This window comes from Anopheles coustani, chromosome 3 (genome assembly GCF_943734705.1).
Source record: "Anopheles coustani chromosome 3, idAnoCousDA_361_x.2, whole genome shotgun sequence".
Lineage (NCBI taxonomy): Eukaryota > Metazoa > Arthropoda > Insecta > Diptera > Culicidae > Anopheles > Anopheles coustani.
The window spans coordinates 89,024,338-89,168,516 of NC_071288.1; the positions used below are offsets into that span (position 1 = coordinate 89,024,338).

Sequence of the window (144,179 nt, forward strand, 5' to 3'; positions counted from 1 at the left end):
GCTTACTTTGACAGTTGACTGCCCATCTGACAGCATTTTACCGCTAACTCACAGCATTTTACCGTTTGCAAAGGTTGCTTTGCGCTTCGTGTAGACCAAGCATGCTGTGATGCATAAACTGAAACTGGGATCGAGAAAAAAACGGGAGTTTTATTTTAACTTTACCCCGAAAGGGTTGAGGTGAATGAGCTGGGGCGATGGGGCTAACAAAAATGTGTCCAACATCGGGAAATCAACATCGCCTGGAATGCTGATGGACATCCCATCCGTTCGCGTGAATCGCTTTCCTGCTTTCAAATCACGTGCAAATAGTCGATCGAAAATTGTCTTCGAAAAAAAGGGCGAAAGCGAAAAGGGTTGCGTTTTCTATTATGATGAGCGGCTTCGCTGCCCGCGCCGACCGGAAGGTCAACAACGTGCGGGAAAAATTCGGGAAATTTAGCCTTTTTGGCTTCTCACGCTCTCTCTGTGTTATTTTCTTTTTCTTTTCCTTCGCTGCGTATTCATTCACCATGCTTCGGTTTCCAGCCCTTTTTGCGAGTGGCGTATTTTCACGTACCGTGCCCTTGACTGCCAGCTGTCAAGAGGCAATCGATGGATTATATCTTTTCCTCTTGCGCTTTATTTCTTATCCCTCCCTGTGTTTGGAAAGCGGCCCGTTATTTTCCCACTTCAAAACGGGCGTGCAGTCCTTTGTCACTTTGAAGGCTTTAAAATTCGATGGTCATGGTCTATTGACGCTGTGTACCGGAAGTCGGTGGCCGTCGGGGATGACGAGCGAAAGACTGAATAGAATGAAAAAGGACGAGCGGTGACATCGGAAACTCGCCTTTGCCGAAGTGCCTTGCGCCGGGGGAACCAAACTTGACACAACACATCCCCGTCGGCCGATGTTGGTCGGCGATGATTCGATTAGTTTTGAATGTTGTACCCGTTTCGCCAAGCAGCTGTGACGGGAAATAAAACGTTTCCCAAACAAGCGCGCCGGTCGTTACTTTTACGGGGTGCCGTTTTTCCAAAATGGATTTTCGATGAGATCGTTTCGGCCGGAAATAGTCAATTCACAAACCGACTTAGGGTCGTTCGGTTTTTTTAATTAGATTTTAAGTGCATTTCCTGGAAGTACCAATTTAGAATTTAGAAAAACCTGATTCAACAATTGTTTCAAATTAGAAAATAAATTCTGGATTTTGTCTAACAAGCTCCATTATTCACTCGAACTGAAAGCCTCCCAAAAGTGATAAGAACAAACGATTATTTTCTGTAATTTTACTTGTAATTAAATCGTGAAATAGTGCTGCCAAACCACCAAACGGACCTTATTGAAATTACCCGGCGTTAATTACTCGCGCGGCTGCAGTCGTTCGCTGCAAATGCAAATGTTATCTGAACCAATTTATTATTTCCGATACCCGGGCCTAGGTTTGCGCGGGACCAGCCCTTCTGGCTTCGATTCGGAAATTTGCCCGAAAATGCACGTCGGTTGGGCGTGTGTGGGTTAGGTGGCTGAGGTGGCTTAATTGGTGCACGGCCATTGAAGGTCCTTCTTCCGACTCCTAGGCACGGGGAGCGGACCCGAGTCGAGCGCATAATTTGAATTAGCGACTTCAATAAGTTGGCGCTTGACATCGCCGGAACGTTGACAGGCGGCCGGTGGGACACGGCGGTGGGCCGGAACGGAGAGGGGATTAGAGGGAACTCTTTGTTGCGATTGGATTCCGGCGAGTGAGCATTCTATTTCCCGCACCAGCGTTCGGTACGCTCGAACACAAAGCAAACAAAAGGGTCCGATTGTTGCGGTGGCATTCGCATCAAATGTACCGTCAAAAAAGGGGGGGGGGGTTAAAATATGGTTGCCTAGCTTTTTGAGTCCCTCATGTGTGTGTGTGTGTGTAACGTGATCTTTCAGCAAGAGGTGTGGCGAGCGGTGAATTCGTGGAAAACTTTATCATTTCGTTTTTAGAAAGGTTGCGTTCGGAAGCCGATTGAACTTGTTTAAACAATTTTACACTGGAGGTGCAGAGAAACACGATCAGCTATATGCAGCAAAACATAAATTAAAAAATATGTATTTCATGTGTTTAGCATCTGCATTATATAGCAACCTGTTAGAATTGTTTCAATTGCCGTGACGTAAGCCATTTTTGAACAAATGTTTGATTATAATTGCACTCTACACGTTACCTTAATTTAAATGCATCATTCACCGCATCATCAATGTTCATTGTATAGATAATTTAAACTTAAAAACATTCGTTGTTTATTTGTTGAAAAATGTAATCGAACGTCAAACAACGCAACAATCCAATGTTGTGTTGAATTGCAAAGAAAAGACGGGCTTTAAAATTAGAGACATTGAAGTAAAGCTGTGAGTTGGAATATTAGAGAAGAATAAAAAAGCCCAGGAGTGGCTTTCACCATTTCATGATTAAATTTGAAAGTCCCTGACTGCTCAATCATAAACTTTAGATAATTTTTCGCGTCAGCATATTTTTTGGGAAGGAAAAAATCGAACAAAAACAAGTAAAACTTCTTGCAATGAACAACAGAACAAACTAAAGTAGGCTATTTAAAATAATTAGTTAAGGCTTTTATTAAAAAAAAAAGTGAAAAAAATAAATTAAAGCTTCTTAATTAGATTGAAATCCCATTAGCTTATGCTCTTCACTCTTGGCACAAGAACAAGAAAAGGTAAGGAGGTAAGGAAAAAAAGTCTAAAAGCAAATAGAACAAAAATGGATTGACGAATATTATCATCAATCAATAAGTTACTTTTTTTGATTTGTAGATATTTTCGGGCAGGCATTAGGCCATCCAGCAGTTTCCGAGGCGGGTCCAGTTTTGTATTAATCATGGCAACAGTCGCGCGAAAAACCAAAAGCTGGCCGGCCCGAAAACATACGCCGCACATATTTTCAATTACTTTTCAGCTAACGCTAGCTGGCCGATGTACGCGCCGAACGGCGTGAACCGTATGCCTTCGCTGGTGCCATATTAATTAAGCTAATTGGCAGGCGAACGGGGTCCCGGGGTTCGCTTTTTAATCGGATGATCATAAATAATGAATCATTTAACGATATTTGACGGCGGCGTTCGATATCCCAAAAACGTGAGAGCACAAGGGAGGAAGGAAGAGGATAGGTTTTCACGCTTTCGGAGACACACAAACTATTTCCCTTCCCAACACATATATCCCCACCCCCGCCCGGGTAAGGGCGCAACATGTTGCGATGGCGATGGGGTGGCTGTTGAAAGAAACTCGCGCCATTTTACGGAAACGACGGTTAAAATTCGAAAGCCAGGAATGGGGAAAAGGTTATTATATTCCCATTTCATCCCATTACGGCAAAGGCAAAAACGCCCGGATTGAGTGTGTTCCCGTGAACGATCGCCCCATGGGTCCTTAGGTGCGTGCGTATGTGTGCACGAAAAAACCTTTCAATCCCAACCACCCAGCCTCCATTCCGTTGCCACTAATGATAATTCGAAATGAATTAGGATGATCCTTAGCTTTATCAACGCGGGTGCGTGTCGGTTTCGACATGGCCTAATCATGCCGCATCATCGCCATGATAATAATAATAATAGTCATCAGCATCTCACACTGCTCCCCCTCCCCCCTCCCCTCCCCGTAATGACACCCTACTCCATCGCTAACGGTTTATCGGCGGTTGATAAATTAACGCAACCGCTGCAGGGCTGCACACAGTTCGTTGCTTATCGGCTCCCGGCGAGTCACGCGTTCAGCTCGGAGGGAAAGGGGGTTGCACGCTACAAAAAAAAAAAAAACTACTCACCCTGTGCTGAGCGTTTGACGGGCATCTTTATCAGTTTATGCAATTTTACTTTCGGGGCGTGATAAAGATTTAGTCATTTACGTCAAACGAACTGCTGTTCTTTCGTAATTCATATTGATTCGATGGGAGAATGAGTTAATTTACTCTGATAATAAACAGCTTTTTAAATAGTTTTTAACTAATTTCATCATAGTTTGAAGTCGAAAAGTATTATATCGGAGAGGAAGGTCAAAAATTGGCCCCATGGTTGAAAATTTAAAACTATCACATGTACCAAAGCCGATTAAGGGAAGCTTGGTACTTCTTCAGCCTTTAACTATTTCAACTCCCAATGTTCCTGGATTATTTTTCAAGCAAGTTCTTCCTAGCTGTAACCGGCTTCTCGGATATCTGTACACTTTTTCCTTCAAAAACCCAAACAATGGACTCAATATCACGCCTCACTGAACTGTCTCCGGGAGTTTCAGTCATTGTTAAATCGTTGCCACCTGATCGGGTTCAAATTTAAATCTTTTCAGTCGAGTTCTTCCACAAGGGGGTCGTTCGTGCAATCTTCCTTCCCAGTGGTGCATGCATGTGTGAGGAATCGAACGAAGAACTGAGAGGAAAATACATTCAAAATTATGAATTGTATCCTGATACACTCAACAATTTCTCACAAATAAGTTTTCCTGCTTTACAAACTCATACTGATATCAAATTCTTTGACTTTTTTTTGAGAAACATTTTTCAAGAAACTGGGAAAATCAGGAAAGGCTTAAGAAACTCATTAAACAAACATTTTTACTTGCATTTGAACCAAATCTTCTATCATCATGACAAATTGATTCAATTAATCCGTACATCGTATGTTGAGATTCATTGATCTTGAATTATAAATGTGTACTCTTAAGAGTCTTAAAAAAATAAAACTGAGCTTCAAATGTATTCTGTTCAGGATTCAGGATTTAATTGAAGGTTCATTAATGTTATCAAAACAAAGCATCGATTTGCAAAAAAATTGAGAATCAACTCTTAATACAAATGAAGAAAAGTTGCAGTCAGTAAATAATAAAGCAAGAAGCTAGTAAAATAAATAATTTTACTGAAGGATGTGTATATAAAATACCTAAAGCTTCAAAGAACAATTATGTAAAGGATGTAGAGCCATTTTTAATTACTTCCAATTGCATTTACAATTAATTAACCTTTGACGGGCGACAAAGGTGTCGTAACCCTGCAACAGATAGTGAAATCACATTTCTACAATCATTTAGTAGCGAAAGAATGCATAAGCCCATCCATCAACAGGGTGTCAGGAAAAACGGGTTTACCTTTCACGTTCCATTCAGTGACATAATAGAGGGATCGTAACGCCCAACGCACAATGGGAAACATAATTAGAATTGTTATGTGAAACGCAAACGAATCCTTTTGCTCTAGGCATTGCAAATGGATGGGAAGCAGAACAAAAAAACAGTGTAACTGTTAACTTATCCTCGGTGTTGGTGCATTTGTTTCGCGTCCAAGTTGGTTGAGTGTTTTATTTCCATTCAATGCCAACCTCTTGTCATGTGCATTGCAACAGAGCTAACAGTCCAAGGGAGTGTGTGTGGCCCGTTCGTTCGTTCGTTCGTGCTATTCCAATCATTTCGCGTCGAGCGTTAAGCTAAATTTAATCGATAGCCCCGGAAAACCCCTGGGCTTACGGCGGAACACGCTGTTTCCCGGCTGTTGCACCGCATCGGGGAAATTACGTACGACAGCCCAACTCTCCCCAGTGGGCCCACCTTCCCCAAAACCCCGGTCCAGGGCCGCCCTCATTAGCCTCCTCCTCCTCCGCCGGGTTTCGGGTTCGGTTTCGTGGTGCAATGTTCAACCAATGCTCCCGGACTTCCTGTTTCGGAACTAAACGGTGAGGGCACTCTGCAGCCCCGGCTTGGCCGCCTCGGAGCGTGACGTGCATCGGCGTGGCGTGAAGTTTAAATCAATTTTCGCACCTTCAGTGGCAGCTTTTGTGGGCCGCGGGGATGCGGAAGTCTAGTGGCGGAAGGATATTTTCATGTTCCCTGGACATTATTATCCCACCCTCCCAGAGGGAGGAAAACTGCACACTGGGGAAACACATTTTCATGTTCCCGCCTGTAACTGATTGAAGGAAAAGTTGGAAACACCCCCCCCCCCCCTCCCCGTCCCCGTCCCCAAAGCAAACGTCAGTTTAAAGGGAGCGAAAACTGTGCATTCAAAAAAGATGGTAAAAACCGACCACAAATACTAATTCACCCACCCACACTTTAACACCTGCACATTAGTTGCACACACACACACACACGCTACCTTGTAGGGATGCCAGCTACCAGAATGGCGTACGAAAGAACGGACGGACGGACGCGAGGGCGCGAACTTTCCTAACATTATCTTCCGGTGTTCCGTCGGCGAAAGGCGGAAGTGGAAACTGCTGCTCCCTTGCTGCCTTCAGCTCTTTGGCTTTCCTTCCCCACCGTTTCTTTCACCGGCTTCTTTTCCCCCCGGTGTACACGCGGTGGGCACACAGGAAATTACCATACTTTAGTAAAGTGTTGCAACTTTCACTTCCGCCTTCCGGTACGTTAATGTTGTAACGTGTGCGACCCCGGTAATAGGATCTTACGGCTCCGGGCACATGAACAACCTATCCCTCCCACCCACCCATCGTCCTTTCCCTCGGTTTCCCCACCCCCTCTACATCGCTGTTAATGTCATCACTCATTACCAGTTTGCTTGGGTGGACGACGACGAGCGGAGGGGTGAGGATGGATGGAGTCTTAATAACAGACCACGAAAGCACGCTTTCGACTCCCGGTGAAGGTTTAGGGTTTTTCCTCCCAGTAATTTCGTTTTATTTAGTCACCATCGTTGAATTGAAACGGAATACCGAAAAGAAAAAAAAAATATTTCGAGCTTCCGCTTCAGCCCTTCCGCATCAGGGGTCGCCAAAGTAAGATCCGTTAAGTAATTTTACTTGGTCCATGATGTTTTGATTTGGGCGTGTGAAGATGCCATTCAGATATAAGATAAACATGAAAATTATACTTTTTAAATGAATTGTGCCTCCATTATTTTGACAGTTAGCTTGAACATTATTTACAAACATACTTGCATTATGTGGGATTACTTGCAATTTTCTGTTTTACACTAACTTTTCAGGCTGCTTATGAATCGCGTTTCAGCTAAACTAAACTATTTCTTTTTTTTATAGTCATACAGTGCTTAAGAAAAATGGTTTTTAAAATCAATAAATCAAAGGAAATCTTTTATTGGTTAAATTGTAAATGGGATTTTTACTAGCGAAGTAAAAAAATAATCTGACAGATGAAATCATAATAGTGTACCATTACAAAAAATCACTTGACAGTTCATGTAAATTTCGCATCAGAAAACGACTGTATTGATCATATTTTTATTGAATTTAGAACGTCTTTTTATTTGTTTTTGGAATATCGTGTTTGTGTATCATGAACTAGGGCCATCAAATATACATCTTCGTTTTTGCATTAAGTCATTGCATCTTATTTTATGTTCATGCTCTTTCGTTAGAAGCTTTCGGGTTAAAAATTAAATTGACTACTTTATTACGGCACCTACATCCGTTTGACTTTACCCTTTTTCTAATGTATTCGCATATTGAACACCAAGTTGTTTGCAGCACCCTTTACTCATATTTTAGAGAATGGTAATAGTGGGAAAGACACATTTCCACACAGCTTACCGACCTCTGCCTTAGCTCATCGGGCGACGCGTAAAGAAAAGGTGTCGAGTGATCCGTTCCGAGCGGCGGACAGGTTTGTTGGTGTGCATCCAATTTTTCTTCCCAATTCCGTTTCGCCACGAGTCGCGGAAAGAAAGAAAGGAAAAAGTGTACACATTCTTTGCGCAATCTGTTCGAATTGGAATTCAATTTTCGCAATACAAAGAAGCAATCAAACTGCATATTCATTGCCACTGCAGCAGTGGCAACATTTTTGCTTTCGCTGCAGCAAAACCCCGTCGCCGGGGAAGGTTGAACTCGTTTGCGATCGTTTTCGGGATCATGTTCTGTTGTTGTGTTTTACTCTTCTCTGCATCTCGGACTTTCAGGGCAAGTTTGACGGCCCGTCATTTGATCATGTTTTTTGTGTGGAATGGTTCGTATTTCTCGGGTCGTGAGTTCTTGCTTGTCGTTGCTGTTGGAAATATATGTATCAAAACTTTTGTTAGAAGAAGAGACGTTCTAATGAACAGATTTTGTTCAATGTTTTAGGGAGAACATGCTACAGAGGAGTTGATAGGAGGATGGAGCTTAATTAAGTTACGCTTAGTTAGTTTAGCTTAATTATGTTACGCGAAACCGGTTTTCAGCGAAATATATTAATTTTAACCCAGTAGAACTGGATGCGATTTTTCGCAAAAGGATGTATTTTCCAAGAAAAAAGAAATCTCTTTTATTTATTCCTTCACAGTTTGCAGCATTGATTTGCTTCCTAGAAGCGTCTGTAAAGTGAAAATTTGTTTGAAGTTGCCACAACATGTGTCTGTTGCTTCGAAGAAAAATGTTAACGGTTTAGGAAACATTTTAACTGATGGCAAGAGTAATGTTAATATACGTTGCCTTTCCCCGATATTTGTTTCAAAGCATTTAGAAAAGTTCGTAGAATGATGCGTGGAAATTATTTTCGTTTAAAATTTAATTACCATCTCGGATTACATGATTTCATACAAGACTCACCAAACTTTCCCTATTGTGTAGGAATAAATAACAACAAATGGTGGTAGAAAGGTAACTCATACTCGCCCCCCAATCGACTTGCTTGTCCCGGGAAAACCACCTAAATTTTCCCGGTCACGTGCGAACGAAACTGGTTTTTCGATCTGCATCGCTTTTCCATTCCAACACACGTCACTCGCCGATGGAAACTGGCGGGTGCCACCCGCGATGGAAAGACAATACAAAATCAATCAAACGACACAAAACCCCCTGAACAAGAAGAGGCCAAAAACACGAGCAGCGAAACGGAATGAAACCATCTGCGCGAGCTGTGGATGACATTTTTGTAATCTTCCCACGGGGTGGAAAGGAAACGACGCTTTCGGTTGACGTTGTCCCGGCACACAATTTCCTTTGGACTGTGAGCATAAACAATGCTGACATCGCGATCGGAAGTGGATCTGCGGAGGATGTATCAGGTAAACATGCACCGAGCAGGTAAGTTGATCTGCTCGAAGTAATTTCCACGTTTGTTGTGTTGTGGATGGATACAAAAAAAATAAAAAAAAAAAAACGTTCGCGTCTTTCACAGCGGGAAATTGTATCCCTGCCTTGGGTGGAGTTTTAATGTTTCAACCGCGACGAGGACGAGGTTTGGGGAACGTTTTGCGGGGTGCAGTAAACACAAAGCAACGGAAAGAAAACAAGGAAATGACTGGCCACATTTCCTGCGCACCAATCCTGTTGGGAAGCGACCCGCCCCGCCATTTGCATGTGTTTTGTACCTTCATTATTTCCGCTGGTAGTGGTGAAGTGGGGACCTTTCCATCGTGATGTGTTTGATTTCGACCGCTTTTGCATTCCCTGCACGGGGCACAAGGTATATCTAAGCCTAACGAAGCTAATATAGTAAAGCCAAAGAGCGTAGCGAGTAGATGAGAACGAAAAGAAAGCAAGGAAACATCACAAAATGTCTCCTGCTCTACAAAAGAGTGGAAAACCTGGGTGAGGCCTGACGTTTTTTGTTAGTATTTTCATGCGCTCATTTAAAAGCAACCCCGTGCATGGAAAATCTGGTTAAAAATATGCGACCACCACAATAAACTTGTAACGAACAGAAAGAGATGAAAATAACTGTAAAAGAAAGGAGAAAAGCAAGTATATGACATCCAATAATGCGAACCCATGATTGTAATGGCGGATAATGGCGGAATCCGTTTAAACGCACTTGGCTGTTGTTATAATTTTCCCCCGCTTTTCTTGTAGTAGAAAATAATGACGTTAAACTTAGCGTATGGTACCAGCGTTTTCCTTGAAGTTTTCGAGAGAAGAACGTGTTTAATTTGCGTGCAATTTTAATTGCTGTTTAAACAAGGGAATGTTCTTTCAAATGGTAAATCAATTTCTCTTCGATTGCGCCCATTAAAAAATGCTCATATGAATAATGAGTGTAAATTGTTCGTGGTTCTTGTTTCAATGCATTTCTATGTGAGTGTTTAGTAAGAAAAAGTTCCAACTAGCTGGCGGAAATGTATCAAAAGGAAACAAATATAACCCAAACTAGCGTCCGTACTGCACTGATGATTGGCAAAGTTTGAGTAGATTCCCTCACAAATTACAATTCCTATCAATTAACATCAACTACTAAACCTTGCTTCGGGGTTCGATCAGTTTTCAGTCCGTAGCGATGATGAAGTTAGTCAGCATTTGGGCTGGACGAACTCGAATTCGATTCAAAAATCAATTGTGTGAATTGAATCACTCGTCGGCCGGCTTTGGAGGAAAAAAAAACACAAAACTTTCACCACTGTAACTTTGTTCGTTCGTTTGAATTGTGTGCGTTTTATCGGCTTGACTTTTTTTCATACTGATAGCATCGGTTGCCATCCGGTCGGGTTGGAACCGGCTCATAGCGTCGGAAGGCAAGTAGCAAGTTTGCACTTGTTAAATTTGCTTTCACAATTTGCATCCATTAGTGGAATTTCTTGTGCCGAGAGAGAATGTTTACTGATGGGAGAGAATGTTTTTTTCAGTGGTAGTAACGATAGTGCATAAAATAGGGAAAAAAAGAAGTTACGAAAAATGCGTATTATTTAATTACTGCAGTTTTTCTTCTAGTGCTTGCCCGTATAATTTTGACGCAACAGTGACTAGCTGGCTTTTTTAGTATAGTAAAAATTTTATTGGAATATAAAAAAAGTTCGTTAGATGTAGATACAGAGCAAAATGTACAGAAATTTTACAGAAATGTTGTTCTTACGCATACATTTTTTTGCCATTTGTTTTTATTTCCTTTTTTTTCCTGGATTCAGGTTTGATTTCTGATCATAAAAAAAATTGTTGTGGTGAATTTCTCTTTGTCCCGCTTGTTAGTGGAAATGTTTGATTGTTTGTGAGATTCTTTGTGGCGATCCCGTTGTTGTGAAATAGTTTACTTTAAACCAATTTTTATTAGTGTGGCTCTGGATTTTCGATTACGCAGTTCATAGTATTACTGTTTTTTTATTTCACATTTTAGATAAAGCAGAACGTCGTTGAATTCGAACCGTTATTGAACTTTCGCTGAATACCTATCCGTTTCGCAGAATTTTTAATTGGATGAGTTTTCTTCTGGTTTTGAATTGCATATGATTTTCAATTCTATTTGCTTACCATGTTTTCGGCAAACTTTGTTCGTTTTTTAACATTATACTTGTGACTCCACTCATGATTAATTTAATTTCGGTTATTGTTAGTGCTAGATATTCTACAATGTTATTGCTAGATATTCAATTATTTTGCTATGTTATTGTTTGTGTTTATACTTTATATTTGACAGTTGGATAACTTATGTGCATTAGCATACGAACGGATGCGCTATAATTTACAAGTAATTTATGATAAATAATTAAACTAACATATTTTTTTTACTTCATGAGTATTCAAATTGAAGCGGACTATTTATAAGAATGCTATAATTGCATTTATAGCAATTTGTTTATCAAAATCTCGAGTAAAATTTGCATTCACAACTTTTCGTGGGTAAACTACTTTAATGCTCCACTCATTAACCGACCGGCGTTGACATTTATCATTGCGACCTGCTCGGAATAGTATCTTGGACGGTGCAAGGTGTTCTCCACAAAAACCTCACCACCTCCCTTATCCGCGGTGGAGGTTCTTGCCCTCTCGATCGGGCAGTTCCCTGGCACGATGTCAAGAAACGGCTGCGGCTGCCCGATCGCCAAACCCAAGCGTGTTGAGTTTTCGGGACACCATTGCCCAACCGCAGCACCTTCCGTTGGAGACTGAGATGTTCTCCCACCCTATGGCCAAACGCCTCCCCTCCAATCCCACCATCCCTCCTCCCTGGCAACAAATCCCGTACGTGATGAAACTAGCTAACGACACTATCCGACCGACGAACCGTTGAAAACACAAATTTCGGGCCGAAACCCGATCCGGATCGGTTTCGGTTGTAGCTGCGAGGGAGAATTAACGTCATCTATGGTGAATGGCATTTAGAATAAATAGGTTTGCACACCGGTTGCGGTGATGGTGTGTGCACACACCTTGTCGCTTTACATTATGCGCTCGATGAGTGCTCGGATGAAAACGCAGGTGGAAAAACAGCCACCCGATCGGAATGGAGCAGCATATTTCTTGGAAGCATTTGTTTTAATTAAAAGTACGTGTCGTACGGCTGAAACGAGTGAACGAGTTCGAGTTTCGTTTCGTTAGAAACTCCTTAGTGTGGGTAAACATTGTGGAAGATGAAGTGAAAAGGCTCGTCTCGATAGAGTCTTTCCCGGACGCTTTTCTACCGATAAAATCATTTGCGTTAAACAGGAAGCTGTGAAATAAAATAGTTTTAATGGCACTTTTCTTATCAACGATCGGTAGCTTTGGGTTCACCCACACCCGCTCTCTCTGTCTCCTTCCCTCCTTCCCTCTTTCACTTTCATATTTAACGAGCTACTAGCTCTAAAGTGTGGTCTTCAATCGATTTGTTGATGGCAGATAAAAACGTATGGCTTCATAGAACGTATACGAGTTATATTTTCCATTTTACAACGAAAATCGCATATCTTACATTTGCAAATGGCTTTTCCACCGGTCGCTCCCGGGCGGGAGAGGCGGGTGTTTTCGAGATACCATCGGATGCATATCATTAAAGAAGGCACACATCGTTCGAAACCCCGAGACCCCCCTCCGGTCCGTGCGTTAGTGTGAGATTTTTTTTTTTTGTATCAAAACCGATACGTCGGGGTTGTATGCGAGAGGCGTAGGGTGGAGTGATAAAAAAAGGATTTCATCATAAAACACGGAATCCATCCGACCGGCTCCGAAACCGGCAATCGACCGAAACGGTCACGGAGGCCATTCGATTTATGGCAAAGGCCTTCCTGTCCCCCCTCGGGCACTCTTCTCCACTCGGACCGGACGCACAGCAGCAGCATCCACACGTCGCGCCCCGCACACACTCACACTTCTGCTTCCATCTTGATAGTGTGCCAATGGTATGATAAATATATGTAAAATTAAATATTCATTTGCTAGTCCATTAAGCGATTTTTGAATTAATTTCCAACGATTCCGAGGCCGGCCTCGGTCCTGGGGTTGTAAAATGTTTACCGGGCTGTGGTTGCACACCGAGCATATTTATGCGCCGGCCCGGGAAACCCGGCGCTGCTGCGGGTCCAGCTACGCCATCCCCGGATCGGGGTCGAGCGTTTCGTTCCTTTCCGACACCGGAAGCCGGAGCGACTGAAGTGCGCCCGGTGAATGTACGGAACGGAAGCGAGGTGATTTTGTCTTTTTTTTTAACGAAGTACAATCAATTAACGACCGGTGGATGGGAGGCGCCACCGTCGGGTGGGATGCACAAAAAAATTGAACAACTTTAATTGTGAACGGTTCCGATTAATAATGGAACTGATCGCGCATTTTACGACGTTGTTTATGATAAAGTGTTGTGATTGTATTGTTTTTAAAAGGGGCGCGGATGTGTTAAAATGTCTACGAAGAGGAAATGAGAAATAAAAATAAAACAAACAAAGCCTATGAATTAAATCAGGACGAGTAATATTACAAGAATTTTGAAAGAAAAATAAATGAACGATAAACAAATAAATTAATCCTTGTAATTATGAACCAAGCTTCAAACAATTAAGACGTGAGGTAAAGTTGAAATTGTTTACTGGTTTGCCATAAAATAGATTGCGCATAATAATTTAACAGAAGCATTTCAAATAATGAAAAAGCTCCCGGATTTTGTACTTTAAAAGAACAAAAAAAGAGTAGTATAAAATTCATTTATAATTTTCTGCATTTCCATCACAATGCGCCTTGCTGCTTATATGATCGAACAAAATGGTTTCATGAAATTTATCTGTTTTCGTAATCTGGTTTTGTACAGCAGACATAATAATGTACAGCAGACATCAGTTGTCAGTTGTCAGTTGTTTTGGTCGGACGCTTATCATATCGGCTCGCGTTTAATCGTTTTTTTTTTTTATCATACCAATTTCTCTTCGACCCCTTGGAACTGTTAAAACTTTATACTCGCCGTTGTGTTTCCTCGCGTCATTGTAAATCACAGCCCGTTTCGCGTTACACGGTGTAAAACGAGACACTTTTCCAGCACTCAGGCCGTTAGCACCGCTTCTAGCATTCACAATCAACCAATCATTCAAAATGGCTTCGATTTGCTCATCATGCTCAGTGGCTCTCGACGCCGATGATGCCCCCATCCGATGCTGCTTCTGTGAAGAATGTTACCATGTTGGCTGCACATCTGTTCCCATCGCACTTCTTGTTGGGGTAAAAGAACGTCCTGATTTGCATTGGAGCTGCCTTGCATGTACCGACGCGTTAAACAACCTTCGTTGCAAAAAGGTGAAAACAGTGGGACTGCAAATTGGCCTCCAAGCCTGTATTTCATCGACCATCGAAGCTATGAAACCTGCATTTTTGGAACCACTGTTGAAGGAATTACATTCTGGTCTCGCTGCTTCCTTTCCGCCAGCGCGCAATGTTCACAGCCAGCCCCCAGACCCGCTAACTCCTTCTGGTAAACGTCGCCGTGTTATTACGGAGGCCTTTCACCCGTCAGCAATCTTGACCAACCTCAACGGTACCATCGTTTATCCAAACAACAATCCCGAGCCCAAACACAACAACAATTTTGTTACTTCGCTCAACAATAGAGCCGTTTCTTCACTTCCTATGGCTATCATCGGTACCGGTTCTTCGTCCTCGACCCTGATTGTCGCAAAAAGCGACACACCAGTGAACCGCACCTGGATCCATCTTTCCGGGCTTGTAAACACCGTCAACACAGAGGATGTTGTGTCCGCCGTGGCAGAGAAATTAGGCACTGAAGACGTGATTGCATTTCCACTATTGAGAGGAGGAGTGGATTCCGCAACCGTGCGTTTCCTTTCTTTTAAAGTTAGGATTCCCTCTACCCTGCGAGAAAAAGCATTAAACGCCGAAACTTGGCCGATTGGTCTTCGAGTACGGGAATTCATCTTCCGCGAGCGTTACCAATCATCTAAAATTCCTCCATCAGCTGCTGCCTTACACACACACACGCTCTCACAGCCTTCGCAATTTACTAATATCACCGTGGCTCCTGCATCACCATCTAATACCGCTGCTCCACACAGACTCGCACACCGCAATTACACCATGCAAGGATCGGAACCAAGCTCAAACGAGCATACACAAACCATCAGAACCATTACTACTAGAAATACTACACCTTCTGAAAACACCAGCGTTTCTCACGTGGACTTAACTTCTACTTCATCCACATCGAAACCCCCGCAGCAAAGAAAGATTGATTGCTTTTTTCATCACCAACGTCAACAATGAAGCACCTGTCTGGCGATCAAGTAGCCCAAGCATCGATTGCCCTTCTAAACCACTCTCGATCTATTATCAGAACGTCCGCGGTTTGAAAACTAAAACGACAGAACTGAGGTTGACATCTACACTGCACTCCCATGATATTATTGCTCTGTCTGAAACTTGGCTGGACCCAACTATACCTTCGAGCTTGATTTTCGACAACAACTTCATTGTTTACCGCACTGACCGTAGCGACCGCAATAGTTTGCATGCACGCGGAGGTGGTGTGCTCATCGCAATCCGAAACAAACTGGTATCAAGTGAATGCTGCCTGCCTGATAATAATCTAGAAAGCGTGTGGGTAAAACTTACCCTTTTATCTGGACACTTATACATCGGTAACATATACATACCCCCAAACAAGAGCAACGATTCTCTGACAATGCGCCACTTATCTGCAACTTTCGAAATGATCAATAGCCTGTTAAAACCGAACGATCTTCTCATTATCTTGGGCGACTTCAACCAAAGCCTGTTGAAATGGCATAATCAACGCCCATTAACTGCTCCCGCATCCAGCCACATGTTCATCGATATAATCCAGCTTCATCTTCTTCGCCAGTTGAATGTAATCCAGAACATTAACGATAGAACGCTCGATCTTGTTCTCACGAACGTCGAAACAGCTCAGAAAACTGATGTTAGATCGCTTCTAGCCGAGGAATATCTATTACCAGCCGACACCCATCATCCTCCACTCCTTGTAACAATTGATTGTAGGCGACAATCCGTCATCATATCGAGTCACTCGATGAAAGGGTTGAACTTTAGGCGGGCTAATTTTACGGCCATAAATAATGCTATCCTTAACGCCAACTGGGAAAATATGTACAATGCAGCTACCATCGATAATGCTGTCGACTCGTTTACATCTACATTGACCAGCATTATCAAAATACATGTCCCATCCAGCAAAGCCCCACGCAATCCACCCTGGGCAAACGCCGAGCTCAAGTCTCTGAAAAGGCGCAAGAAAACTGCATTAAAAAAAAGAAACCGCTATCCTTCCGCTAGTAATGAACTATCCGCTAAACTGCTACTCAGAGCTTATAGCACATATAACAGGCTGCTTTACGACGCTTACATCTCAAGGACCCAAAGCAGCCTGCGTAACAACCCGAAGGCCTTCTGGAGTTATGCTAACGCCCGTCGCAAGAATCCAGTCAAGCCGTCGTCGATTGAATACAACGGTCTGGTGGGATCCTCGGAAAAAGAGATCTGCGAGGTTTTCGCCGCTAGATTTAGGGATGTGTTTTGTCCAAGTATTACCGACAACGCAGCCATCAATCGCGCGGCCAATAGTGTACGTCAAGACGTTGTCAACCTTCAACGCATTCATTTCGACGGCCATTCCATGAGCAAAGCACTCAACAACTTAAAGCCGAGCTATAATCCCGGTCCAGACGGTATACCATCGGTCGTCCTTAAAAAATGCGGTGAAGCGTTGACTCCGCTCCTGGTTAACCTGTTTGAGAGGTCGCTTTGTGAAGGTGCGGTACCACGAATGTGGAAGACTTCCTGGATGGTCCCCGTTTACAAAAAAGGCGATAAAAATCTGGCTAAAAATTATCGTGGTGTCACTTCCTTATGTGCCGTCACTAAGGTATTGGAGCTCATTATCCACGATTCCCTTCTTAATTCGTCCCTGCACTACATCAGTCCGCAACAACACGGGTTTATGCCAAAACGCTCAACATCTACAAATTTAGTACGATTTGTTTCAGATTGTATGAGCTTCATGGATCGGGGAATGCAGGTCGATTGCATTTATACGGATCTGAAGGCCGCCTTCGACAGCATATCCATAGATATACTTCTGAAGAAGTTGTACATACTTGGCCTCTCGCATACGATACTGGAATGGCTCCGATCGTACCTTGTTGACCGGACGTATAAGGTGAAGTTTGGGCAGTGTGTATCCAGTCAGTTCTCCAGCAGCTCTGGTGTCCCACAGGGAAGCAATCTCGGACCGCTGTTATTTCTTTTATATATAAATGATCTTTGCGATTTTCTTCCGGAAAACTGTTTTCTTTTGTATGCCGACGATGTAAAATTGTATATGCCTGTGAAGTCACTTGACGATTGCAGAAACCTTGAGGCAGCTGTTTTGCGATTCAGTTCATGGTGTGATGCGAATTTCTTGCGTATTTGTGCGGATAAATGTTATGTGTTGTCCTTTTCGCGCTCGTCCTGCAGTCTAAAATTTGACTATACAATTCATCTTAACGTGATTGCGAGAACCGTTCAAATGCGTGACCTAGGCATATTATTAGATTCTAAACTGACTTTTAAAGCTCACCTTGAGGATATAACCGGACGTGCTAACAGGACCCTAGGGCTTATATTTAAGATGACTAAAGACTTTGACGACCCCTTGTGTGTTAAGACGTTGTTTTGCAGTCTCGTTAGGCCTATCCTCGAATACGGATCGATCATCTGGTGTCCATACACCTCAAATGGAATACAAAGACTAGAGGCAGTACAGCGGAAATGTTCACGTTATGCCATAAGGAAACTAAATTGGCCTGATCAAACCGCCTTACCCCCATATAATGTTCGTTGCCAGCTATTAGGTTTAGAATCTTTAGAAGTACGTCGGCGCAATCATCAAGCAAGCTTCATTGCAGGACTATTGCTCGGGAGTATCGACGCTCCATCCCTACTCGACAGTCTTCAGCTCACAGTCCCCCGTTTGACAGCTAGGCATCACAGGCTACTCCATGAGACAAGAAGTAATACACAATACGCTGCAAATGCCCCGATGAACGCGATGATCCGAATATTTAATACTCTAGGTAGTCATTTTGACTTTTCAATAAATATTAGCACATTTAAGAATAGGATTCGACCTTAAAGTTAAGTTATAACGTTTTGTATGTACAATGTGTTTGAACTTGAAGCTCTCGTTAAGCCTTCGCGGCGGACGGGGAATTTTTTATAATAAACAACAATAAACAACAACAATAAACAACAATAATAGGCCGAGTACGAACAGTGCGAATTTAGTTTGAATTGTACACCATTTAATTTTGATATCAGAGAGTCGTGCTAATTTTTGTTCTTTGAAATGAACATAATAATTTTTTTATCGTATTTTTCAAACTGGGTATCGTTCTAAAATATTTCTAAACTATAGTGTTTCACTTCATGATTCTGATACAAAGTTTTCTTCTACTCCTAGAACCTCCTCCTTTAGCGTTAAAATATCCACATTTGGATGTAGCTTTTGCTTTGAGCAAGTAGAAATGAAGACAAAAATAAAATAAACACAATAAAATATAGAAACTGGTCACACTTTATGCATAATAGTCTCTAACTATTTTAATTAGATGATGTGTTATGTGTTTTGTGTTATGATTTGCGTAAATTTAGATTATTTTGTGCAAGTGTTTGAACTGATTCAGATCCTATTTCATAAATTAATGTGCTTAACTATGGTTAAACCTTTTCAAAGTAACATAAAATCTCAAGCACTTGTGTTTGGTGTTTCATAGTGTTCTTAGTAGTGCTTGTATTACCTTAATTACGAAGCAATCGAACATTAAGCTGTTCGAGGAATCCATTGCCGAATCGATAAGCGGTTGTCGACCGCATCATGCAGTTGAATACTATGGTCTGTTTAAGGGTGCATTATTGCACCAACGTTTCATTTTTCGTCAAATTCCTACTGGATTCATCGACTCAACAACAGCAGCAGCAGTATGCATCGATAAAGTATGTATGATTGGAGCTCAGAGATTTCCAGCGGAAGAAAAGATGCATACAACGAAAGATAGTGATGGAAGGAAATGACCCATAAAATGGGGGGAGGAAAATCTTAAATTCCTGCCCCGTTTTACGAGCCGTTTGCAAGCGAGCGTTGCGCAAAGAAGATGTATGAAACGTAAAAATCGAACAAACAAGCCAACAGATTGGGAAAAACGAAGTCGTATAAAATAAAAACGTTTGATACAGGAGTTATGTAAAAAAAGGGTATAAGAGATGAGAAAAGACGGCAACAACAAGCACCGTCGGAACGCTAACATCCTTCGGTTGGACCGGCCGGATGTTCGAAGGCGAAGAAAAAGGGTTCCGCTTTTCGCATTTATTCAAATGCGATGCTGTTACGTCTATCGGAGCACCGTGAGGCAAACCGAACCGATCCCGGACCATCGGACCAACAGCAGCAGCATCAGCACGATCATCATCATCATCATCATTTCGCTAGGGGAATGAATCCATAAGCGGGGTTTATACGAGGCGATGAATTTAATATTACTAGAGGTAAAATGGTTGAAAAATCCATTCCGTCATCGTAGTTTCGAGCGAAGTGCTCAGCGTTTCAGCAGCACACGCTAGCGCTTTCCATCCCGATAGTTTGTGCTTAGCAGCAGCTGGGGAGGAAAAAAGGGATACTCCCGTGGGAACAATCCCGTCGGAAATGGGGTTCGGAAATGTTTGCTACCAAAGCTAATGCATGCATTTTAATCTCCGAACAACACCGAAGGAGGACGAGGAGGAAATGCAACCCCAAGGGGGTCGGTAGGTTGAAGCGGGTTCTGTGGCCCGTCCACAAGATGCTCGATCCCTTCACCCCCCCGCCAGTCGCCATTATCTCTTATCCGCACTCCACAAGTGCCCGAGTGGAAAAGGTTTAATTTAAAGGCCACTTGAAGCGTTTAAGTGTCGAACGATGCATCGCAGCATCAATCGGTGGAAAGATGAGCTTAGTGTTTCGATTCGGGCGTCGGGATCGATCAGTCGAACGGGGATGGAAAGCGGCGCGGGGGGGTGGAAAACCGCACACGCCGAAAACGCACGTCAGTTCGGCCGCACGGCAATAAATGGCATCGGTTCGAGGACTTTAACCATAATGTCAGCTGCATGACGTACATCCTTTCTCAATTTCCTGCTCGGAGGTGCATTCAATATTCATACGGGTTTGCTGGTGTGCGTTTGTGTTTGGAAGAGAGAGAGAACAAAAGCCCGCCATACACGTGAGAACGATGGAAAGGAAAGCTTGTGTTCGGGATTGCGAGTGAAATTGAAATGGAAATATAAAGGAAACCATGCTGAACCGTAGTGACGCACTTCAGGCGAACAGAAAGAGCACGCAATAGATGAATAATAAAAACGAGCGAGATGGAAAACAAAGGGGAAAACTGAGCAAAGAGCAGAACAGATAGAGAAAGAGATAAAGTTTCCCCGTACAAACCAAACACTGAAATCAATATGATGAAGGGCGTCCTCCAGAGGGACGTTTATCCTCCCCAACCTCCACCCCACCCACACCACACCACCCGGGAAGCTGCACGGGAAAAATAAATCTCTCCAAATGCGTCCGCAGTAATGCATATTAGTTAGGTTACAACGTTGTCGGGCGGATTGCCGATGCATTGTTGATGCCAGCTTGAAGTACATTTCGCGTATGAGGGAACATCCGTTTATGTGTGCGAGAGACTACTCGAACGTATTTGTGTGTGAGAGGTAACGGATGGGTGAGTGGTTGTTCTTTTGAATTCGAAATGATTTAAAGTTCGACATGACTCGATGTCACTTTGCAATGGCGCTTCGGGGGGAGTTTTTCCTGGAAAACACACACACTTTCTGACAACTCCTTTGTCTGATGCCGATGCGACGGCAGATAGCGATGAAGCTGTCCACATTGTGCGATGTGAGTGGAAGGTGGCATTGGATGGATTTTTATACATTCCTTTAGCTTGGTTTTGCGAATGCAATTACTTTGGAGCGATTAGACGAGGCTGAGAAGGTGGGGAAAGACAGGTTTATTTATTTTGAAGGCAGTTTAATGTCAATCTAGGATAATGGAAAATAATTCGCTAATTTTAAAAGTACTAAGAATGGATAAAATTATTTTTCACATTTGAAAATATTATAAGGTGTTGACAAGATCAAAGACTTTTTGACATGAAAATTAAACGATACTTCTGTTGAGGAAAAACTCAAACGAATCATACGACCTTACTAACTGTTAAGGCTTCGGATGAAATGAGAAAATTGATAAAACATATGTTACAACACAAATAACTGTGGCTCGCAATATTTTGATTGTATATTAAGCCGTTATGCCCCATAGAGTACGCCATATTTGACATCATATCGGTCCATTCGGCTCGCTCGAAGGAAAAACGTGCCAGTCGACCGGTTGCATTGAAATCGAAACAGTTGGACCTCGGTTTGGGAAGGCTGGCGGCCGATAAAGTTTTAGAGGTTCCATTTCGGGTACGTGCACATTACTACTCGCCTCGGCCGGGGGCGCGCGCGGTTATCCGGGTTCTTTCCGCTCGGCCCGGAAAACTAATCACGGGCTCGAGGATTCGGTGCGTTCCGGGCGGAGGCAACACCCCCACGGCCCGTAGTCGTCGCCCCTGGGGATGCAGCACGTGCGGCGTACCGGCTGGAGTTTGTCCCGGGTAAACTCAGTTTCCCGTACGGATTTTTCCCCGGCGCGCTGTATGTGACTATCATGAACGCCGTGGTGATGGCGTACGCACGCTTGTACGGGTTGCTCTCTGGCCGGGCGGGACCGGGTTTCATTACGGCTGTTTTCTCGCTTTTCCTCTTTTTTCGGGGCCAGGGAGGTTTCCCCCCTGGGAGGGGCTTTCGTTTTTACTCGTCTTTACATACAAAACACGTATCGCTTTAGACAATGCAGGCTTGTCGAACTTAGGCCAAATTTGTTTGGGTAGGAATTTTACATCAAATCGTCTTTTATCGATTAAAAATTATAACGAACATTTATTGTTCTTACTCTTTTCTAATTTGAATTTAAAAGCAACCGTTAATTGTATTCGTTTATTAAAAATTAATTTTCATAATTTTCATTTTGTTTTAACACAACGATTGCAAGTTAATTATTTTACGTTTTTTTATTATTAGTTATATCTGTCGAGTGATTCTCTTCTTAGACTGTAAATTGTAGAAAATCTTATCCCACTTCAAACATTATTTATTGTCCCATTACCATAGTTTAATTAAATGTTTTTCTCATATTAAATCATTCAACACCATCGGTCCTCTAAGTCCTCTGTTATGGATTACAAATTATAACGAACATTTATTGTTCCTACTTTTTCTAATCTGATTTTCAAAGCAACCGTTAATTGTGTCCATTTATTTAAAATTAATTTTTATAATTTTCATTTTGTTTTAACACAACGATTGCCAGTTAATTATTTTTCGTTTTTTTATTATTAGTTACATCTGTTGAGTGATTCTCTTCTTAGACTGTAAATTGTAAAAAATCTTATCCCACTTCAAACATTATTTATAGTCCCATTACTTTTAGTTTAATCAAATGGTTTTCTTATTTTAAATAATTCAACACCATCGGTTCGCCACCACTGGGTTTTTACGATACTTCGCCCCGGTTTTGACCTGATTGACGCCATCTGCGCCGTTTGTTGGCCGCCATTCGAGCGGTAGCAATTCTTCACGTACTCACCTGTCCCGAAAATGGGCATCATTTGAGCCTTATTTCACTTGCGTATTTCGCTACCCGCTATTTTTGCCGCCCGGCGCCCGGCCCCCCCCCCCCCCCCCCCCCCCCGAGCTCGTTTCCATTTCCACCGCATTGGAGTCCGCGTTCCCGTTTCGCACGGGAGTTTTTTGCGCGGTACTCCCTCGGTGGCGGTAACTACTGGGAATGGAAAAACGATACACCGAGCAAATGGCGGGCAAAACCGGGCAACCGATGTGCCCGAAACCATCAGCGTAAGTTTGCTCCCGGGGTAGGGTTCCAGGGTTCGGCCGATTTTTTGGCGCCCGATTCCGATGTCGATCGGTTTCTGCGGCATTTCGAGCGAACGTGAGGTTTCCACATCAAAATTCGTGCGGTGAAAAGCCTCACCGTTTCGGATCTACTATTCCGGTGGCAGAAAGGCTGTAAAATGTATTTTTCGGTTGGGAGTGATTTGATGCCGGAGTGGATGTTCCAGTTGCAGGGTATTTATTTTCTAAGAATAATAAAATAGTTCCACAAACTGTTCAGATCTATGTTAAGTTCCTATGCTGAAAACTATAAACGGGTAGTAGATTCTAAGCTAATCAAATTTTACTTTTCACAAAGGATCCTAGAAAATTTGGAAGCAATATCGACCTTACGCGCCTAAATGTATGCAATTAAGGTGTGATTACTAGCATTAACACGTTGACTGCCAAGCGTTTTTAGCACAGTTTCTTAGTACAATCTTTTCTAATAAAATGTGTCTATAACATTTGTTAAACCGATGGTTTTCAAAGGTTAAGCAAAAACTTAGCTTCCCAAAGAAATGATATTAAATAATACTATAATTTTCATCTTGCATTTTCATTCATTTCTGGGGCAAAAACTTTTTAGAACTAATGACAGCTGGCTATCAAAAATGATAGCCATGGCAGTCAACGTGTTAAGCCTTTTTCAAACGGTCTGTCATTAAATTTTATAGGACAAGGAATTGTTATATTTTTAATCTAAAAATTTTCATTCCTTCGCATTACCTTCGGTACTTTATGATTGATTGAAAGTAAGGTAAAGAAATGAAATATAGTACAGAAGATAGAACACACGCAGTTGATAAGTTTGTTTGTTTTTTTACAACTGAAGAAAATTAAACAAAAAGTAAAAATTCTCGAAATCCCGACATACGTCCATCTCGATTTACCTTTCCAAAATGATTTTACAGCAAGGTGAAGGCAACAGTATTACGCTTTCATCGTGGCAGTTGACAAAATGGTAAAAATGGTGACCCACAAAATATATATTTTTTCGAAAAGAAAAGCGACCAACCGCACAAGGTACAAGCTAAACCATACGTGATTCACACTAGGGAGTCCATATTGCGATGGTTCTAGTGCTCTCAACCCGACATGAACCCTTCCCTCTGCCACCTCCTGCCCCCTCCCCTCAACCGTGTTTCGAAATCGACCGAAAGAGTAGTGAAGCTTGACTGTAATTGATGTCAAAATCAGAAACCATCATAGCATTCGGTTCCGTTCTTTTTTTTTTTGGGCCTTTCCTAGGACTCACTGGCACGATCGGTCCGGGGATGGTGGGAATGGCAGACAGGGAAAAAACACGTACGGGACCAGATCTACCCCTCTTGCGACTCTGTAACTCTTCCTCGGCCCTCGAGCGACTGTTGGCCACGGTCTTTTGCGAAATGAAATGAATGGGAGGCTTGATTGAAAGCTGGAATTGAATCATGCTGGGCTTGAGTGTTGCCTCCAACGGGAAGTGTGTGGAGTAAAACCCCTCCACCACCATCCCCAACGGGCTGTTTCGATCTGATCTGCATGCAAAGCGGGGAACGAACCCTCGAGAGCCGGCGGGTTCTTTGGCGCAACCGTCGAGCGAACTAAGCGCAGTTACAACACGACGACATTCCAACGCTTTTCCGATTGTCGGGACGGGAAATTTTCGCGTGCCCGCCCGGAGACGGCTTCAGATTTCCCTCCCCCCCCCCCCCTCCTTCCGTTCGGTCGGTGAAACGAAATGCCTTTTTTCGCCCGGGTCGGCTGGCGGAAATTGGATTGCTAAATAAAGTGTTGACGATGGGAAGCTCGTCCCGTCCCGCGAGCAAAGGGGGCTTTGGGGCGCGGAAACGGATGAAAAGGTTGCCCTTTGCTCAACGAGGGGTCTTGGAACTTTCGCCCGCGTCGCAACGGTGGCGAAAGTAAGTCAAAGTATTTTGATGGTTCATGTAAATGGGTTGTTTAGGTGAGGTATGAGAGAGGGGGGGGGGGGAAACACACACACACATACGATTCATGTCGGTCGCAGTTGCGTGGACACGTGGTCATAAATACCTACCTTCATTGACGCACGCACACATACACACACACACAATGCACAATAGGATATCCCTCCCGGGGCGGATTGGGTGTTGAATCACTTCGATTTACATGTTAAAAGAGTTTTCCTGGCTGTATCCTTCGATTGTTCGCTCCCGTGGTCTGAAAAAGTGAGTGTCGAAGAAAACTGTCGGAAAACTTATCCAGGATACGTGAAGCGAACTCAGGAAGAATAAAAAGGATAATTTGGTCATACTCCAACCAAGAAAAAGGGTTTTACTAAAATAGAAAGTGTTTCTGAAATCAAAAACTGTCGGCTGAACTTTAAGCTGTTTATCAGAAATAAAAATAACAACAAAACTACTAACTTTCGAAATTTTTACGAGAAAATACAATTATAAAAACTGACATTTTTGAATTCATGCATAAATAAATGATAAAGATACATTATAAAATTTTGAAGAGGAGAAAGTAAAAGTAATCAGTATTTCACATGTAACCTAGTTTTATCGTCAACCTTATTGGCCACATCCAAATAAAACAGAAATTGTTGATAGATGGTTTAAATATTCACCAGGCACCAGGCGCCTCCATCGTGCACCAAACATTTGTGTTGTATGCAGTAGAATGGATATTTTATAAGCTTAGTTATATCTAATCTTGTAAGGTTTTAAACCAAGGACAAGTCTTTAAATGTGCACATGTTAGTCCCGAAAATATAGCTTAAGTAAACTAAATCAATGTGCTATAATTATCAGTCCTCAGGAGCGAGTATGAACATTAAAATATACGAGAATCAAAGTTTCAAAACAAAAAATTAGTTTACACTGAAGAATGGAACATGAAAGCAATCTGTATCAATGATACTTGATGTTATTTTATAAATGTTTTAAACCTTTTATTTACAGTCATTAACTAATGATTAAACAGTACTGAAGATTAAATTTTACATTCGTCTGAAATATTGATAGGTTCCATTGAAATGGAATTGCACTCAACATGAAAACATAATCGGCAGAAAGCATTTTCTCAGAACAATTTAATTCCATCAGTTGTTGATGCTTCATATTGGTAATACGTTGGTAATATTGGTAATTAATTGCACATAAACGATACCACTGCATCATTTTCTGCAATTAAAATCCATACAACTGCAAATATGGTATTTTAATTTCCTTTTTAACTTTGCTTTCATTTATAAGTAAGGGTGGGACTGGTATTTTTAATTCAATTCAAAATTAATATATTGGGTTTTATTTCAGTAACCTAAACATGCAGTGGGTTATCCTAGCTCCATACGAAACAACTTACTGTCGTTCAAAAAGTTAAATTAATACTTTATCCCGGTTTCAATACCTCAACTTTGTCTACGCTTACAGCTTTGTCCGGTGTCTTTCAAGTAACTTGACCAGCTTGCTGGAACCGGATGAGTCTTACACGCGCGTTACAGCTCGGCCTTAAAAAGATATCCGTTTCGAGGAAGCAGATTATATTTAAAAGACGTAAGGCTGTGACTAAGTGATCGGTTTAACCTTCGATAGCGAACGTCTGCGGGAAAAGGAAAATCAATTTTTCTGTCCGATAAATCTGGCACACGAGGCGGAAAAAAAACTTCTCACCTAGCAAAAGTCGGTAGTTTTCGATTGCTTTATCTTTCAATCCACACCTGCTGCTTTGCCGTTTCCTCGTGCCCTCGTGACCCTCGTGGAACTTTTCAACCACCGTGTACGTGAAAAAGTGCACGGAAAACTCGGCTCAAATTTCCTCCCCCTTTGCGGAGGTTGAACTTTCCCAAACGCCGTAGCGATAGTACGTCATCTTGAAGCTGTTCGCTGAATTGGCCGATTTATGAGTCAATCTTCATGGTTTTTTTTGTCTACCCTTCCCGTTGGACGGAAGTGGAGGCGCTTGTTGGTTCGTTAAACCCGTACGAGCCGTTTGTGAGTGGGAGGGCTTGTGAATTTTCCATCCCGTATCCCCGTTCCGGCACGCTTATTAACACGCCGACGAACCGTTCCTTCCATCTAGTTAGGCATTCATCTTGCACAACCCCTCGCAAACGTTCTCTTGACGTTGCTCGCTAGTCAAACTTTGCCATTTTTCCTCCCGTGCAATCAACAATTCTCGCCGGTTCCTCGGCAGGGCAGCAACAACGCTGTAATCAACACGAGTTTTGGGGTTTGCATTCAGCAACGTCTGTTTCCTTCGCACGCCTACCACGATCGTTACTTCTCCAACGTTGGAATTTTTAATTGGCATCCTCGCGTCTTCAGCGTGAACGCACGGCTGAAGGAATGAGTGTGCGATTGGAACGATGAAAAGAGAAGCGAATTCAAACAGAGCGCAAGCTGGCGAAGCGTGAAAAATGCAACTCGGAAAGGAAAGCGAATAAAAAAAAACAGGGGCATCCGTCACCCACGAAAAGGGAGAAGGAGGCAAGAACAAAACAAAAAAAAAACTGGGAGCCACTATGTGGTGAAATGCATTTATGCGAACGTGATGCGATCGAAGTGCACCGGAGACGTGCATTCCCAGCCACGGTCCTGGAACCGCACGGCAATAATGTTATTCAGGAAGTCAATTTTTCTCCCTCCCGGTTCCCATTTGTCGGCGGGTTCTAATAAGCATCCTCCATCGTCGTTGGCAAAGATGCATACGAAAAGGGCGACGTGGATGCGTTTTTTTTCCCCGAACGGGACTATTCTATGATCCAACAGAAACAGCGTTTTCCCTTGTTTTAGTTGTTGCAGCGGAACGTAGCCATCTTTTTTATCCGCTCAACACGCTAATGTATGCAAAGTGTTTCGTTCTCCCTTATCGTTGTGTGGGTGTGTGTGTTTGGTGTGTGGGAAAAAGCTAGCAGAAAGCTTTTCCCAACCCGTCAAATCTCGTTGAGTGTTTCTAGGAAAAGCCGCTTTATTACCGAGCTGATGTAATTTCTTGTATATGGTGTAGCGTTTTGAATTTGTTTGTGATATACATGTTTGCCATTATAAAATCAGGGTGAACATTTTTTTATTGTAGATAAATGATTTGTTTTTCTATCGTTTTTTAAGAGGGATTGCATAACGAAGAAGATAACATTAGAAAAATGATATTTATTTTAACTCCTGCTCCATCGTTTCCAAAGCGAATTTAAAAATTAAAAAATATATTTGAGCCAAAAAAGTAAATGAATTGACCACATGGTGTAAAAAGTGCCTCTCTAATATCAGTTTACATAAACAGTATTGTTTTGTGATGTTGAACAAAGTAAAAACAAATATATTACGAGTAATGACAAGTTCACACGAAGAAGTGGATAATGAGTTGAGAAAAGTCTATTTTGAACAGTATTCAAAAAGCAAAAAAATACTTGTGTTTTTTTCTATTCTGAAAGACAAGATCAAATCAAATGAGATTGAGATAGTTGATTATATTTTAAGAACAGATTAATTTTCTTCACCTACCTATTAATATAAAAACTCGGGTCTCATTTATCATTCGAATTCTTTTAAAAACGCGCACATCAGATTAAAAGTTCATGCATTAGGGATGGAGTTCACTAAATTGTACGGTGGTGGGAATAATTTATCGCTTGTATTAGTATTAACATTTGGAGCCGAGTGTACCTTATAATCAGCTTATGTAAATTTATGCCGCACTATCGATTAGCTTGTCATCGGATTTAATTGAGCCAGTAAATATTGATGTCAAATCAAACCACATCAAACACAGCGTGTGCCGGAGACGGTCTCGCCATACGCGGTACAGAATGTGCGTGTATGTGTATGCAAATCGCAGCCCAAAGTCAACCAGGCTCGGTATGCGGGGTTATGTGTGCTTCCGGTGCTCCCATGAGTGGTGTTGATTTTTCATCGATAATTTCAAATTGTTTCATGTCGAAACTAAATAAGCCACAACATGTACATGGCAGGCCGGGTAGTAAATTTTACGCGGATTCTCAAGTTGCTTAACCCGGCGCACGACACGGTTGGAAGGGTATTACCAGTCGAAAAAGGGTTTGGTCGTGGAACTCGAAACATCTGTTCCGGTTTGGCGGTGCTAGTTGGTCTATTGTTTAACGGACTGGGATGGCTCATGATTTATGTAGACGGCGCACAAACGGTGGTTTTACCCATTTGTTGCTGTATGGCATTCGATTTAGCCACCGTTTGCAAAAGAACCATTAGCAAATAGTGTAAGCGATGGGATGGTTCACTAATCAATCAACTAATTAATTGATGGAGCATCAAATTTAGTCATTTTACTGTTTATTCTAACCGTGTGAATAATTTAGACTGTTAATTAGGGCTAAACATATAGCTAAACAGCAACGAAATTGGTTGAGTTAAACATATTGAGTTTCATTGCACGCACTGTTGTTTGCAACTATGAAGAAACTATTTGGAATAATCATGTTTCAACACGAATTGTCTGTATTTTATTTTTTCCAGATATTAGTATGTTTATGCAAAAAGATTGTGTTTCGCAAAATTGTATACTAATAGATGAATTCTCGTCCATTTTACTGCCACCATGCGTACGATGGTATTGTTTAACATTTGTTTTCACATCATTTGACGTTTGAATGCTGAGGTTGATGGACTGATCAATGCTTGAGTTTATCATCTGTGCCTTGAAACCTATTGCGTATTTTGATGCCTAATTTTGAAATTGGATATATTTTATATTGTTCTTTCACTGGTGTATTTACTGAATCATAGAGTTTTGATTTGTATATTGGCATTCAGCTATTTATTGTACTTCATAACTATTTGTTGGTATAATAACTATAACTACGTTCCCAACTGTTTTCATCATATCGAGGATTTACTGTTAACATGTATTTTATTAAATGGTTGTATGCAACAATATCAATTTCTAGGTTAGTTGTTCAGTTTTACGTAACAAAATTGTATCAGTTCTTGATTAGATATCACCATTATGTTGAATCCTTTTTTTCACAGTAATTATTATAAATTAGGAGGTATAAAATTAATTAAAATTGTCCTTGATGCTCAAAAAAGCGCACATGTGTTTTTCGATTCCATTTTATTTCTTTTCACTACTGTGCTGAAAAGACGTTTTGCATAAAATTCCTTGAATTCCTTTATTTTGCTGTCATGGAAGTGATAATGTATATTAACTTATCTAAAATACCCAATTTTTGTACGGTGCTTGTTGCTGAAGCCGTTTCTCCGGAGCCGCACAGATGTGGGCAATTGAAAGTTTTACTGGAAAATTAAACTCCAACCCGGCTGCTCGCACATCCACGAAACGGTGGTAACAATGTTTTTAGCCATGTAGGCGAACGATTAGTGTTGCCTTGTTTGATGCGCAGAAGCATCCCCCTGGCGCTGCTTTTTAATAATGTTCAAACTATGCTAGGAAATTACATTTTCGCTTGCTGTGATTAACGTTTCACTGAACCGAAAACTTCTGCCACGCGTGGTTCGGTGTGGATGTTTTAATTTCGTACCCGCTAGGGAGGGGTCAGTTGGAGGTCGAAAAGGGGAAACCAGGGTCGCTGTTGGGCGTAAATTATGTGCCCCCTCCCGTCCAACACAATGTGTCGGTGGAAAAACTCACTGGAGCTAGGGCTTTCCACGAACGCTTGGTCGCTGTTTAATGCTTCCGAAGGGCGTTTGGATTGATTCCGAGCTTCGCTGCTACAATCAAATAACTATTTTCTGTTAGTTCCCCCCCCCCCCCTCCCCCGTTCCGTATGGTGGTAAATGGTAGGAAGGGAAGGGGCCTCTGCTTACCAGGTTAGCGGGGATTATTTGGTGGGTAATTCTTTTTCTTCTATGGGCCCATCGACCCGGTCGGGAAATAAATCAGGAGCCAACGACAAAAGGTGTGATGAATCGCTCGAGGAGTGGAAGGGACATGTGACGGAGGGGATGACGAGAGAGGGGTTATGTTGCTCACCTCGTCTCGTGACACCACTCCGCTAAATGGGCAACGGTGGGCAACCAATACGCCAATCTAAATTGATTCATTTCACCTTCCGAAACGACAAGGGGGCGAACGTACGAACCGAGGTGTTTCCCTGCCTTTCCCGGCCCAATCCAGGTGTTTTCCATCCCGTTGGGTGGAACAAACCACTCTCATTCACACACACAGTCCTAACGTCCAACGATGGAGGGGATTTTCGGTATCGTTTCGGCCTTAATCGCCTTGTTCCGTACCTCATTAGGTATGTAGAATTAGGTGCTCGATTTCTTAATTCATCACCGATGGTCGTCTTTCCGGTGGAAAAATCCGGGGAAAGGCGGTGCAGGTGCTGGACTGCTTTCTTACTCGCCCCCTTTCGACACCAACCCGCTCCGCTCGTTCTCTCCTCATGTGCTCGTAAAAAGGAAGCGGAATTAATCACGAAACGCCAGATTTCGTTTGTTCATTTCGTTCGTCCATCCATACCATCGTATCGCGTGGTTGTTACGCATTGTGGATGTTTGTTGTTTTCACTTTTACCAAACAGGTAAAATTCTATATTCAAGCTACTAATTGGTATGTTTAAGAAGTTATTTTTGAAGACTTTTTTCGTAATGGAATACAAGCTTTTAAATTGTTTATTACCATTTTAGGTCAATTTATTTTCCACTCGATCTCCTCTGTTCCCGGAATTGTTCAAATGAAATCAACACTTTCTACACTTGTGCATTAATTATTAATATTTGATAGTTTTTCCTTTAAAAGATCAGCATCCCACAGTGCGTAAATAAAACAGGAAAAACTGAAAAAAAAATGAAACGCGTTTAAAGGGCGCGTGTTAATTGTTGTGCTCGTTCCCTTGCCAAAGAATCGCAAACACGGCCGGGTTTTCGGGAAAACCGTACACGGCTCATCCTTTTTCCCCTTCGGGGAGGTCCTTCGGGGGCCACGTGGACCCTCCACTTGGGAGGGATCGTTTATGGTAATAATTTCCATCCGATGGATTAGACCTTTTCCATTCCCCCGTTCGACGGGCTGTTTTCTATTTTCTTTACCACTCTGGGCCGATATTTATTTTTTCTATTTCATTTCCCGCTCGTTAGGGCACTATGGATGATGTTATTTTCGGAGGAGTTAGCCTTTTTTCCCAATTCGGGGAAGAAGTAACAATGGTTTTTTTTCGAGTTTTGCTACCACGCGCGTACGAACCGACCCAGTTAATCATTTTCTTTTGCGCTTTTCCGGGACTCGGGGATTAGCATAGGTTCAACGAAAATATAAGAATGCCACGAGAATGAACCCAAAACCATAAAAGCAAACAAACAAATAAACAGACAGACGGGGGGGGATGCAAATGCGCTTCGCTTTTCGCCGTGTTTTACATCCGTCACGTGGGCGTGGAAAGCGTCGTGAAGTTTTCCACTCGAAAGTCGCTTGGAGCATCACCGGTGCAAATCAATTCTTCACCATGACGACCAACATCCGAAAAACGCACCTAATCCCTTGCGAAAATCGGAGCCACTTCCGGTTTGGCGTGAAAACAAGCAGAAAAAAATGGTAAATAATCGATACTTTTCCAATTTTCGGCACCCACACCCACGTTTCCTTGAGGCTGATGTACGTTTAATGTCCTTCCCCCAACGCGTGGGTATTACAAACCCATCCCCTTTCGGGTATGTGGTGGGCACACGGAAAAGGTTGTGGGTGGGAAAATCAGCCGCAATCATACATACACCCGTGTTGGTGGAGTACGATTGGCCATTTCCAGCCGGGTGTCCATGGTGTACGGAGGATCGAAAGCGAAAAGCGCTAACCTTTTGTGGCGAGCCGATTGTTCGGGAGTCAAAGGATCGTGATCAGTTTTCTTTGTTGTATCGGTTGGCAAACCGAAGGTACGTGCAACAGACATTGTTAGCGCTTTCAATTGTGTGTGTGTGTGTGTGTGTGTGTGCAACTCGTTTGTCCTTTTTTCTTCACTGCACAATAGCTCACAATTTTCCTTCCAGCATTGTAAAATCGATCGGGGGATTGAGTGTAAAGCTTTCGGGTTGCTTAGCAGAGACAGAGCCAATTAAAATTGCTATGTTCTATTGCCTGTTCTTCACGAGCGACTTACAGTCGTTGCCATTAAATTGTTATCATTTAAAGCGCATGTTTTATTTGTGTAACCTATTAAATTATTTGCTTACTTGTTTTAAAAGTTTTTAAAACTTGCAGATTTCTTCTAAGAGAGCATCATTTTTAACATCATTAAATTATCATAGCGTATCAAAAGATTTATTTTACAATCGTAATTGAGTTTTCGCGATAAACATAGGTAAACGACAAAAATTGTTTACTAACAGGCCAACATTTTACGCAACGTGACTGTAATTATGAAAGGATGAAGGAAAAAACCTGCTTCCATTTTGCAGCCATTGCCTTTTCGATTTGAACTGTTGACGATCTCGGCCTTTTCCTCGGCTGGAAAATGATGCGCCCGAAAAAAAAACGGGATACAATTTTCATGGAACAATATTGTTTATTTGCTCGCCTAATCAAGCCACAGTCAATGCTTCCTCGAGTTGCCTTTGTTCCGCCGTGGATGAAGTTCGCGGGAAAGCACTCGAAAAATGGAAGCCGGTTCGCCGTTTCGCTTTCCATGCCGCGGCCGGAAAGTATGAAAAAGAACGGAATTAAACAGAAACAACATCGATAATTGTGTGAACGTATCTAACTGGGAGCTTGGAAGGTAAACAAATCGAACGAGTAGTCCTGAGGAAAACAAGGAGGGAAAACCCGAGAACCAAACGTCACAGATCAGCGCGACTTGGAAGACGCTAGCCTGCTCTTTTTTTGTTCAAACGGGACGCATTTTCCACGTCGCGCCTTTTTCCTTTCCCGATCGGCCGGCTGGTTGGAGTTTAACCTGTCTAGCTGGTCGAAAGTGAGCTTTCCAATTTGAGCTCGAGAACGTGCCGAACCGGGCGCCAAAAGCAGAGGGAAGTGAGTGGAGCACAGCATAGAAAAGAAAAAAATACACAGGAACGGTGAAGGTAGACATAAAAATAATAACGAAGACGAAAGCTGGCAAAGGAAAACAAACCCGAAAGAGCCATCGTCACTTTTTTCCCATTTTTGCCTTTCCCGGGGAGCAAAAGGTTGCCATTCTGTCATTCCGTTTATTTTATTTTATTTCATTCTAGGGTTCGGTGTTGTTTGTGTGTGTATGTACCTTTTTCCACCCTCGCTGTTTCATCTTCCTACAGCGCTCTCCAACCCAGCTGGGCCCCACTTTCGCCATTTTCGATTCGCATCGATGTGCTTTGTTATTGCTGCGTGCTGCCCTTACTTTCCATCTATTTCGCCATCACCGCCAAAGGAGTGTTCCTAGGAAACAAAAACCCATTGCTTTCTCTCCGAGATGAAATGGAAGGAGAAGAGGGGGTAGGTATCGGCCCGGAAAAACAAGAAGAAAAGCCAAATCGTTAGCCACAGCAATGATATACTTCAAGGGTGTATCAATAAGAGGCCGGCTCGGTCGCTTTTCGGTGGAGGTTGGAGGTGGGATGGTAGTGGCTGCGGGGGAGAGAAAGCTCCCAAGATGACTGTGTTAAAGAACAGATAAAAACGAACGACTCTGACTCGGGCGGAAAAAAAAAGGATCTCCCTAACCTTTCCCGGGCATCTGCCGTAATTCTCGAGCGAAACTTTCCGCAGAAAAACAAGACGACGGAGGAAAATAAAAACCCCAAAAAAAACGAGGACGGTGGAAACAGCTCAGCCAACCTGCCCGGGGCCCGGCGGCCGCGTTTTTTTCCCCCAAACCGGAGGTTTTCCTTTCGTCCCGGGGTTTTGCGTTTTGCGGTTCCGGCGTGCCGGCGACTCGTATCGACACGACGGCTCGTTCATTCCACCTGCCCGTTTGTTATTAGAAAGACATTATGCGTTTTATTTGCGTCGGTTGTTTCATTTCAGCGCCATGTATTTGTGTGTGCTTGTGTGTTTCTGCGTAAGTGGTTGTTTGTTTGGAGGTAGTGTGAAATCCATTTCCTTGGAGCATCAAAATGAGAGTGTTGTGTTTGGTGGATTGGACAAAATTGTGACTTTTTGGGAAAAATTTGAGTGTTTTTTCTTTAGATCGCATCCTTAGATTGTACTTGTTTGTGTTATTTTTAATCGGATTGTAATATATTTGTACAATTTTGGTTTTTATTGCTCCCTTCATCTTTTTTAACATTACCTGTAAACTCATTTTTCCTGTTTTAATGTGTTTGTGTTTCTGATTTAAATAAAGAATTTCTTCAATTATTACAGTTTTTTAATTCGTTTTTTAGTTTCTAACTTAGAGTCTTAGATTAGACTTTAATAATGTATAATAGCAATATATTTGTAAAATTTTAGTTTTTGATTCTCCCTTCATCTTGTTTAATACTAACTGTTCACTCTACAATTGACTTCCTTTATTATGTTTTAACGTGATTGTATTTCTGCTTTAAATAAATAAATACTTCAATTTTTTCAAGTTTTTCATTTCCTTTTCCAGTTTATAACTCTGAATTTTAATTTATATTTCTTATAATTTATAATAGTAAAATATGTGCAAAATTTTGGTTTTTAATCGTCCCTTCATCTTATTTATTACTTACTGTTCTCTCTACTATTGATTTTCTTTTTTATATTTTCATGTGTTTGTGTTTCTGTTAAAAATAAAGAAATTCTTTAATTTTTCCCAGTTTTTTATTTAGTTTTTCTGATTTTAACTCTGAGTTGTTTATTATTTTTGTTCTTCAAATCTAAGTAATTGTTGTGTTAGTTTTGGACCCCTAAATTTCTTTATTTTTCGGAAGTTGTAAACATTTCAATATTGTTAAAATAAAGTCTCCTATTTATGTTTTTCTCATGAACAGCTCCCCTTTATTTAAATCCTTAAAACTGTGTTCCCCGTTTTCACATCGCTTTGGGTATTTTTTGCTGGCAAACTTCTTCGAAAATATTAAACCATCAAGGCACGCCTTTGTGATGCAGTGTGTTCGCTTTCGGACAAAACGCAACCAGCACGTGCGCTTACCCCCGTCCGGGACCGGTCGAATTCGACGCCCGTAACTGTTGGTTACGCCAAAGCGGCTTAACCGAAGTAAATCGGGTCACCCGGCCCGAGGGTCAGGGGGAAGGGAGTTATTGCTATCGTAAAAGCGGGCCAGATGCACTCAGCCTCGCTGGGTTTGGATTTGCGAGGAGAAAACGAACACGGCGAAACAAAACACGGTGCGGAAAATGTTGGACCTCGGGGACGGCCGGCCCCGGAATGAGGGTGGGGAAAGGAAAGTTCTCCGTTCCTTGCTGCCTCGCAACCGCGTAATCGTTACTGCCTTTCCCCCCCCTTCCGATTGCCTACAGGCTCGCATTTCGTGGGTTTTCGATAATACCCTTTCGCACTCTCGGATCATTGCCGTCGGATTGTGGAGGGTTTTTTTTCTTTTCCTTCTTCCATCTCGTGCTCTCTTCACTCCGGTGGCAAGTGAATGAAAAGCGGGAACACGCGAAAATAACCCAAAGTACCCGTGAAGGACGAGACAGGAAGGGTTTCCGGAGAAAAAAGGACCTTCCGGTCCAGGGGGGGGTAGAAACCGAAGAAAAGCGCCGCTGGAAGGCAGCAAACTTCGCTAATGTTCGCGGCAATGACATTGACAACGGGCGCGATGACGATCGAATTCGTCGCCTCGGCCCCGGCGGAGAAGAAGGAGGGCGCAAAGTGTCAAAGCAATAAAGCAATGAATCAATATTAGATTAGAATCGACCGCTTAGTAGCTTCATCGGTATTATTGGTTCGGTGTTTCGGGAAAAGGAGCAGATTGTGTGAAGAAAAGAAATCAGTTTGCAGTGACGAGCAACAGTGCGGACGCGATTTGTGTGGCGAGGGTGTGGGTGGGTTATTTGGGTCAACGGCGGAAGCATGAGTTGAACTTTTTCGCTAACTTGAAGTGAGTTGATTAAAACCCCTCAACGGTGCGAGGTGCCAAAGTGGGAGGACGCGCGGACCAAAAGCCGCCACGAATGGGAAATCGAAATTGCGCCCGTTTAGTGTTCGGTCATCATTATTTTCCGTTTCGTAAATCGCATGAAATGTGACCCTCCCCTGCACCTCAGCCCTTCACACCAGGCTTGGGGCGTTTACGAAATGGTTCGAAATTTACATTTATGCGGGCACCATTCGAAGATGCAGGTTGACAGTTCTGAGCCGCCATGTTCGGCAAACATAAAGCGGCGAAGGGTGAAGGGTGAAAATCGTCGTCGCGCGTTTCGATTTGCAGTAAAACGCGAGAAAGTAAACGACGGAAGCATTGATTTCTCGCTGAACCGTCCATCGGTGCCGAAGTAAAAGGAAAATTTACACGAGTAAAACGGGAACTTTTCCTGCAATACACGCCTGGCCATAACGTTGATTATGATCGTTTATGAATTCATGGAACCCGGTGACACATTTACCAGATTTTATTTTACACGAGGGGGAATTTATGACATTCCAAGCGTTCCTCGCGCGGGCGCACGGGCGGAGGAACTTTGTGTGTTTAGTAAATAAATGTAGTAATACGCTGCAAGCTAATCGGTACCTAGTCGAAACGTTCCATTTGGAAGGGCCACAATTTGTCGACGTGCTGGACGATTTTTATTTGCGCTAAAATGTTTCCAATTCATTTCCGAACCCCTTTTCGAAGGCAGATAAAATATAATCCCATTTCGCGGTTTTATTATTTTTCTTCTCTTGGGTGTGTGGAAAAGGATAAAATAAAATAACTGTGGTTATGAAGAAGCGAGAGCGATGGGGTGGGGGGATGATAAAATCGATTCGTCGCCGTAAAAGTTTAATTTGAAATTCATCTTTCTTTGCGGTTGGGTTGTTGTTGGAATGATAAGAAAAAAATATAATAAAAAGTTTTATTCGAAAGTGCAAAATCCCAGTGATGTAATTTAAAAAAAAAGAGAACACTAGAACTGGAAAATAAGACAGCAAAAATCACAATTGTGAGAATTGTGTTGATTAGGGTAGTATTAGTTAAATTACTACTTAAAACATAACCATCTTACGTCATTATCAGAACCCAAATATTAGAATAAAACAGTTAAGATAACATTAACGGAGTTTTCTAGCAAACATGTAAGAAAATATACATTTATGGATATTATATACCAATTGTTTGTAGACAAGTTTAAGCATCCCAGTTTTAAAAAAGACAAAATGAATGGAAAACTCTACCGAAGTTTTAAAATTTGGTTCATATTTTACGAACCACCCGAAAACCCGAAACAGATGCTCTTTAATGTTTACCGAACGGTCGCCCTTCATAATTGGGCTCACTCCGTTTCCAAGACAGATTGCGAAAGCGCCGGGCTCACGGTTTGGGGCTTAACGTACGGGAAAACTCTCGAAACGGCGCGCACCACATTTCCCCGTTGCTTTCAACTTCGTCGCTTTGATCAGCGTTCGGCGAAAAGCTTTAAATAATTCGGTACACTGCTCGCTGATAGCCCGCGCGAGGCTACAAAGAAATTAAAAGACGAGTCGGGTGGTGGTGTGTGTGTGTGTGTGTGTGTGTGTGTGTGTCACTCGGACACACGGGTGCTGGTATGCGAAGCGAGCGAGCGAGCGAACGAGCGCCCGGGAAATAAATCGCAATTTAATCCATCCAATATGGCCAGCGGAGCGTGAAATAAAATTTACCAATCTGCTCATTACAATCGTGCGGGGAAAAAGGCGAAGCTGGAAAATCAAACGGCGCGAACGCGCTCACGTCCGCCACGTTTTTATCTCTTTTCCTGGGAAGGAAGAGAGAGAGGGAGGGAGGAGGAGAACGGTGGCGTTTCCGTTTCGCGGAAGCTGCTAATCGATGGCGAAAGTCAAATTTTTGATTTCTCGCTTTACCTGTACCTCGGGGGCTTTTCCATTTCCCGCCCGTTGCTCCGTTCCGAGTGTCTTCGAATCAGCTTGGTGTATTCAGCGCACGTGCTGTTATTTTATTTCGCGTTCGCCAGAAGCCATCCCCGCCATCCCCCTCCGTCCCAGCCATATCGCCTTCATTATCTCCGATGTTCTGCATTTTCCTCGCAAACCAACATCTCACCGATATTGCGCGGGTTCTGATTTCCCATCCATCAGAGGATGGACCAGCGCTACCAGCTTGATGGTGGCCACATTCTGTAGCCGATACGGAATAATTATCGAATCGCGTATTGCATTTCTTTTCAGTCGGTCGCTGCTGTTGTGGATGCAGTAGAAAGTTGTCGCAGAAGAATAAATAAAAATCGTTTTGTCACGTTCAGAGAGAATTGGCCAACTGCCATTTTTATTTTCTCATTTCAGTTTTCTCCGCTTCGTATGGTATGAAGAGAGTGATTAATTATTATTGTAAGTGGGACTTTACTTGATTGATTCAGCTGCTGAAATGAAGATAAGCCAAGTTTTGCTACGATGATTGATGTGGACATATCTGTTAAAAGGTATGCAATTGTCCAAGACGAAATAAATTTTTAGTATGCTTTAAGAATTTGATGATGGAATCAATGAAAATTGATGACGCTGGAGAAAGATCTTATATTCATTAAACTATACCACCTTCATGAAAAAATTCTTTAGGTAAATATAAGCTCATTTAGTATTTGTTTTCTTCTGGCAGTTTTACATTTTAGTGTTTTTGTATGTAGCATATACGACAAAAATTATATTACCAAATTTCTTGGATTTGTACAAAAAGAACTTAAAATGTTTCACTATTCATAATAAATTTTCTTAAATTTATTGATAGTTCCTGATATTTATTTGCACCTTGTAATACCTTGTCGTGCTTGTAATACCTTGTAATACTGCTGAACTAATGTTCGTATTATTGTTTTTTCTTCAATTCATTAACTTTAATTGCTCATGAATTAAAAATATACTGTTCAGAAAGAAAGTTTTAAATAGTTTTATTCTTTCATTTTCTTTTGTAATTTAGTGGTATTTTTCATTTGAATAGAAATAATTACAGAACGAGCAACTTATGTCTATGTATCAAGTAAGCTCTAGAAAGATGTAAAAACCATCAGAAAATGATTAAAAACCGAAAAGAAAACAAAAGTGTCCTGTAGTAAAGGCCCAGGATTGTTTTTTATTGAATTGGTGAAGGTTTTTTTTAAACAATATAATGTACTGCTTAATTACCTTATTGATTTCATCTTTCTATTTATAACTTCAAAATCGTTTCGCTAGAAACAGCTTCGACTCAGTTTTCATTTGGCCAATCTCTGCAATCGGTGGAAAACACTTTTACCTCTCGGAACAATATTGTAAAATCAACGGTCGCTTAATGTCGTACACAATATTCGTTTTGGTCACTACCAAAAACCCAACCACTTCGAATTGGAAGAAAGCTCTTCGGTGGCCCACGATCAATATTTCCGCAATTAAGAACTCCACGCTACACGCCATCCGGTTTTATTACATTTCGCTCCAATTAGCATTAAATCAATTTCGCGAACCAAAACGAACCGAAACATCCCGTCACCCCGGGTCTGGGGGGGGAGGGGGTAGGAAGATGAGCGTAGGTTTAAGATGGCCACCCTCGAACGGCACACCAACTCCTCTCGCCAGAAGGGCCGAGATTAAGGGTCGGCGTGTCGGAACGTCTGCGAGCTGCCGTGTTCGTGTTTGCTTTATTCAAATCCTGTCCTTTTGTCTTTCCCGGACGTTTTTCCCACTCGCAAATCTTTTCCGCGAACGTTTTCCATTCCAGAGAACCGGAAAAAGCGACATTTCGGCCTGCCGGAGCCAGCGGCGTGACACCGGATGAGCGAAATCAAATAGGAAGTAATCTCTTCCAGATTACGTCAGTTTATCATTCACCGGATGCCGTCCGCCTGTATATCCTGCTTTGCTCTCCCAGTCGGTGCAGGAATGCGCCGCTCCCGGGGAGGGAAATTGAAAATCCCAGCAATAAGTGGGATGCCCGAAAAAGCATCCGAAACCACGTGGAAAAGGTACATGATTTGCATGTCGGCAAATCGCGAAAGTGGATGGGGGAAAATGGAAAATGTTCACAACTTTCGAGTTAGTCAACCCGGGGAAAAGGAGAAAAATACGAAACACGAGAAATAAAAACGAGTGTAATAAGGAAAACCGGTACAGAGTGGATGTAATGAAGTCGCAACCGTATCAAAATAGTGCACCGAAGCTCATCAACCAGTGAAAAGTAGCGCTCCCGCAATCACACTTCGGTCGGTTTATCTTGGAATTTCCAGGCCCATGCCTTTGCTCCATGGGAAGGAAACATTATTTCGAATGTACGCTGCTACCAGGACGGCTGGTTCGCTAGGTATCATTAGGGAAGGAGCTCTTCCACACCAAAAACGACGAATGAATGAAGCAACTAGAGACAACTATCGCACCAGAAGCAGCCACGAACAGAAAGGTCGACCAAAACAACGAACGAAAATAACCATCCCGAAATGAACAGCGAACCAGAAGCAGCTGCTGCTCTCGCGGGACGCCTTTCCCTTTTGTTGCCGCGCGGGCGGAAAGATTTTCCACTGGGAAAAGTGTGAGCAGCGTTTTTTTTGCTGTTATTGTTTTGCTTGACGAGTTGAAAAGCGAAAATGCCAAAAAATTATGTCAACTTCCCTGGCTGGCTGCTCCTTTATTTGCAAGTTGCCCAATGTAAAAGATTTCCATCCCCGGGGGGAAGCCATGGAAAAGGGGCATAAGAAAGCGGTGGAAAACAGAAACGTGAACTTTTTTGCATTGTGTCCCAAACGAAACTGCGCTGTTTGTTTCGCATGAACGCACATGCTCCCCCCTTTTTTTCTCTGGCAGAAAGAAACACCGACTCGTCCATCATTTACGCGTCGGGGCGGGTGGGTTGATTTTCCTTTTCCTCCCACCCGCTCGGGGGATGCAACACAATTCCCGGGGTGCGAGCGTTGCAGACATAAATCACACCGCTGCGGAAGCCGCTGGCAATTAGTGCAAATGATGAGCGAAGGGAATAGAGTGGAATAAAGTAGAAGTAAAGAATAGGCGAAACAAGAATGGGAAACTCATAAATGAACAACCAGCTTCGGTGGGGAGAAAAGTTTGAGGCAAAATGTCTGCCAACACCGACACGTTGGCGCGCCGAGCTATGAAAGGACACTCGATCGCACTTTTCAATGCCCATTCAGAGGGCGGAAAGCGCGGGAAAATGCAAAAGAAAACAATTGTGCTTGCGACACGTTTTCCACGCGTGAAATATTTCACTGCGCGTGCTTTTTCGCCCGACGGGAAAGGTTTACGGTGTGATGATATTCATCGGTGGAAATATGGACAATTTACACAATACTTACCAAGCTCGAGGGCCACTTCCAATAAAGAGAAAGCATTTGAGTGTGTGTGTATAGTGAAGTTTATATTTTGATTACCTTGTCGTATCGGCCACTGTGCTAGATCCCCTTAATAAAATTCATGCCCTTGGAGCTAAAAGAAACGCGCGATGATTCATTAAAAAAAATATGTTTGGTTTTTTATTCAACTGAGGATTAAAATATAAAAATATGTACAATATAATTTTTCATGAATTACCTAACTAATATATAACTACAATATTTTTTTCCTTTTCCTTTTCTTTTCGTGACTGTTTTCTTCTCGTGTTTGTGTACATGTGTTATGATTCGTGTTCGTGTATTGTTGGTGTGTGAGTGTGTGTGTGTTTGTTGGTTTGTTTCATTTTCCCCTCACTTTACTCACTGCCTACTCTTTTGGATGCTGCAACCTTCTTTTTCACCTTACGCACTAATCAGTGTTAATTTGGACTTGCCCAAACAGATGCACCCACCTTTTCATTTTTAACCATTCCAGACGGATCGTTCCTGTTATTTGTGACGCAATCCAATTCATTTCCCCCTTCACTTCCAGCTTGGCTGTCACCATTCCTTCCACCACTTTCTTTTACTCTTACAATTTATTGGGTTTGTTGATTCTCATATGTATGGTTTTTTTTCTTTCGCGTCGTGGGTTCCTTAGGCTTGACACGACCGTAACATTCAAAGGGAAGATGTTGGCTTTAAACTGGGTTGAAATGGTTTCCCCACACACCGTTCGTCTGCTAAGTTAATCATGTTGCATTCGGGATTTAATATTTGGTATTAGACCCATTGATTTAAAATTTCTCTACCCTTCCACCCATTTTCTGACTTCCTTTTGTGTTGCCTTGTGGTGTGTGTACGTGTGTCTATTTCTGTCTGATAGTGGTTATCTGCAATCTCGTAATTCCTTCGTTCGTTTTTCTTTCATTTTAGCTTGTTCTTGTCTTCCCTGTCCCTGCGAGCGTGTGTGTACGTGTGTAAATGCTTGTTTAAATCTGCTTAATCTCCTCCGCACCCCCCACCAATTCTGTCCCTTCTTGACGTTTTGCTTTCATTTGCTGGCAAATTTTGTAGTAGTATAAGTAAGTTATAACATTTTACATTTTGTGAGCGATTTGTCGCTACCGCTCAGTGGTATGGATAATTTTTTGTTTGTTTGCTGTATGCTTGTTGGTTTTTTTTACTCTGTTCATCTTTTTACCTTTAATTAAATTGTTATTACCTTCGTACGCGCTTCCCTGCAAACTTCCTATCGCTCATGGAGTATAACTTGAGTGATGTGTTGTTCGTTTTTTTTTTTAAGTTTTTCATTAAATGTACGCACCACCCATTTCATCTGCTTACTTTCAGTTATCGGTTTATTTTTGTGTTTTGCTTATTCAGATCTTGATTCACATTTTCACCTCGTACCGATGATTTTTCTTTCGTCTTCAATAAAATGATTATTTATATTAACGTGTGTCTGTAAGACCGGCTAGCAATGATTTCTTTCTCCTTATTGTTTGCATGTTTGTTTGTGTATTGTTTTCCTCATTTCCGTCAATTTCGGTTCGTCATTCGTTAAGTATGATGTCTTCAACAGTCGGTGATAAACGATAAACTATACAAGATCTTCCGATCACCAAGAAATGGCAACTTTTCGCCGATGCCACACAAAGTCATTTTTCTTCGCGAACAATTTGGATAAATGCGATCGAACAGGAGAAAAATGAGTGTCCTTAAGTGACATCCAGTACCGAAGTAATCCCCCCTACCACCACCAGTTGTCGGAGTTTGCTCGCACTAAATCATCGACCGATCTATCCCCCGGCGTAAATGGAGTCCCTCTTTCATCACCATAACGACATGATCTATCGGCGGAAAAAAAAACTCACCGCAAAAGTTTCGCAAACTACCGTAGCATGCGGGGAAATGTGAGGAGAGCGATCTAGCGAGACAAAAAACCAAGCCCAAGATGGGGTGAACTTTAATCCCCTTGCCGAGGAGGAAGGGGTGAACCGGTGCGATGGAGGAACAGCGACAACGAACGCCTCAGACCGAGACAAAAAATAAATAAATAAATACACTCAAACTGACGTTGATGGAGTAAAGTTTGGAGACTCGTTTAACGAAATTGGAACTGGATGGAGCACTGCCTCTCAGAACGTCGAGCGGAAGATATATGTGTTTGTCTTGTGTGAGTTTGTGTGGAAGGTCGTTTTTGTGTAACTCGATTGTGTTTTTTCTTGTGTATGTGTTTGGTAGGAATGTTTCTTTTGTCTTGGTTTGGTTTTGGTGTCCTTTTTTGTCCCTCCAGCTTCCGAGATAACGACCGGATCCAGACGATGCTCGCATGCAGAAGTTGCTCGCTGAGACGATCGCCACAATCTCCATCCGAAATGGTGCTGGGTTTTTTCTTGCTTTGGATCTCACTGGAACGGACGTAACCCATCACGATGGGTGGCAGTGGGAAAACGTAACAAAAAAACAAGCTGGAAAACACACAAAATAAACAATCCGCAGGTGCTCCACCTACTTAACAGCATTTTCATCAGTCCAGCTGTGAGCTTGGTGATTTTTCTTTCATCTCTTCTACGGGTTTCCCCTCTGCACCCCCGGGAAGATTTAATGCTACTAAAGGACCGTTTGGTGGTTAACCATTCCACCCTCGATCCTCCACCCCCAAAAAAAAACGCAACCCTTCAGCAGGACTCGAAATAGTGGGGCGATACTGATGGGGGAGAATTTACCTGGCACATTTCATCCTCAGGTTCCGAAAGTCCCCGTTCGTGTGCTTGTTTTATCATCGACGTCCTTCACACGGAAAGTTTAACCGAAACTTTTCTTCCACCCTCGTGCGTAGAGTTTTTCTTTCAGTCATGAGTTTTCGGTTGTCCTTGTCCGTATCTGTGTGATGGGAACTGTCTCGGTTTGTTTTTTTTTCTGTATGTTTCGGTTACGTCTTGAAGTGATGTGTGGATGTGTTTTTGTTACCTTCTTTGTTCATTCCCCCCACTGTGTCTCTAACTCAACGAGATGCGTAACGCTTTGTTTCAGATTTTTGTTTTTTCTTTGTTTTACTTCAAATATTTTCTTCTATATATGAGCAAGTAATTCACGGGTTTCGTTCGTCCCGTAGTTTGCCGCTCAACTAACCGGCGCATGCAAACTCACGGCGGCTTAACTCCTTCTTAGTGTGTATTTTAGCGATAGAGAATGGACGTGGATGATTTTCGAATTATCGTTTTAGTTGCCGCTTGCCTTCCTCTCTGATACGTTCCCTCAACCGCAAATGTGTGTTAGGTTTTACCTTTTGCTTCTTTTGTTTTACCCACCCACCGCACGGTATTTGATTTTGTAGTATCGTTTTGTTTTTAGTCACCCCACGAGCGACTTATTTCTGTTTTAGTTTGTAATATTTACGGTTGCGGATAAGTTTGTTCTGGCGCTTGCTTGCTTGCTTGTTTTGTTTTTTACTGTACTTTTTCTCTCTCTCTCTTCTACTTTCCGTTATCTTAATACACTACGGTTATACTTAAAGTCTATAGTTCACATGACAGCTTAGCTGAGCATAGATAACCAATACAAGTAGCATAACAAATGTCCTGTGCCGGAGCAGAATCTGTAGGTTACGCTGTTTGAACATCGATATGCTGTCTGTTGGGAGAAAGAATGAAAATCGCTCGGTCAGGTCGAGGTCGGTGAAGGTTACGGGTTAGAGATTTAAATAGTTTAAACAGTGAACTGATTCGAGCAAATGTTATTCAACAACGCAACACGCCTAGAGTCAATCAATGTACCACGATAAGGATGATAATATCTATTGGAAACATTGTCCGCAACACCTTTCGGCTCTCGGCCCTTTCGATGCGAAACGTCTGCTGTTCCGATCCCGGTGAACAAGTCGATCGGGATCGGCACCATTAACTGTAATTCCCCTCCCGAGGGAAGGAACTCCTGGGGCGCGAAAACTTTCCTCTCCAGCGCTGTCAATAACACGCGCACGCGAGCATACTGCATGATTTATGCACGTGGCGCGCTGTAAACGCACCCCGGAAACGCCCAACCCACCCTCTTCACCCCCATGGACCGGACAGCATGCACAACAATGGGTAATGAGAATTCAATTATGCTTACCATCAAACAGCGATCTGGCCGATGACGTGACGGCGGATGCGGACGACTCTCCTGGTGCGCGGGTTGACGTTTGACGACGACATCGTGTCAGCAAACCAACCGCCCAGACCGGGTGGCGAGGTGAGCGAGGGATTTGGCGAAGAAGCAGCGTGTGGAAACAGAAGTCACAAACAAACAAACAAACAGATCAGTATCGGGTATGTAAATGGAGTTGGTCCTGGTCCTCCCGTGTGGCGACAGGATCTCCCCACCCAGTACATATGTACGCCCCATGTCGATGACCTACCGTTGATAACGTGCAACGAGACCGTGATCGGTGGACTGTTGGATGGGCTGCAGGAGTAATTTCCGGAATCCTTCTTTCTCGTCGATTCGATTATCAGCGAGCCAATCTGATATGGAGAAAAAACCCCGTGTGAGGCGAGGAAAAAAATGAAAGAAGACACAAAGATTCACCATGTTATCGATGAAATATTCAGAACAATTTGTGAGTCAATGAAAAAGGAGAACAAATATAATGGACGCAGTAAAGGAAACATTTTTGCTGGCAACATATAAAACGATTGTAAAGGGGAGTTTTTTTACGATTGTTTTTCATTGATTTTGTCGATGGCAAAATAATTTGGCTTTAAAGGAATTGCACTGTATAGTGATAAACTAAATACATACGAAGTTAGCAAGCCACCGATTATCTGACATTCATATTAGATGAACAAAGTAATACGAAGCATTACAGTTTTCATTTATATTTTTCAAATATCAAGTTGCTTGTTACTTTGGGAATTAATCGTCTTTTTGAAAAATATACTCATTATGTGTTCCCAAAACCAATGTTATTTGGTATTTGTTTTGTTACAAAACAGGACAGCTTAGTGACACAGTTTATTTTGTGCATGCCATGTAATTTTTTACATCATATATCAAGAATTTGAAGACAATATGTGATGTATAAGGCCTATATAAATCTAACACAATTAATTTTATTTTATACATTGATGAATGACTTTTTAAGAAAACAATCATTCACTACTATATAACTTAAAAATAGCGGTAGTGTAAAATGTTTAAACCCTGATATTATCTTCTTCTATTAAATGTAATTGCTTTAACAAAACTGTTAAAACCGAAAATTATTGGTTCAGTTCTTCTTAAACTCATGTTCATGCATTTGTTTAATAATGATTTATTTTAAGAAATCCTTTTTAAAGCGAACAAATTAATCGTTTTAAATTATCTAGAGTAGTTTTAATTGAACTGCTTACAAGAATTCAATTTCCATTTTAATGTTGTTTCCTTCTATTTCTAAAATCACAAACAACGTTTTTAAATCATTTCAAAGCTACTTTATAAGTGTTTATGGTTCGTATGACATTATAAAATTTAATTATAGTGTTTCAAACAATCAAAAGTGCACCCTTACCGTACTGTGAATGTCACCGTCGAGATCGGGTGCGCCGCGGTCCAGCTGCGTTTTCCAGCCGCGCCGGCTCTCGGTGAAGATCTGCTGGGTACCGTGGTACCAGATGATGTAGGAGGGTGGCTCGAGGGCGCCCCGGACCACACACCGCAGGATGACAGCGCTGCCAGCCTTGACGTAGCGATCGGAGTCACCTATAAGCTCGGTTCTTGGCACTGAGAGAGGGAGAGAAAAAGGGAGAGAAAGTTTTATTACATAAATCGTCGAAGAAGGGCATTTAAAAAAAGTGAGAAATGAGCGATGGAAAAGGATTAACTACCCGGAAAAGCGGAGTGAAACAAGTGTACCGAGTGACACCAGCAATCGGTTGAGACCAATTGATCCTGCACGCGGCATTATATATACCTAGCGGCTTAAATATAGTCGTCGTCGAGTGAAAGGATGACATCGTTGGATAGAACACGCCGGGACAAGCGAACTGCCGATGGTGGGAGGGACGGGAGGGAGTGCAAAACGGCGCAGTAAATTTTCATTCCACTCAATTTCGACGATCTAAAGTTGTGTCAATTTTCGGCAAATTTTCCAAGCAAAATTGCCACCCGATGGTGCGAAGCCGGAGCCGTGTTGGGTTTCGGCTATGTGTAAGGCCATAAAATGGACTCCCAGGTCCTGTGTGTTGTGTCTGTGATCGAACGACGGTGAAACGAAAACAAAAATCCTACCGAGAAGAGAAAAAACAACAACAACTGGAGGCCAAATCCTTATGTCCCGGTCCGCGTTCACCAGTCCTCACCACCTCCCCGCCAACCGGTGCCACAATGGCGAAATAAAAGTGACTGTTGGCTTCGAAATTTATGGCGCTTTTAAGCCAGTCTCAAGCCGTTTGGCGTTACGACCCCGAACCGAAGCCCCTGTGCAAACTTGTCGCCGTTGTCCTGGAGAAGGCCGTCGTGTGTCACGCGGACACCGTGCGGCCGTGCTATTTCGGGCTGTCTTGGGTTTATCGTTTATCGGTTGGCTTCCGTCGATTCCGGATCGTGGCAGACGCTTCTAAGGCTTCGCCCCGGACCGACCAACCACCACCACCATCAGCGGCACGGGTCTAGGGCTTTGCAGTTTAATGGTTCTAAATTTACTGTAAAAGCCGCTGCTAATCCCTGTGAGTGCTTTACCGATTGCTCGGGACGTTTTATTTATCGCTCGGAATCGTAATGTGTGGGTGTGTGTGGATGCCTACTCGCCAACGATGGTGGCCCACCTACGATGGGGTCGGAAACCGCAGTTCGGGGAATGGGAGGAAGTACAACAGGTCCGGCCGGGCACAAATAGAGACCGGATTTGCGAATGGTAACGGTGTTCGATTTGTTATTCGTTGCAGGTTTGTTGTTCGCCCGGATGGATTCCGAATCTTCCGGTGCTTCCATCGTTATTCTCCGAAATTGAAGTATGGTCTCGTGGGGCGGGGGAAGGAGGGTTGGGTCCATGGTGGTACTGGTACTGCTATCCATTAATACAATATAATCTACCTGAATAAATCATCCACGCGAGAGGCACAATGCAGAGGCTGGAATGAAGTATTGCCTTAGCGCCCTCTAGCGAGGCTCTGCTCAACCTGCGCAGGGCGCGCGCGGGTTCTGAAGTGGCTCGTAAAACCGTGCGGCAGCAAATCGTCGCCGTGGTGCTGCCACTTGCCCAAACCGCGTACATGGAGGTGGGGATGGAGGCCTGGTGGCATCGGGCAAGTGGCTAACGAATTGCGGATTTTACATCCATTTAAGTGGCTTCTGGCGCTAGAGTGCTACATCGATGTGGCTGTTCAGATTGCTGTGCCACGGCGAGAACGGGCAATAAAAACGCTCCACACGAGGCTGTGTGTTTGTGTGTGGTGTGTAAAGCGGGGCTTGTGGTAGCTCTCTATGCAAACTATCGCGAGATAGCGCGAAACACGTTCCGCAGCAAATTAACGCAGATTTTCAACACTAGCCGCAATGCCTCATCGTGGGAAGAAGCGCCAGTGAACCCACTGTTAACTCCGATAACTAAACGCGACTTTATAACAACGTGGCACGCCGTTTCGCTTCTACTTTCCTACCAAAACCCCGTAAGCGTTCTTTTATGATCGCAAGCATATCAATTCTTTTTTTTCGCCGGGTGGAATAAAACGAAATATAAAGTCCTCTCCCCTTCGGAGCGTAAATGAGCTGACAATTGCAACGGGATGGCGGTTCTTGCGAACGAAGGCCGGGTGTTGCTCATAACGACGGACAACTTAACATAATTGTGCCAATGTCGTTGGGTGTGCTTTTTTCTCACGTTCACTCTTGTAGTGGAGTGGAGTGTTTTGCAGGTTTTCCAATGGTTTGTTTGTCTCCTTGAGCGAAGCAGTTTGTACCGATTTTATTGGCACTTCAGTATCGCGTTGAGTGTCACCGGTAGTAGTTTGCAATTGGACTGCTTGCGCTATTCCATTTCGTATTGGTTGGAGGCACTGAGAAGGAAATTTAAATTTGCAGAATAAATGTAGGATAAACATGGCGTATAACATGTTTTCAAGTATACTCCTCTGTAGTATGTTGACAGATATAAATTTGTCCATGGTTATTGGTTGTCGTGGAATTGTGTTTGTCTACATGTGGAAATCATTTGTTTGTTTTGCTTTTACTTCTTAGAGATTTGCTCAAGGATCAACAAGGTTATTTAGAAGCCTATAATCTATCTGTTGTACACAATTTAAGATGCTCTTCTAACATCTTAAAGATCTGGTCAAGGATCAACAAGGTTATCTAGCAGCCTATAATCTATCTGATGTACACAATTTTGTTCTAATAAATATCAGTTTGCATGAACATATGCTAGCTTATATTTCTTTTCATATTTTGGATGCAGCAAAATACTGCTCTGCAAGAAGGTGTTTTTGGTTTTTTAATTTTAAAATGGCAGGTTAAATTGCTTTTTAAAAGAGTTAAGCGACTTTTAAAGATGCTCTAGTTATTTTTGTGGAAGTAAGATTAAAGTTATTACAATATTTCCACATGATTTGGACAAGGTATTATGCGTTCATAAGAAATGCCTTAGAAAAATTTTGAAGAAATTAAATATTAACTAGAAGTATAAACAAGCACAAATCGTTATATAATATATGAATAATATATTAAAAAATATAGAACAAGAAAGACATCAGATAGGAGCTCAAAACATGAGAAAGATATTCAAAAGCCTACTTCGTGAAATCGTATTTCGTTACTTTGAAATTAAAACACGACGTCAAATTACACAATGGCCCCATTTGCCTTCCCTTTGGTTTTGCAATCACTTCCGGAACAAATCCAATCAGGATCAAACTCGGGAACAAAACACTGCTAAAGAAAACCCAACCGCGGCTTTCTCGAGTTCCACTCAACAAATTAGCACATAAGGTGTGCTGGCGCAATTTCGATGCTGGCTTAAGCGGATGTGAGCTATAGTTTCCGCTGCTCAACAACTTCGCGCTTATTACCAACTTTTAATGCAACCACGTGGGTTATGAAATCTTACAGCGTGCTTAAAGTTTTTTTTTATTGGGTTTTCTGGCGTTTGGGAAAAACTTATTTCAACACTTCGCGCTCGAAAAAGTCCGCACCGAAGAAAACCGTGCCCCAGTCGAGCGTTGTTTCAAAAACAAAATTATGACGAATGGTAAATGCAGAAAGGGACGAGTGGATTTCGCAAGAAAGGAAGAAACAAAAACCAACCAAGGAACGATCCGGAGCCTGGTCGTTTAATCCGCATGTGCATCGTCCCGGGGTCAGCACGGGGTTTTCGGTGGCTTTCGTAGACCCGCAGGTCCGAATGTTACAACTTTTCACCCCCCTCGAGGCTTTCCGCCTCTCCCACCGCCGCCCGAAGTTAGTTAGCAGTTGGCAGTTGGCGCTGAGAAGAAAAACTTCCTTCGCACCCTTCCCCGGGGGGACTCCAGGGAGGAGAGGAAGGGATCGCGGGGGGGAATCCTCTCTGTGCAAAGAAAACTTTTCCCTCGCCTTTGAAGTATGTGTGGAGAAAGCGGGCAGCCTCCAGCGAGCGCAAACATTGGCCGGGGCCCGCTTTTCGTAGCAGCAGTATGGAAATTGCGCAAAATTTGAATAAAGTGGAAACTTTACGGGGCTTTCCGATAAATTCTGCTAGTTGGCCATCGGCAGCGTTTCGGTAGGGAAAGAAGCAGACAGTTGGTAACTTTGTTTCGTTGGTTTTTTGATTTGTTCTGTGTGTGTGTGTTCCCATAACTGCTCACTTACCTCCGCTCAGCGTGCGAAAAATGGTTACTTTTCCGCGGGGCTTCTCACTTTGGCCAAACAAGACTATTTGCATTGTTAGACATCGGCTTTGAGTTTGAATTTACTTTTGCGCGCAGGCTTCAGATTTGCTCGCTGCAACGAACTTCCTCCCAGCGAGTCGCGAGCAATCCGATTTATTGTAAAATTAGTCCACCAAAGAATGACAAAGTAAACCGTAATCTGCTTATCCGTCAACTGGCCCGCCGAACAAACAGTTGCGTGCGGTCGTAAAGTTGCAATCTTTGAGATAGAAGTTTAATTTGGTTTTTACTTACGGATCGTTGTGGTTAATTTTATGCTGCTTTCCTCTCGTAGGATTTTATTCGTTTGACTATCTTCTCTTGCAGATGCTACTCTGTTTTGATTTTTGATTGTGTTTTGCAAAAGTTTCTTTATTGTCTCATGCACATGTTTTGTCCTCATTTCTAATTTGAATGCCTTCGCCCTGCCGACGGTTTGGAGTTCAACAAACCGAACGTTCTCCTAGTTCCAACCGCAAGTAATGCCACCCATTTATGCAAATGTAAAGCTGGATTTAATTGTGTTTCCACCGCCGAAATTGGGGCACAAAGAACCCATGCTGGGGTGTTACCCGATAGTTTCGATCCAGCAGTGGAGATGTGCGCTTCCCGTGTTTGGCGCTTACAAAATTCGGTAATCGTGTACTTTATGGTACGTCGTTCGACCATTCGGGAGCTTTTTCAGTGGGAGGGAAAGCTAACGATAAAGCGACCTCCATCCCCGCAGAACACGATGCCGAGCCGGCAGTGCATCAAAGCCCCATCTGAGCCGTGGTGTATGATTATGACAGGGAAAACTCATGTTTATAGCTCTGGGGATACGCGAATGTAAAGGCGAAGCGTAGAATGTAGGAGGAAAAAAGGAAAGAAAGATTTTCCCACTCCAGAGCGGGATACACGGACACTGGTTCAATAATTTGTGGCTTAATGTATACCTCCCCCACACCGTACCGGCGTTCCTGGCTTTCGAGGGTTTCCTCCTGGCAAAACAAACACGTACCCAAAACTTGGCGAGGGAACCGTTCCTCCGATCGACACTCTAATAACTAGCGTAGCGTACCGTTAACGGATCGATGTGTCCGTTCAGAACAAAGGCAGTGGAGCGGACTCCCGCACGTACTGCCACTTCTCCCCTGGGGGAGGGCACGGGATCCTCTTCCAGAGATAGGAGTCACCCGCCGAAAAATCCTACGGCCTACCGCAGAACGTAGTCGGGCGATAGTGGAATTTCTCGCAGGGCTCGACCGCACCGTATCGGTGTACACGGCCGGAAAATAGAACCACGTACGATGGGGCACAGATGAGCGCATGAATTCACCATGAGTTGGACCGTTCCGCCGGACGCTAAGCCTCGGTGAGGTCGGCAGTACCCACGACGAGGTTCGGCCCTCGGTAGTTATTTACTTCGTGCATCGCATCACTAATGATGGTCACAGGAGAAATCAGAGCGTAAGTTCCCAGTCTTTGTTGTTGTTTTTTTTTTTTTTTTTGGGACGAGGAACAAGAAACGAGCCTACACTATTCCTGTAAGGCCACATGCGGTTCGTGATACGTAGTTCCGTTCCTGCGTCCGGTCGAGCACACTGTTCCGGCCGTGTTCCGGAATGTGTGTACAAGCAGCTCGTGCCTTCCAATGTTGGCATTTGATTAGGACCGTACTCCTGCGCCACGCTCGAGTCCGTTGTTGGAGTGAAAGTTATCTCCTCGTGTCATCGAATTCGGTGTCTTAGTCCGGAGAAGTGTGGTTCGGGGTCTCTAACAAAGTATTTGTTCTGGACGCTCTGGTGAGCCGCCTTTCCTCAGAGTAGTTCAGAATAGTGGTACCAATCGATTTATAGCCATAAGTACACGCCTAATACCTGATACCTAACTTCCAGCTCTCTTCCGGGAGTTCGGATATGTCGATTATACACATTTTATACTTTAGTACACACACCGGCCGGCACAATGTTTCGCAGAGAGGCCGTCGACGCCATCATCCGTGCGTGGAAAGGAAAATTTCTGAACGCTCGTGTACGCAAAGCGGGCTGTGTTCTGGAAAAGTTCCGGTTAGTTTTGTGTCTGCTTCTGACAGGGCAGAGCCCCGTATTACTTTTTGACGAGTGCACCCAAACGGAACCACGCACGGATGCCGAGGTCGGGGTGGTACACAACGCACCCTTATGCCTTCAGATAAACCTTGGAGCTGAAGCGGATCGAGCCCTTTGTTTCCGACCGCCGAGCCGGGAGATATGATGAATATTGAATAGAGCCCCGACCCGAAAAACCCCTAAAGCCTACCGCACCCGTCTAATCCTCCCGAAGCTCGTCGGCCCCGGGAAAAGTGGTATCGAAAAATCAGGCTCAACGATCTGGCAAATAAAACAACGGTAGACGAGAAGGTAGAATGGATGCGGACAGAACAACATCCAGTAAAAGTCCCCGGCACACATCATACGCGCGGGTCATCATGTCATGTTTGTTCGAGTTCTGCGAAAAGAAATGGACGCTGGAAGTTGATCCTCTCTCTCTCTGTGGGCAGGATTTTGGTCGACCGGGTCAGCGCCGGCATAGTAAACAAAACGGCAGGAAATCAACCTCCTTCGCCATGGCGGTGGTCTTTTTGTTTTTCCCTCCCGGCAACGATTAAATTATTCGAGCGAGCTTTAACCGTTCGGTTGTGAATAATCCATCGCAACAGGCCATGTTCGAGTACAATTTAATGGAACTGTTTCAAGTGAAAACCTCACCGACGACTGTTTGGTGATTGAATGGAATCAATCGTTCACTCGGTTCTTTGAGTTCATTGAGTACCGACCACTTCTTCCTTCCATTTAGTGGAGTCCATTTTCCTGTGTCCTTTTTCCACCGGCACCACCCCGGGTGCGGATTAATGCCGGGAAGTTGTTTGTACACTGGAAAGTAATCGGACAATCGGTACGGAAGAAGATCCAACTCCAAGTGAGACCGGCCCGGAAGAAGTGTACCGAAACCGAATTTAATTAAATCGTAAGCCATCTCACCAAACATGTCCGAGTCCAGGTTTTCCCACCTCGCAAGGTGGACACACTTTAACCACATCCCAGGATGTGGAACCCGTTGGTGGTTTGCAGTTGGTTTTGATACGACTGATGAAAGGATACTCAAACACATTCGTGGGAGTGAAGGGACGGAATCAAACAAAGAAAAAAAAACACTACCGGAACCACAGGGAGAAGCAAACCGAGTTCATCAACCAGGGAACCGATTCTGCAGCCCGTGCTGTCGATCAATATTTGCAACCGACAATTAAAATCGTGCGATGTGAATGGGTGTGTTTGTGACGGACGAATTGATTAGTTTGTGGTACAGATCAACTCAACTTTTCTTCCAGTTGAATTTTAAATTGAATTCTCAATCAAATGAGTAATCCAACAAATCAAAGTTCATTCATTCAACGATCAAGCGAAACCCGCAATTTGATAGTGGAAAAATAATATTGTTTGACACATTCGTTCTCTCTGTATGATTTGTATCTGTCTTTTTTAGAGATTTCCTAAATTGTTTTGCAGATACATTGTCGAAACCGTCTTATTTTGATAGGGTCTATAAAAAGTTTCTTTAAAACTTATTTGTACATCCTTCCAACGTTTAAAAGTGATACTATTTTTAGACTATTCAATGTTATTTTATATTGTTCTCAAATCATTTAAAATGATCTGAAATTACTACCAATAATGTTAAATTTCTTAGCTTATTATCGTCACTAAGAAAATTTATATCGGGATATAGAAACTAATTCGTGATCTATAAGCTCAACCTTTACGTTTTCCCTTTATTTTGATTAAATTTGAAGAAAATGTTTCAAAACCATTTTCAATTATGATCTCAAAATGCAACAGGCCAAACATTGTCAATTTTAGAACGAGGAATTTAAATTTGTCGAAGAGATTAAATTATTTGATTTTATTATAAAGTGTGTATTAAATGTTCAAAGCTTAGAGTGAAGAAACAGAACTTTAGACGATATGGAGCTGGTTTTCCGGTGTAAGAAAAAGTTGATATAATTAAAACCTCAACAAATTCTAGTAAATACAAAACAATCTCCATGGGTATGAATTTATAACTCGCTAAACACTTTTCAACCATGCTGAGAATATTCTTTGTTACGCAAATATCTGTTGGAAAATAGTGAAACACAGATCGATGGATCGATGAAAAGAGAACGAAGGCAACTAGAAAGGACAAAAGTGCTATGGGGGCTACTCACCAACGACATGCAGATGTACTCGGGCGCTGATTTTCGGTTCCGTCGACACCTGACACTCGTAGATGCCGGCGTCACGAGCCTGCACGTATTTGATCTGCAGCGTCCAAACGCCGCTGCTCTCGACGTAGAACGACTGAAAGCGCTCGTCGGCTATAAATGTCATCCTGTCCACCGCACAGCACGAAATCCGGTTGGTGTGTGTGTTTGTGTTTCGTTTGATTGGCCGAGCGAGTGGCGCCGGGGGGATTCGATTTCGTTTCCGGTGTGTTACAGGATGTTGCATCGAGCGCCGAGATGAGATGAGTCAGCAGTCCAGCGGCCCAGCAAGCCATCGGCAAACAGGTGTCGTCCATCGAGGCGATTGCCGTGTGTGTGTTGGTTGGTGTAAAATATCAGCAGGCAAACCGATACAGCGCACCGGCAGTGAAATGAAATGAAATGTAAAAATCATCGATAGAATTAATATGCTGAAGGCAAACATGTTAGAACGACACAAACATATGCACACTGGCACACCCGCTTGCTAGATGATGCTACAACGGCAGAGATTAGGAGAAGCAGCGGGAGAAAAACATTCCAATTCAATTAAAATTGATCTTTATTGCCAAGCGGAGGAAGGTCCGTCCCTCCAGCAGAGACGTACGATGGGAAATAACATTCTGTTCGTATCAGAAACCCGGTGGGTGGCCAGGTTGGCAAGCTCCATACATCGGGCATAAGAATGTGGCCTCCAAGAGCCCGAGCCCCGGTAAACATTGGCATACATTTCAAGTGAATAGAGCTTCCACGATGATCATGCCATTTGCATTCATATCTGGTAGTAGATTTCTCGCAAAATGTAATTTTCTTCAAAGAAAACATTTTCTTAGTGGAAGTATACATAGGTATAAATAAAGCTGAATTCGTTTAGCAAGCAACGACCACACATCCAGCGTGATTCAATCTCTTGTTTTTACAGAGAATCAAATTAAAACCAATCTTGAAAACAAAGTTTCACATTCGCCAGAATGAACAGAATAAAAACGACCGTTCTTAAACATATTTTAACACGTGAAAGTATTTATTAAGTCAGCTGACACGGGTTTTCAGCTTTAACATTTAAGGACACTTGTTTTAAATATCTATTGCCAAGCAACCTGCTTACTTTTCTTGTAAGTTATGTTTTTTTAAATCCTTGCTTGAAATGGAACGTTTTCCTTATCGTTACGCTCTCGTCTATTTAATCTAACATTAAAGCACTTTGAAGTCACTTTCATTCCTTAACCCTTTCACGACCAAGGGAAATATTTTTCCCATCTACAAAACAAGTTACTGTTTGTTCAACTACTATCAAAACGATACTTTTGAAACGAAACATCAAAGAAAACATTATGTCAAAGGCGACAAATGTCTTTCTGAACGAATAAACAAAAAAGAACTATCAAAATTAATTGCTCCAAAACCAAACCATTCGTGCGTTCAACCAAAATTATTAGAAAAGTTTATTAGACTTGATGAATTTATTATCTTTTTTACTGAAATGGCTAAGATCTTTTGTTTGAGAGTTTTTAATATGTAATTTGTAGTGGAAAGAAAATAAAATTAATTCCGATATCATAACTATACTCGTCGTTTATTTACTGTTTTGATCAACATGGAAAAATATTTCTCATGAAATTATGAAAAACCTACACAGATTGCTAGGTTTTTCTAGTGATATTGTCTTATTTTACACCCCAAATAGCCAACATATTGTGTTGTATTGCCAATTTGATATTGCCTTGAATAGCTCATGGTCCTGAATTAGAGGAACCTCATCAGAATAATTCGTAAGAAGCCTTCGCTGTATCAAAAAACAGTAGCAGAGAGCAAAACGGAACACATAATCTTAACCAAATGACAAACACCAGCGGGATGTCGGCCGAATCGAGGGCCAAATTGGGTACATCATACGCATAGAAAGCGAGTCATTGAGTACATCGAGGTGGTCGATCAATTCTCGGAGCGATCCGAAAGGATACATTCAACTCGTCGTCGAAATTAAATAAATTCCCGGTATCTCCCACTCGAATCCGATTGGCCTTTTTCAGATATACCGCGCAATCTCGCAGCCAATGGTGCCGACAATGGACAGCCTCGGTCTCCCCCCCCCCCCACTATGCGAGGGTATTCGTGCGCTTCAAAGGACAATTTCGTTCGGATGTAATTTACCTATCCACCACCTTCACCAGCAGGCAATTACGTCGCCTGTCGCCGCACATCAGGCTGGTGTGCTTCCGAGCCGTTTGGCCGTACGAGCTGATGTAAGATAATTTCGTTAATGCGTTCGTACAACAAGTCGCTAATAATGTGCACTTGTGAATGCGACCGGCACAATGCCACCCTCCGTTCCGATAAAGCGCGAGAAAGTAAGTGAGCCAGCTTGTGCTGGTAATTGTCCTTTCGCACAGAGCGCACGGCACAACCCCTAATGAGCACCAGACACGACGTTGGATTCAGCCACGGGAGGGGTTCCCCACTCCAACGAACGAATCCGGTCCGGGTTCAAAATGGCGCTCGCTCGACGCAAACGCCGCATGAATCGCGTCGGAACGACAAACAGTTGTCAATAATCCTTGGGAAATCGTGCTGTTCAAAGCCGCTTCCCTCGCGTAACACGCTCGAGGGCCACCTTTGTGCTTCGCTTCACTCGGTTTGCAACAGCTTTCAACTATTCCTGGAAGTGGGCAACTACTGGGTCTAGGTTATCACTGCCGCACTAGATACCACCAGCTTCCTGGCACTAGTTCCTGGAACCAATCTTTTATGCCCGCTTAGTCCACAGATTCTATTCACCCATTCAAACCAGGGAAGCTGGAAAACCGATGCAAAGAACTCCCTCCCCCACGGCTTGTAAGCCGCTTGTAACAAGTGGGCTTAACAGGGATGCTGCCGGTGCTTCCAACCTAATTATAAACGCATTAATCATGGCGATTTTGCTCACCTGTCCACTGTGAGAATGTGATCATCTCTCACCCGCACCCAGGAAACAGATTTGTTCCCTAGCTGTTTCACCTGCGGAAAAGAAATGGATAGAGAGAGAGCGAGAGTGAACAAGAGAATTACATAATGGAAAAGGGAAAAATGCCAACTGAAACCACTCGGCACTTACCTTGCACGGCAGATATGCATGTGTTCCGATTTGTGTAGTTACATTGCTAACGCCGCTTCCGTCTAGGTATGGTCCAGCGAAAAATGTTGCACCGGAGTTCAACTTACTTAAGGCTAAGGATGTGCTAATATCGCCCGTTACATAATCTGCAAAGTGGAGAATGCGGAGGGGGGAAAGAATGAAACATTAAACAACGGAAGCATTAAAAGGAATGGTCGAGCGGACGTCTTCGCCGGACGTCGCCAAGCTGCAGTGTAAACATCTTTTACTAAGGTAGAACGGAAAAAGGAACTTGTTAAAATCTCGTCAAAAAATTGTATAATATGTTTGTTATGTTGTTAGGAAAGACTACAATTATATCGTCGCTCAATTAAATAAGAGTTTAAGAAGTTTTACAGAAGTTAATATAATTTGCAAAGCAATCAAACAAGTACTTAGAAGTTTTGCATTGCATGTGATGGTAACTCACGAAGAGAATATAATTTTTATGGCATTATTCGTAGAATTATTATGAACTCTTCAATAAAGTAATGTTGCCGATTTTAAACTTCTCAAAAGTGTTGAAAACCTTCTTCACTGTAAGTAGATTGAGTTGTATTGCCCAAATAGGTATATCTGTTATCAGTTAAACAATAAAAGTTAACCGTGTAAAGTTAAACGACTTGTATAATCTTCCTCTCATTTATCATTCTCTTCTTTATGGATTATGGATCTTTTGGAGATTAGATTGTGAAAACCAATATCATGCTATGAATTTCTTCATGTTTCATTTTTTAAATCATTTTTTCACATTTTCAACAGTCAAAACATTCTCACAGTACGATCAACCTTGAGCTTTCGTGTGCTTCGTGTCTCCTCTACAATGTTTTGATTCGTACGCCTTTGTTCTCTCAATTTCCGAGTTTATTTAGCTCTCCAATGATTATTTTTTTGTTCCCTTTGAACAATGGCCAAAATGTTGCTAGTTTGAAATTAGTTCCGCAGACCACCCGAAGGTTTTTATCATCGCCGACGCCAACTGCGTTCTTGGCGCCACCGGCGGAGGCAGACCATTGAGGATTTCGGTTCGTAAAAAAAGATATAAAAAAGTTGTCTACCCCCTCCCAAGGACACACACACTCTCACACATAAGCAGAGACATCCATTCACGGAGGGAAAAGCTGTTTCTGCCGTTTGGGAGCCGGAAGTAAATGAGCCACATAATTAAATACAGTTTTCCACGACAAGCTAGTGACGGGGAGGTGGGAGCGTGATTTTTTCCTCTGTTTCCACCAATCGGTGATTTTCGGTTCCAGTCCAGGGTGTGCCTTTTAGTGTCGGAACATTTGCTGCACCGTGCAAGGACTCCAACGACGACGACGACGATGATAATATGGTAGTTTCGTCGGCAATGTGTAGAGTTCGGGATTAGATCCGAATTATCTTGGCTGTTATTTTTCTATCGTTCGCTGTGTGTTCCAATCGACTGGTGCTTGATAATATAGTTTCTGTTATTTTACTTTCCTCTATCCCTTGTTTATGTCTGTGTGTGTGTGTGTGACTTTTTTTTATTAAGTTGTTTTCCAAAGCCATTCGAAACGGCGCGTTTACGCGTGTTCGCCAGCTGACGTAAACATTACGATAAAACGAATCGTGAAAACGCGCTCGTTTCGAGCCAATTTTTGTTTTTCGACGGCCTGGTGATGAACGATACGGGCATGTGTGTTTTATTAGGTCGCTGCCGTTTCCCTCCCGGCATTCGAGCGTGGCAGCAAAACGGGAGTAAATAATGTTTATGAGACCGTGGTGGAGTTCTGATTCTCGAGTAGCGCCCGCAAGGAAATGACTGACTCTTAATTAGGAGCCCTAGTGAATGGAACGAAACTTTCAACATAAAGCTCAAGCTAATATACTGGCTGATAACTATCGGCACTAAATGCAGTGCGCTGCGGAGAGGGCATAAAGGCAGCTATTTTAGTGTATTTTGGTTTAGCCTGTTCTTTACTTTACGTTCGTAAAATCCTCTTAACTGTTTGATGTTTAATTTTATATTTGAAATGGTAATAAATAAATAAAAAGCAAGTAAAATCCAGCGCTTGGGTCGTGACGATTTTTTAGATGAACTGCAACATGATATCATGAGGTTGACTTCTTCTTTTAAGCCCTGTGTTACATCTACTCAGAGTGTGTGGTAATAATTCGACCAACACTGAGCTCTTGTGGATAAAACCGGTCTCCTTTTACATCTATGAATTATAAGAAACCTTATCTTCCACTTATGAAAAACATAACTAGTTGGTGTTCAGTTTATTCTTCATTTATTTGTCTGATATACTTATAAGCCACAAACATTAGTGTTAATCCGGATGATACGATTCATTTTGTGGGTTTTTATACAACGATTTTGAATTTTAAAACAGTCACATTATGAAAACTAAACCGCATTACTAAAATATCTCCTATATAAATGTTGCCATGCTGTGTCGGTTGCATACCTATAGGCGCATGCAATAATGCACTAACAGCAGTTCTCTTTTTATAGCATCTCTGATATCAATTTGACTGAAAAATGTCATGTAAACATAATTTAAAGACCATTATTTAACGTAGATCGCTCTAACTGATGCTCCCACTATCTTCTAACATCAAATCCACGCGCGATGCCATCTAAATTACGGGCTGTTCAAAAAGTGCACTCCAAGCCCGACACATCCATCCTCAATGATGTTTGCATAATGCATGAAGCCTTATCGTACCGACACGAACGTGTCCGCACCAGGCGATAGGGAAACTATTTTTTCCTCACCTGACCTTTTCGCTGAAAGCGTCCGTCGGCCGCAGCATTCACACACACGCTCCCGGCTCGGCCGTAATCCAATACAAATCCGCCGGTTTCATCATGCACTCGTATAATGGCCGCACGGCCCACACCCACGTAATCCCAAGGCCGGTATCGATGGAGCGACATCGTCAAATGGACTGTATCTCGAAGCCATGATCTTGATTTAATCGATAGTCAACAAGTTACCACCCTGTCCCTTCCCACGGCTACTGTTCTTGATACCCCCAAACCAACCAACCATACACACACACAGACCGTCGCCTGTGCGTTCAGTCTGCGTATCCTCCGTTTCGTTTGTTTTTCCGCCTCATCGAGCGGCAAAGCATTTAGCTGGCATCAGCTAATCCGGTCGAGCCGGCTGACGAAGGGCCGTATCGAAGGCCGATGCACACGGACCTGCACACACACACACACACACTTGGTGTCGTCATGTGTCCTTTTATTCATTACACGCTTCACCACCACCACCGCGAGCCCTCCGACCCCAAACCGCAAGAGTTACCATCAAATTAATTAGATTATCTGCCCTCAGCAGCAGCAGTGTTGGCGTTGGGTGATACTCACCGTCTTTCTCCTTTTTCTCGCTCGCTTTCTCCCGTTCCGTCTCGAGCCCTTAGAGCTAACCCTATTTCCGTGTCGTGGCTTGTGTTCCGGCTTCCCGAATTTCGCTAAAGCCACATTTACTTCAGCGCGCTGTTGTTAGCGACGCAATCTGCAGCCGAGTGTGTGGAGTGCGCGCCTTTTGTTATGCAATGGGCACGGGTGCGGGTAGCTTAGTACACTCGGCCGATTCGATTGCATACCTCTAGGCGCCGCTGGTGCGGGATTGCTGCCGGATCGACAGATCGCTATCCTCGGTGCCTTTTCACTTGCCACTTGCGTCCACGGTGTTTTGCAATTTCAGTTGCGACGGTTTCTGCGGTCAAACGTGAACCTAATCGAATTGAATTACACCGCCTTCCTGTGCACACGCCCCAATGCACACGCTCCAGATAGACGAGCGACAGTTTTGGGGCCGGGTCCTGCGTCTCTTCGGCGGTGGTAACACACGGACATTCAGTCGCTCGTCCCTCCGAGCCCGGAACACATATTTACATTCATTTGCATTATTTGCCAACAAAAGGAGATCTCTCTCTCTCCCTCCCCGCTTTGTGTCGTCCTCCTCGCACGGGCGTATAACGTATGATTAGCATTATGAGTGGGTTTTCTCGGCCACGCCCGTCCACCCGACCGCCACTGCTGATGTTGCTATTTTGTGGTGGCTTCCGGGGACTGGAGGCCACCCGGGGGGATGCACATGGGACGAGGGAAAATTGGAAAGCTCAGGAAAGAAGTTGATTGCGGCGTATCCCACACGGTGCTGTTTGATTAGCTGCAGTGCAAGATAATTGGAGTTGAACTTGAGGTGACCCCCGATGGTCACCCAAGGGGACCCCCAGGTTTTGGTTTTGTGTGTCGAACATTCTAAGGACAATATTGAGCGAACTTCCAGACAGACATTCCGGTTTTCTCAGCGACATTGTCCGGGTTTAATCCTTCCTTTTCAATATATTTGACCGCTGGGAAATAAGGCTCGGTATTAAAAAGACTTTCCGTCGACAAAGTAAAGGTTGACATGACTCTGTGCATAGAGTCGTATAATGTACCGTATTTGCTGGTGATAAAAAAAGAGTCTTCTTTTATAGGTGAAAATGAAAATACTTCGTTGTAACAAATTAAAGGAGTTGGTTTTCATATACTTAATACTCCAAACACAAATGGTTTCATCCAAATTGGAGAAATTAAGCTTGGTATCAAAAATACTTTCCATCGACAAAGTAAAGGTTAACATGGCTCTTTGCAAAGAGTCGTATAATGTACCGTATTTGCTGGTGATAAGAAAGAGTCTTCTTGTAAAGGTAAAAATGAAAAGACACTGTTTGAAACAAATTAAAGGAAATGTTTTTCATACACTTTATACTCTAAACACAAACGGTTTCATCTAAAACACTACTACAAATGAAGTGTCTTAGTTATTTCCGCACCATCGGGTGCTTTGATTTGATTTATTCTCCAAACAAATGCTAAAGAACCGAGAAAGAAACAAGTACTTAACTGACGAATACACTTTCTCTATTGATCCACCAGGGTATTTACAAACATTTACTTTGACGGAAAAGGTCCCGGGAAGTACCGAAACCCTTCGAACCCGTGCATGAGTAGCTGGGGAAAACTACTTATTGATTTATTCATTCTGGTTAAAAGCTCCTCTTTTTTCCTTTCTGCCGACGTGGGTGGGAACACGACAACCTTCCACTCCCTGGTGGAAAACATTTCCGTGGGGGTTTAGGGGGAAAACGGTATTGATTTAATTCCTCAATCAAACGACCTCCACCGGGGGAGGGGTCAAGTGTGGGTAGGGACAAAGAAAAACCAGCGAAAGAAAAAAGAAAGAGATGGCATCCTAAAGAACCGAGCCTCGGTGGAGGTGGTTGTGTTTTAATAAAACTCAACTATGCGGCACCCGACAAGTGAACCGGATGGGCTTAGCAGTAATGTACTCGAGCGAAAGCTACCGGACCGCCGAAGAATTTCCCCGGAAAAAGCCACCGCCGCGTCCGGGTGACTCCCGCTGGGTTGCGGTAGTGTAACGCGAGGAGAGAAGGGCACGGGGCACAGGGTTAGTCGAAACACATAATTTATGACTCCTGGCGGCCCCGTGCACAAGATGAAACTGATGAGCTGTTATTATCGTAGATAGCGCACGAGTCGAACTTTGTCCGTCCGTTGGTTTCGCCTTCGCGCCGCTCGTCGCCGTCACATTGAAATGCGCTCGCAAAATTATCTCGACTACACACACACACACACAATCAAATCCACGAACGCACATTTTGTCTCACGCACGCATGAACACATAAATCAAAAGTTTTGCCGTACGCAGCGCGACGGAAAAGCTCGGCTGACTTTTGACTCCTATTGCCCCAAAAGACTCATTTCCTCCGCGCGCCGTGGGTGTGGAAAATGGGGCCATCTAGCAGTGGGCGGTATGGGCGAACACAAAGCTAGCACGAAACGTCCTTGTAGAGAGAGCGAGCGAGGACGAGTCTGATGGAAGTTACCAAGCAGATATTATATACATATTAATAAATATTTGATTCTTCGTACGAGCTGCGGCACAATGAGGGGAAATATTTGGCCTCCGGAAAATGCTTCATTTTCGTCAAGGGTTGTATTTTACTCAAACAGAATCGTGTGAACAAAATTGTCCACAGAAGTATCAGTAACGTTTCAATGTGTTGTACCTCTGAAAATGGAATTTCAAGAAAATGCTGCACATTGCATATTGCAGCACCATTTTCTAGCAACACAATTGTACCGATTCATTTAACAGAGTGCAATTATAGGAAGCTACACCTGGCGAGTTTGCTACAATTCCTTTTTCCGTCTCATAAAACGCTCAAGTACTAATGAAACTATCGGGAGAAGGCATTGTTGTGCGATTTATTGCAGCTCGTTGGACGATAGTTTACTTTGTTTAAATGCCTGAAACTCTATATAAATGTGTTTCGAAAGCCTGGAAAATGGTAGGTCTTCGAAACATCACGAGGGTTGTGGGAGAAAATGCATACACTTTGCATCAATCATCATCACCAACATAGAAAAATTATTTGTAATGTGGTTCGTATCGTTTTAAATAAGTTTTATAAAATGAAGAAAGAGAGGGTAACAAATTCTCTATTTAGTGTTTTTCTTTGAAATCTAAAACGTTTCAAGGGTTTAACAAGACTGCCATGTTTTACGTGAATTTTTATAAGTTATTTATTTATTTTGACTCTGTTATTTTGTATTGTCTCTTTATGTATTTGTTTTGTAGAATGGCACTGGTTTTTTTTTTAACTTGCAGATCTTACAAACAAATTACAAATGGCTTTCCTTTGTTTTGTTTTAGAATGGTATTGTTATGTTTTCATTTCTTCTATTATTTTTCTATTACTTTTATCATTGCACTGTAGCATAGAATTAAATGAATCCATAAGCTCAAAATGTTTTGTTGTTTTCTTTTCAAAGAAAACTTAAACCTTATTGAAATATAAGTACTACTGACGGCGTGTAGTTCATTAGCAAAAATAAATATGCATCCGTCGTTCCGTTTCGGCGGAGCAATGCAACCCGCCTGCCTTTGTCCCACATTTAAATAAACCATCTGCATTTGATATCATAAGTGCGGGTGTCTTCGCCCCATTTCAACACTATCTAATTCCCTTAAAACGTGGGATTTGGCCTCCCGGACTCCCCGGGGGTGGAAAACATCGCACGCGGTTGCACCGCAGCAAATTAGCTAAATGAAGCCCGGGTGCTTCCGCCGGCCGCGCGCGCTTACTTACCAGTACAAATGAAGAGCACGATGAATATTAAATTAGAATGGCACATTTTGTTGCGTTCCTTCAGAGCGGACATCTTCCGTGCGGCCTTCGTGCTGCGGTGTGCCGTACCGGCGCGTCACAATTCATAGAAGACTGAACCTGCAAGCAGAGAGAGAGAGAGAGAAAAAAAAAGGGAAGATGAAGAAAACTGGGTAAGAAAATGCGATGAAAATTCACCTAGGACGACCGTGGAATGGAATCAAACTTTTCGAATGCATCGAGAAGTGGAAATTGTTATTTCCCCCACCCGGACCGTATGGTTCTTTAGTTTTATTTTCGTTCTTACTAGCGCTGCATCCAACCAGAAGTACATTTATCATACCGTCCCTCCCGGTGGTGGAAGAAAAGCGACACACCGGGACGGCTGCAACCCGATTACACAGTTGGCCGATTTCCAAATCGCCTCGATTGCCAAGGGAAACCCCGGCGGTCCGGGCAAATCCAATCCAATTTTTCCCGTTCCGAAACGTTCGGCCCTCCAAGCTTCGCGAGCTCTAGTGTCCTTTCGTTCCCCGCCTCCCGTCCCTGGCACTTGCCTGACAAGCTCTTGGCTCTGGCGTGAAGCATGCCCTTGAAAGGAATAATTTTCCCGCAACCCGGTGAGGAAAATAAAAGCAAAACCCAAAACGAGCGAGCAGGAGCAATCGCTAAACGCAAGGAACATTATGCAATCCTGATGCCAGCTTTCCCCTCTGTTTTCCCTCCCCTTTTTACTGGTCCTTTTGCCCTATCTCTCCGTCTCTCTCTCTCTCTCTTTTTCTCTATTCAGCAATTTTTTTGGTGTGATTGAGAAACTTCTGAACAGATGCTCACGATTAAATCGGATGACGCTTGGCTGGCGCAAAACCGGGAATTGGGTCGTTTTTATTCAGCTCCTCTGTCATGCAACCTTCACCTCTTTCTCTCTCTACTACTCTCGCTCTCTATCTCTCTCACTCTTTTATGTTCTGCATGCCTTTATATCCTCCATTTAAGTCATCCAGTTTCGATCCGGCGGCCTTTCGTGCAAAGTGACTTGTGTAAGTGATAAAGAGAATAGGTGTTATCTAACCGAAGCCATCAGATGGCGATATCTGTGGCCAGACAGAATTCGATTAAAACTGAAACCACCGCGAGGCCACAGTGGGACAACCGGGAAGCTTTTACACGGACATTGGATTATTTGTAGGTTCGAAAAGGATTATTTCGAAAGGAAATTGATTCGGTTTGATTTTAAAGACCAATTACATAAGTGAAAGATGCACTTAAATACAATCTAAACATAATGAAGTAAGTTTGGAACAGAGTCAGATTGGAGCAATAAAAATGAAAACCACTGTTGTGGTAAATTGTAAAAAAATATAAATCAAGTTAATAAACGGAAAAGCCTACGTTAAATTTGAACTGGATGAATTTTGTCTGATGAAGGAATGAAGAAATAAAGAAATGTATTTCACCTCCTTATGGACATAACAGTGTAGACTCCGTTTAGAATATACATAGGTTTGGAAAATTGTCTCGTTTACAAGGAGAATGTTAATAAATTTGGTGTAAACAGAGAAATGAGTATCTACAGACAAACGAAGAAGGAATCGACTGCTGTTCGACAAAAGTTTGATACCTTTTTTAAATTGTAAATTGAAAATTGAGATGAATTTTTGAAAAATCGTCAATTTTATAATTGATCTTCAAACGATGTCGTTTAATTCAATTTGTTAAATGCTTTCTTATACAAATAAAGGTGTTTTAAGTGAAAAGGATATTTTAAGGATTTGATTAAAACATGTTACATTATTCAAAAAATAGTATTTACATTTTAGTTCAAATTTCAAAAACCAATAAACAAAAAAATGGTATTTTTTAATACTAGATCTTCTGTCCACGCAAAGTCCCACGGTGCCCCGTTGTGGAACGCAATGTCAGAACATCCGCAGCGTGACATTTCGAAAAACGAGAACCCGAAGAACCACCACCACCACCTTCCTCGCACCGGTTCCGCTTGTTTAGGAATTCTTTTCAGCTTCTGACGATGGCGTTTCAGAGTGTGCGTGATTTCCACCTTCCCAACCCCCATCCTTCCCCTCCCTTGGGCATTCACGTTCGCTAACTTTGGTCTGCGGCCAGACCTCACGAAGGTTTCCGGTCGACTGCATCCGAATTTGGGCAATTTGCTGTCCACCGGGCAGAAGCCGAAAAACTGCAACCGACGGGCGGCAGAATTCGTCGCCGGAAGTCAGCGGAAAAGGGAGGGATGGGTGGGGAAAATTACACAAAGCTTGCCCCACGGACGGTTGGCTTCCACGAACGGGAAAAAGCAACCCAAAAACCGAGCCTATCGAACGGTATCAGTTGTCCGGCATCGCTGGGCTGTTGTCCTGGGCCGGGTGGAAAGCCATCGAAGGGTGGAAAATTCGGTCGCCGGGTTTTCTTTTGTTTACCCGAATCTCGGGGAAAAAAAAGACTGCGATGGGAGGAAAGCGGAACGGAAACGCTATTTGTGCCACCGTCGGGAGGCTCTCAAGAAATTACCAAACTGCTTTCCTTCGCCGCCCGGAGTTTCCCCTTCCTTCCACGCGAGACGAGCCGAAAGTCGCGATAGATAAAATGGCGAACGAATTTCCCGCACAAATTACAGCCAGTTACAGCCCCCGACTCCGGGCGGGGGGGTCGCTCATTAACGGTGGCCCGTTAGCGCGAGTCGGCGACGAAAATGGGACCGAAGCGCGCATGGGCGCAAATTAAAATTCAATTTCTGCACACTTTATGTCCGCCTAATTGCTTCGGCGACACTCCCCGAAGCTCCCGCGAAGACGGAAAAGTCGCGAAAGGCCGTGGGCGGTTCCGTTCCGTTCCGTTTTCCATCGAATTGGCCACCGATAAAAGATCAAATTCCAGCCACCTATTACACAACAGATTGACTCATCAGCATCGTCAACAGCATCATCGTCATCTCGGGCGTGTGGGTGTCATTTCCATCCCAGATTTTCCGCGTGTTCCTCCACCACTCGGAAGGGAAATTCATCTTATTGTGTCGAACCAGTGAAGAAATAAATTTGATCCCGCCCGATTCGATCACCCTACTTGACCGGGAGAATTTTCCCAAAACGAAGAAAAGCGAGAAAATCGGATGAGTGACCCCAAACTATGGGCCCCCCCCCCGAAGTCAATCAAATCGGTCGGTTTGGGAGGAAAACTGATTGAAAATCAACCAAATTGCGAGCGGGAAAAAGAAGCCGTCGTTCTCAAAACCCAAAACTGGTTGGAAAATGCCTTCCTGGGTCGGTTATGCACAAAGGTAGCAAACGGAAAAATCCCTCCAAACCTACACGGCACTTCTTGAAGACACATTTCTGCCTGCGGAAAACACGGTTGTGTCAAGAGTTCGGGTGTGTGTGTTAACCTGAAAGCGGAAAAAAGCTTCGTTAGCCCGATCGCTCGATCGTCTTCCATCGGCGACGGTTTTCCCCCCTTCCCCGTCCCCCAACGGGTTGGTCAGCCAGAAAAACCAATTTTCCGCCCGCGCAACTTTGTCGACAGGGTCTGCTTTCCGCCACGGATGGAAAATTCATATAAGTTCATTAGCTGCTCTTTTGATATCCGTGCGGGGGAAAGGAATCTGAAGGAATCTGCCGATGGGAAAAACCTGCCCTCCCATGGTGGGAAGAGGGTGGTCCGCGGGGAGAGGAGAGGTTGAAGGCCGGCCCGCTCGACTGCCAAAGTGGTCAAAGTTTCGTACTCCAGCAGACTCCGACTACCGGCGAAGGCAAAACTGTGCGCTCAGTGTTTATTTTGGACTTTTCGTTAAACTCTATCGAATTAGGAAAATTTTGTTTGACCCACTTCCCGCCTTACACCCCATATCGCCTCCCCCCCGCCCAGGAAAACCCACTCGAAGATCCTTAAACCCTCCCCCCGAAACGATCCTTTTGTCGATCGGTCTGACCTGCAGGCCTTTCCCGTCTCCCATTTTACTTTTATTTGGAGTATGTGTGTGTGGGTGTGTGTGTGTGTGGGGATGTTTTCCTGTCATTTTTCCCAGCAAATCGAGGCACGTGCAAACCCGGAGGAAAATAACTCAAACAAGAACCTCGTGTCGCTGCCGATCCCGGCCGGCCTTCGGAAAAGCGGTGTCCGTAGTGTGGAAAACTTCTGCAGCAGCCCCGGGAAAGTTCGTTTGAGCGATCCCGGGACCGGGTGCTGGGCCGGTGGAAAACCTTAACTTTTTCCCCCTCATTTGTCATTTTCCTTTTTGTTGCTGAGGAAAAACCACGGCCGGAACGGGAAACTCTCTCACGCTCGACAGAGAAAAGCGTTATCAATGTACCACAAACAGAGCCATCCAAGAGTGCGAGAGTGAAAGCAATATTAAGGTTTCGAAAAACTTGATGGGCGTCTTGTGTTTTTCCTAAGACTTTTTTTTCCCTAACTGCCTTAAACATTCTTCATTGTTGACTTTTTATTTTATTGTTAGCTCAAGTAGGCAAAGCTCGTTTTCCACCAAATCGACCATCGGGACGTCATAGGTTCGCGTCGTTTCGCTTGGTGGATGCGTTTTTCCCCCCGCACCCCTCATTGTGGTTGTGTTTTCTTTCGTTTTCTTTTGTTGCAGCTCGTTTGCGCGATTTTCGGCAAGGAATTTTCCTCGTTTGAACATTTATGTCTGCGTTTATTTTTTCCCCGCCCTCCCCATTTTTGTCTGCATCATTCACCATCTTTCCACCATTCTACCTGCCCCCTCCCACTTTCTCCCCTCCTCCTTCGGCAGCTTTTCTTCCCCAAAGTAATTTTGCGCAATTTATGAGCGAAAGCAATTTTGCAAAACTTTTGCCACCCATAAATTATAATCAAATGAAAAGCGCTTTTCGCCAGCAGCGCACACACAAGGAAGGAAAATTTTGAACGAGCGCACGGGATGGATTATAATGGGACTGTGTAAAAAAAAAAAAGAACGCTGGTCGAGGACGAGTTTGCTGCAGCTCAAGTTCGGAAAACACGGGCTCTGCCGTGCACTTTTCCACTCTCGAGTCTCGAGGAGCGAGCGGGAGGAGTTTTTCCATGCGTACGAGGGGTTAAAAATAAAACCCATCTCGGTGGTGGGAAAAAGAACCTCGACAATCACGGTACTTCCCCCCTCCCGCACCCGCAGGGGGCAACAAAGGTGAATTTTCACCAGGGTTTCTTGTGCTTTTTTTTCCCCCAGTCCGTGGCGTGAAGTGCTAAACCTTTTTGGGTTTGCTTTTCCCCAACCCCTCGTTTTGCGGACGTTTAGTGGTTTCGCCGATGATGAATCCGGTTGTACAGCAAACAGCATACATTTTCTCCCCCACCTAGCGTTTCCCGACCATACGGAGTTTGTTTTACGGACTTACGCCTCGGAAAAATAAATGTGTTCCGTTGATGGTTGAAGAAACATAACACGAGACGAGAGGGCGGGAGAGGCAGAAAAAATCCTCCGACCGGTGGACATAACATTAATAAAAATAAAATAAATGTCCTCCCCGCGAAAGGAAAATTATGCCAAGAGGTGGAAAAGTGGCGCGGAGGTCACGGGCTGCCAGTGAACTCGCGCACTAACACCTCCACCGTACCGGTGATGATTTTTCCTCCCACTATGAGAACACAGAGAGGTAGGTTGTTGGAAGAGGGAGGGGGAGGAGAGGAAGAGGAAAGTTAAAAAATAACCAACGTCTTTTTTGTGTCGAAAAAGCGGTGGCAAAGAAAACCACACTGGCGAAGCCACAAAATGGAATGAAAAATAGCAATATTTATTCAAAACTTTCCAGCACCTGCCAACCCCCAGACCCTGGTGATTTTCCTCCTTCTGAAAACTTTACGCCAGAAAGCGTGTATGTGTCTTCATTCGTTCGCCATGCTTAAAACTGTGCCGGAGAAGTTGGTGGTGAAAAAAGCCACGACAACACCGGGCATCCGGGGAAAAAGGCCTTGGACAGCAGCCGGCCGAGCTTTTCCTCTGCAAAGGGTTGACTGTTTTATTGTTCTTTAGTTAAGTATGATTTTCCACCTCCCCCCTCCCAACACTGGTTCCACTTTCCTTTTTCTCACACGCTCCGCGCTGCTGACTAAACAGTTGGCGGTCGCGCGAGAATATAAATATTCATTTTTTAAAGGTGATAGCGGAGCATTTTCGCTGGGTGGGAAGTAAAATTGTCAACTTTATTCAGGTTGGGTGGAAAAGCGTAAAAAAAAGTCCCTCCATTGTAACCGGTGGCTTCCGGTGAGGCTCTGCTTGCGATAACGATGAGGTTGTTGTTGCAACTTCCTACTGGCTTACCACCTTCGTGCTCCCGGAGAAAAATGGTCTCCTTCCAAAAATTACCACTTCTCGCGTGCTTCTTTACTTTTTACTTTTTTTGCGTCCCATTCGGCTGACACTTTTCCCTCTTTTGTGAATATATAATTCCTCCGGCCTCACAAGTGACACACTGGGAGTTCCGATTTTCTTTATCTTAAGGTAGGATTAATGTACACATCCAAGCGAGCAGTTTTCCTGTTTTTCTTTCCCTCGCGAAAGCCATTTAACGTCGGATTAAACGCTGGAACCCTCACACTCCCCCCCCCACGACAACTTTAACTTAAGCCCGTGCAGGATTTTTGGGAATTTCAACTGCCACATCGTTCTAATTTGAAATAAATTGAAAACGAGCCACGTAATCGTCGCAATCATTGCGCTTTCGCCCAGAAATCCTCGCACGCGCACGCGAAAAAAGTAAAGAAGAAACTTTTCCACCCTCCCCCTCCCTGTTTGCGAAAGCGAAAGCTTGAGCGGTGGAATTAAACTCACGAATAATTATCCCAAAGCGCTAAACAAACCGAATAACAATACGAGTAGGAGAGCGAGAGAGAAAGAGAGTGAAGGACTTGTCGGATGAGACAGTTGACTTGATTTCCTTTCATGTTAAATTCATTACAAACTTTCGTAAGCTTTCCCCGTCGCGAAAGATGGGTGGGGGGGGGGGGGGGGGTGGGGGAGGGGGGGGGGGGGGAGAGAGAACGAGTGAGCTACACATTTTCCTACGTTACTTCAAGGCTGCAAAATTGAAGGTTTTGCGAGAGTGGAAGCGCAAAGTGATGAAGAAAAACAACGAACCACGCCACGCGCCACCAGCACATCCTAAACTCATTTCCAAATTGAACTCTTAATATTTTACTCACCTTGTTTGCGTTCGCTTTTGTGTGTGTGTGTGCGCCACTGCTCGGATTATTTACTTTCGTTTTCTTTTCACTTGTTTTCGGCGGGTGAGGGGTTTTACAGGGGCGCCATCTTTTCCAAGCCCTTGTTGATGTCCCCGTCCGCTGCTGGCAACACTGTTTACCGTTCACGTCACTCCGGTGTGTATGTGTGTGTGTGTGGGTGTGTATTTTTTACAGCTTCCTTCAGCAAGCCGAGTGTATCTCGCTACAAATTGCTCTCCGTTAGGAAAATTCGATGATCCGTCCAAAATTATTGCAAACTTGGTTTCCCTCACTCACTTTGCTCCGGTTTCGGGCATCGATTTAAGGTGTCCTTTTTTTTCTCTCCACCCCTCCCTCCGAGCCACCGCGAGCTTCTTTCCACTTTGCTCCTGTTTTCTAAACCCCCGCCGGCTGATTTCTTAGCGTAACATTTAACGAACTGGGGCTGGGCTTATTTTGGGGTATGTTTTTCTTTTTGTTTTTGGCGTTTTTTTTTCTCTGATATTTGATTTTGAAAGTTCAACCTACGCCCGACGAACGGAAAGGAGATTTTCCGCCCGGTTCACCCCGGTGGGTGCGCAAACATTCATTACGTCGTCCGTTTATTCCTGGAGCTTTTTTTCGGTGCTGATAAAATGGAGTCAAACGCGTCGGATGCTCAATTTGCGTGGGCCAACGTTTTGATTTACCTCCGCCGGATGAGTGAAAACTAGTTTGGCTGTATTTATGTCGGTTTCGGTTCTTTTCTTGAGCTAACGCAACAAACCAACCCGGCTAAGCACACGTGTCTACGAACATTGCAGCTATTTAGGCGCTAGGCGGGTTAATATTTTTACGTTCGATGATGATGTTTGTTTGGGGAAGCGAAAGGATAAATCAACTCTATCAAACGCACACTTTTCGAAACCACCGGCACCGGAAGAGTAATATTTATTTGCGCTACTGGGATACGTTTACTGGTAATATGGTGGATTTATTTACGGCGCTTTTACCGTTTTTATGTATGCACTATAAATTGGAAAACCTGAAACGAGAGAAAACAAGCAAAAACAGAAAATGATCAGGATTCGGTGCGGAAATGCGATTTTCTTCGCCCATCCCCTTAGCCATAATAAATCGTCATAAATCGTAAAGTATGTGTATGTGTGTGTGTGAGTGAGGGTTTCCCATCCCCGGGATGCTCGGAAAAACCTCCGCTTCCGGCGGTGCGCGGTTCCCTAATGACGTCCATCAGTTTATCACCGTTCTCGCTCGTGGTCGTCATTCGTCGTTTGGTGGTGGAAAAATATCCATGCGGTGCAAATTGCTGCCCTCCGGAGGTCAGCGTTCCAGCGTGGTGCAATGGAAAACGGTAGCCGGGGTCTTTTTGAAAGAAAGGAAAGTAAAAAAAAAGAAAGGAAACTAATGTGCAACGGTGACACCTATAAATAGCTTTGTCACTCAAAGCGCACGTTCGCCGGCCATCCTAGGCCCGGACTTTTCTTACACCCACGTACACACACACACAATGCATACTGCGGTCCAGGTATCGTTCGAGTTTAACCTTTTATCAGCTCCATTTGCACCGGGAAATGAAGCCATCGCTCTGGGTGAAGGAAAGGTTATTGAAAAATGAACTTCACCCGATAGAAAACCACCGACGCCGGCTCGTTAGTTGCCTGCGGCGATTTTCCGTTGGTTGGGCCACCGTGTTCGTGAGGGTCCGGTTTGCGTTCGGGGTCTGGGGGAGGTTATTCTCCCGAGCGATCCTGAGGATTAACGCCCAGCATGATAACCATCGGTAGAGCGTGGGTGAACATCATTTCCCCGAAGGCAACCGATGGAAATGGTGTGAACTTTCGTTGAAATGTAGCGTCATTTCCCAGAAAATGATCCAACATTCGCGAGATTATGTTACAATAAAGATAAACATACAATGAACAGAATTCTTATTGCATCATGAAAGGCTGAATAAAACCTCAGTGTATCATTTTTCACTTGATTAATATTAATGTATTGACTTATAAAAACTAATACTTGACTCAAAAGCAAGCATTGACGTAAGTTTGAAGTTAAATCAATTTTACTTGTATGAAAAACATCCAAACAGATATGAATAGCAATTTAGAGCTAATGCTTCAAACTCTTTTCGGGAACATAATTTTCAGTTTCATTCTCATGGTTTACAATTTTTACATTGCATTCTTTAAAACAGCTAAACAATGAAGAACAATGTTATTAATGCTAGGTCTTAAATACTTATGCGTTACTAAGTTCAACGCTTATTTTATTTTGATCACATTGCCGTTATTTATATTCAGCACATTATTCAAATTACTATACAGGTTGTGTTTGCAGATAGTTGTAATGTTTTTTGTTGTTTCAATTCTTCAAATAGTTTTATGTACAATTTAGATAAGGTAGACGCTCAACCTGACTGCGTATGGAAAGGTTAGATATATGATGCAAGGCTATCAAACTAAGAACAATGGCTTGAGTGAGCCAAATCAATAAATAAATTTGACTTACTTACAATACTAATACTGAAAACACATGAATGAGCTTTATTGATATGATAAATTATAGTAAATTGAAAACATTCAAAAGATATTATATGAATTTTGAGAAACACAAATAAACACAGCTGGATTGATGATAATTGTGTTCCATGAATTCACAATGTTTATGTATTCGTGCTGAAAAAAGTTTGATTGGTACATTGGGAAGTTTAAAAGTCCTGTACTGCAGACTGGTTTAGTTTTTCATGCTAGTTGACTAACACCTGTTTTTTCTGTAAATGAAAATAACATTCCAAATATTTACATTATGAAATCCAAACATAAATTTCATTGGAAATGGATCAGCTAAATAAACCGTTCATAAATCAAATCGACCTGGAAATCTCGTGGTACGCGCTAAATGAAATCTAATGAACCGCAATTTTTCCAAAATATGTAGATGGATCCTTTGGATGAAATTAAAGTCGTAATCAATTTTTCTTAACTCGCATGCACGGTAAAACGCTTGGGTTTGCAGGGATTTTCACTTCAGCTAGCGGAAGTGTAATCGCTTGCGGGAAGTTTCACGAAAAAGAGTACGCCCGGAAAGGTGCGAAGAGTTTATGGGAAGGTGGAACCGGGGGGTGTGGGGGAGAAAAATAAGCCCGAAAAAAAGCGGGAACCTGCCCCCAGCTATTCGACAGAAATGAGAATCCATTTGCATGAAGACCCGATCGAGCCTGGGAGCCAAAAGAAAACACTTCCTCCAATGGACCGCAACGGAACGGAACTCTTCCCAGAAACAATCTTCATATCTGTCGTCCTCGATTTTTCACCACCCCGTCGGCTAACGCCCCCCTCTCCCACCACACTGAGAGGGTTGTTATTTTTCGATTTTTCCTCCAAACTGTCGAGCCGTCCCGTTCGACTTGCTTTCTTATTTTCATGCGTTGACGTCGTTGGTTTTTGCTTTTCGTTTTCGGTCCGTTGTCTCTTCGTCTGCACTCCGCTGAGGCGTAACGCAATTTATTAACCTACCTTAAGCCCTGTCAGTTTTTTTTAAGTGTGTGTGTGTGTGTGTGCTCTCCATCCATGGGATGAGTGCGGGAAAGTGTTTCGTTTTTCTTGCCCGCCCCCGATTTAGCCCTTTTTGCCGTTCCCAGATACATTTACCTTCACCTAAGATATTTTTCCTTTTCCGCAACGGTCCATTTTCCTTGGAGAGTGCTACTCATCCATCCAAAAGCTTGAGCCCCGGTTTTTCGGTAGGGGTGGAAATGGTTTTTCCTTTTTACATTTTGTGTTTTTTTCGGTTTGGGGGGAAAACAAATGACGGTACGTAATCCAAATTTAATCGGAATGTTGTTAACTAACTGCTTTCCACTTTGTGCGCCCGAGAGTGCGCTGGCGGAGGTTCCAGCTCATGGCGGCCACCAAGAGGGCGTGAAGGTTTGATATGTTCAATTTATATTTATGGCACAAGGGGTTGGTTTCTTTTTTATTTCATTTCAGTCAATCCACCCCGACCCGCTGAAAGTAATATCATTGAGTGGGGGGAGGAAAAGAACCCCCCGGAAACTGAATAAATACCGACGCGGGGGCCCGGAAAACCTTCTCCCGAAAGCGAGTGGGAGTCGGCTAATCTTTCGTCCCGTAAAAACCGCGCCATTAAGAAAGTTCGGAGAAGTCAAGCTTGTTGGGTGAAGCTATCCAGCGGGTGCATTTTCCACCGAGTGGTGCTTCAGCTTTCCCGGGGGCAATTTTAGCTTTATGCCCCCGCCGGTTCGGGACCGGTTTTCCAAACCATTCAGTCCCAATCCGAACCCAAAGCCCTGGACCTTGTTAACAACTTTAGCGAATCCGGTGGTTGCGCAACATTTCCCTGGTTGCCTTTGTAAGACGCCGAGGTTGTTGATGGCCGGTTGAGGAACGCAACTTATTCGTCAAACATTTCCGCTGCAAACATGTGAAGCACACTCGAGTGAAAAACCCCCCCGAAAGTACATCAGTTTACGATAAATACTTTCCATCCACCGCCCGCCGTGGTTGGCTCTGTATGCTGTAATGATGGGAAGTTTTCTACGGAGAAGTAGAATCTTCAAAGCGACCACAAACTCGCAAACTTGTCAAGAACGATGCACTTTGACGTCGCGCCTTGCAGCTGCCTGCGCTTGTTGCAGGAATCTTTCAAGAACTCTCCCTCTTTCGAAAGACAAACTTATTAAAACTTGCTCCCGAACAGCGTTGGGGGGTCTCATTGTTTGCTGGTAGTTTGAGGCGGAAGATTAAGATGATGACGATTGTGCTTAACGAACAAAAGCTATGCCGAAGTATGCGCGTTTCGAGATTGGGAACGATGGAGCGATTCCCGCTCGCAGTCCCCGAAAAGGAGTGTTAGTGGCTAAACTTGAAGGATGAAACTTCAAGAGGGGCAAGTATTTACTATCCCATCAAAGCGGATCATATTCCAGTAAGACAAACAACGAACGGTAACCTCTCTACTTCGTGCGTGGAAATTCTTTCCTCGTATGGGATCAATAACGTTATGGAATTTCGATGAAAATTTACCATATTTAGTTGTGTGAAGGATACACCGTTCGCTGGATTCTTTTCTGGAAGGCTACAGATTGCGTGAAATTTTTAATGGGAAACATCGAGGGACATATTATAGGGAAACACTTGAGATTTAATATTGCAGATTTTCATGCGTATTAAATTTCGATAGAAATATACCTATTTTAATGAGAAAGATGTATGCGATTAGTTCAAGAGGTAAAACCAAACCAATTCAAAAAAGAGAAATGGAAGAGTTCTTTTGAAAAGGTGATGCAATCGGAAAAAAAGTTTATTCGTTCTATGTAAAACTCATTGTCAAACCAAATATGACTTTAAAAAACAAAACAACTTTTATTGTCAAGAAAAGTTTTCAAAAGATAATGTAAATTGATGTTTGTGAAGATTGAAGAGGATTTTTGGAGAAGAAAACAGAGATTGAGTTACATGGGAATGTAAACCATGGTGTGATGATTGAAGAGGAATTTTAAAGAAGAAAATATAGATCGGGGAATTTAAAATGGGTTGGTTTTTATAAAAATCTGACGAAACCAAGTTACTTAAGTTTTAAAGTTATTTGGTCTCATTTGACAATATTCTAATAGTTAAAGACACTTCAAGTCCTTTTAGTTTTGTTAGTATATATGATTCTCTTCTCCATGAAACCTCGTTTTTGCTTACATAAGATACTTTTAATACATTGTTTCACTTATTTTCACGTTTATTATCATTGGAGAAAAGCGAAACATAAACTTTCGGACTAGGAAACTGACCATTCTCCATGCTTCCCATCGTTAAGATAACCTTCATAAGATCTAATTCTCCAAACTCCATCAAATCGGTCAAACGTCCTGCTGAACAAGCATAAAACGAAACATTTATACCTGTTACACGCTGCACACAGCGATGCTGGGCGCAAAACTGTGTCGCCGTAAATACACGATGATATCATCGAAACTTTCGTAACAAAAAAAGAAGAACCCGGAACGGAACCCAGTTTGCCAAAGTTGATCCAATCGGCACAGAATTAACTTCACGCCGACAAAACCGACACCGTTTGCACAGACCGGAGCGGACAAAAGGAGAAAAGTCCTATTAAAAGCATCGTCATGTTTTGCAGCAGCATCACTTTGTTCCAATTTTGTGGTGTGGCCCGGAGCGAAAGAAAGCCCGGAAGAAAATACATTTTAAGTGCCGATGCCGATGCGGGACAACAAGTTCCGGTAACCACCGGAGTCCTCCAATCACCTTTACCGCGCGCGCGCTGTTCATCGACAGCTCCGGGTGGGCACATTGCAATTGAATCAAAACTTTCGCACACTCTCTCTCCCGCCCCTCCTTCCCCGCGAAACCCGCAATGAACGCCAGCCGGAAAAACAGGCACAATTTCAAAAAGGCACATCAATGTTTGCCAAACAGCAATAAAACCACCGGATGGAGCAACGTTAAAGTGGGGCGGGTGTGTGTGTGTGTGTGTGTATGAGTGTGTTGAAAGCATCGTCAAACATGAGCCTTCGGTTCGCTTTGGGCAGGACAGGGCCGGACAACATTTCCACCACAATTCCCGTTAATGTAATGGTCATGTCATGAACTCCGAAACGACTTCGTAGCAAAGTGACGGTTTCGCGCGGCAGACGAAGGGAGCGAGGAGTGAGGGGCGGATGGTGTGATACGAGCTGTCAGAATGGGATCATAAATATCCAACTATAATTATGTGTAACTGTGCATGGAGCCATCGTCCACGAGGCACGCGAGATTTTGCCCCCAACGTCATCGTTTACGCGCGAGCGCCCTCTGGCGGGGCGACGGTAAACCCATTCTACGGGCCGGCTCGGTAAGATATGTCCGGCATCTGTAGCTAACGATCCCACTGCCCCTAACCACCCTCCTACCCCGGGAACGGGAAGTTTAGTGTCGGAGCAGAGTAATTAAGGCGCGCTTAGTTTGGGCGAAGACGGTGACCATCATCCAGCGCCGCAAGGACACGTATGTCTAAATGTGTGTCTCCCTCGGCCGAACGCCTCCGGGCGTCGACGGGTGTGTGTGTGTCCGAGGATAAAAGCCATCGGAGACAAAACACCGACCGCACGACAATGACGGGGCACGATTTGCTGGAACCTCGAGTTCTCGAAGTTGTTCGGGGGGAGCTTGTTTTTGTGTTCTCGACCACTTTCTGATCCGCTTAACTCCGATGTGCGACCAGAGGCTCCGACACTCGCTCTGTATGTTCGCCATACACACACTCACACACACAATTCTGGTGGTTTTGGAGTACACAAAGTCGACGCCGTACGGGACGTGCCCGGAATGGATCGATTTTTAATAAGCTGTCAACGGATTTTGCAGACCGACCTCCTTTTTTTCTCTCCTCGGGAGTGCTGCCGTTGACGTTGGAGCGCGTCGGTTCCAGAGCCCCCCGCGGGGTGGGTGCGTGCAACTTTAGATTATGAGATTGTGTCACTTTGAGGCACGGGCAACACTAAGGTGTACGAAAGCGTTTTTTAAAACAAGGTGTTCCACCTAACGACGTGTCTTCCAGCTCCGATCCAGCTCAAGTTTGTTAATCCGATGGAAGCTTTTCACGCGCGCGCGTGTGTGTGTATTTGTGGGCGGTGGTCACATCCAGGAGATTTACCGTCGACACAGGGATTTTACCTTGACAGCATGCCGAACCTACCACCTTTGACGTCCTTCGCCCTGAAGTTGATCGGAAAAACAATTTCGTGCCACAAACACATTGCAAGCTTGGGGCGAAACGTGGTACAGAACCGACCAATATACGCAGGGATAGGAGAAAAAAAGTGCACTCGGCGGGATTTTTGATGGCATAAAAATAGAAAACCGAACGTCGAAACTGCCGTCGGACGGGTTTTTGCGGGAAAAGAAAAGCGAAACGCCAAACGAACAAAAATACATCCAACGAAGCGCCGCGCAAGATCGAGGAATCAAACGGGCTGTCGGTTTTTTGGGTGGAAAAGGATTTTCAATTAGGAATGTCGTTTCGTACTCCACCCCAGCTCCCCCTCCATTCCCCCACCCACTTCCAACCGGAGTTTGGGCAATCGTTTTCGTTTGAATGATGATGTTTCACTCGGTGTCAGTCCGTGTTGCGCTGCCAATTTGGATGGGGAGAACTCTCCTTCGCAATACGGCATAATCTCGTTTGAGCGGTTTGGACGTGTGTCGTATCGCTTTAGTGGAATTGGGATCAAACCGGAGGCAATAAGCCTTCTGCTTGTCGCAACCGTTAATGAGAAAAATCAATCGAGGCCAGGCCGGACGGCCAGACTTTGTCGCGTGTGTCGTGTGTCGTGGGGCTTCGATTGGATCGATGTGATATGATGAGAAGAAAGAAAAAAACTAGAAAAACACACACACACAAACATAGACACAGAGAGGAGGAAAGCACTTTGAGTGATTATGGGATGAGCCAAGGCTTTGTACGACAGAAGGGAAAACAAAAGGGGTCAAAATGGCGCCACGTTACGAGCTTAAAGCGATGTAGATGCGACTGTTTTACATGGAGTGCATTTCAAATGAAGTCTTCGGCCAATCGGCTTGACAAACTTAATTAACATGAATCTTGTTTTGACGTCCTAATGAAAAAAGGGTTCGTAAATCAATACACGCCAAAACAAGTCAGTCTTCAAATCTAATTGAATTTTGAATTTCTAAATGGTAGTGAAGGAAGTGTGTTGAAGGAAGTAATCAAAATAAGTTATTTTAGTTAAGTGTACGATGAACAATGTTCTATGTAGTCAGAATATGTCAAGATAAATCATAAGTCATACTTTATTTCATAACATAACATAACACAACATAACAACATTTTCCAAAATAAGTTTGCTTTCAGAACTCATGCAGAAAAATTTATAATCCCTGTTTTATTCTTTTTTCAAGTATTGTCTCAACCTTTTAAATCTGATTGAATTTGGAATTTCAAAACGGTAGCTTAGTGTTGAAGGAAGTAATCAAAATTAGTTATTATAGTACGATGAAAAAGATTCTATGTTATCAGAATATGTCAAGATAAATCATAACTCATACTCAATTTCATAACATAACATAACAACATTTCCCAAAATAAGTTTGCTTTCAGAACTCTTCCAGAAAAATGTATAATCCTTGTTTTATTCTTTTTTTCATGTATTGTCTCAACCATTTAACTGGTATCATTTTCTAACCCGCTATTCGTTTCTCCTCTGAGATCTTGTTGAATCGATCCGTCTTGTCAATTCAATCATAAATAAGTTTTTTTATAAAAAAAAGTATAAGCCCAAATTTAAGAACAAATTTTGGTTTTCTATGTTTTGAAACTAATTTAAACTTCTTCAGAATTTGTTCATGTTTACTAGTAGAGAAAACAATTTCTACGTTCATCAATTTCAACATCCTTCAAATAAAATAAAACATCGGACAAGTTTTATGTTTCCGACCTGGAATGCCAATGCTCCCTCACCCACACATGTCAGATAAATACAATTTAATTTGTATTCCCTTCGTACGAAAAGGTTACACGGGACGGCTTCCGGGAAGCACTCGAAGATGATTGAACCGATTTTACGTTTTCATCTGCGCCATCCGCAACCGAGGCTTCCGAGAACTCTCAACTTCCCAGCACGTCGGTGTGTTTGCCGATATTAAATTGACTCCACTGGGAGCGTATATGTACTTTCGATGCGTGTGCACATATTTCTCAAACTGGGATTATTGAAGCCATGCAGAACTATGTCCCGCTCCGTTGGCATTTGGTGTGAATTGCAGTGCCGTACAATGTAACGCACGGGTTCGGCTGGAAGACATCCTACGTACGGCCACCGTCCGTTGCCCGGTGTCGGTGTGTCACGTCCGTACGTCAAATCACGGGCTCATGACAGCAAAATGGGAATGGACGTGCTGGCGAATGAAAAACGCTTGTTAGGGTGAAAGGCAAAGGATGAGCACAAAAGTCGGCGAGCCAACTCGAGACGCGACACTTTCAATCAGGCAAGGGGTTTCTTTCGAGGCCCTTCGTGCGCGTTATTTGTTGCTATTCATCCCTTTCAGCCGAGCTCCCGGGTCTAAAGGTGTGCACCAACGCACAGGACTTTTCATCACAGGATAACGGAGGAAAAACAAAACAAAAAAAGGGAGCCAAGGTAAAAAGTGGTAGTGAAATAAACCATGGAATGATCTCAACTCAACGAGGGCTCTCCATAAGCGTCCACCTTGTGTTCGCCTTGAAGTGGAAATGGACGGGGAGGAAAAGGACGTGAAAAAATGAGGTCAGAGGGGGAAAACGGGGTGCGAACGAGTGGGAGCGGGGTCGTGTAAAGGTTTTTTTTTTTTACTGTCGTGTCGAGTGCCACCGAGCTCGAGTGGCCACTTGTGTCGGATGGCTTGCAACGACGACGACGACGACGACCATGATGGCACGGAAAATCTGCACCGATGCCACCGACTCTCGGCAATGAAATGCACTTCGCCTCCTCCCCCCTCCCCACCAGGTACCCTGGAGAACCCCTTCGTTATGGTTGGCGGCCTTGTCGATGTTCGCGCAACATAAATCGTCTGTAAACATAGCGGGAAGACCTCGGGAATGTGCGAAGGAACGGCTCGGTGTGTGTGTGCGTGTTTATGCGGTGGTTAAATTGCAGAATGGCTTGTAACGAAGCTGAAGCCAAATAGGATTTGTAACACGTACAAAAAAAATAACAACACCCGACATCCTCTTCACTCGAAGGGAAAATTGTGTAGGAGGTGTCCGCACAACCGTGACGGTGATGGAGGAGAAAGTAAAACGGGTGTAAAGGCAAGATGACATGAGAAGTCAAGGGAAAAACAGGAGAAAAAAGAACACACACACACCCAGTAATATCCACAATAAAATCGCACACAAACACTCCCGGGCGCAAGGAGTTAGATTATTATTTTTCCATTTACAGCGAGCGGGGGCCCCGACGCACACTTAACGTGACGCAGCACGCTCCGGGAAAAAGTTGTACCCGGCTGGCCGCCGTGACTGGCAGCCTTCAACCCCAAAACCCGGGTGCCAATGTCCTGTTTATTGGCTCCTTCCGCAGCGCCGTGCCGGGGAGAATCATTACCCCCGAGGGGAATTTACGGTTGTGACGTGTCACCCGAGCGGCGAACGTGCTGTTGGGACACCCCGACCCTGCCAAGGCGGGTGAAAATCAAGCGGGGCAAAGAAAAAGAAAACAACCCACCGGAATACACACACACTCGCGCGCTCGCACGCACCAACGCATGGTGCCTTTCCCGTGGGTTTTCCGCCCGGAGGTCTCGGAGGATTTTTGCGACAGGACTTGTTGAAGCTTGTTTCCTGTGACACGCGCACTGTGACATAAATATTGAGTAAATAAAAGGAAATGAGGCAGCAGGACAGCGAACAGTGGGAAAACTTCCACACACACACAACAATTCAATGGTTTCACTCGACGGTGACCAGAGCTGACTTCTAATGATGTGTCTCCCGGAACGACCAAATCACATCGAGCCTCCCACTATTATTTTATAGCACGTCGTATTCGTGGAATATTGAATAATTCGATTGCTGAATCGAATCGTGCAAAACAATCACGGGATAGAGCATACGGTGCTTTCGCTTGACGGCGGGGAAAATGGACTGGAAAGCAATCCAGGAGCAGCGTGCGCCTAAAGGTGTGCAATCGAACAGTTGTATACTAACAACCGCCATAAACAGGACATTCCCTTCGCATACACGCCCAAAGGTATGCAATAGAAGTAACACTGTGTTCGTCGGCGGCCCGTTCCGAGGGGAAACCAAGTAAATTGCTTACGGTACTTAGTTTTAAAGTGGCTTTTCCCCCGGTTTCCAAGACGCTTCAAGTGGAGTCGACTCCTCACCCCGAGACGGGAAAAGCAAACTTGCTAGCAGTCTATAAAACCGTACATTACATGCGTCTAACTATCAGTGCGTGCAATAAAAAGAGCGAAATTATAACTGCACGGCCCCATTACACCCACCGAGTACGCGCACACACACACACACACACACACATGCCCGGAGTGATAAAAGCCGCTGCCAAGAGATTGGCACCATAAACGCGTAGACAACGCTTACAACGAGCCACTTCTCCGGTGGAGGGAAAAGCCGCCAACCCGGTGCGGTATTCGGTGGTCATAAAAGAAGGTGTAAACATGACACCCCGGTCGCCATATAATGGCCGCGTGCAACAGATGTGTCCTGCCTGCGAAACCACGGCGCCCGATGTTGGCAGTGGCGTTTTGTTGCAAAGCTAAATTATGTGTTTTATATTCGCGTTCTCGCTGCAATAAGTCGCCTACACGGTTGGTTTTAAACGACGGCGGTGGCTCCCGTTGGTGGAAAACGGTGGCCAGGTGCGGGCATTTGCGGGTTTCGGTTTCGGGCGTGGCATTAAGTATGATTATGGCCAATGAATGAGAGCGGCTCGGTTTGGTAAACGGTTGCGTCGGTGTGAGGGTCTATTGCGGGGAAAATATTTTCCACTCGCCAGAATTGTTCATTATGCTGATGACGTATGACACACTGAGGTTTTTTTTTCTCATGATTAAATTTTCCTTTCCATGCGAAAGGCGAAAAACCCGAGGGAAAAGCGTTTAAAATGGTTTGAAATATATTTTAAAACATTTTATATCATCATTTCAAGTGTTCAAGTGTTTTTTATCTGCGCTATAAATTAGTCTTTCCCAAAAATAACATAAAATAAAATAAGAGCACAGTTTTGCTAAGCATCAGAACACAGTTAACAATTCTTATTTACAGTTTTGTTTAGTGAAACAAATCTATTTTACGCTTCGTCTGGTAACTCAGATAATGATTGTGAAGAATAAACTGCAGAACATGAGTACTTCAGTGATTGAATAAAGTAAATAATGGTAATAAAAAAGATAAATTTAATTGAAAATTTGCAATAGCATTGCGAAAACCAAAATTGACGAAAAATGACGATCAATTAATCATGCTTTTTTTTATCTTGAGGACTTTTTTGTTCACCTCTCCTAGTACAAAGGAACCTATCGAACAATTGGAAAACCTTATTTCGATTTATGTAACAGCTTATACTTTAGTTCCAGGGCAATGCTTCCCTCGGGAAGTCTCGCTTTTGCTAATTTTCTTTTACATAATTGTAGCAGTTTGATGCCTGGATACAACTTCCTAGACTTTATGGGCTGTGTCGTGAGAAAAACGAGCTTACACTTCCATGGAACCTCGCTTCACAGTGTGAAACTTTAGAGCATCTCGTATTGAAATGGCCCCAAAGTTTTACTCTTCCGTGAATTCAACTTCCATCGTTTCACAGAACATTAAAATCGTTCAACAAATTTGAACAGGCTTCAATTTATCCGACGGAAAATTGAAGCTTCCCTCCATTCCCGATGTGGGACCGATAATTCTCTTCCGGTCTTTTTTTCTTCATTGCTTAACATCGGGCTTTACCGAGAAATCGTCCCCGCCGAATGGCAACAGTTCGACATTTGTCTTAGCATTAATTATTCAGGGCGCTTGATTAATTAGCACTGTCCGACCTTTTCAACGAACTTCTCTACTACTCTCCACCGCGGAAACGCTTTTCCCCCTTCCCAGAGGGTAAAGATTGAGAAATGAAGAATAATGCTAATCCTGCTGGTGGAAAGTAGAACCTTTCAGAGAGAGAGACAAGGAGGAAAACAAAATGAAATTGCACAAATAAATGAACGAAATCAAAAAAAGGGGCACCCCTTCCGAAACATCGTGATTGTAATCAGCCAGCACTAAGCCGTACTTTCGTTTGCCCCTTTCTCTCTCTCTCTCTCTCGATTTTCGTTTCGATGGCTCGTGTTCGTTTTAATCCTTTCGTACTGATGCTAATTTATGTTGGACCTTGGCTGCGGCATCGTTTGATACGCCCAATTACTCATCAAAAACTCGCCCCGAAACGAGCATCGCGAGAGAAGTGGCAGATTACAGAAAAAAAACAACATAAAACCCAACACCACGCTTTCCCAAAAAACCCCAGTTCAAGGGAAAATTGTGTGCCACTGTTCATGTTTTTTCTTTTTCATAAAAAAAAGGTCTGGTATTGAATAATGCTGGAATCGGTCCGCCCGGCATCGTTATGTAAGACGGTTGAAAATAAAATCCCTCCCTCCCATTAGTGCTCCATGCATGCACGATACATTTAATGGCGTACATGTACGGTGGCCTGCGGGTAAAATTACCTTCGTCTGCAGTAAGTTGTGTGTATTTTGCTGGCTCCTTTTTTCCCGTTTTGTTTTGTTCTTGTTTGTTCAAGGGTTTGTTTTTTTTTTTGTATTTATCTCGCCCGACTCCAGAAGCGTCGTGCAGAAGTAGGTCGTTATCCCTTGGCTCCGCTAATAAATGCGAAACAGCGCACAACACCGATGAAAAAGGGGTAAAGTTGTATATTATGGTAGTAGATGAACTGCCGCTGCTACTGCTGATGATCCTGCGGCCTATTTTACACCCCGTTCCTCCCCCCGCGTTTTCGGTTCCGGGGCGTCGCTCGGGTGCTGCGAAAGTCCCGTGAGCTGCTGCTTAAATTATCCGAAATCCAGTTTCCAGAAGGAAAGAAACGCGATTTCGTTCAGCGTTCTCTTTCACACACACACTCACTTAAATTTGCTCTCACTATTTCTCTCTCTTTTAGTTTGGAGTACTTTCGGGCACTTTACTTTTTTTTTCTTCTTCTTAGTATTCCTCTTTTACCGCTCGTTTCCTCTCACGATGAAGTGCCTGTTTTATTTGGATTTAAAAGATATATTTTCGGTCTCACTCTCACCCGCGCCGGAGTGATTTGGAAAATCTTTTCCCACCCGCAAAACCCTACTCTAAGATAAGCACAGCAGATATAGACACACGTACACGCGCGCACGTAAAAAAAATACACAAACACTTGCACAAAATCGAGGAACAGTTTCCGTTCTGTTCGATAGATTTGCGAGTGAAATTTTTCTTAGCTCGCACACCGCTGTCCTTCCCACGCCGGAAAGGATAACATATGAAGGCTGAAACACACGCACATGTCACAATAAATACTAATACTAACCACAAGAAGAAGAAAAAAAAATACAACAACCTAAATTGCCTTCGCTCACTTCTATTGTGCAAAAATCTCTCTTTCTCTTCCCGAATTTTGATTCAATCGCTCTCACTCTCTCACTCGGTTCCCTAGTATAATGTTCTCCTTGTCTTGCACACACACACACATACACCTTCCGATGCGAAGGTGCTCCACGGTGCTCTCGCTCACGCCCGATGCGCCCTTTTCTAGCGCGATCAGATCAGATTATGTAACGCAACCTACCGACCGGGGGAGTGGAGAGATCTGGTCCCGTGCGCCTAGCCGTTTTTCTTTTCGTTTGCAGGAAACTCTCCGAACACCTTCCCCCGGAGGCACCGATTGATTTCGTATTCCGTGCGTTTATTTGGCTCACTTCACCGACCTCGTCGACACCGTTCGCAAAAAACTTTTCCACTGGCGCACTGGGGAATGGCGGGGGGGAAGAGGAGCAGATGGAAATGATCGCTGACGAGCTGATGGTTGGTTTGCTCCGTATTTGCGTACACTTTACAACAGTTTCCCAACCACGTACGCACATCGTTGTCCTTCGCAGGAAGATACCGCGGGTAAATTATTCAGATTCCTTTACCGCTACGCACGTGAAAAATCTCACACACACACATACATTCACACCCAACCCTAGGCAACTTTTTTCACCGGAAGAATCTTCCACCATTGCACACCAATCTGCTTTTCCTCCCAAACACGGCGGCCGTGCGTGTGTGTGTGCGAGTGGCGCTTTTTGTTTTGCGTTGGGAACTTTCCAAATTCCTCAAATCGCTCGCTAGACCTTGGGCGAAATGGGCGATGACAGTCTATCGTGCCCAAGGAAAACGCGATCGATTCTTCTTGGCCAAATGTGTCCCCTTTTTTTTTGGTTTAATCTACCACTCTGTTACAGCAAAACAGCGGTAATACGACGATGGAGGCGCCCGGTTGTTCAAGTGTTCGGCAAAACGTACGCAGCCATCGAGAAGGTTTAGTCCGTTTATTGCGTGTTGGCAGAGATTTTCCTGTATGAGCCAAGACTGATGGAAGTCTCTTTAAAGAGTTCGTGGAAAAACCACAACAATTAACAGCTTAAAATTAGATCCTTTCCTTTGGTTTCACGATGTGTAACTAAATGCTTTAAATTTTGCGCCTAAAGGTAGGCAAACAGCAGTGCACCTCGAACGTCCCTTGCAAACCCGGCACATTCGACGGAAACTCGGGGCTTAATTCGGACTGTGTTGTTCCGTGCACAATCCTTCGAGGTTTATTTTCTTCGTTCTGCCAACACACACACACACACTCACACGATCGCGAACACACTGAAACGCTCCGATGGCGGTCTGTCCGTCCGTCCGTAACGTGCTTAATTGTACGTACGCAAATCGTGCGCTCGATTACGTCGGCTTTTCCGGGGCTGCCTCGATGATAATCCGCTTAAAATTGCCCGACGAAGCAGACGGCCGTCAGCCGCACGAGGCCCGCTGTGTTGTCGTTGCTCGGTGCAGGCGACGGCCAACAAAACGGGTTCCGATGCAGTCGCACTGAAGGACAAACAAACACTTACACACACAGACACACACGCGCGCGTGGAGGAGACACACGCGAACACCAGAAATTCAAGCCGCAAGCCGCGAAATGACACGAAAAGGCACACGGTTGTGCCTGTGCTTGTCAAGTTCACTCGCTGCTGTTATGTTTTTCCTTCGCCTTTTTTCTCCGGCTGCTTCCTAGCTCGCCTACTTTTCTCCACGGGAGCTTTTATTATCCCATATTTTTGCCTTCATTTTCTTCGTAATTCATCAGCACATACACACTCACACGCACATACACCCGACGAACCGTGTGAAAATAATAAAAGACCGCATGCAAGCACCGTGGTCACAATTCTGGTTTGCTTCCGAATTTCCTTCGGTTTGTTTTCCCCCTCCAGGCATAAAAACCCACATCACGCGTACCGTGGGAACCCGGAAGGTTGCACCCTGGCCTCGGGATCCTTCTTTGTTGTGTGTGGAGCCCCCCCGTAAAAGGCCCGTAAGCGGAAGGTGACTGGCGACAGGAAGTCACGCTCGGTCAGACTGCTGACGGCTACGACGAAGACGAAGACACGACGGAACGCTGCACGGTCACACACAGTGCGCTCGGTTCGGATGCTAACACTCGTCTAAGCGAGTCCTAGAAATTCCTGGTGCCCCACCGTACCAGCACGAGCTGAACGCTGGAGTGCGTGTAGCTCTCTGAGTGTGTGTGTGTAGGTGTTGTGCTTTCTACAATTGACCATATTGGTTGTTGGGAAGAGTCCCATCGTTCGCTGGGAATACGCGAAGCAGCGAATTTCTCTCCCAGCTGGCAGCGTTACTCCAAGGCGTACGTGGGAGCAGCGTGCAGCAGTTTGCTGGCTTTGTTTCGCCCGCGGTTTTTGAAATTAAACACGCTCCCCAAACGCGAGAGCGGGTACGGGCGGGCGAACGCGCACACTCACGCTCACGCTCATCGGAGGCAGCTGGGCGCTCTCCAGAGAAATCAAAACAAGCACTCCCAGATGCTCTCCGCAGAGGATGCACGACAAGCATTGGGGCTTGCTGGAGGTTAACCCTTAAAAGGATATTAAAATTAAATTAAATGTACCGTCTATTCAACCAAAGTAGTACAACTGTTCGTAAAGTGACACATGCACATAAAGTACGTAGAGTGTATTTGAGAGGATAATTTGATCATCCAAGATAAAGGTCAAATAAAGGTATGTACAAAAGATACTGAAGCCTGCATTCCAACAAATTCCTAACCGTTACCAAATAAATAATCGTGAAACAAACGACTCGATAAATAACGAACAATTTTCATCGTTGTGGAACAGTGGACAAAGCTTCACACAAGTATTTTAAATTGTGTTTATCGACGTGCTATTTAAGTTCAACTTCGTCATATCCTTCCCTTATTTGATATAAAAAAAATCGTTATTTTAATTGCTCGAGAATTTTGCCCACAAAACACAGTCATTTAGAATTGACGATTGATCTAACATTCTTATCCTTTATCGATTCACGATTCAACCGGAAAGGATCGTTTTTGTCAATGACTTCGTTCAGAATAAAAGTTTGTTTTACTGACAACAATTGGTTAAAAATTGAGATTTAAAGAAACTTGTTAAAAGAACTTTTCAGAAGAAACTTCTTTGATATTCCTATATGTGATATTAATGTTCTTTACAAATAAAAGTAGTATTAAACACTGCTTCCATCTTCTGTTTTTCCTATTAGCCTGCTTTTTGTCCGTATCAACGTTATAGTGGCATTTCTCGGTCAAAATAAAAAAATACACAATACCAACTAAGACAGTTAGGTGAGTAATGCAATTGTTTGTGTCGTAACAAAAACAGGTTAGTGGAGATTAATTGGCTATTAAAATGGAGTAAAATATGAAGAGGATGAATAATACATTCGTAATCAATTTTCGAACAATCTAGTTTGAAGCTTGGAAAAATGGAAACCTTACCAGCAATTTCTTATCATCATCAGGAAAAACAATGGAGAAAAAACAAATCCTTATCACTATCAGGAATGCTATGCTCTGCAGAAATGATGATAACCCGTATCAAGAGCACGACACGTACTATTTTTAATTTTTTATTTTGATTGAGAAATGGTACAGGTTTTTAAAATTGGGTTAATACCGGGGTAATACAATTGCTAATTCGACTTCGAAATAATTTCGTTGCAATTTTATTATTAACGACTAAAACAGCTGCCTGTTACGTGTCAATGACAATGAAGGGTTAACCATCCTGCGAGCCTCCGAAACGATCCTGCTAGTGAAGTTCCAGAGTGACGCATGCGCCATGCTCTTTCGCTGTATTTCTCCCGCTCGCTCTTCGAAATCATCTTCGGGATACTCGCGGTCCCCCTCAAAGCTCCTCTCCTCTCACACACGATCCTCCGCTCCCCCACCCGCTCTCCCGTGTAGCTCCAGGCTGTGCTAGGATTTTCGGACATCTCCGCAATTGCTCCGGCTGGGACGAAATGGGTTCGAATAAGCACACCAAATCCGAATCCCGTACATCCATTGCTCCTCGGGTGTCCAACCCGGGTTTGCGCGAGTATATGTGTGTGTTCGTGCGTTCGCTCGTTCCCTTCCAGCGTCCCTGACCTAGCACCACGGGAAAGGCAGTCGGTGTTGCCTCCGGCAAAGTCTTCCGCCGTAGCCGTCTCCGCTGCTGCTGGTTTGAGGCCGGGATTTTTACACAGCGGCTCGCCCTGGATATGTGTGCGCTTGTGTGCGGGGAGAGTGCGCGCGCGGTAAATCACCGTTTTAACATGTTTGCATTTATTTCAATAGTCCGGGCGATTTATTACGGTCCACATCCGCATACGGTGCGGAAAGCCCCGAGCCGGCCGAGAACTACGGAGGAGATGCCGTCCTTCGCTGCAGAGCGCTTCGGCTGCAGAGAGCAGCACCAAACACGGCACCGAACACGAAACAAAGAGACGACGACGACGACAACGAGTACGAGCGAAAGCATCTTCGGAAATCGGGCCGAGAAAAATGGATGCTGTGCCGGTCCATCACGATAAGAGTTAGAACTTCCAGCGAAGGACGGCGTAGGCGATGGGAAAAAATCCACCATCCAGTAACGACATCATCAAACGCACACCAAAAAAAAAACAACGATCCCGAGGAAAAGGCAAGAAATACTAAATAAGAAACAACCAGCGCGTACGGTCTTACGTAATGGAAGATGGAAGAAACCGGGCCTTTTCCCGCCCGATGCCAAAGCGATGTGATTTGGGTGGCCCGGGGTACTTATTTGGGGCCGGCTTTATATCCGGTCCACTCGAAAGTGAGCAACTGAACTGGAGACGATTTGATCGTACCGTGACCACCAAGCTTTGCATTATTTCCCTCCCCCTTCCCGACAACCGATTTCCCGAGCCCACGTCCATCAGAGCGGATTTGAGGTTATGACCCCGCACGGGCAGGAGGCTCGCTTGCTCGAGATCCATCCGGACGCAGATGGACCGCATCGTACGGAGTTTTCCACCACGCTGCCAAAATCCCCACTCCGGGCCAAAGGCCTATCGTCGTCATCGTCTCGGCCATCGGATTATTTGGCATGCATGATCCTTCGTTTTTCCTTTCCTTTGGCGGTATGGTTTTGTGGGTGATTGTTTTCTTTTTCGCCCTTCCATTACTTCACTCTTACTCTTTTTTTTTCTTTCCTCCTCATCCGTCACACGCTGGGCGATTTTTCTCTGTCAATTTTTCCTCGATTTCGTTGGCGCGCTTGGCGAAACGATTCCATTGTCGTTTGCGGGGCGTCACAAGCCGGAAAACGGTTATGGTAGACAGTTGGAGGTCTGAGAAAAGGAGGGATTTGTTGGGGGAGTGTTTGGAGGCACTACGGAAACTTCACCTATGAAAGAGCATGTTGCACGGCAAAACGGACGGCGCGGGAGCGAAAAACAAGCAGCGGAAAATGTTAACGATATCATTGGACGGAGTAAAATTGGACCGAAGAAACATGAAAAAACGTAGCAACACTGCAAAACTGAGAGGGAAAAAGTGAAAAACAAAGCACAAAAAAACAACCCCAATTTCGGTCCGACGAAATCGTCATCCGTGGCACGGGAACCGGGCTGGGGAGCAAGTATTGGACCCTCGTTGAAAAACGGGCACCGGTAAACGGAACGACACAGCATAATGTACAAACAACTTAATCATCAGCCCGGAGGACTGTAATGCCTCCTGTTTCGACTTCCGTTTCCTTTCTTTGCTCGGCCCGGCACTTGACCATCGCCCCCGTTCACGTCCGTTTCGACAAACAGTGAGTAAAACAGGTGGAATGGTCATGTTTCCTAGGTTTGGAGCGTTTCATTTTGGTGCTTACATGTTGCACAACTATGTTGAAAGGCGGAAATGTTATGCAATAATGTGCAACTAATATATTTAATAGTTGTTTTCGATATTCAACCAGTAGTTCTATGCCATACAATATGTTAAACTAACTATTCTTTCCCTATTTAAAGCAATGTAAAAGCAAAGTATTTTTTTGTGCTGATTGTGCTTTCATTATTTTACTTTTGGTTTATTTTAAATTATGCACAAATTTTACCTTAAACTAATTTTTCCTTTCCTCCGGTTTTTACAAAGGTTTACTTGAACGTCACGTTTGAGTAACACGTTTCTTTAACATGTTTTCGAATTTTATATAAATATACCATGTCGCTTTTGCTATTATATTCCCGGTAGACATGTTTTATCATTTTAGTTGTTTGTTTACTCCAGTTTTGTTTATTGTTCATGAAAGTTTTACAGTTGTCGATTCTAGTTGTTTCTTTGAAGCTTGTTAATATTTTCTGACTGAAGGTTTTCTGTTGTTTTTTATTTTGAGCGATTTCATTTCAAGTAAACTATCAAATGAGAGTATTATTTCCTGTGGATTTCCAGTATAGTTTTGTCGTTCGTGTTTTGTTGCTGTACTGGCAATTGTTCTTCAAGGTTTTTAATTTACTATTTTTTTCAGATATCATGAGCAAAGCTAAAAAATAAACCGAGTTTTCCCTGTCAGAGGTCATTGAGATTGCTTTGACATTATACCAAACGAGCTTGATCGGGCAGCTTAATATTTACGCTTACAAGAAAGTAACACTTTCATCTATAACTGAACAACATTCACAGCCACCCATAGTGCATGGCGGCTAAAACGCTTGTAGCATGTTACCTAGTTCCTCTCTTTGCTTGGCGAAACTTCCTCCCCTCCCTTTCCCGTTCCATTTATCCTGCTCCACAACCAAAAGCCGGCGAGGTGGTGTACATCCTAAATGCATATCCTAAAGGCAGAAATTGTTCTCAAATTTTCTCCATTCTTCTGCATCCTTCCTGTCTCGAAGCTGCGGCCCGTTCCGAACACCCACCGACCGCCCCACGGTCTGTCCGAGTGCTCCTTGATTGCTCTACCCCCTCTGGAGGGCCGTAGCACCTCCTCCCTTCCGACCCCGGCGACCAAACCAACGGGACGAAGTCTTACGACATCGAGTTGCCGCAATGGCGGCGAACAGTTTCGAGTGACAGTTGGAAGTCAACCCGATGGGGTCCGAACGTGTGCAACCCCGGGTTTGTACCTTTTTTTCCTGTCGTTCTTCTGGGAGGCTCGCCTAGTTTTCCCCGAACCCCTCCTCCGGGCCGCGTGGCGACATGGGGTGTCCGGAATTTGGCTTGCAGCTTCCAGCAACGATCCCGCCTCGGTGGAACGTTGCACCAACCCAAAAACCGTATTACTTTTAATGAACAAACTATTCATTAGTTGCCGTATTCGGCGGAAACTCGTTTCGCTTTCGGTAAAACTACTCAATTTATTCGTATTGTTCCATCTCTTCGACGGCCGTGGCAGCTGGAGGTGGAAAGGGAGGAAAGGAAGGGGTTTTACCCAAGGGATGGAAAAACTTTTTCCTCGCCTTTCCCCTCCCACCTCAAGTCAACAGACTTTCATGTATGGAAGCGATTTTATGTTTTGTTTTCCTTACGCTGTGCAACTCGGGTTTTCCTCACGTTCTCTCTTGCTCTCTATCTCTCTCTCTTTCTCTGTCTCTCGCTTTGTTGTTTTATTTTCATCTGTTTTTCACTCATTTGTGCCTGTGCATTCCAAACGACAGCATTTTCCCAGCTTTCCAGGAAACCGCCGCCATAGAAATTCTTTTCCCCCATGCACAACATTTGCTGTTCCGAGGGAAAGTTTTAACAGAAATGCACAAAATTTAAAATGTCCCAGAAACAAACCCACAATTAAAAATGGCAGGACGCAAAAAAAAGGGTCTGAACGGGCGAAAGTACGGAGAAAACCAGACAAATGTATGTCGTACGTTTTTTTCTCCCGTTTTTCATGCTAGGAATTTTCGGTTGGCCGTTGTTTTCCCGGTGTTGTTGTTGCTTGATGCCTGATTTGTGACTGCAAGTAAAGCTGATGGAGGGAAAAAATGTTAAAACGACAGTAAACCCAATGGAAAGTACAAAAATAAAATGAAAAATTCGCAGCCCCTCCAATTGAGTGGAACGGAAAGTGCACATCCCGGCAGGGTGGTTGCATTTTTCAAAAGAAAAAGCGCACAGATGATGGAAATGATTGCGAAACAATAGTGCGCTGCGTGTCCCCGGGGCGAAATGGAGCCGTGGAAGGTCGCAAACGCTCGGAAAAGTCAGGATGTGGACTAATAAAGAAGAGAATACAAAACCATCCGTTTCGGTTCTCATCTCACTTGTACGCTTCCAGCTGTGAGCGATGGGAAAATTTAATTTACGTTTAAGTGATCAGGGGGGGAAAACACGCAAGCAGAGCAAAGGATAACCGTGCACGGAAACTGTGAACGAGCGGGTGTAATATTAATTAAAGGTAAATAAGTGGCTACACTGGGCAGCGACGTTTGAAGTGCGCGATCGAACTGAACAGGTGTGCCGTAGGGATTGGGCCAGGTAATTCGTCTCTTACGTATTCATTACAATGTAAGCTGTAAGTGATATGTAATTGCATAATACCCAATAAGATATGTTTCACTTCGGTTTGCGAGCAAGTGCTCGTTTTCCTTTTAATTAGTTAACGGCAATAGTTAGCTCGTTGTTGATTTTGATCATTACTTAAAAACTTTCTACTCTTCTACATTTAGTATGACAAACTGTTGAAAGGAAAAATACAATGACTGAAGACGAGTTTATTTTATTTAAAATGACTTATACTTTTACAAATGATTACAAAGCATAACAAGGTATGGCATCACTTCCAAAAATGTTTCTTAATTAATGTTCTCAACATGATTTGAAATAAACTTGCTGTCGTGAGAAACGAAAGTGTCTTAAATAGTTTGATTGGATGATTTTCATTAGTTTCCATGTTTTTAGATTAAAAACCCTTTGTTTCCATGCTTTTATTTTAGGGGGAAGAAACAATAAAAAACATAATATCAGGCAATAAAATTGAAGAAACAAAAAGAAACATAAATGATTGCATTTTTCGTTTAGGTTCAATTGTATAATTTTTGTAAATGTAATCGAATGCTAAACAGAGCAACAAACATTATCAATGTTGACTTTTAGTCAACAAAATATCTTTATTTTTCTCGAAAATCAATCATTGCACAAGAATGTTGACATATACTATTGAAAGTTTCCAATCTCTTGCTGGCTGACCTTTAACTTGAAACACTATTTAGTTTGAGTGCCTTTTATTTTTATTTTCTTTCATCGTCTATTGAAGTTCATTTCATCATTGTCTATTGAATCTCTTTCTACACCGACTAAAGACCCTAATCGTCACTTTCAGCGAGTTGTTTCGCTATATAAGCTTTAAACGGACAAACTGTGAACCCCCTTCCTTATCTTCATCGTCCTCGCAGCTCGTTTTAAAGCGCACCTAATGAGAAAAACTGGGAGCAAGAACGGAAAACGGTAGAAAACGAAACCGGCTGTGGGAAGTTCTAGCCGTCTAATCGAAGGAAGCCACTATTACTTACTGCTAATGGTACCGATTTTCCACTTCATTTTGTAGCGCACCCCAAACCCCGCTCCCCTCCATCGAACCGCTCCTCTCGGTCGATATATTTTATCATCAATTGAAATAATTGATCAATAGCCTGGGAAGCGGGAGAAATGGGCTCAAAAAAAGGGGGGAAAAAAAGCAGTAGAAGGAAATTCCACCGGTGCCAACGTGCTGTCGGATGAACTCGGATGATTAATTGACTGTTGAGTGTGCATTTGAGGCAACAGCGGAAAGAAGCAAGCGGGAAAAGGGATAAAAAAAACGAGGAAATGGCACAATGCATCCCTTCGATTTGTTTCCACCCGGTGGCGAAGGCATAAATCAAAGTGAGTGTATTATTTTGGAGTTGGCAAAATGCGGTGGAGCTGGGTGAAGCGAGATGGAGCAGATAGAGATGCAGTCGGCAAGAGAAATGAGCATTTAGGGTTTGTTTTTCGCTTCTGTCTCGGTTTGTTCCACTTGATAAAACTCGAAGAACAGTGGCCTACATCAAACGATTTGGCATTGGGTTCCGGTGCCGATGAGTGGCAGCAGTGTATGTACGTGTGTTTATTCTTAAACAGGCTTTTAGCTGATGGAATGTGTGTGCATGATGTACCGCTGTGCTGTTTTGCGAAACAATGTACAACCGGTCGTTTTTCTCGATGGGATTTGCGCTGTCCACTTGTAACATGATGCCGGTAAAATAGGGTTGGGAAAAGGGGGAGAAAAGGGGGTGGGGTGGCAATGGTGGTAGCGGTAGATTTGATCCTCCGTACACATCGTTAACAAGCTGCTTAGCATATGCACTTATCTGGTTACATCCATTTCGAGTGCACTCCAGCCAACACTGCGCACAAGAACGCACCCGCACAAAACACCCCCGAAGCGTGGGTGTGGAAATTCATCTACTTTCTCGCCTCGCATCTTCCCCGGTGTTGCTCCTACCTCCTGCGCTCCTGCCCGTTGGCATCAATGCACACACAAATCGCTTTTCCCTGATGAAGTTTACTCGTGACCGCGAAGCGCAAACTGCTGCATTACCGTGCAGCGACGCGGAAGCAATCCCGCGCGGCCAGCAAAGCGCCCGGGAAATGCGCCCATCGATGCATTTTATTGTTGTTTGTATACGGACACTGCACACACACACACACACTTTGGAGCAGATATAGAATAGCGAAACGGGAACGGGAAGGCCCCGGCTGTAATGAATTTCACTTTGTGCGAAAGTTTACCGTCACTAATTTGATAATACGGCTAAGCCGAATTGGAAACGCGAACAAATTTCACTCCACCCTCCCCCCCTCCCCCAACCTTGGTCCGTCCCATCAACCCCTTCTAGCATTTCCCCGTTTTTGCTCGCGAACGTGGAAAGTTTTCCAACCGTGCCATATCCACGCCGCGGTATGAATATGCCGTGTAAATATTCATGCACACACTTTTATTTATTCAAATCAACTAGATTGACTTTCAATTGCTAGTTACGTTGAATTATGATGTCCAGGTTAAGATAACTTTCATCCCCTCGCCGCCCTTGTGCCCGGCATGGCCGATGAGTTCCGGTGTGTTCCGGAAGCGTTTTGCTGTAGATTCTATCTTTGAGTCGGTTGGAATCTCGTTTCGATTTGATGTGCCTGAAATAAAGTTGTATATTTATTAAGTTGTTTGTTGTAAACGTAACCTTCACATTGGTTGTACTCAGTAAAAGCATTGACATTTCGAGAAAATTCTGTTCTTTTTTAAACTCCATAATAGTTCTTTATTAAAGGTAATTGCACTTGAAAATAGATTTCAAAGAATGGAAACGTGATTCTACTACTGACATTTTAAACTGACCATAAACTGACAAGGTGCTCTGCGAGATGTTTCGAAGAAAGAAGAATTTTGCTTGGAAGAAATTTACTTGGAACAATTCCAAAAGCGTAACTACAAGAATTGTAGTAGAGTGAACGTTGGTCTATAAATAATTTACTAACATCAATACAGCTGGTTCAAGGTAAAAACAGTTTGTGAATACAATAATCGTGGCATTATTAACTTCACAAAAGTTCTGTAGGGTTTTCTGACAAATATAAAGAAAAATCGTCAAGAATCAGGGATAAGGTGTACTCTTGGACGTGTTGTTGTTTTGGAGACACTTCTGTTTGTTTAATAATTGTCACTGACCCTTTATAGTTAATTGAATTCATCGTCATATAATAGTTTAGTAGTTCTTTGTTCCAGTTAAACAAAGGCCCTGTTTGTTGGAACACAATCATTGTACCACACACTTTTCATTAATTATTTATTTGCCTTCTCTTGTGGAGTGGCGGTTAGTATTAATAAATATGGTTGGCCCTTATTTTTCCGAGTAAATGAATTTAAGTGCGTGCATTAGCAGGTGATTAAATTATATCTAGATTGTAATTAATTTTATGGTTAATTTTACCATATTTCACATGAAAAAGATACGAGTTAGATCATCATCGTTATGATAATCATTTCTTGGAACGGCATCTCCCTGGTGTTGCATCGATGAGTCAACCAACCGATGGTAAATACTTTACACCAACGGTGCCAACGATTTCACTCCAACACCCCTTCGAGTACCTTTCGAAACGCCATGGTGATGGCGGGAATCAAAGCAAATACTTGCCTTTTGCAATGCGATGCACCTTACTGCGGCAAACTATTTCCGGGCAAACTATTCCCACGCCCACATACACACACACACACATACACGATCGCCTTTCCGGATGCGCTCGCGGTCAGCAACAATTTTTCATTCATTTCTGCCCGCACTGTTTCGCGATCCGAAACCTAGGGTCACTTCGATGGATTCCTCCCCTCTTACACTCCCTGCTGGCAAGGTTAACGTTACGTGGGGTTTTCCCGACGGGGTTTTCCACCAGCCTGGTGGGGGGTGTGATATGCACACGCATTTAATTAAAGCAAACAGCGGCCCGGCCATAGCCAGCTGAATGGATATGATTTTGAATCAATGTTTGCCGCGCTTTTACCACACACCATACAATACACACACACACACACACACAGTGCCGCTTCGGGTCACCTCACCGTTGTGTTTGATCATCTGGTTGTGTGTATCAGATATTTGTACGCAGTAGCTCATGACCACAATAGACATTTGTGTTTGCGCTCCCGTTTTTGTGCTGTCCTGCCTGTTTTGGGGATGAAGGGGAAAGCTACGAAGTGGTGAAGGGAAAGGGGGGGTGAGTGGAGTTGGGATTTGGCATATATGATGCCGTTTGTCAAAAATGTAACGGGAATGGTGGTTGCCAGTCGATTCGGGAAGTCGCATTGTCCGCTCAATTTCGCAGCCATTCCCGCAGGCGATCCGCAAACACAGGGTGGTTTGAAACACCGGAATGTTTCCAAATCAATGCTGATAAAATAGTGAATAACCAGTCAAAGAAATATAAAAACATAAAAGACCAACAAGTTTGATACGTAAGGCAAAAATAAAGTGAATGTTTACCAAGAAGAAAGGATTTCTTACCTTATTACGATGAAATAGAAAAGGGAAGTCGGAGAACTGACATAAAAAGAATTACATAACATGATTGTTTTTCATAACTTAACAACAAAAAAGAAGGACGTGAGTAGACATACAAATTAAGTAAACAGTGCAGGGGTTTCTGGGAATACTAGATGAATTCATTGTTCAAAGTAGAATTTCAAATCAACTAAACGTATCGGAAAATGTGTAGGATACAAAATCTGCTCGAAAGTTGATTATATTAACAGGCTTAAAAACGATTTTCGAGGTATAAGATAAGACAAAATATGTATAAGAAAGAATGGTATTTATCAAAATTGAAATTTAATGATAGTTCAAGTTGAAACCAATTGAAAAGGCTCAAAAGTGATTTAAAATGCATAAAAAGTTACACATAACAGAAAAATAATTAAGAAGAAGTGGAGTAAATATATCAGAGGAATAAAATTAAACACCTTTTTTGCTCTAAAATAAGTATCTTATTTATCGTTTATTTTTCTTGGTATGACATTTTCCATTTCAATCGATTTTCTGTTTTAATTAAACGACGTTTTCGAAGCACCCTGTGCGGCCAGGATTACACACTCAACTAAGGCCAACACCGGATCGAACGCAGGACAACACAAAAAAAAACCTACCGCATTCTGCATGATTTTTGATCGCTTTTCCACAGGTCACCAAAACGCTGTGTCCATTTCGTGTCGGATGCCGAATTTTCGCTGATCATTAAAAAAAACTCCTAAACTAGGTATACCTCTGTCTATGTGTGTGTGTATTGCTGGCGTCCCAAATTCAGGCGCGAGGTCGTCGCCGGGATTTTCCCGCTACGCCACACAAATGGTAAAGTCATGTCAAAACTCCATGGGCTCCCGAGGTTTTCTGCAACTTTTTTGTTCGCGTTTTTGTGTGTTATGCCTTCCGTGTGCTACATCCTGCGTGCTCGCGGCATATTCTGTCCTGTGTACATGCGTTTTGGTGTGTGTGTGCGTTGTCCTATAGCCATTCGAAGGGTGACCTCTCTCCCTATCCCTCTCTCTCTCTCTATTGCTTCGAACAGTGCATGTAACGCCGAGGGCATCGAAAGCAACAGCGAAATGATGTCAAACCGAGGGCGAAACGCGATGCCGAACCTAACCTTAAAAAAGGCAAAAGGAAACACATGCCTTAAAAATTGCCCTGCATTCCCGCTGCTGATAGCCCACCCTTCCCTCCGGCACCGTCCTAATCCGTCCGATGCCCACCATCTCGGCACCTGGCACCCTCCCTTTCGAGGACAAAATAAAAAGTCGTTCTCGAACCGGTGAACACTTTTCGGCATTCGATTGGGAAAAGATTTATTTTCCAGCTTCTCGATCGACTTTTATTTTTCACCGTCCCCACATTCGACGGTGCACCGGAATTTGTCCCGAATTCAGTTACCGACGTTTCCGACTCGACTCGCTTTGCAGTGTCGTTTTCCTTTTTTGCTTTTCCCGTTCGGTTCTCTACTCGATTCACCTCTTTCAATTTACTGGCACGATTTCCCTCGACCTCGGTGTTCTCTTGGGCTGCTCTTTTCTTCCCCGCGAAATTGCGCGTTTTCCCCGGGGGGGAGGGTGGAGTTTTATTCCCTTTCCCTTACCACCCCCACGGTGGGTCTTTTTCTTTCTACATTGAGTGTTATTTCCATTCCGTACTCCTGTGCCAAAGATGACGTACTTTTCCACCTGCCTGTTTGATTGTTGGATGCGACCCCGGGATGGAAAGGTCTAGCGCAAAGTCGAGCACTATTCTGGATGACAACGACGCCATTGCTAATCGTATGCCGATAATCGCCTCCCCCACCCCCCACGCTTTACGTCATTTGCATTTTTTGCAAAGCGACCGCGCCGTTTGACCTGACGCTTTGGAAGTGAAATTTAAATATAATCCCGCTCATATCCGCTATGCCTGCCTTTCCCATGTCTCCCTCCGGAGTTCGGATAACATACGCTTCCCTTTTTCCGAACACTTTTCCCGACAATACCCGCCGCTTTCTTTTCCTTTCGTTGCGGTACTTCTTTTTTTTTGTCGGTCGACTTTCTTCACCCGACTTAAGAGTGTTACGACTCGAAAGTGTCATCCGCAATTGCGTCCCAACGCTCCACCGGGACTACGGCGATGCGATTACAAGCGTTGGCTAGGGAGAGGGATCAAGTATGCACAAGGGGGGGTGGGGGAACAATGTGTGCCATTCGAGAGCAGGATAACGGTGGCCATTGTTATTTAAATTATTTTTTCCCTCCATTCTGCCGATCCGATCCCGAGGTAGCGAATCTTTTTGTAATGTATATATCTGGCCACCGTCACCACTACCACCACCACCACCTTTCACTACCGTGATACGTGGGAGGTGGTCAACCTTTGCGACACAAAGCAGTTGGTTTTTTCCCGAAGGATAGCGCCGTGAACGGTAAGGATACGCTTGAGAAAAAGGGCATAATAAAATGGAGAGATAGAACGGAGGCACGAATTACTAAACCTATACATTTTCAATGCTCTAGCACCCTTGAAGGGAAAGATGCCAGGGTCAGCCAGCGTGCTTATGTGTGTTTTGCTATTTTGTTCACACCTTCTTTTCGCTCCCTGGCCCTCGCCCCGCTCCCACCACGGCGCAACGATGTCCGGCAAACAGTGGAGGACAAGTTTTTAAACTGTGTAGCTATTTGAAACCGATATACATTTAGATATTTATAACATCAAAGTCCTTAAAACAAACACTTTTCTTTAGAAAAATCAAGTAACTTTTGCTTAAATTAAATTTTAGAAAATTCCACGAAATTATCTTGACAAATTAGAAATGTTTTACTGTTAGTGGATTGAAACTACGCTTCATTGAATGCACAAAACGCAACTAAAAACTTAATAGTTTTATCGTTTTTATCCTTGATGATACAATTTTTTGAGCATCATGCTGTGTTAAATAAGAGCCAATAGTTAAACATTTCTGTTGGTTTTCGTTTTATAATGCTTTCAGAGTTTTGTTTTAAACGAGAGTTGGTTTGTGAAATTATTTGCCTGGAATCTTACCCTCTTTTAGAATATCATACTAACAAAAATTGTAACATTGGGATTAATCGGGTTTACGTTATGGTAACAGTATATATTAAGAAGTAATAAATTGATTAAAATAAAAAGGAACTATAAATTCTTTTCCAGAAAAAAATGACAGATTAAAAACAAAACTCCTTCCATCATTGTTTCACCAAAAACAAACTGCAATTTTAAATAAATGCAATTTCATAGTGATTGCGTTACACGGAACTCATCAGAAAGTTACAACAGCCAAGCAACGAAGTGCCCAGCACTGTACGGTAGAAGATGGTAGCAAATTAAAAAAAAAAGCGGAAAGCGACCGACGGCACTTCAGCTCGCACTCTGTGCGGTTTTCGAGAAGTGGTTCGCTCTCGGCTCTCCAATCCGCTTCAACTCGAATGGCCCCGCTGATGATACTTTCCGTCCGTACCGGGTAATCCATTGCATAGCCCCCCCAAATTGGGTCATCTTTCCCACCCCTTTTCGCCCCTCTCTCCTTCCCTCAACCCAACCTTCTCACTTACTGGTGTGGAGAGACGAACTATTCCACCTTCTTCGTTCGGCCACAAAAACTAATACTAATTTCCTAAGCTTACTAAATGGGTTTTTGTTCCCTTTTTCTGCCGAGAGTTGGTGGCGTTTGACACCGCCAATGGTGTTATTGGCCGGAAGTGTTTCTTCGTGCGGGTTTGTATTCAGTACTGCCGAAAGCAGGGGGGCGCTTTCTAGTGTCGAGAGGTTTCCGGTCGATCAACAAGAGGTGAAGAAATGTGCCGTATTCTTCACAGAAGCCCGAGAGCAGGTGACATCAAAGTTAGTCCTTTCCCTACTCGTTCTCACAACGTATAACACACGGGAGGAAGGGAAATTTTCTACCACCTCATAGATGAAGTTGTTTAAAAGTGTTTCTTATCGTTGTAACAACGGAAAAGCTCCCGGCATCTAATTCTTCCATTCTTCCATCCAATGGGGAAAGGCTCGAACGGAAGCACACGCCGTCCGTGCGGAAATGTCTGCCCAGTTTTCCCAGAGCAACCAATTCCGGGGAATTTCATAAATGTGAACTGCACGCCTTCTCTTTGACATTTTGACGTCTCTGTCACACGATGGAATGGTCCGCCGTGGGATCGCTTCAGTGTGACAGTTTCTTTCCAGTGCTTCAGTGCTCTGGACGGCGGTAAGTAAAAAACGAAAAACCACATTCCAGCAAAGCAGCTGCTGGGAGTTCCATATTTTCATTCTACAATGGAAATGCTTTTCCCCTCGGGGGTGTTGCTAATGATTGACAATGTTTAGCAGCGCTGTTGCTTGCTCCTGCTTTGTCATATTTTGCTTCGCCACATGCTTACTAGGATGTTTTTGCATACATTTAAAGCATAGCATATGATTGGGGTTTTGAATGTTTACATTTCTTCTTTGAAAGCCGTAACAAATGCGAGCTTTACTAAAATAAATAAAAACCAAATTCAAAAGATTTAACTAGTATTAATCAACAGAGCTTTTCAACTTTGTTTTATTAGAATCGTCAGTCTTTTGACTTTTGTTCATACTATTCGTCTGATGGTAGCTTAACATTTTATTTTCTCTGAAACTGTTTTAAAATCGAGTTATAAAAATGTTTTGCTGCCAAACACTAAATAAGTTTAGTGTGACCTAACTTTCTCAAAGAACCTTGTCAATCAACTTTAAATAACCTACAGTTAAATCATCTATCATCAATTTAACTATTTTTGTTTGTTTTGTTATCTCCTTGTTAATTGTTTTGAACTTTAATTTGGTTACCTAATTTATGCTTGTATAATTTAGATACCTCAGAAGACGTTGATTTCAAAGGATACTCATTACAATACCAATTGTTTGTTTTTGAACGAACTCTACAGATGAGTTGCATTAAGAAGTAAAATATAATATGAAATTTGTTTTTGATAATTGTATTTCAATTTATTGTCTGATATTCTCCTCACCTCTTGCGTTTATTGTCTTTGTCTTAAAATATTTGTTCTAAATTCCAAAATAAAAGTGGACAATTGTGCAAAAAACTTAAACATTGTGAGAATATGATTAGTTCGCTGGAAATTGATAAGCTTAAGTCACACCAGGAAAACTTGCTCTGGTTGAATATGCCTGACATACACATAGATCAAAGTGATACAAATTCACATGTGCTTTGGTTTGCTTCATCATCAAAAGAGACAGCTAATACTATTGAACAATGGAGAAAAAGCTGAAAGCGTTCTTCCAGAGTGAAATGAGCCCTTTTCCAGCAATTCCTTCCGGGATTAAAATCTAATCGAGAAAATTATCGTTCCCACCGAGCATATGCTTACAGCAAGACGAATTTCCCACAGTCTTATATGCCCGGCCCGATGTTCGCCTTTAGTTTCTCGAACCCCTCGAACGAGGATAATACCTTGTTATCTTGCGGCGTGAAGCAATATTGCCATTTCTGCATTCGTAAGCGGATCAACAACTCCATCGAAACTATCGAAACGCTTCGCCGTACCGGAATGGAACAGCCCGTATGTGTATGTGACACAAAACAAAACCGATGGTTTGAAAGTTTTTCCAAAGAAGAAGGAGGGAAGACGAAACTACGCCGTCTTGCGATCGTACCCCGCGTGAACCGTTCCGTTTTCTAAATAATTCATTCCTTTGCGAAAAAGCTGAACGTCGGAGCAATCCTCATGCATAAACGTTAACACCGCAGCATTATTCTGCTGCGTTTGCGTGCTTGCGCGTGCAGATTGCGATTGTTTCGTTATGTGGGGCCAATGCGGGACACAGGGCTTTGTTGCCTGTGTCTGTGTGCACACATTGTATGTTTTTATTTTTCCTTTTTGTCTCTCTAACAACCACTGAGCTGATATTCAAAACAAGCATTACTCAGTATATCCTTAACTCACTCCTTTTTTGTGTCCTTCGGTCGCTGTAAGTGCTTTCGGAGCTGTTGGCGGAGGTTCGCTGGTGGAAAAACTCCAGTTCAATGTATTTTCCTTTCCCTTACCACCATCCCCACTGCCTCCTTCCACCAAAAAAGGCAGAAGGAAAAGGTTTGAAAACCTCAACGATATGCAAAGCCCGCACCGATGGCGACCGGTTCCGGTTCGGTTTCGGGTTCGATTTCGGCTTACCGATGTATTTCTAACCGACCGGAATCCGGATGGAAAAGTTCGCACACCGTTAAGACCGCGCACACCGGTGGGTGAATGAAGGAATAAGATGCAAGGAAAAAAAAAACAGCACCGACCTTAAATGGAAATATTCCACACTTCTTAGTAAGTTCGAGTTCATTCTCCAACACGCAACGGGCGATGGTTGCGTTGTCGCTTTGTGTTTTCCAGTATTTTTTTCCCTTTCCCCCCATTCCTTTCAAAGTCCCCTAAGTGTCCCGAAGTGTTCTAGCAGCCATCTCCCAGCACTATGCTCTCCCTTATCAAGGTAAAAGATCTTCATCATCCATCCTAGACGACGAAAGGCCCGGCCGCTGTGAACGGAACCAACTGTTGTTTCGACAAACTGCTCCTTATGTCGCCCGGACCGAAAATGCAATACGAGGGGTGGGAGGGAAACGTAAATGCCTTTTGCCGATGGTTTTCCACCGGGGGGATCGAACCCAGTTGGGACGTTTCGGGAGAGAGAAAAAAAAGACGAAAATAGATCGGTAAAGCGCTCGGGAAAGGAAAGCAAAACCTTAAACAAGCACCACCATAGAAGGCGAGGAGGAGGGGGGAGGAGGAAGTGTGCTGGTAAAACAAAGTTCAAGTGAAATAAAACTGAGGTTCTATTTATTCATGATCGAACTGGCGCTGGCTTATTGCTGTTTTCCGGCGGAAAAACACACGGACGAAAAACGGGCAGCCGAGCTTTAGAGGGCAAAAAACCCCACCAACGCACAAACATCAACAAAATGGGCTGAAGGAACACGTTCGGCTTACCAACCACTCCCCCACCCCGCCCCCAGTTTCAGTCGATAGTGAGTTTTCCCGGTTTGCTTTAGCATTTTATTTATGTACCCTTCGCCGAACCCAGATCTTCGAACCGTCGGTTTTGTGCAGCTCTCGCACCCGATTCTAGTGTGCCTTGGCGTGGCGCTTTTCCGGACACACTGGATGCTTCCTCGGCGGTCCAGCATTCGCCACCGACCAGCGCTTTTCCGTCGGTAACGTCAGGTAACGGAAGAGCTTTCGGTCGCAGGCACTTGTCGATAAGATATCTGCCTGTCTTGCTGCATTATTCATCGATTTTATTCCATTCCCAACCCCTTTCGCCTCGCCTTCCCCCTCTCGACTCAACTCTCGTGCTCAACCGCAAACCGGGTTTGGTGTGGAGGAAGAAGAAAAAAATGACATGAAACTCTCCGGCTGGTCTTTGTCTTCGCTTCTCATCCCGACCGACCGACGAGGCGACGAATGACCTGGTTATCCGATTGGGAAAACGCTGGCCGTGCGAGTGTGTTGGAAGGGAATGCACGGAGGCAAACGCAACCCGCGAACGATGGATATAGATTGAGCGGACGGGAGTTTCCCGCTGGTGATCGTAGATTTACCTTTTGCTGCTTTTTCCTTCCCGGAATGCAAGTTTTTCAATCGCTCTTTTGCCCCCACCACGACTTCTTACGTGCCTCGCCCCGGCGGTCCTTTGTTTTCCTCGGGGGAAATAAAGCTTGCCAATCGCTTGTGGAATGCCAAGTCCGGCGCGGACCATCCGACGGTGGTCATAAAGTCAGCTTCGTTTATCTACCGGACTTGACGGAATCGTTCGCACACTCACAATAACAAGCACCAGTGGCACACATATACACACGTGGAAAGAAAGATGCGTCCTACATGCTTCACCTGGTGGATTGAGCTTCAGAACGGACAGTTGCAACTATACGCGTGTCACTTGCCAACGCAAGTACGAACCAACAATGAGATGTTTACACGATGAGCATGATATGCTTTTGGTTAGCTTCCATCCTCATTTTCCTTTTTCCCTGGTGGAATTTTTCATTGTTCGGAACTAGTTTTACAATAAGTCTTTGTGATGACTTTATTTACTGACAGCTCGATTACGACTGCCTAGATGCTATCACTAATGGAAACCTATCCCTATAACCTCTAATACTTATATTTAATGCTTTTCATTAATATTACAATAATAGTTATATGCTACAATTGGCCTCCCTACAATTATTGTTTTGAAATTCATCTGGGATACTTAAAAGGTGGCTGACCTGATTCTGTGTGCCAGTACGGCTCCTATTCACTGCCAAAACTCTTGGTTTAGCCGAATCGTATGGTTCTAAAACTATATTGCATAATAACAAACATCTTTATGCTTCGAAAGACATCTAACATATTACATTCCATTCATATTTCATATCCTTTTGCAATAACATGCATAGAGGATGTAGTTCGCTTGACAGGTAAGGTAAAAAACGATGATAGAAATTGAGTAACCCTAGATAAGCTTGGAGTTCCGCAATGTTTTGTGGTGGTTGGATTTTCTGGACTGCTGTCAGTGCATCTGGTTCAGGTTTTATACCCTTCGAAGTCAGTGTATACCCCAAGTACTCGACACTTTGTTTTATGAACTCTGCCTTATTTACGTTTAATTTCACATTATGCTGGTGCAAACGTTCTAGTACAGCGTACAGGTTGCCTTTACTAATTTCGGAGCCCATGGAATATAAGCCATATAAGGGAGTGATCTATAATATACCGTCTTTCGGTCACAGAGACACTCTATTCGGAGAGAGGCCTTATCCCAGTAGGGGATGACGTGGCATATAAAAAAAAGCTATTCCAGCAGTATTTATTAAAATTTGGTTTATGATTTATATGTGTCAATCGCGCGGCTTTCTTGGAGCGCTGCGAATAATCAGCTGTCAAATCCAATTTGCAGAAAAACTTTAAACCCGCTATTTTTGCAAATGTGTCATCAATACGTGGAAAAGGATAGTGGTCTGCTGATAATCTCCTGTTAAGGGCAGCTTTGTCATCTAAACATATTCTTACATTCCCATCCTTTTACTCCACTCCTACTATTGAACCAACCATTTGCGATGTTCTACATGTAGTTAATATTCCTTCTTTAACTAATTTTCCAATATTCTCCTACACTGGTTTGACTAAGGCGTAAGGAACAGTAGAAGCAAACATCCCGCTTTAGAATTTAATTCGTTTGATAACCTTCGTTTGTTTGCGTTTGTGTTTCGGTTTGCTTACGGTTTGTCCAGCTGTCGGTTTGTTTACGTTTCGAATTGGCATTTGACAAGAGCTAGCGCAATGTCGCGTTTCTCGCTGTTTCTACACTAGGCATCGTCTAGCGCGATTTGTGCGACACTTTTTTTGTATGGAGTTCGGCCGCCTGTCAGGCGACGTCGCGTTTCGTGACGGGACGTCGCGCTGTAGTATAGACCCCGAGTTACATGTTAACTGCGCTACTGCGCGCGGACTGCGCTAGGTTGATTGCGTAGCCGAAAAAAGCCAAAAAAAACTCGGTAATTACGGTAAAGGCAACGTACGAACGTTTCGGTATCAAGTACAATCGTAGACCAAAATACACTTGACTTCCCGGATACAATGCAATCGTGAACGAGATATATAAGCATACGTACAACGACAGCGTTAAGCCCCCGGTGCAAAATCATCATGCTTTCTCGTTCTGTCGGTATCAATTGTCAATTGGACAGAACGAGAAAGCATGATGATTTTACCACCAGGGACGTATCATGCGACAAACATTAATAATTCAATCAAAATATGGCTTGTGCAATGCGTGGGAGCAAAACACAGAGAAAGCGAGATCGCTTAAGGCTACAAAGTCGAGACGACGCACGTATGCGTACGCGAAACGAAATCCAGATAACCGAATTCCAACAATACAGCATTGTAGAAAGAACGAACGAACGATCGAACGTAGCAAGAGCGCGTTGATAAACGTTGCGCTCTAATCGCGCTAGTAAACAATCTTCAGTTGTTTACGCGATCGACACAAGGGTGCTAGCGCACGACCAGATATCGGAAACGAGCCAAAACACAAGCATCTAAGCCAAACAACAATGTAATCACAAATGGCACCGTTCGATATCGAGTTTAGTGAAACGGCGAATATGATCGAAGAAGAATCAACAGGTTCAAACAGGGATTTTCGTTAATCCAACGCAACTGCAAACAAATCTGGATTCTGGAGCGAGATCTTCTATCTTGCTCGCGCTCTTTAGTTGATTGAAGCCATGTAGGTATATAAGACGGATAAATTTGGAATAAATTCAGACTTGCATGGGAACCCATCTACGGCGGTCACCTTGACCGTCTTGGTACGAGGCTCGTGGATGTTATCATCATCTCAACCTCAACACTTGTGAGGAAAGGAAGTTATTAGCGGTACTGAAAAATGTAGAAACAACGGTTTATCAAAAACGTTAGTCAACATTGGTTTTTATGTCATTATGAGTCAAATCCTATCCAGTTTGAGTGCAAACAATGTTGGTTGAAAAAAAGACGGTAACGCACACTAGTAGTTTAGCAAACATGAAAATGTTTGTTAAACAAACATTTTTTATTTTAAATTTGGTTCTAGAACAAGACACGCATTTGGAATCTTAATAGAGATCATATTAGATACCTTCATGAAGCATCGGGGTTTTTTTTTTTAAATTAACGACTGAAAGGAGGTTCAACGGATATAAACACCTTTTGCTGTGTTTTGTCTTACTCTATGTAGAAATCCTTTGTGAAAAGTGATGGGCTTAGCTATTACCATATTCAAATTATTTTGCTATTACCATATTCAAATTATAAGCTATTACCATATTCAAATTATTTTGATAAGGGATGAAAGATGAGGGGTTTTAACAAGACAGAAACATTTTTATAAGTGCAAAGTAATGGACAAATAAATAATGCTCGCAGGCCAGTGTGTTACATTTCTTTGTGCTGATTATTATGTTTGATTTGACTCATAACATTGCTATCGCACTTGCTCCACGCTATCGAAGGATTTTTTCCTAATTTATAAAAACAGTCGGGAGCATTGAAATGAAACTATTTCAAAAATCAAAAAAGTGCATAACTTAGCGAACAAGAAATCGCCAGCATCGAATGTTCAGTATTCTTTCCGACGTTGAACGAGACATACCAAAAGTGTAAAGAAATTTGTGCGTGGTTTTCAACGAACTGCTTTTATTGCAAACGAACAAATAAATAAGACAAATAGCATCAATTGATTCGTGTGCTAGTACTTCATCGTGATGCTACCAGCCGTAGAATTATCAAAGTGCAGACGAAAAGTATTTTTAAGCGAAATTTTGCCTTTTTTATTATATGTGCTATTTTCGTCGAACGTTCTAGGTGAGTTATTGGAAGTTTATCATTTAATCGGGTGTTTAGCCAAATTAGTGCAAAGTGGATTGTGAAAGAAAAAAAAACTGGATATTATGAACTTGTCACGATTTCCACCGAAAATCCTCTATTTGGGAAGCAGTTGGACTTAAGAAAACTAAGAGCGTTATACGATTTAGTAGCAATTAGATCTTTGTTGGCGTAAACCATGATAGTTTTCAATCTTACAATTAAAATCACACCAATTGAGCTCGTTTTTACGAACAAACCATTTTGCCACCACCATAGATTTTGTAATGTTCATTCCATCAGTCACAAAATTCTAAAAATTATTTCGTGATTCATAAAATTCAAAAAATAAGTTAAACCCCAACTCAAGGTTGATGTGCGACATTATGAAGTTTGCCATCCTTTATAACATTCATGTTCTTTACAATCCTCGTACCTTTGTTTTTTTTGTTCTCGCATCTTTGTTGTGTTCGAATCCCAATCGAAACCGAACCATCCCCTGTACGAGAGGACTGACTCTCCACATACACATAGGAAAAAAGTGTTGTAAGCTCTTAACGGGGCAGGCATGACCAACGAGGTCGTTACGCCAAGTAAAAGAAAACCTTTGTTTTTTAATTGGTAAATATGATTGAACTAATGTCCATAGTTTTTAACGTTCGTTGTTTATGGATCTTTTTATGCAGCTATCTATATAGACGGCCCACGGATTGTAGCAGCAGGGAGCAGTGTGGAATGGAAATGCGTCGAAAGTGCGTCGAACCATCAGATGTTATCTTCGGTTGTATGGCATTTGCCAGATAAACATTTTCAGTATTTCGGAAAAGAAACGTCCAAAAATAACCCGTTGGTTTTCCCAATCGTTTATGGAGCACATGCTGGAATTTACAAATGCTGCTCCAAAGATGACGAATGTGTGGAACAGCTATTATTGGTGCTTTACTCAAATGACTGGCTTGATTATAGCAGAGTAAATAACTCTACCGGACAATTGGTGATACGCAAGAAGTCAATTGTGATTGATGTTGCTCACAACCATGACGGTGCAACTGTTGATATTGTAGACACAAGAGGCCGTGATTTGTGCGATAACTTTCGCGAAGATTCCTGCAAACATGATGAATTTCCTCATATAAAAAGATACATTATTGTAAATGCAACGGTAACGCAGAGCGGTTGGTTTACCATCACGGTATCGCACAGGAATACAAAGCACATCTTTCATTTGCAAATTTTGATTGAAGGTAAGTTCCCAAATGAAAAATTTACTTAAAAAAAAGGTTCAAATGATATCTATTGACATTTAAATCTATAATTAAATCGTTTATCATTGGCCTAGGAGCACCTGTGCTGGAAATCGGACGCAATGCGTCACTGCCGATGTCGGAAATGGTTGAATTCACTTGTCACGGAATAGCATATCCTCCTCCGATAAAATTTGAATTTCTATTCATTCCATACTTACAAAATACACCCCAAGAGCTACAAGTGGTAAGTTGTACTTTAGATAGTTCTGAAAAACTGTAGTGCATCTTTCCTAGGGTGTTAATTAAAGGTTACATTCATCTTATTTCAGTTCAAACAATCAAATGATACGTTACAAGCAAGTGCATCCACGCTTGTCAGGGTTCCGTCATCTGGACCTACTACCGTTATTTGTAAAGCATCGAACCGTGAGGGAAGCTCAGCAGTAGAATCGTTCTTGTATCCGGAAGACTTTAACGACCAAGTCGAGATAAATGTTATATCTCCAGAAGGCGAGATTGTTTTAGGTGACACAGTTGTAGTGCAGTGCCTTTTGCATAGTTATTACAATTTCACAAACAACATAATGTTTATTCACGATACGTACGAGTTTGGGACAGAAGGATCAAATGTTAAGTATGGTTGGGCGGCCAACTTTTCGATGTTCAACGTTTCGTCAGAACTGTTTAAATGCCGGGCCAAGTTGAGGAATAGAACGATCATAGAAGCAGAGTTAGCTATAAAACTGGTCGTTCCACGCAGACTTCATTTCAAAAGTGGCAATGCCAATGAAACAATAATTTATTTGAATTCGGGTGAAAATACTATGTTGGACTGTGATGCGGAAGGAAATCCAGTTCCGGAGATATATTGGTTCGAAAATGACGTATTTTTCGAACACAAAAATGCTTCATACAACGCGACCCTGGACTCCGCAATGTGCTTCCAGAAATACAAATGTTTGGCCAAATCAAGAAAGGAAGAAATTTGGAAATCATGGACAATCAAAGGTAAATAATGAAGTAACTCCTAGGGTAGTGATAGCAGGATTAATTAACTTATCTAGTGATTTTTTTTATTTTCTCAATAAACGACTGTTTGTTTTATATTACTCTAGCGCAAAACCAACCGGTTCAAATAGACGGTCCACGCAAAGTTTATGAAGATAGTGTGGTTACACTCGAATGCATTGTTTGTTCATCAGTGTGTAGGAATGCATCAGTTTTTTGGTACTTCCATGATTCTTCTTTGAAGGTAGAGTTTATTCCAAAGAATAGTTTATTTTATTTTTTCAGATAGAAAGGCCTGGCCGTATTGCTTCCAAAGAATAGTTGATAGAACTAGATTTTACTATTCGACGTGTTATCTTATCATTTTTTTTTTTTTTTGCAGAGCCTACTATCATCCTCTAACGAATCTTACAACATACAGGGTGAAACATTAGTTATTGATAATGCCACATTTTCTCACGCTGGAAGGTACGAATGTTGCGTAACGAACGACACCTGTGCGGAAATCAATTTGTCTGTTGTAGAACCTTGTAAGTATTTGTTGGCGGAAATGTTAATTACACATGGAGTGATTAACTTCAGTTCGATGAAATTGTAGATGGTTCCGATTATATGATGAACAATGAGATCGCACTGTTAAACGATGACGGCGTTGACTTTTCTTGTTACTTTCAATTTGTGCCTTCGAATCCATCGGCATTCTACACTCCCTATACCGTCGATCATGAAGGAAATCTGGAATTACCTGCCAACACAGAAATTTCTCGATTGTTGGTTGGCAAGGTGAGCTTACAAGTGTTCGATGCTAATTTATCAGAAATGGTATACCATATAGGTAACTTTAATCTTATCCTTTAAAGGCCGATCCTTTCTACCCTCCATACGCCGTACGTCACAAATTTCACATTCCTGGACCGATACAAGAACGATATGCCGTCGTTTGCAGTGAAGGAGACTCAAGATTAATATCATATCTAATGGTACGAAATTTCCATGAACCGATGAAACTCGAGATCGTGAGCATTGACGGCAGTACTATGACTGTACGATGCCAAGTAGACGCGTACGAATTTAGAGGAGACTTCATCATATATGAGGATGAACGAGCCTACTATGCAGTGGGACAACTAGAAGAATATGCATGGGTCGTACATCATTCACTAAGCATCAACACCAAAAAAGTCTCGTGTAAGGCTATACAAGACACTACAGAGTACCTAAAAAAAACTATCGTGGTTAACTCGCATCAACGACAAATATTTGAAACGGCTGTGGTGGCCATTGGTACTACCACAGTGATTTGTGCAATCGTTGTCCTGGCCATACGAAAACTGAAAAATTCCCAGCGTAAGACATCTTTCAATGATACCTCGATCAGTGATGACTCGTTTAGTGATGAACCGTTCAACGATACTGCTGTACAACTAATTCCATCGGAATATGAGTTTTCAACGGATAAACTGACACTAGGCGAAACAATCGGTCAAGGTGCGTTTGGAGTTGTAAGGAAGGCTGTTGCTAGAGACATCTTTGTCCATGAACCATCGACGATCGTTGCTGTGAAAATGCTGAAAGCGAACCATTCGGCAGATGCGATAAGCAGTTTGGCTACCGAACTCAACATGATGATCCAAACTGGACTACATATGAACATTGTATACTTCTTGGGTGCCGTGACCAAAGATAGAGCGAGAGGTTAGTGTTACCCTGCATTCGAATTCGTAATCGTTTGATAATCATGTTCGATATTCACTTCAGGCCAGATCATGTTAATTTTTGAATACTGCCAGTTCGGGAGCATGGATATTTTCTTACGTGACAACGCGCATCGGTTCGTTAGTTGTTGGAACACACTACAGAACTATGAACCACCAATGACACATGCAGATCGAGAGGGCAACACTGATACTGGCGAGTGGCAGTTAAGGACTACAGATCTCATTAGCTGGGCCTCACAGGTGGCGAACGGTATGGATTATCTTTCATCTAAAAACATTCTGCACGGTGATCTTGCCGCCCGGAATGTGCTTCTCTACTCTCTGCAGGTGGTGAAGATAAGTGACTTTGGTTTATCGCGAAAACTGGAACGAGGCATATACATTAAAACAAGCGATTGTCCCCTTCCATACAAATGGCTCGCCTTGGAGTGCTTCACAAATCACACCTTCAGCGTAAAGACCGACGTGTGGGCGTTTGGAGTTTTCTTGTGGGAGCTGTTTTCGCTTGGTGCAATGCCTTATCCAGATGTAACAGATGGAAAGAAGCTGTTGACTATGCTGCAAAACGCGTATCGTTTAGAAAATCCAGTTCACAGCAACAGGGAGCTGTATTACCTAATGCTGTCGTGTTGGTACGTCGCTCCAGATCGTAGACCGGAGTTTAGGGAATTGGCCTCGGTCTTTAACGCAATGTTGCCCGTGGAGCTGCGTGATGTAAGTTGAACAATTTGAGGGATTAGCTAATAACAATCGCATTTACAATGAACGTAACTTTTTTTTCCACAGACCTACATAGCCTTGAAGAGCAAATATATCCAACAAGCGATTCTGACAAATTCTGTCGCTCCAACAGTGTAAGAAACTAGTGTATGATCGCATAAGTAAATGCATGGTGAAATGGGATTGCTTCATGAGTTGCGTTGTTATCAATCATGATGTTATTAAGATAGCAAGGAATCATAGATTAAAGAAGATCATCGTTGAGTCTAAATGAGTTTAAACAGTACAGAATAGTGGAATCAGCATCGAATATTGTAGATCAAACCAGTAATAAAAAAGTTATAGCAACAGTAAGTAAAGGTTGATAAATCAATAAACTGCTGATTATTTACATAATGCAGGTTAATAAAAACATAATATTTGATGTAGTTTTTTTTTGTGTGTGCGATCAGTGTGCGATATTTAAAACCTGATAAAATGTAAACGCTGAAACGATCGATCATGATCCGTACAGTATTCGCAGGGAAGTATATTTTGGTTATTGGTATTAGGTAGACGAAGGTCCACGGCAGGCGAGCGATAGTGCAGGTTTAAAAAATTGCCCTATACGTTCTGCCGGGTCTACAGATGAAGAAGGAAGAGAGCGTGGGAATTTGCTGTATACACAGAAAACTACGCAAATCATAAGAAAAAATAGAAAGGAAGAAGCAGTTTTGTGGACAAAGAAAAGGGTCATTGTAGAAAACTGAAAATTGTGTAATTTAACCGAAAAATTAGACAATGTTGAGATTGAATAAACTGAATTGTGAACAGAATAGATATTCACTCATATTAGATATTAGAAAGAGTTAGATTTCGTGTATGATTCGGGGAACGTTGAGCAAAATGTAAACAAGTTACTAGCCAAAATAAAGTCCTCAGAGCTATAGACAGGCCTCCATAAAAGCTACGCAATGAAACCAACATGCTGAGTCATTCGTTTTCAATAGCTGTGAGTCAGGCTGTCATTTGGATTCTTTGACGACGGCAACTTTAAAGTCACCGTACCACGAGGTGCCATCTTCGGGCTAAGTCAGAGGTGGGGGCTGATTTGCGTCGGCTTCGGGCTAGGTCAGGAGTAGTGTTGGGTCGTGTGCTACTGTGCTATCCAACACACACAGCACAGTAAAGTGTGGCACCACACACGGCACAGAAAAAAATTGTGGTACCACAGTAAAAATTTACCAAATAATACAGTAATAACGTTATACCAATGATGAATCGTTCTTTGCTTTCTTTGTGTACCAATTCCATAACTACCACAGAATAGCAATAAATTGTCCAGTCTTTAGAATTTTGAACATCGTTAATTACATAATCCAAACACTATTATTTGTATTAAAAAACTGCCACCATACGAAAAAAGGCTGCAATTGAAGCGCGATAGGCTCAAATATACTTAAAATAAAAACGAAAAGAATCTAAAATTCCAAAAGTAGGATTTTCGAATAGATCAGCTTTTAACAACAAATGAGTTTTTATAAGGAACACATTTTAAACACTGGCTCTAATCGCTTTTGGATTATATATTACGGTTAAGCTACAACCTTGATCGAGCATACATTATATCAAGCAAAATTATGCACCTTATCCGTGTTGTTCCTTAGAAACTCTGCACTAATTTTGTATTGCTCTATTCTGGGATACTTTTGCATCCTTTTGTGATTTTTTTACGCGCAGAGTTACAACACTCTGCACACCCTTATTGAATTGAACATTTTGCACACACTGACCATTTTGAATCGAAAAGGTGTAGCTGAATAAATAGAGACGTTGTATGACTGTATGACACTTTACTGTGCTACCACAAATGCACAACACAGTAAATTGTGTGTGGACACAGTACGGCACATCGAAAAGTGTTACTTGACCCAACACTAGTCAGGAGTGGGAGGCCGACGCACGTTGGCAGAATAAAACTAAGCGCGCAGCGAAGATAATACCAAATCGACCTTTTCCTGTAAAAACCAAATCGAAATAAAACAGCGAAAGTTTTAAAACGCCGCCGTTACGGCAGTTTAGTAAAAATCACCGTTTTTTATTATTTCGCACCACCACGGGAAAGAAGCAAGTAGCGTTTGCAACACAGTCACTATTAGCGGTACTGAAAAATGTAGAAACAACGGTTTATCAAAGACATTGGTTTTTATGTCATTATGAGTCAAATCCTATCGAGTTTGAGTACAAACAATTTTGATTGAAAATACGACGGTAACGCACACTAGTAGTGTTGCAAACATGATAACATGCTGATGATTAAGTTTGATTTGACTCATAACATTGCTATTGCACTTGCTCCACGCTATCGAAGGATTTTTTCCTACATTATAAAAACAGTCGGAATCATTGAATTCAAACTATTCCAAAAAATATAAAAAGTGCATTACTTACCGAACAAGAAAAAGCCAGCATCGAATGTTCAGTATTCTTTCCGACGTTGAACGAAACATACCAAAAGTGTAAAGAAACTAGTGTGTGGTTTTCAATGAACTGCTTTTATTGCAAACGAACAAATAAATAAGACAAATAGCATTATTAGTTCATGTGTTAGTGCTTCATCGTGATGCTACCAGCCGTAGAATTATCAAAGCGCAGACGAAAAGTATTTTTAAGTGAAATTTTGCCTTTTTTATTATATGTACTATTTTCGTCGAACGTTCTAGGTGAGTTATTGGAAATTAATCATCGAATCGGATGTAACAAAAGTTTAGCCAAATTAATGCAAAGTGGATTGTGAAACAAGAAAAAATTAGATATTATGAACTTGTCATGATTTCCACTTTAATTTCGGATACAGTTGAACTTAAGAAAACTAAGAGCTTTAAGCGAATTAGTAACAATTCGATCTTTGTTGGCGTAAACCATGATAGTTTTCAATCTTACAATTAAAGTCATACCAATCGAGGTCGTCTTTACGAACAAACCATTTTGTTAAGCTGCTTTTTCGTTGGATTGAAAACGTGGATCAAAATTATGAGTTGTGGAATAACGGGGTTTTCCAATGTTTCATCAACAATACCTTATCAGTTTCATTTCCATTAGCATACCAATTTGACTTCTATGTTTTTCGAGCGGTGATAGTGTATGAGTCATACATTTTGTCCGAAACCGATAGAATTTGTAATTTTCATTCCATTAGTCACAAAATTCTAAAAATTATTTCGTAATTCATAAAATTAAAAAAAAAAAGCTAAATCCAAATCCATGTTCTTTATCATCCTCGTACGTTTGTTTTTTGTTCTCGTAACTTTGTGTGGTCCGCGACAGCTGAGTGGTAGCGCCGATTAGAAAATCGGCCCATGTGGGTTTGAGCTCACCATCTCGACTGCGTGGGTTCGAGAGACCGGACCCCTCGACTGTACGAGAGGACTGACTATCCACGTACACATAGGAAAAAGTGTTGTAAGCTCTTAACGGGGCAGGCATGACCAACAAGGTCGTTACGCCAAACAGAAGAGGACCTTTGTTTTTTTATTGGAAAATATTATTGAACTAATGTCCATAGTTTTTAACGTTCGTTGTTTATGGATCTTTTTATGCAGCTATCTATATAGACGGCCCACGGATATTAGCAGAAGGGAGCCGTGCGGAATGGAAATGCTTGGATAATGCGTCGAATCATCAGATGTTATCTTCGGTTGTATGGCGTTGGCCAGACAATAATGGCGGTGGTACGACCAAAAGAAACCCGTTGGTTATTTCAAACGTTGATAAAAGATATTCTGGAATTTACAAATGCTGCTCCAAAGATGACGAGTGTGTGGAACAGCTAGTATCGGTATTATTGGTGTTGCACTGCGATGGCACGCATGATTATACCGTACTAAATAATTCTGCCTTACAATTTGTGGTACTCGAGAATTCAATTGTGTTTGCTGTTTACCACAACCTTGACGGTGCAACTGTTGATATTGTAGACAAAAGTGGCCGTGATTTGTGCGATAACTTTCGCGAAAATTCCTGCAGACAAAAGGAAAACGATTTGGCGAAAACATACACAATTGAATATGCAACAGAAACGCTGAGCGGTTGGTTTACCATCACGGTTTCGTACGAGGATACAAAGCACATCTCCCATTTAAAAATTTTGATCGGAGGTAGGTTCACAAATGAAAAATTTACCTAATAAAAAGGTTCAAATGTTATTTATTGACATTTAAATCTATAATTAAATCGTTTATCATTGGGCTAGGAGCACCTTTGGTGGAAATTTTCCGCAACACGTCACTGCCAAGGGCTGAAATGGTTGAATTCACTTGTCACGGAATAGCATATCCTCGTCACGGAATAGTTTATCCTCGTCCGATAAAATTGGAATTTCTATTCATTCCATACTTACAAAATACTCCCCAAGAGCTACAAGTGGTAAGTTGTACTTTAGATAGTTCTGAAAAACTGTAGTGCATCTTTCCTAGGGTGTTAATTAAAGGTTACATTTGATTGATTTCAGTTCAAACAATCAAATGATATGTTACAAGCGAGTGCATCCACGCTTCTCAGGGTTCCGTCATCTGGACCTACTACCGTTATTTGTAAAGTATCTAATGATAAAGGAAACTCAACAGTAGAATCGTACTTGTATCCGGAAGACTTTAACGACCACGTCGAGATAAATGTTATATCTCCGGAAGGCGAGATTGTTTTTGGTGACACAGTTGTAGTGCAGTGCCTTTTGCATAGTTATTACAATTTCACAAACAACATAATTTTTTTTCACGATCCGTACGAGCTCGAGACAGAAGGATCAAATGTTAGGTTTGGTTGGGCGGCCAACTTTTCAATGTTTAACATTTCGTCAGAACTGTTTAAATGCCGGGCCGAGTTGGAGAATGGAACGATCAAAGAAGCAGAGTTAGCAGTAAATCTGACCGTTCCACGCGCACTACATTTCAAAAGTGGCAATGCCAATGAAACAACAATATATTTGAATCCGGGTGAAAATACTATGTTGGACTGTGAAGCGGACGGAAATCCAGTTCCAAAGATATATTGGTTCGAAAATGACATATTTTTCAAACACAAAAATGGTTCATACAACGCGACCCTGGACTCCGCAACGATCATCCAGAAATACAAATGTTTGGCCAAATCAAGAAAGGAAGAAATTTGGAAATCATGGACAATCAAAGGTAAATATTGAAGCAACTCCTAGGGTAATGATAGCAGGATTAATTAACTTATCTAGTGATTTTTTTATTTTCTCAATAAACGACTGTTTGTTTTATATTACTCTAGCGCAAAACCAAACGGTTCAAATAAACGGCCCGCGCAAAGTTTTTAAAAATAGTAAGGTTACATTCAAATGCATTGTTTCTTCGTCTGTGGATAGGAATGCTTCAGTTTCGTGGTACTTCTATGATAAATATAATAGTAACAAGGTACAGTTTCATAAGAATAGTTGTTAAAAACTGAATTTTTCTGATTGACGACCTATCTTATTTTATTTTGCAGGGTGCATGCTATAATGTTGATGGTTGCAACATACGCGGAGAAACATTAGTTATTGATCATGTAGACCCTTTTCACTATGGAAGGTACGAATGTTGCGTAACGAAAGGCACCTGTGCTGAAATTAATTTGTCTGTTTTAGAACCTTGTAAGTATTTGTTGGCGGAAATGTTGATTACACATGGAATGATTAACTTCGGTTCGATGAAATTGTAGATGGCCGTGGTAGTTTGATGAACAATGAGACCGCGCTCTGGAACGATGGCGGCGTCGACTTTTATTGTTACTTCCAATATGTGCCTTCGAATCCATGGGCATTCTACACTCCCTATGCGGTAGATCTCGAAGGGAAACTGGAAACAACTAATAAAGATGGCTTTAGAATATATGCTTACAAGGTGAGCTTACAATTGTTCGATACTAACTTATTTGAAATTATATTACATCTAGGTAACTTTAATCTTATCCTTTAAAGGTCGATCCTTTCTACCCTCCATACGTGCTACGTTACAGATTTCACATTCCTGGACCGATACAAGAACCAGGCACCGTCGATTGTTACAATTTTACAGTCTCCAGTTTAAAATCATATTTAATGGTACGAAATTTCCATGAGCCGATGAAACTCGAGATCTTGAAAACCAATGGAAGTACTATGACTGTACGATGCCAAGTATACGCGTACGATTTTAGAAGAGACTTCGTCATATACGAGGATGAAAGATTTTACCATGTAATGGCATATCAAGAAGGATATGCATGGGTCGTAAATCATTCACTGTACTTCAACACCAAGCAAGTCTCGTGCACGGGTATGCGAAAGACTACAGGGTACTTAAAAAAGACTCTTGAAGTTAACTTGCACCAACCTCAACAACAGCCATTTGATCAGGCTGTGGTTGTCATTTGCATTATCCTTGCTATTTGTGCAATAGTTTTCCTGATCATACGAAAACTGATAAATTCCCAGCGTAAGGCATCATTCTATGATGTCTCGTTCACTGATGAATCGTTGAATGATACCACTGTACAACTTGTTCCATCGGAATATGAGTTTTCAACGGATAAATTAACACTGGGCGAAATAATCGGACAAGGTGCATTTGGTGTCGTAAGGAAGGCTGTTGCTATAAACATCTTTGTCCATGAACCATCGACGACCGTTGCTGTGAAAATGCTGAAAGCGAACCATTCGGCAGATGCGATAAGCAGTTTGGCTACCGAACTCAACATGATGATCCAAACTGGACAACACATGAACATTGTGTACTTCTTGGGTGCCGTGACCAAAGACACACCGAGAGGTTAGTGTTATGGGGCATTTAAATGGGTGAGCGTTTGATAATCATATTCGATATTCGCTATTCGCTTCAGGCCAGATCATGTTAATTTTTGAATACTGCCAGTTCGGGAGCGTGGATATTTTCTTACGTGACAACGCGCAACGGTTCGTTAGTTGTTGGAACACACTGCAGAACTATGAACCACAAATGACACATGCAGATCGAGAGAACATTACTGATACTGGCGAGTGGCAGTTGAGGACTACAGATCTCATTAGCTGGGCTTCACAGGTGGCGAACGGTATGGACTATCTTGCATCCAAAAATATTCTGCACGGAGATCTTGCCGCCCGGAATGTGCTTCTCTACTCTCTGCAGGTGGTCAAGATAAGCGACTTTGGTTTATCGCGAAAACTAGAACGAGGTATATACATTAAATCAAGCGATAGTCCCCTTCCATACAAATGGCTCGCCTTGGAGTGCTTCACAAATCACACCTTCAGCGTAAAGACCGACGTCTGGGCGTTTGGAGTGTTCTTGTGGGAGCTGTTTTCGCTTGGTGCAATGCCTTATCCAGGTGTAACAGATGGTAAGAAGCTGTTGACTATGCTGCAAAACGCGTATCGTTTGGAAAATCCAGTTCACAGCAACAAGGAGCTGTATTATCTAATGCTGTCGTGTTGGTACGTCGCCCCGCAGCGTAGACCTGATTTTAGGGAATTGGCCTCGGTTTTTAACGCAATGCTGCCCGTGCAGCTACGTGATGTAAGTTGAACAATTTGAAGGATTAGCTGATAACAATTGCATTTAAAATGAATGTAACTTTTTCTCTCTACAGATCTATATAGCCTTGAAGAGCAAATATATCCAACAAGCGATTCTGACAAATGCTGCCGCTCCAACAGTGGAAGAAACTAGTGTATGATCGCAAATGGTATGCACGGTGAAATGGGATTGCTTAATGAGTTGTATTCAGTGGCGGATCTACCAATGAGCGGACTGAGCGGTCGCGGGGGGCCCCGAGCTCAAGGGGGCCCCGGGCTGATAAGCTAGCACAAAAAAAAACTCAAACTTTATTTATTACTCATCTTTCTCGCTTATGCATTACCACTTGTGTTCATACGGCGACAATGGGTCAAATAGCTTTTTTCTACTTTTGGCATACTTTGGTTCATCATTTTATATTCTGACTTGTTAAACCTTGATACCTTGCGTTTTTGTTTGTCTTGTTTCGTTTTGGTTTTTTTTTTCATATGAAGCGTTTGACTCAAAGCGTTGGCGAATCACGGGCAAAATAAAAAGCACGATACAGTCAGCGTGCTTATCATGTGTTCATGTACACAGCGATGATTGAGGGAGAATTATAACGAAATTTAACAATAGCTTCCGTAAATGGGGCCAACGGTGTGCCTCGCAAAGCCTGCATAAACTTGTTTTACTTGCAACTTGAGCAAACCGTTAGGTTTAATGATTTTTGAGAACTGTTTTGGTGGTTTCAGGATTTGTCAGTCATTTGATCATGTCTTTTGGATTGCTGGCAAGGTGTATAAATTAGAAGGTGAAGTCGTCCAGTGTAAAATGACATTTCATGACTTGACATAACACTTCTGGGTATTCATATGGGTTTTCAGGGGGGGTATCGGAAAAGTATTCGGCTTTTGACATAACTCTTCTCAAAAATGGCACCCCTTCCAAAGCGACATAATGTCACCTTCTATATTTATACACCTTGGATTGCTGGTACATTCTTGTCAGTTCGTTTCTTGTCGTCATCAGTAACGGATCGGCTGTAATCTACCAGTATAATTTCCCACCGTAAGTGTTTTTTGCTTAAGTTTCGTAGCAAGATTAGTATTGGGGGTTGTTTAATATTCGCAGGAGTTAATTATTTTACTGCTGTAGTGTAAAATTTTTTAACAACATGAAACGGCAATATCCTAGTGGTGCTGAGAAATGTAAAAAAAATTAAACAAAACCAGGAAGCAGCTGAAAAACAAAAAAATGCATTGCATAAATTTTTGCATCCTAGTGTCGAAGTGGAATCCTCCGAATCAAAAGATCCTAACGATGGTTGCAACAACAATAGCACACAACAACAAATGCCGGCCATCGTTAATAATAACTCAGAATATCAACGACAGATTATGGATAATGCATGGATGGATGATATTGCTCTTTGGCCTGTTATTGTTTCAGAAGAGTTAATTTTTTTTTTTTTTTATGCACGACATCCCCTAGTGGGACAAGGCCTCTCTCCGAAGAGAGTTTGTGTGACCGAAAGACGGTATATTATAGATCGGTGGTCAGCCGTTCGTAATACCGGGGGGTGCCAGACTCGAGATTCGATCCCACACCTGTGGCGTGGTGTTTCCTCGCGCTACCGCTGCGCCATGAGCACCCCCTGAAAGTTAATAGGTATGCGATAAAAAATAAACCCAAAATTCAGGGTAGAATGGAAAGTTTAAAAAATTTGTACTCAGACAACGGAGAATCATATTATAGAGGTCTTCACACTGATCATTTTTATAGAAAAAAACTGAATGGGTCTAAAGAAGTGAGAACGTGGCTAATATTTTCGGAAACCAGTAAAAGTGCGTACTGTTACCCATGTAAACTTTTTTCGTCATCACAGTCAAAATTGATTAAAGGGTTCAACAATTGGAGAGCAGTTTCAAATGTGTTGTGCGATCACGAAAAATCTAAAGATCACATGAAAGCTATGTGTACTTTATACAATAGGTCCTCTAGCAAAAACAGAATAGACTCGAATTTGGTAAAAGAAGAAGAAAAGTATGAAATTTATTGGAGAAAAGTGTTAAAAAGAGTAGTTTCTACCATAAAATTATTGGCTCGTCTTGGTTTAGGATTTAGAGGGCACAATGAACAACAAGACTCAGATCGAAAGGGAAATTTTTTGACCTGTTTGGATTTCCTGAGTGAATATGATGAATTTTTAAAGCTACATATACAACAATATGGTTTTAGTGGATAGGGAAATGTGAATTACTTATCACATCATGGTGTTGATGAATTCATAGAAATAATTGGAAATCGTGTACGAATGGAAATTGTCAAAGAAATTAAAGCAGCTTCTTAGTACAGCATAATTTTAGATTCTTCACCTGACATTACCCATATACAATTGTAGATCAATTGACATTCGTCATAAGGTATGTAACGGAATCAGGAAAAATATCAGAAAGATTCATAGAATTTATTCCTATTGTTAAACATCATGGATCATACTTAGAGAAAGAAGTGTTAAACATATTGGAAAAACTTGGATTAGATATACAAAATTGTCGTGGCCAAGCATATGACAATGCGGCAAACATGTCAGGAAAGTATAAAGGATTGCAGGCGCTCATCAAACAAAGTAATCCGACTGCAATGTATGTTCCTTGCGCTAGCCACTCATTGAATTTAGTTGGGAATTTCGGTTCTGAAAATTGTACAGCAGCAGTTCATTACTTTTTATTCGTTCAAAACCTTTTTAATTTTTTTTCTGTTTCAACTCATAGATGGAAAGTTTTAAACGAACAATTACAAACATGTGATAAACAGTCTGTATCTTTGAAAAATCTTTCGAACACTAGATGGTCGGCTAGAGCGGATGCTGTCCATGCATTAAATGTTGGATACAATCAGATAAGAGTGGCTTTGCAAAAAATCATCGAAAGTAGTACAGAAAAAAAATTACAGTGGTAGAAGCAAACTCTCTTTTAAAAAAAATAAATAATTTTGAAACCGCTTTAATGACGCCAACATGGAGTGGCATTCTAAAACGCATAAATGCAACAAGTAAATCTTTGCAGTCAATAGAGTGCAATATATCTAAAGGAACTAATTTACTGCACTCGCTGGTTTCATTTATTCAATTTTCAAGAGACGACTTTTCACATATAGAAAAAGGAGCTACGCAACTGTCTGGATTAACGTATTCCATTGAAGAAGAAAAAACACGAAAAAGAAAACGAAAGCATTTTTTTCCGAAACAGAACAGCAAGCACATGAGTTTACAGTCAAAGACGACTGTAAAAAAAAAAAAAAGTTTTTATGTAATATGTGACTCGATAAGAGAACAACTTACACAAAAAATTGAAGTTTATAAATCAGTCGTGGATCCATTCCGAATCTTTTTGGATTTGGACATGACAATTGAAGAAAGAAGAAGGTTGTCTGAGACGTTAAGGAGTATGTATGAAAATGACATAGACGAATTGAACCTACATGACGAAATAGAACAGTTTCTTATTTTTATTAAAGAAAATTATAACGCCAATATTGACGAAAATAACAGAACCACAATGTTGATATATGCACAGTATATAAGATTGCTAAAGAAATGTCGTGTACATTCCCTAGCGTAGAAACGTTGTTAAAAATATTTTTAACCCTTCCTATAACTAATGCCACCGGAGAGCGATCATTTTCTACAATGAAAAGGATTAAAAATTATTTAAGAAGTACGTCAGGAGAAAGTAGGTTAAATAATTTGTCTATAATATACATTGAACATGAATTTCTTAATCAAATTAATACAGATGAAATAATTCGAGAGTTTGCAAGAAAAAAATCCTGAAGAAAATTCATATAAGTTAATTGAGTAATGTTAGTTATTTTAATAATAATAAAATGTATAACGTAAATAAAATAAAATATGTTAAGTAAAGTTAAGTACAGTTTCACATAAATGTTTGAATGTATTTCTGATATTAGTACAATTAGACATATCTTTTGTATAGAAACATTTAGATAATGGAACGGCCTCGAGTGCCCCCGATTATCCCACCGCGTGGGGCCCCGAAATGGATTGATCCGCCTCTGGTTGTATTAATTATAGATTAAAGAAGATCACCGTTGAGTCTAAATGAGTTTAAACAGTACAGAATAATGGAATAAGTATCGAATATTGTAGAGCAAACCAGTTTTAAAAAAGTTACAGCAATGGTAGGTAAAGGTTGATAAAACCATAAACTGCTGATTATTTACATAATACATAATACATACATAATACATACTGAAACGATCGATCATGATCCGTACAGTATTCGCAGGGAAGTATATTTTGGTTATTGGTATTAGGTAGACGAAGGTCCACGGCAGGCGGCAGGTTTAAAAAATTGCCCTATACGTTCTGCCGGTTGCTTCGTTTAGCCAACAGTTTCACCAACGCTGTTTGCCCGGATCCGTTGACAGAGGTAAACGGTGCTTGATCGGAAACCGTCAGCAATGTCATGCCTCACACAGTATTTAGCTCGTAATGCGCAAGGGTCGTACAGATGAAGAAGGAAGAAAGCGTGGGAATTTGCTGTATACACAGAAAACTACGCAAATCATAAGAAAAAATAGAAAGGAAGAAGCAATTTTGCTGACAAAGGAAAGGGTAATTGTAGAAAACTGGAAATTGTGTAATTTAACCGAAAAATTAGACAATGTTGAGATTGAATAAACTGAATTGTGAACAGAATAGATATTCGCTCATATTAGCTATTAGAAAGAGTTAAATTTCGTGTATGATTCGGGGTACGTTGAGCAAAATGTAAACAAGTTACTAGCCAAAATAAAGTCCTCAGAGCTATAGACAGGCCTCCATAAAAGCTACGCAATTAAACCAACATGCCCTGAGTCATTCGTTTTCCATAGCTGTGAGTCAGGCTGTCATTTGGATTCTTTGACGACGGCAACTTTAAAGTCACCGTACCACGAGGTGCCGATAATCGTCGGGCTAAGTCAGAGGTGGAGGCTGATTTGCGTCGGCTTCGGGCTAGGTCAGGAGTGGGAGGCCGACGCACGTTGGCAGAATAAAACTAAGCGCGCAGCGAAGATAATACCAAATCGACCTTTTCCTGTAAAAACTAAATCGAAATAAAACAGCGAAAGTTTTAAAACGCCGCCGTTACGGCAGTTTAGTGAAAATCACCGTTTTTTATTATTTCGCACCACCACGGGAAAGAAGCAAGTTGCGTTTGCAACACAGTCACTATTAGCGGTACTGAAAAATGTAGAAACAACGGTTTATCAAAGACGTTAGTCAACATTGGTTTTTATGTCATTATGAGTTAAATCCTATCGAGTTTGAGTGCAAACAATTTTGGTTGAAAAAACGACGGTAACGCACTCTAGTAGTGTTGCAAACATGAAAACGTTTTTTAAACAAACATTTTTTATTTTAAATAAAGTTCTAGAACAAGACACGCATTTGGAATCTTAATAGAGGCCATATTGGATACCTCCATAAAGCATCACGTTTTTTTTAATTAACGACTGAAAGGAGGTTCATTCGATATAAACACCTTCTGCTGTGTTTTGTCTTACTTTATACAGAAATCCTTTGTAAAAAGGGATGGGCTTAGCTATTGCGATATTCAAATTATTTTGATAAGGACAGATGATGGGTTTTAACAAAACATAAATATTTTTATAAGTGCAAAGTAATGGACAAATAAATAATGCTCTCAGGCCAGTGTGTTACATTTCTTTGTGCTGATGATTAGGTTTGATTTGACTCATAACATTGCTATTGCACTTGCTCCAAGCTATCGAAGGATTTTTTCCTACATTATAAAAACAGTCGGAATCATTGAATTCAAACTATTCCAAAAAATATAAAAAGTGCATAACTTACCGAACAAGAAATAGTCAGCATCGAATGTTCAGTATTCTTTCCGACGTTGAACATACCAAAAGTGTAACGAAATTTGTGTGTGGTTTTCAACGAACTGCTTTTATTGCAAACGAACAAATAAATAAGACAAATAGCATTATTAGTTCATGTGTTAGTGCTTCATCGTGATGCTACCAGCCGTAGAATTATCAAAGCGCAGACGAAAAGTATTTTTAAGTGAAATTTTGCCTTTTTTATTATATGTACTATTTTCGTCGAACGTTCTAGGTGAGTTATTGGAAATTAATCATCGAATCGGATGTAACAAAAGTTTAGCCAAATTAATGCAAAGTGGATTGTGAAACAAGAAAAAACTAGATATTATGAACTTGTCATGATTTCCACTTTAATTTCGGATACAGTTGAACTTAAGAAAACTAAGAGCTTTAAGCGAATTAGTAACAATTCGATCTTTGTTGGCGTAAACCATGATAGTTTTCAATTTTACGATTAAAGTCATACCAATCGAGGTCGTCTTTACGAACAAACCATTTTGTTAAGCTGCTTTTTCGTTGGATTGAAAACGTGGATCAAAATTATGAGTTGTGGAATAACGGGGTTTTCCAATGTTTCATCAACAATACCTTATCAGTTTCATTTCCATTAGCATACCAATTTGACTTCTATGTTTTTCGAGCGGTGATAGTGTATGAGTCATACATTTTGTCCGAAACCGATAGAATTTGTAATTTTCATTCCATTAGTCACAAAATTCTAAAAATTATTTCGTAATTCATAAAATTAAAAAAAAAAAAGCTAAATCCAAATCCATGTTCTTTATCATCCTCGTACGTTTGTTTTTTGTTCTCGTAACTTTGTGTGGTCCGCGACAGCTGAGTGGTAGCGCCGATTAGAAAATCGGCCCATGTGGGTTTGAGCTCACCATCTCGACTGCGTGGGTTCGAGAGACCGGACCCCTCGACTGTACGAGAGGACTGACTATCCACGTACACATAGGAAAAAGTGTTGTAAGCTCTTAACGGGGCAGGCATGACCAACAAGGTCGTTACGCCAAACAGAAGCGGACCTTTGTTTTTTTATTGGAAAATATTATTGAACTAATGTCCATAGTTTTTAACGTTCGTTGTTTATGGATCTTTTTATGCAGCTATCTATATAGACGGCCCACGGATATTAGCAGAAGGGAGCCGTGCGGAATGGAAATGCTTGGATAATGCGTCGAATCATCAGATGTTATCTTCGGTTGTATGGCATTTGCCAGATAATGATTATATTGATTATGGTAAAACAACAACGTCCATAACTAACCCGTTGGTTATTTCAAACGTTAATGAAACACATGCTGGATTTTACGAATGCTGCTCCAAAGATGACGAGTGTGTAGAACAGCTAGTATTGGTATTATTGGTGTTGGACGATGGCAGGCATGATTATACCGTACTAAATAATTCTGCCTTACAATTGGTGGCACTCGGAGCGGAGAATTCAATTCAGTTTGATGTTTACCACAACCTTCTCGGTGGAGCTGTTGATATTGAAGACAAAAGAGGCGGTGATTTGTGCTATCACTTTCGCGAAAATTCCTGCACACATGATAAAAACATTGGATGGAAAGGATACTGGATCAAAAATGCGATAGCAGCGCAGAGCGGTTGGTTTACCATCACGGTTTCGTACGAGGATACAAAGCACATCTCCCATTTACAAATTTTGATCGAAGGTAGGTTCACAAATGAAAAATTTACCTAATAAAAAGGTTTAATTGATTTTCATTGACATTTAAGTCTATAATTAAATCGTCTATCATTGGGCTAGGAGCACCTTTGGTGGAAATTATCCGCAACACGTCACTGCCAAGGGCTGAAATGGTTGAATTCATTTGTCACGGAATAGCATATCCTCGTCCGATAAAATTTGAATTTCTATTCATTCCATACTTACAAAATACATCCCAAAAGCTACAAATAGTAAGTTGTACCTTAGATAGTTCTGAAAAAATGAAGTGCATCTTTCCTAGGGTGTTTATTATAGGTTACATTTATCTTATTTCAGTTCAAACAATCAAATGATACGTTACAAGCGAGTGCATCCACGCTTGTCAGGGTTCCGTCATCTGGACCTACTACCGTTATTTGCAAAGCATCCAACCGTAAGGGAAGCTCCATAGTAGAATCGTACTTGTATCCGGAAGATTTGAACGACCAAGTTGAGATAAATGTTATATCTCCAGAAGGAGAGATATTTTTAGGTGACACAGTTGTAGTGCAGTGCCTTTTGCATAGTTATTACAATTTCACAAACAACATAATTTTTTTTCACGATCCGTACGAGCTCGAGACAGAAGGATCAAATGTTAGGTTTGGTTGGGCGGCCAACTTTTCAATGTTTAACATTTCGTCAGAACTGTTTAAATGCCGGGCCGAGTTGGAGAATGGAACGATCAAAGAAGCAGAGTTAGCAGTAAATCTGACCGTTCCACGCGCACTACATTTCAAAAGTGGCAATGCCAATGAAACAACAATATATTTGAATCCGGGTGAAAATACTATGTTGGACTGTGAAGCGGACGGAAATCCAGTTCCAAAGATATATTGGTTCGAAAATGACATATTTTTCAAACACAAAAATGGTTCATACAACGCGACCCTGGACTCCGCAACGATCATCCAGAAATACAAATGTTTGGCCAAATCAAGAAAGGAAGAAATTTGGAAATCATGGACAATCAAAGGTAAATATTGAAGCAACTCCTAGGGTAATGATAGCAGGATTAATTAACTTATCTAGTGATTTTTTTTATTTTCTCAATAAACGACTGTTTGTTTTATATTACTCTAGCGCAAAACCAAACGGTTCAAATAAACGGCCCTCGCAAAGTTTTTAAAAATAGTAAGGTTACATTCAAATGCATTGTTTCTTCGTCTGTGGATAGGAATGCTTCAGTTTCTTGGTACTTCTATGATAAATATAATAGTAAGAAGGTACAGTTTCATAAGAATAGTTGTTAAAAACTGAATTTTTCTGATTGACGACCTATCTTATTTTATTTTGCAGGGTGCATGCTATAATGTTGATGGTTGCAACATACGCGGAGAAACATTAGTTATTGATCATGTAGACCCTTTTCACTATGGAAGGTACGAATGTTGCGTAACGAAAGGCACCTGTGCTGAAATTAATTTGTCTGTTTTAGAACCTTGTAAGTATTTGTTGGCGGAAATGTTGATTACACATGGAATGATTAACTTCGGTTCGATGAAATTGTAGATGGCCGTGGTAGTTTGATGAACAATGAGATCGCACTGTTGAACGATGGCGGCGTTGACTTTTTTTGTTACTTTCAATATGTGCCTTCGAATCCAACGGCATCATACATTTCCTATACTGTAGATCATGAAGGAAAATGGGTTCAATCTGCTAAAAAATATGCCCTTAGTATAAATGCTATCAAGGTGAGCTTACAATTGTGCGATGCTAATTTATTTAAAATGGTATTACATCAAGGTAATTTCAATCTTATTCTTTATAGATCGAACCTTTCTACCCTCCATACGCCCTACGTTACAGGTATCACATTCCTGGACCGATAAAACATCCAGGCACCGTCAATTGCATTGAAGGATTCTCATGGCAAAAATCATATCTAATGGTACGAAATTTCCATGAACCGATGAAACTCGAGATCTTGAAAACCAATGGAAGTACTATGACTGTACGATGCCAAGTACACGTGTACGATTTTAGAAGAGAGTTCATCATATATGAAGATGAAAGATTCTACCATGTAATGGCATATCAAGAAGCATATGCATGGGTCGTAAATCATTCACTGTACTTCAACACCAAGCAAGTCTCGTGTATGGCTATGCGAAAGACTATAGGATACTTAAAAAAGATTCTTGAAGTTAACTTGCACCAAAACATCCCCTTGGTACCTCATCAACAAACATTTGAACAGGCTGTGGTTGTCATTTGCATTATCACAGTGATTTGTGCAATCGTTTACCTGGTCATACGAAAACTGATGAATTCCCAGCGTAAGGCATCATTCAATGAAGCCTCGTTCAATGATGAATCGTTGACCGATACCGCTGTACAACTTGTTCCATCGGAATATGAGTTTTCAACGGATAAATTAGCACTGGGTGAAACAATCGGACAAGGTGCGTTTGGTGTCGTAAGGAAGGCTGTTGCTAGAGACATCTTTGTCCATGAACCATCGACGATCGTTGCTGTGAAAATGCTGAAAGCGAACCATTCGGCAGATGCGATAAGCAGTTTGGCTACCGAACTCAACATGATGATCCAAACTGGACAACACATGAACATTGTGTACTTCTTGGGTGCCGTGACCAAAGACACACCGAGAGGTTAGTGTTATCTTGCTCTTGAATGCGTGAGCATTTGATAATCACACTCGAAATTTGTTTCAGGAGAGATCATGTTAATTTTTGAATACTGCCAGTTCGGGAGCGTGGATATTTTCTTACGTGACAACGCGCAACGGTTCGTTAGTTGTTGGAACACACTGCAGAACTATGAACCACAAATGACACATGCAGATCGAGAGAACATTACTGATACTGGCGAGTGGCAGTTGAGGACTACAGATCTCATTAGCTGGGCCTCACAGGTGGCGAACGGTATGGACTATCTTTCATCCAAAAATATTCTGCACGGAGATCTTGCCGCCCGGAATGTGCTTCTCTACTCTCTGCAGGTGGTCAAGATAAGTGACTTTGGTTTATCGCGAAAACTGGAACGAGGCATTTACATTAAAACAAGCGATAGTCCCCTTCCATACAAATGGCTCGCCTTGGAGTGCTTTACAAATCACACCTTCAGCGTAAAGACTGACGTCTGGGCGTTTGGAGTGTTCTTGTGGGAGCTGTTTTCGCTTGGTGCAATGCCTTATCCAGGTGTAACAGATGGTAAGAAGCTGTTGACTATGCTGCAAAACGCGTATCGTTTGGAAAATCCAGTTCACAGCAACAGGGAGCTGTATTTTCTAATGCTGTCGTGTTGGTACGTCGCTCCAGATCGTAGACCTGATTTTAGGGAATTGGCCTCGGTCTTTAACGCAATGCTGCCCGTGGAGTTGCGTGATGTGAGTTGAACAATTTGAAGGGTTAGCTAATAACAGTTGCATTTACAATGGTTGTTTTATTTTTTTTCTACAGGTCTACATAGCATTGAAGAGCAAATATATACAACAAGCCATTCTGACAAATGCTGCCGCTCCAACAGTGGAAGAAACTAGTTTATGATCGCATATGTATATGCATGGTGAAATGGGATTGCTTCATGAGTTGCGATGCTATCCATCATGATGTTATCAGGATAGCAAGGAATTAGAGATTGAAGAAGATCATCGTTGAGTCTAAATGAGTTTAAACAGTGCAGAATAGTGGAATCAGTATCTAATATTGTAGAGCAGTTTTAAAAAAGTTACGGCAATGGTAGGTTGGTAGGTGATAAATCAATAAACTGCTGATTTTTCACGTAATGCAGGTTAATAAAAACATAATACTTCATGTAGTTTTTTTTGTGTGTACGATCAGTGCGCGATATTTAAAACCTGTTAAAATGTAAACGCTGAAACGATCGATCATGATCCGTACAGTATTCGCAGGGAAGTATATCTTGATCATTAGAATTAGGTAGACGAAGGTCCACGACAGGCGAGCGGTAGTGCAGGTTAGAAAATTGCCCTATACGTTCTCCCGGGTCCTAGGTGCTTCGTTTAGCCAATAGTCTCACCAACGCTGGCCGCCCGGATCCGTTAACAGATTAGCTTGATCGACAGCAATGTAAGTAGCTCGTCATGTTCAAGGGTCGTACAGATGGAGAAGGAAGACCCGACTTGACCCGACCCCAACTACATTCCCCACTCCACTTACATTAATTAATGCGATCTTGCGATCCCCAACTTCATTTATTCATGCGCCGCGTTTCACAAAAATGCTTACATTGTTTGTTAATCAAACTGCTAGTAAGAAGCAAACTGGTGACTCCATCAATCGGCGCCTGGAAGCTATGCAGTAGGTGGCACATCAATTAATTTGGATTACTTGAACCGTTGAATTTCCGTAACAAGCTTTGAATTTTCGGTTAGAAGAAGAAACCCGTTTTAAGTGTAAGAGGGCCCACTCTACAGAACGTTGTCAAAACCATCCCTTAAAACCCTTTCTAGACCAACATTATTCTTAGTGAAAGTACTAAACGTATCCCGTAGAACCTCCCTTAGCGCACAATAAAACCATTCATTAACACCAAAGCAATTGTATTGAGAGATTTCGAGGACAGTTTTTGTATCAAAGTATTCATTGTGCATTTGTTTTCGGGAACGGTCGTGGTAAATTATTATGAATTCTGCAATCGTTTATCATGACAAAATATTACTGCACAAATGTTTTGCAAAATAATTATTAATTCCTTAAAAGGCCTGAATTTGCTCCAACTACATATTAAAAAGCCTACACCTTATTTCCCATGATACAAAAAGTGTGTTAAGGTCTTATAATATTCAATTTTGTAAATGAACCATAGAAAGCTCGATTAAAACACTAATATGGCTGACCAATAGCTTGAACAAAAATAAATAATTATGCCAATAAACATGGATTCCATGGGCTTAAGTCCTTCAGATCTTATGGTCTAACGCTAACCTCTTTAAAACTTCTAGCTGTTTGTGCAACTGCTCAAATGCCCCGTTAAGTGCAAATAGTTTTAACACGACGTACCCAAAACCACCTTAAAGCCTAAAAGGCTTATATAAGGCTTATCACAAGCAGCAAAATCTGTCAAAATTTAGTATCAAACCGCAATCGGGTCCATTTCAACATAAATATTCGTCACGGTTTCAATATGTTTAAACTCAGTATCTTTTCCTGGCTGTCTATATCCTTTCTCTATCTCTTCCTATGTGAACCTTCTCTCTCTATCTCTCTCGATCTCTTTTTCTCTTACATTATATCTCTCCCGAGATTTATCACTTCCTCTCATTTACACTCTCTCTCTTTCACTCACGCACAAACAAACCCACATAAAGAGATCCTTTTCGATTAAAATTTGGTCAGTTTTGCGTAGCAGGCCCATTATTCCAATTGTCGATTCCGTGGCGACCTAAAATCAGACTTCGAGCTTTGGGCGTGCGTGTGTTTGTTGGGCCGATGACGACCTTCGGAAGGAAAATTATTATAGACAGGAATTTCATTACAGGAAAACTATTAAACAATCGGAATCGTCCAAAAGTTCACTGTATCGTTTAAGCGAACTTAACTCAACAATATGTCTATGGTTTTTTTTTCCAATGTGATAAAACTACATGTGATCAAAAGTTAAACTCTTGAAGAGGTATTTTTTAAATTTTATTTTAATACCAGAAACTATACTCTACTCGAATAGTACTAAATAAAACATGCTCCAATTGCATACTTTAGGGCGTTGAAAAGATTCCGGTAGTTACAGCATAAAATAACGTAGTGTAAACAAAGCTTCATAATGCCAAACCAGAAGATACGATACTTTGGTTAAATCTCAAACATAACACTAACCCCTTTCCATTCATTTCCTCGTTTCACTCTCGACCCTGCACAGCACCATCAACGTTGAGAGATTGTGCTCATTTCGAGGACGAAAAGAAATACAAAAATAGTGTATTGGATGCAAAATGTCCAACGAGGAGCCAAGAAAAAAAACCAAACCCCGAACAGCCACGAGCAGGGTTGCGGACGGAAAAAAAATCCTTCGAACACGTGTGACTAGCGTTTCCCCTTCCCAAGCGTGCCCCACAAACACGCGTACTACAAGAGACCCAGTGACCGAGGAACCGAGAGTCCCGGATAATAGAAATACTACCCCGCCGGTCCTGCCCTCTCACCACCCCCGTGGCCAACAGATTGGGTGTGAAAAGGTGCAACAACAGGGCGTGTGGAAAATAAAGCAAGAAAAACTTGACACGGGCACCTTGGCGTTGAAGGAGGAGGTAGAAGAAAGAAAAAAAAATGTCGGACAAGCTCTCCAAAGCTTCTTTCGAGGGCTTTTTTTCTTGGACACGAACAGCCCGTGCAAAGAAAGATGAGGAACGTTTGGGGAGAAAAATCTCAACTTAACATACCATGGTTTGAGGCGAACGAAAGGGGAGACCTCTCGAAAGGCGACAGGGAGTTCATGGAGGGAGAAGGAAATGGTGGAAATTACACTCTATTCCTCACTTTGCACGCCACATGACATACCATCTCGCCAGAACCGCGCGGAGTTCCGAACGGAAAGCGGAATTCTTTTTTAGCAGACTCCCAACGCTCCCAAAGGCGTACCGAGCAAGGTAAGAAGGGCAATCTTGAGAGAGAAAGAGTGCGACAAAAAAAAAGTCAGTGGGAAAACAAAACGAAGTGCAGTAGCGCAGAAACATCAGCAGCAGCTCGATACAGCTAACCACACGGGAGTCAGAGAACTAAGGGTTGAAAGGCGAAAGAAAGGATAGAAGAACGAGAAAAATCCTGGTCGGCACACCGAAAACGGAAATGCTTCCCGCAAAAGCTAACCCTTGGAATGCACGGACCCAGCACCCCCGCTGGGGGCGAGAAGGAAGAAAAGGGTGAACAGTGGAAGAACTTCTCCCCAAATACCCCCTTCACCAATGCGGGAGCGCCGAGGAAAGACGAGGAAAAAGTGATGTTATGAATATTTATCACTTTTCCTTCGCTAGTTGTGCTGCTAGCATCGCCTTCCCGGGTGCTTTTACTTACTTACAGTGTTCTCTCGTTAGTTCTCGCTTCTTTGCACCCTTTGCTCGTTCCCGCCCGGCCCCCGTTTGTTCGTTTCCAACCCACACAAACACCGTTCGCTGCTTCCATTCCCGCCTTGACCATCGCAAGCTATCGGCTTTGTTTCCTCAAGGAGGGCTAAGACTTTATTTTCCGTGGTGCTTATTTGCGTCACCTTCCTCTTCGGTACGGGTTTTTGCGGACGATCGAGCATGGAGGGCGGAACGCCTGCAGCAAGGGGAAATTGGAAAACCTGAGCGCCAACCGACCGGTGGACGGTACGAGCGAGGTGATGATTGCCAGGGTCCAGGAATCAGGCCGTTCGTGAGAGAAATAGACGCCGTAAGTCGAAACGTCGACACTTATTTCGTCGGTGGATGACGAACAGCACGCCACCTTTCCGGTGCGGTGCTTTATGCTGAACAACTATAAAACACACACACACGTGTACAAGTTGTCCCACAGGATCATTGATGCACACACACACACACATTCGGAAGAGAAAGAATGGTCAGCAGGCGGGGGGTAATATTGCTCAAGGAAAAAATACGCATAGAGAGGTTATTTGAAATTGATGTTCATGTTTAAAAAAGCTCGAGTTTGATATGAAACGCTTCTACCCACCATCTTGCTCGACATATTGGAAAAATCAGGTGAAACACCAGGCGTCTCCATTAAAAGAGATTTCTGTTTACAATGGAGGCGCCCGGTGCTTCACCGTGTTTCCATCCACGTTTATTTTTTTCCATTTGCTCAAGCTAGCTTCGAATTGAACAAAAACGATTTCAAACAACTTTTCTTTTCTTTTTAAAAAATAGTGAATTATGCAAAAAAATCATTTAGCATTAGCAATAAAATCATTTCCGAAAACCTCTCTAATACAATCACGACGTTAAAATGGAAGGGCAATTTTTTGTTTTTCCCGACAGGTAATAATACTTACTCTCAGGTAAATGCTATCATAACCAATAGAAAATTGTAACAAAAGACAGCTTTTATGTTTATTCGTTCAATACGAAAATACGTTTAATACGATATTTTCTGTCTTTTGGGTAAACATTTTATTTTATTTTGTTTAACCAAAAAACTTGCACTAAACTTAACTGCTCTATGCAATTTCTTCCTGTTTTGCATTATTTTTATTAATTTTGATTCAGAATTATTTGTGTTTTATATTGACCGGTCAAGTTTTTTCCTTTCTGTTACGATTTTACCTTCATCTGTTTCACATTTGTAATATACCGACGTGTGGCATAAATTATTATCCCCAAAAGGGGCAAACACAAGGGAACTTAATCACTTTTTACTGGTCTCTTATGCATTCCATTGTCATAGTTCATTATTATTGGTTCAGTCTAGTTTTCTCTGCTTGCCGACCGAGTCATGCACAAGCAATAAATGTTTCGATTAAAATCACCGATTTGTAGTTACAGTTCGCCCCGGGAAAATGAAACGTTAGCCACTCTCTTTGTATGTTCATCTTTCGTTTTGTTTAAAGCTTTTATTCCCAGCCACCACTTCAAAGCCACTATCAATCCAGATTGTGAGCGGGTTTCCGGAGCGCACGTCCGCGTGCCGAGGAAAACCGTAGATTATTTATAAAACGCTTCCCGTGCCCGGACGCCGCCCTGTGTGCGCTCGAGCACACAGGGTCGATTTATTTTACGTTCATTTCATCCACTTCTTTCGATTTCGCCTTTCCATTCTTTGGCACTCGCTTTTCTGCTTTCCTTCCCGTTTAATGGCTTTTCGAAACAACGATTAATAGTTTCCCGCACCGAATGTGGCACCGTCAGAATCTCGGAAAAACCCTCACCCGCCACCCCGTTGGTTTTCCGTTCCCGGTTGCTCCCGTGCATTCGCATCGATGTGTTTGGCTGGAGCGTCAGGCTAAGCCAATCCTTTCCAGCGAGGGATTTTAGAGAAAACTCGTTCGCACAAAGACAGCGCACGAGAAGCACGGCGAGTTCTCCGTTGGCCAGCCGGAGTGACGTGACGACGGTGTGATTCAATCTCCCCCCTCCAATCGCCACCACCACCGTTCGCATCCTAGGGAACAATTTTCTCCTCCCCCGAAAACCCGCGCAAGGTTGGGGAAAATTGAGATTTGCCTTCTCGGTTCTCGCTTTCTTGTCGGGTGGCTTCAGAAAAATCGTTCGTTGGAATTTTGTGTCGTCAATTTGCAAAACTGTCAAACTTTGGAGCGCTTCCCCACCTTCGCCCTCCCCTTCACTCACACCCCATGGTGAGGAAAATGGTTTCCAACCAGCGACGAAACGTTGCGCGCTGGACTACATTCCATCCAGATGACGTGCTTTGTTCCACCAACCATCGAGCGAATCGAGTGTTTGTGCCGTCCGTTGGCGGTGCGTTCATAAATTTTACTTTACCGCAGACGTGTCCATCTATTTGTTGCGAGTTTTCCCACATCCAGCAGCCCGGTGGGGAGAGCAAAAAATGAATAAACACAACACCGGAGCAGTACTTACGAGCGCGAAATAATAGCCCGTTTTGTTCGGTTTATTGACGAGCTGCGAGCGGTTCGCCATTTTGCATATTAACTCCAACCGATTACGGGTTAGCACAACCACTTGTATCGTTGTACCCAGCGCACATCGCGTTCTGATTTTTTTTCTGTCCCCCATCCCCGTTCGATATCTGCGCTACCCGTTCGGAATACATTATCCAGTGACAATTTCGTCGCGATTTGAAATTCACTTCTCCGGCGAGTGATAACAAAAAAAATCTACACACACAAACCCAACGCTAGGGGTGGAAGACTTTTCCACATTTTCCTCCCCACCGCTCGTTGTGGACAGTTTAAATATGCATCGAAACCGTTTCGATCCCGCACTCTTCAACTCCATTGACCATCGATTTCTGGAGCGGGAAGTTGAAAGCGTTTCCGCTAAGTCCGAGAGATGAGGGTTGAAACGTTATCAGAATTTTCCAGACTGTTTGACAGACTCGCTGCGCCCGAGGTGAATAGTTAAACGGTTTCGTTTCCCGCTTTCCGAAAACCATTTCCACACGTCTTTCATTGAACATTTCGTAGCTTTTCGAACGCCGTATGCATGGATATATGTTCCAGAAATATGAGTTTTTTAAATTCGGAGAAATTTCTTCCATTCACTCACGCAATCACCATTGCTAATTATGACATCCGTTTGCCTTTGCTAGTGTTCGGTGGACGGTGGGAAAGTTTTCTTCGCAGAAATGGAACAACCAACAAGTTTCCATCGTCCGCAAAGAAGGAGCAGAAACTGTTTCTGCGGTAAGTATTACCGTTCCCGCGTTCTTCCCTCCACCGTTTTTCATTTTCACCCACGACACGACAGTCCGTGTGTGTGTGTGTGTGTGTAATAGTCGTAATTTATCCAACCAGGTGAAAACCCAGTTCCTAACGGAGATAACAAGCTAATAATGTATTCATGAATCGACGGAAGTTAATTACTTTTAAACGCTACCGGAACGTGTGTCGAAAACGTAAAATGAAACAAAAAGCTGAACCCGAGGTGTGCGTGCGATAGTGTGTCTGTATGTGTGTGTGTTGAGAGTGTGGTTTGTGGTTTTCTTTTTTATATCTCTTACCCTCCCCTCGTTCGGAAGAGGTTGTTCTTATCTTGCATGTTTAATGCGGTATTCTATTTTCGCATGCGAAAGGTCACCTTTCTATAATGCTGTCAAGGTTTTGGTTGCTGGTTTACTTTCATTTCCCGGCCGCTCGGAGTATTCGTTCTAAATAAATTCATAAATAAAATATTTCATTTGCATGAAACTAATTAGGTTTA

At 42.6% G+C, this 144,179-nt stretch overlaps 2 protein-coding genes across 6 annotated transcripts; one reads left to right on the forward strand and one right to left on the reverse strand.

The window, feature by feature from the left end:
- Positions 1–45,272: 45,272 nt before the first annotated feature.
- Positions 45,273–91,268, reverse strand: LOC131262583 (zwei Ig domain protein zig-8-like). Of its 5 annotated transcripts, none has more exons than XM_058264663.1 (11): positions 91,097–91,268; positions 88,288–88,822; positions 74,033–75,077; positions 66,842–66,979; positions 59,657–59,802; positions 59,489–59,559; positions 56,527–56,690; positions 47,972–48,183; positions 46,838–46,943; positions 46,552–46,602; positions 45,273–46,071 (listed from the first exon to the last, which is right to left on the reverse strand). In XM_058264663.1, the coding sequence occupies exons 4-11, from the start codon at positions 66,912–66,914 to the stop codon at positions 45,950–45,952; spliced, it is 945 nt and encodes a 314-aa protein (XP_058120646.1). In that variant the 5' UTR covers positions 66,915–66,979; positions 74,033–75,077; positions 88,288–88,822; positions 91,097–91,268; the 3' UTR covers positions 45,273–45,949. The 5 variants fall into 5 exon arrangements, with proteins under 5 accessions (XP_058120646.1, XP_058120953.1, XP_058120798.1 ...); XM_058264970.1 differs by lacking the exon at positions 91,097–91,268 and adding an exon at positions 90,981–91,046; XM_058264815.1 differs by lacking the exon at positions 91,097–91,268 and adding an exon at positions 90,708–90,837.
- Positions 91,269–115,600: 24,332 nt separating this feature from the next.
- On the forward strand, positions 115,601–117,846 carry LOC131269058 (macrophage colony-stimulating factor 1 receptor 1-like). Its single transcript, XM_058271375.1, has 6 exons — positions 115,601–115,660; positions 116,167–116,314; positions 116,383–116,567; positions 116,645–117,479; positions 117,543–117,752; positions 117,830–117,846. The coding sequence occupies exons 1-6, from the start codon at positions 115,601–115,603 to the stop codon at positions 117,844–117,846; spliced, it is 1,455 nt and encodes a 484-aa protein (XP_058127358.1).
- Positions 117,847–144,179: the final 26,333 nt, after the last annotated feature.

Coding starts and splice junctions, on each gene's coding strand:
- LOC131262583 (XM_058264663.1), bottom strand. CDS start 66,914: ATGTCCGCTCTGAAGGAACGCAACAAAATGTGCCATTCTAATTTAATA. Junction 48,184..56,526: donor AGTACATCTGCATGTCGTTG/GTGAGTAGCCCC, acceptor TCCCTCTCTCAG/TGCCAAGAACCGAGCTTATA. Junction 46,603..46,837: donor CTCGTTGCACGTTATCAACG/GTAGGTCATCGA, acceptor CCCGCGCACCAG/GAGAGTCGTCCGCATCCGCC.
- LOC131269058 (XM_058271375.1), top strand. CDS start 115,601: ATGTTGGACTGTGATGCGGAAGGAAATCCAGTTCCGGAGATATATTGG. Junction 115,661..116,166: donor TATATTGGTTCGAAAATGAC/GTATTTTTCGAA, acceptor TTTTTTTTGCAG/AGCCTACTATCATCCTCTAA. Junction 116,315..116,382: donor TTTGTCTGTTGTAGAACCTT/GTAAGTATTTGT, acceptor ATGAAATTGTAG/ATGGTTCCGATTATATGATG.